The 130,485-nt window shown below is 42.2% G+C and overlaps 2 protein-coding genes across 2 annotated transcripts; one reads left to right on the top strand and one right to left on the bottom strand.

The window, feature by feature from the left end:
- Nucleotides 1–3,587: 3,587 nt before the first annotated feature.
- On the top strand, nucleotides 3,588–5,413 carry mchr1b (melanin-concentrating hormone receptor 1b; the record flags this gene model as incomplete). The annotated part of the gene is made up of 2 exons (XM_084070636.1): nucleotides 3,588–3,627; nucleotides 4,413–5,413. The coding sequence occupies 2 exons, from the start codon at nucleotides 3,588–3,590 to the stop codon at nucleotides 5,411–5,413; spliced, it is 1,041 nt and encodes a 346-aa protein (XP_083926762.1).
- Nucleotides 5,414–15,769: 10,356 nt separating this feature from the next.
- Nucleotides 15,770–120,968, bottom strand: usp43b (ubiquitin specific peptidase 43b). The gene is made up of 15 exons (XM_084072707.1): nucleotides 119,936–120,968; nucleotides 112,724–112,873; nucleotides 84,625–84,734; nucleotides 70,403–70,495; nucleotides 64,249–64,384; nucleotides 63,869–64,013; nucleotides 46,035–46,197; nucleotides 40,876–40,987; nucleotides 31,304–31,407; nucleotides 29,271–29,348; nucleotides 27,814–27,943; nucleotides 23,043–23,385; nucleotides 22,665–22,823; nucleotides 21,298–21,471; nucleotides 15,770–18,235 (listed from the first exon to the last, which is right to left on the bottom strand). The coding sequence occupies exons 1-15, from the start codon at nucleotides 120,596–120,598 to the stop codon at nucleotides 17,055–17,057; spliced, it is 3,741 nt and encodes a 1,246-aa protein (XP_083928833.1). The 5' UTR covers nucleotides 120,599–120,968; the 3' UTR covers nucleotides 15,770–17,054.
- Between the last annotated feature and the right edge of the window lie 9,517 nt (nucleotides 120,969–130,485).

Here is a 130,485-nt window from a genome sequence, read left to right on the forward strand (position 1 = left end):
GACAACAAATTAAGAGAAGGTCGATAATATAAATGTTGTCTAGGCTTATACTATAATCTTTGTAAAGTCATCACTATTTTTAAGTTGTTATGTCCATGTTATAAAGGTAGAGTAATATTAAACATTTTTTTATTTCCTGTTGTCTTATAAAATTATGTATGTAAAATAAATAAATAAATAGTACAGTACTGAAGTAATGTCTACTTAGTCCACCACTAGAAGTGCAAACTCAGAGTGGGCAGAAGTATTGATTCAAAACATGCAGGGTCAAAAGTAGCTGTGTGTATTTGATCAAATGTCACACTCATGTAGCCTATTTAAATGTGAACAAAAAACATCTGACCCAAAATATATATATTTTTTGCAGTTAGACTGTGTAATAATGTGCATCTTTTATTTTTTGCAAAAAAGAAATCACAGTTATAAAACAATTTTGCCAATATTTTTGTAGAATCCCACTAACTGCTTAATTATTCGATCTTCTATTCGATTACAGGTTTTCAAGAGACAACTTCAAATTTAAACCTAAACACATCTGTTGATCTTGTGTAACTATGTCAGTTGCCTAGCCATGCATTGCTCTCAATTAATGCATCATAATATTTCAAGTAAACAGGCCTATATAAATCAGCCAATAAACAAATATATGAATTGGCCACCACTTTATGAAAACATGTTTTCTTTTGTTTACAAAATATTCCAAATACATACTTTCTCATTATAATATGTTAGTAATAACATAATAAAAAAAGGCTTGTATTAGCCTATTTATGCCATTAAATTCTCATGCTCATAGTCAATAGCTACAGTATAGGCCTATGTGTCATTTAATTGTAAGTCCATTAACAGGAAGTCCTGAAGGTACTGAAGAAAAAAAAACATATTTTCTCTATGACTTATGGCACGTCTAGAGCAGTGGTGCCCAGATAACAAAAAAGTGACATTGTAAGGACTTTTAAAGACCTTTCTAATACCTAAAAGAAAAAAGGAGGAAAAAAAGAAAGAAAGGAAAAAAATCCATTCCTGCATCAAAAGTAATCAACAAACTATAAAAACTGGTCAAACATTGGCCAAATTGTCAAATAATAAAAGACAGAGGCAAACATTTAAAAAATAGCAGATCTACAAGCACACAACGCCTTGCGTTGCGAGGCGTTGTGAGCTTGTAGATCTGCTATTTATAATTTTCACGATATTTATCTGTGGAACCGAGTCAAACTTAATGTAATACCTTAACTCAAATATGATTATTTTGGGGGGTCATCAGTTCAAATATGATTATTTTAGGGGGTCGCGGCCTGAAAAGGTTCAGAACCACTGGTCTAGAGTACCAACTACACTAGGGTAGCCTGTACACCCCCCCCCCTTTTCTTAAATCAATGGGGGGCAGAATAGCCAACCTGTATTCCTGACCAAAGTGGCAGTGCAGTGGCATCATTCAATTACTTGCATCCTCAACTATAACCAAGGTGAAAAGTACGACACCTAGTGGAAAACAAAATACCGTGTAAACTGCAAACATAGTGGTCCTGATGAAGGACATTTTAGCCAAGGATGGAGATCCAGTGGTGTAAAGTAACTACAGTAAGTACATTTACTCAAGTACTGTACTAAGTACAGTTTTTAGGTATTTTTTACTGTACTGGAGTATTTCTAGTTTTCAGCACTTTTACTCCACTACGTCTCAGAGGCAAATATTGTACTTTTACTACAATGATTTGAAAACTTTAGTTACTAGTTACTTCGTAGATTTTGATTATTATTGAAAAACATACATTAACCACTTCAGCCCTTATACTTTGGGCTGTTTGAAAATAGCCGATCTACAAGCTCACAACGCATCGCATCGCGTTGTGAGCTTATAGATCTGCTATTTTCAAAAGATTTAAATACATTTGAAAACTTGTGAAATGGGACATTCAGCATAATGACTACTTTCTACTTTTGGTACTTCAAGCACATTTTGATGCCAATACTTTTGCACCTTTACTCAAGTAAATTTTGAATTCCGGACTTTTACAACTAACAGCTCGCAGTATTTCTACATTGCAGCATTGATACCTTTACTTAAGTAAAACATGTGAATACTTTTTCCACCACTGAAAACGTGTCTGACTCTGTGGACCAAACATAGGTGACAGGACACAACATTTGACAAGCAAGACAATTTACAATTTAGGCATTTTCAGATTTAAACATCACCTTTAGGCTAGTAGGGGATATGATATTGCCTAGGTTCAAATCCCGGGCGTTACACACCACATGTTGGTCGTCTGTGCTGGGCTGGAAAAAAGTAGGCTAGCCTACTTATAAGCCAACCTTGCAAAAAAGTTGGCCTTGGGTACCCATGCGTTTTTAGTTGTTTTGTAAAAAGAAAAGTAGGCAAAAAAAGTAGGGTATGTAAAAAGTCTTGAAATAGGCCTAGGCCTATCTGCAACTGTAGGCCTATACTTTATTACATAATTACGTAATCTTGTTATCCTATAATGCAAAATGAAAAAAATATATCTATATTTTTTTATAAAATGAAATCTCATATCATCATGGGATGATTATAGCAACTCATGTTGAAATGCATTTCGACATGTTGCCTTTGTGAAATGCTGTTTATTTTTTCTCTTCTCTTTTACATGATGATGTCGCTGCTATCGCCTGGCGATATTATATATATGTATTTATATATATATATATATATATATATATATATATATATATATATATATATATATATATATATATATATATATATAAAAGCACGTGTGCTGAGCCAGCCTGTGTGTGTGCATGTCTTTAAGTGGTGCATGTGTTGCACTGTCGCCTGTTTGTGTTTATTAGTGTAACTGGTTACATCTTTGTGTTGCAATCAGCTGCAGCTGTTGATGGCTTGATGAGTGCTAATACAGACATATGGACAAACACACTTGTTCACATGGTCACTTGTTGGAGCAGCTGGCACAGCTAAAAAAAACGAATTGTAGCCTATAACATAGCCTACTTATTTGATGGATAAATATTTTCTCTATGACTTATGGCGTCTAGAGTAGGCTACCAACTTAACTAGGGTAGCCTATTCTATATGAATACATTTTTCTTCTTTTTCCCCCTTTTCTTAAATCAATGGGGGGCAGAGTAGCCAACCTGTATTCCTGACCAAAATCAGTGGCAGTGGCATCGTTCAATTATGATCAGCTATTAACTTCCATCCTCAAATAGAACCACGGTGAAAACATTGAAAAGTACGACACCTAGTGGAAAACAAAATACTGTGCAAACTGCAAACATAGCGGTCCTGATGAAGAACATTTTAGCCAAGGATGGAGAAATAAAACGAGTCTAAATAACGAGTACAGGAAACAACATTTGACAATCAATACATTTTCAATTTAGGCATTTTCAGATTTAAACCCCTTTTGGCTAGTAATGGATAAGATATTGGCTTTCCACGCGGGAGACCAGGGTTCGACTCCCGGGCGTTACACACATGCTCCTGTGTCCACATGTTGCATGGTGAATTACAGTAGGCTACTTGAGTAAATGTACTTAGTTACTTTCCACCACTGCTCCTTTATATGTGCTCCAATGCGGGCATGCCTTGGTTAGTGTGTTCCTACCGGCGGCAGCACATCAGTGAGTGAATGGATAATAGGCTTTTGCAGAACATAGGGAGTATATTACTTGGTATTAATTAAATAATTTATACCTAACCTGGCTGTAAATCCTTGCTCGGTGTAGCTGACTTTAACGAGCGATCACATTTTGGATAGCGTGTAGTTACCAATCAGCCTATTGACGATTTCAGAGCCATTTGAGATGGACTTTGGATATATTATGAATTCCTCTTTCTCCCCCAATTCATCTGAGATTCTTGTGAACGGTGAGTTAACTGCTTTATCTCGTTCTCGATATACTATATAGGCTATTAGGTTACTTTGATTTGGTTGGTAAAAGTGTCTAGCCTAGTTAAGAAATGAGCAAAAACAAGAAAAGTATGACCTGTCACTACGAGGAATCATCATAGGCTGTGCTACTTTAAAAATGAGCAATTTGTAAAATAAAATAACTTGGTGGTAGCTCTTTAAGCTGATAAGACAAGATAAGATGGTCCTTTATGGGCCAATCGATTGTATCGATGCAGCTTTATATAACTGGTGATGAATATTAGTAGCAGTAACCTTAGAAAAAGCAGACAAGACAGTCATCTCAATTCTCAAAATATATATTTACATCAAAAGATCATGGCTCATACACTGTAGGAAGAAAGCCAAACTTGTAGGGTAATTATAAAGGTGTGTTACAGTACTGGAAATAACCACTTGAAAGTCATTTCAAAGTGACACCTAACATTCTGTCTGTCTGTCTGTCTGTCTGTCTGTCTGTCTCAATTCTTTCCCCCTTTAATTCTATTCCGCCAGAAGATGTCCACCAGTCCTATGAGAACGTGCTCATACCGAGCATCTTTGGTGTTATCTGCGTCTTTGGGATAATTGGAAACTGCATCGTCATCTACACCATCGTCAAGAAGACCAAGTTCTGGGCACAGCAAACTGTGGCAGATATCTTCATCTTCAGTTTATCCATTGTGGACCTCCTCTTCCTCCTCGGCATGCCCTTCCTCATTCACCAGCTCATGGGCAACGGCTCCTGGTGCTTCGGTGGTACAATGTGCACCGTCATCACCGCACTCGATTCCAACAGTCAGATCGTCAGCACGTACATTCTCACCATGATGACGCTTGACCGCTACCTGGCAACAGTCCACCCCATACGGTTCAACCATGTCCGAACCCCCTTCATGGCCGAGATAGTGGTGGCACTGGTGTGGCTGTTTTCTCTGGTGTCCATCACCCCAGTATGGATGTACGCTGGCCTCATGCCCCTCAGGGACGGCTCTGTCGGCTGCGCCCTGCTGCTGCCCAATCCCACCACAGACGCATACTGGTTCACCCTCTACCAGTTCTTCTTGGCCTTTGCTCTGCCTCTGGTGGTCATCTGCGTGGTCTTCTTCAAAATCCTACAGAACATGTCAGCCACGGTGGCTCCCCTGCCTCAGCGCAGTCTGAGGACACGTACACGCAAGGTGACCCGCATGGCAGTGGCTATATGCCTGGCATTTTTCATCTGCTGGGCTCCTTATTACATCCTGCAGCTGGCACACCTAGGTATCCAGCGGCCATCTTTTGCTTTCCTGTACGCCTACAACATTGCCATTAGCATGGGATACGCCAACAGCTGCATTAACCCATTCCTCTACATCGTGTTGAGTCAGACCTTTAAGAGACAGTTCATCGTAGCGATTCGGCAAACACCCAGGGTGTTCCGGGTGGATCCCGAGGTCATGGCTGATGGCAGTATGACTCTGAGGATGGCAGCAGATATGTCTCATCAATCCCCGTCATCCAGGGAACTACTCTGAAACGGGCTGCCTCCGGCTGTGCTCTAAAAAGTGGACTCACTGGGGCGTCTGCTGGCCTAGCGGTCCAGGCGCATACCACATATGCTGGTAATCCAGCTTGACAGCGTGTCGCGGGTTCGACTCCCGTTTCTGACGACCTTTGCTGTATGTCTCCCCCCCATCTCTCTCCCCATTTCCTGTAAGCCTACTGTCCTGTCCAAATAAAGGCAAAAAAGCCCCAAAAGATATCTTTAAAAAAAAAAGTGGACTCACTGACTGGAGAGCAGCCATCAGCAACAGTATGGTCCCTGAGCACCAGAGCAATCTAACAGCCCACCACCACGTGAGGATTTTCTCAGCTATCACCTGACGACACTGTACTGTATGACTGTTTTTTAAATCTGATGCAGGCTAATGAAAATCCGGATAAGTGTAGGTATAGTATTGTATAGTATTGTCACAACATTCATTCATATCAGGCGGTAGGCCTATTATTTGGCAAATTGGCATGAACTGTTTGTCTTCTTTTGTTTGTTTGTACAGTATGTACAAACAAACAAATTTGCTATTTTCAAATTTCAACTAACTTCAAATAGTCCTTCACACTATACTTATTAACCCAAGAGTGCTGACTAGTTCACAAGAGAGCATTGTGAACCCAATGTACCTTTTTACATACCGGTAACCTAAGAGTAAAATAAGTGAATTCATTCCTAGGCTATTTGACTTTCCCATCAGCCCTTGCCCGCCATTCATAACTATTTATCATCTTTTCATAATTCCAGGTGCATACCAGTTAATAATAGCAATTTCCTTTCCAATTGAAAAATTAGTACCTTGCAAAGTGCAAATTCACTGAGGGACATTTCCATGTGATAATGATACACCAGACAGATGTATTCACAAAATTCACATTTCTGATGTCCTTTAATGTCTCTATGTTCTTGAGTGTGAATCTTGCTCAATACAATTAAAGATTATAGCACTTTTGTTACATGTGTTGTATCTTACGTTGTACATAAAAAAATGGTTACATAAAGTGTACATCACTATTGTAGTGGCCACTGCATGTAATTTGTTCTCACACGTTTTAACCACTTAAGCCCCACTGTATATATACTTCAATGTATGAAGAATTGTGAAAATAGATGTTGTACAAGCTCACATGTATAGCATCAGAATGCACGGTGAGCTTGGACAGATATATCTGATACTTTCGCTGTTTTTGTACATTTTTTGAAAGATGACATACCCAAAAATATGGATGCCAGGTTGAAAGTGTCCAGAACAGAACTTAAAAAGGGGCAAATGTACATAAGACAGAATCCTTTACATTTAATCAAGCATTTTCAATCTAGCACATGATCACTTACAGCTGTTTTCCATGGCTGCCAGGATCACCCTGTGCCAGACAGTGAAAACCACCATTTATTTTACATCTTATGATAGGCTGATAATTGGTTTAATACAAGCATAAAATAAGTCAATAATTTATCAATAATACTCAATTGATCACCTCAATAGCCCAGTCTAATCGCCTGGTAGATCAAAGAAGTGGTTGCCCAATGCCCACCCCTGTCCTAGATAATTCAACACACTTTCATTGTCAGATGAAAAAGCTGGCTACAGTACATCTTATTTTATATTGGTGGTGTTCAATTGGCATTACAGATGTAGTGTAGCTGCAGGAAATAATGGCTTTCTCAGCATGCAGTCATGCTGCATACATTACTGAACCATCTTCAGACTGCCAGATACAGTTTAATGTCATCATCTGTCATGGTCGCTGTAGCTGTGAACATTCCGCTTGTGATGCTTTGATGAATGGTTTTTGCTTGTTATCTTAAAGGAATGTTGAATTCATCAGCTTTATACAATTGTTGTCACTGTTGAACATTTTTCTTCAGCATTTAACTGTATGGTTTCTATTGTGTGTGTCATGTGTAAAATGCTTCATAGAAAAACACAATGGAGCCATCTGCACAGTAACTTCCACAGTGTTCATTTAACTCTAAGATTGTAAAGATGGACCATGTCTATTTGGGTAAATGATTACACTCAGTGAAATGAACACAGTGGTTTGGTTTCTACTTTGTGGCTTCATTGGACATCAAAAACTAAAACAAATGGATGTTTGGTTTGCTCTCAAACTGATGGTGACCTGTCACAGTTCTATTGACGCTTAACCTATTAAGACTGGGAACGCATCTGTGTCATTTTAAGATTTCTTTGGCTATTAAAAAATAGCAGATCCACAAGCTCAGTGCTGCTATGAGCTTGTAGATCTGCTATTTTTTGAAAATGTGTGCAAATCTTTCAATATATGCATATGTTTTAAAGCAAACATTTTTAACTCCGATCTGTGCTTCTGGAGAGGGTCCCTGGAACAACATATTTTGTGATGGGGGTCCGTGGCCAAAAACATATCATTTTAGATATGTATTTTGCCGCGGACTCCAATCTCTCAAACATTTGAACCCCTGGTGGGCCCCGAACCAGACATTGAGAAACAGTGTAATAGATTATGTCAATAAACTGTTGAAATACATGATATGTTGTGTTAACTTGTAAACAAGGCACTAGTGAACAAATATAAGTGCATTTCAAGCAGTCCCATGGTTGTCTGTGGAGCCTTTTCTTAACATAAAGAATCATTATTCAACAATATTACAGAGGACAATGGCAGAAAAGATACGCTTTCTAATCACAAAGGAGTGGAGTCGAATGAATGAATTCACGTGGGGATATTTCCTTGATCCCCTGACACTGCATGCATAACTGCCCACCCACCCATAGCCGTGGGTGGGTGGTGGGTCTTTTGATATCAACTCCACTATTCTGTCATGCCTACATTATGTAGAGTCCCCCGTATACATGGCACCCATTGAAGATGTGGGACATGGTTTCAGCTATCTGTTCATGGCCGTGATGAATACAGTGAGGAGTATCTGGAAACCAGATGGAGAGATTGAGTTTAGATGGTAAAACGTGCAACCTCGCCTTCAGAGTAAAGACAACAATGCACTCATCTATGGCAACATTTTTTAACACAGAGTGAGAGACAGGATGGTCCACAGCAGGGAGACATGCAGTTTTCCCTTGCAGTCTCAGCTCAGTCCAATGTTGCCGCTGCCTTTGTTGTTGTGCGACCTCTGGCATTAGTCAGTGGAAGTTGGTGTTCAAGTCCACACACAGTCATAGTTGCTCTGACATAGATAGCATAGCAATAGCGGTTTCCCCCCATTCCACCTTTCATAGAGTATCGCACATTTGGATTCTTTCACCTCTAATCCTGACCACTCCAAAAAAGGAGTCGGTTTTGGAGAGCATGCTCTTTATTACAGCCCCATGATGAGAGGCAACCTGCACGTCATCTGCATACCCCTGCACGGGGTTAAGGGGAATGGCATGGGGGGCCACTTTAACCACTGATTTAGTGCTAACACAAAATTAATAGCACTCCATGGGCAGCCAGTCTTAACACCTACTTGGAAAGGGATGTGGTATGTGTGCTGTTTACCACAGATAACCTGTATGAATGAATCAGAATACACATCTTTAACAATGTCAACATAAACCTGGGGTAAATGGATTTCCCCAAGAGCTGTTATCATGACATTATGTGCTGAAGTGCCAAATGCATCACAGAAGTCCATAAAAACTGCAAAGAATTGACTAGACCTATGCTTAAAATTAGGGATGTCCGATTTTATCGGCCTCCCGATATTATCGGCCGATATTAGCATAAAAATTGATATCGGGAAAATATCGGTATCGGTTTTTGAAAAAAAATAAAAATTTTTTTTTTTTTTTTTTTTTTTTTTGCTTTATAAATAAGTTACAGGAGTTTTTACTGTATATGGTGTGTGTGATATGAAATTTGAGCTTACCCTAATCACAATAATCCCCGCATATATCGGTATCGGTTGATATCGGTATCGGTAATTAAGAGTTGGACAATATCGGTATATCGGTTATCGGTAAAAAAGCCAATATCGGACAACCCTACTTAAAATCATCAACTCACTCAAAGTCAACACACACACACGCACACGCACACACACACACACACACACACACACACACACACACACACACACACACACACACACACACACCTCTTATTGCCTATTACATGGCTCAAACAAGCGTACACTATGTCCATGTATCTTAAATGTATAAAACAAACACAGATGTGTCAACACAATTAGAGTAGAAAGCAACAAATGAATGTCCAAGCGACAATAAACATTGAAAGGCAGAGGATGGGGGTTCATTTAACAGTCACGTTTCAGATCTAATCAACGTCTTTCATAATTTCTGTAAAAATGTGGGGAACTGTTTATTTTCACGGCGAGAGATTATACTGTAGTTGATAAAAGATGTGTGCTCTAATTACAAAATCTACAAGGCAATGTTGATACTCCATACCAAATGAAGCTGTGCAATCTAATATACCGTTATGCGATATAATATTATTTCTCTTTCTTACATCACTTTTTCATTACATTGAGAGCTCAGGTTTTTATTTAAGGATTCATGCTCTTCGACAGTTTCATGAGCAGATGTACACCACTGGGTACCAGCCTGACATGCATCTGGATATTATGGATCAATGTTCTCCGTATGGTTTACATCCCACAGTAAATGGACCCAACACGCACGCACGCACGTACGCACGCACGCACGCACGCACGCACGCACGCACGCACACACACACACACACACACACACACACACAGACAAGCATGCAGTTTAACACAGCTTTCCAACAAAGCATTTATGGCTGAAGAAGTAGTTCTTGAGGTGACGCTTGGTCAGTGCGTTAACAGCTCTTGCCGTGGACTCAGATTTATGCTTGGATAGATTCAATCTATGGTACAGATAATTATTTTCACAATAAACTGTTAAAAACACAAGCCTCGCATTAAGCGGCATTTACCGGATGCTCAGTTAATGAAAGGCTTGACACGGAGTGTAATCTTTCTCGTGCTACTGTAAATCATTACACAGTACGTGGATATCAATGACAAAGAAAACACAAGGAAACATGAAACATGAGGATTAGTTTCTTCATGGGAAAATCTAGTGAGAAGGATTTAGACTACAGCAGTTTGTGAATTAGTTTTGACAGAAGCTGTAGAGATGCCCCACAAGGCAGTATATGGATATAATGAGCAGTTGTAGCACTACTGTATGTAATTCCAATAAATCAGCCAGCCAGCAGACCTACAGTAAGCAGAGGGGTGTGAGTCACACTGTAAGCTTTAACACCTTGAGACACGTTGAAATCACAGGTACACAGGTTAATGGGGGAATGTTTAAATAATCCAACCAAACAAAGAAGACACCAATCTTCAACCCTTGTGGTGGTAAAGCCAACAACGTGCCATAACAATATACATAATGTACAAACATTATATTGTTATGGCACGGAGAGCCATAAGATATATTCTCCAGACACATCTTAATGGCTCTCTTGACATAAACAATCTACTATGTAATTCAACGTTTACTCTCACACAGTGTTAATGTGATGTTTTGCAGGGTCCCTTATACTGTATACCAGGGGTTCCCAAAGTTTTCAGATGGAGACCCAAAACAGAAATTTGGTGTCTCCCCGGGACCCAAACGTACAAAAATACATATTGAATGAACCACTTAAGACCTATTTAATACTGAAAATAGCCAATCTATTTTAGAAAAATAAAGATTCTGAAATGATTTTGCAAAATCGGTTTCCCACTGTTTGGGAAGCACTGCTGTATACTGCAGGTTTGAAAATGATCCTGTTTGCCTTGGACAGTGTGACAGTCAATACCTTGTGTGATGTTTCTTAGGGACATTTAATTAGGTCTAGTAATTGTTTGTTTAGAAGTTCCTCATTCACTTAATTCACAGATAACCACTGTGAGCACCAACATGCATGTTAAAAAGGGTATTGAAACATCAGTTGCCCCCCCCCCCCCCACACACACACACACACGCACATCTTAATGGCTCTCTTGACATAAACAATCTACTATGTAATTCAACGTTTACTCTCACACAGTGTTAATGTGATGTTTTGCAGGGTCCCTTATACTGTATACCAGGGGTTCCCAAAGTTTTCAGATGGAGACCCAAAACAGAAATTTGGTGTCTCCCTGGGACCCAAACGTACAAAAATACATAATGAATGAACCACTTAAGACCTATTTGATACTGAAAATAGCCAATCTATTTTAGAAAAATAAAGATTCTGAAATTATTTTACAAAATCGTTTTCCCACTGTTTGGGAAGCACTGCTGTATACTGCAGGTTTGAAAAGGATCCTGTTTGCCTTGGACAGTGTGACAGTCAATACCTTGTGTTATGTTTCTTAGGGACATTTAATTAGGTCTAGTAATTGTTTGTTTAGAAGTTCCTCATTCACTTAATTCACAGATAACCACTGTGAGCACCAACATGCATTCCCCCCCCCACACACACACACGTCGGAGTAGAAAAATGTATACCTGGTAATGGCGTGCGTACGCACCTGCTTGTGAGCACATGAGTTCTTGAGCACAATTTGTCCACAGCCTTCAGCATGGATAAAGGAGTAGGCTACAGATGCCTGTACAGTATGTAGGAAACGGGGGTGTGATGAGAACAAGATGATATGTTTAATTAACATGATATGATGTATGTGTGCACCAGAGTTGAAGGGCAACAAGAATATAGAATAATGAACATTTGTTCCATATGGCACGTTGCTACTTTTGTTTTAATCCACCAACATTTGCTTTGTGAATAATGTAGGACATCACACTGGGAATTGTGTAATCACTTCTTGTTCTTTGCATGGAATACCTTTTTTAATATGTGCTGTGAGTTGCCTGTTTATTTTAAAACAATTAGTTTCTATCAAGCAAGCATTCAAATAACATACTTACTGCTCCATTACATTTGGATAAACAGTTCACATGATCTTGACTGTATATAGATAAACACAGATGAATGTCAAGAGAGCAATTACGGGGTATCAGTGCATACTGTGTTTAAAGCTGCCTGGGGCTTGTCTTCACATCAAAGCAGAACCAACTCAGCAGTTGATTTTTTCCAAAATTGTGTGTGTGTGGGTATGTGTGTATGTGTGTGTGTGCGTGTGTGTGTGTGTGTGTGTGCATGCGTGCGTGCATGTGTGTGGTTCTTTCAGAATGTCTTGACAGGGTACACAATTACATTCTGTACAAATTGCTAATTGGCACCAATGGTAATTAGGGGTGCAAGGGGTTGATCAAACGAATCGATTTAATCCCTATTTTGGGCATGTCAATCTAGACGCACATTTTCCCCAAAATAAAAAAAGTGAGTTTATACTGTAGATCGGATATTGTCACTATTTTTGCACAACACCGCTGTACGACAAAGTATAAAATACAGCTTAAGTGGTCAATCGATTCATATTTTCCATATATACATAATTAATCGCAAAGGCAAATAATCTATAAACTATAAATAATCAATAGTTGCCCTTGATCTTATCCAGAATTACAAAGGAGATCAGAGTAAATGGCATGCAGTGGTTCCCAAACTGGGGGTCTGGACCCCCAGGAGTCCCCAAAAAATTAAAGTGGTTAAAATGATTGTGATGCTATATTAACACATTTCACTGGGGACCCCCTGGAACCCCCCCAAGGACCCCTGGGGGTCCCCAGACATCACTTTGAAAACCAATGCACCATGGTACACACATACCTGCAAATCTATGAAAAAAGAAATATATCAGAACAAGTTGATTGCGCTTTCTAGAATGTAGTCAAAGAGCATCTAAATCGATTAGAACAAGCGTTCACATTCCTGAGAGAAGTTTTAACCTTAACATCTTTAGTTTAACCAAGGCCGCTATACTGTATATGTCAGACTTAAAATAGCAATATTCTACATACTGGTATCCTAGTTGCTGTTTTCTGTGTTCACTATATGTTTACAACAGTGTACTTGTACTTATTTAACCTTTTGTGGGTATAGAAGGAGGGTTGCTCAGATTTCCAGCCACAAGTAGGTCTACACTTCTCTAACCTTTGCACCACTAATGCCCTAATGTTGTCTAGAAAGGTTGTGACAGATGGGTATGGGTCAGAACTATTTAAAATGCCCACAGCCAGTGCTTACTGTAGCTCATATTCTAATACCTATAGTGTGTGTGACCACAGAAACAAGTGTTTAACTACAACCTTAAAATCACTGTAGAATAGGCAATCAGAATAGGCGATCAAGTTCTTTTTCATCTTTCACTGTTGTATTTTTCACAACAAATACAGGCTTAAGATGTGCACACAATATTCTCTGTGAACTGTATTTTTCACAATAACCATTCCACATAATTATGTGTTTTTTGACAACTTCTCCAATCACCATTAAACATTCCAAAATAATGTAGGCACAACATTTCTGACGATATATCCTCAGATCCTGCGGCATTCCTTTTTCAGCATTCCCTCCTCCTAAACGCTGTAATGACAACGGAGCTACAAGGGATGTCACTAAAACAGACTACTAAAATTTATGTTACACAATATGTCTTTAAATCAAATTAAAGTACCCTTCTCTAACCTTTACACCAACACTGCCATGAGGTTGTCTAAAACTAGGCAACTTTTAACTTTGTTCAGTGATTATCTGAAGTTTGTTTTCCTCTTGTTCAAATATGGAATTCTAGCTCAGTTTCTCTTGTAAGCTCACTGCCATTTGTAAGGATTGCTGTAACGCTTTGCATGATGTATAAGGAACTGCTCAGTCTCTGATCACCATATAATTAGAGGCAGATGACCATGAGGCAGATCTTTTATGCATCCATTATTACTTAAAGCCAATCTCATGCTGTGAAATATGGCTGCAGTAGCCATCTTTCACAGCATGAGGAAGGCTAATTAGTGAGCTCAGCTTGCTTAATCAAAGCAAACCTTTTTCTCAGATATGGTATTCCTGTAATCGAACATGCAGATACAGTAGGTAAAAGTTTGAAATATGAAAACTGACACATGCAGGGAAGAGAGGGTCATATGGAAAAGTACATCACAGTACATCACACTGAAATTAGTTGTGAGGAAAAAAGTGTTTAATTTGCAATTCAATTAACTTCCAGTATATTAGGCAGACATTACAGGCAGTCAGATACAGGGCCGACTACTGTATGTTAATTCATGTCCACTTGTGCTTCTTAGAGACCTCATCCAGTGACCTCAAATCTGACAACTTAAATTACATACCATGTAATCTTTGTGATTACTTTTCTTTTCTATTCTTTTATGTTGCATATAAAATATAGTCAACCACACATTGTCCCATTAACTTCTTATCAAACATTACACTTCACTTAAGGTAATTTCCACAACACACAAGTGCTCATTTTGGTGCTGTAGAAACTATGCTCGCTGAGTGTTAAAGTATAATAATAACAACACAACGTAATAATTGTCTTTTCTAATCTTCAATTTCTTTCAACTCAACAATTACTTTTGATCGTTGGATTGAAAGCAACTGAAAATAAGAGAAGAGTGTGTGCAACCCTCTTTTGAATTAATTGATGCAAGTTTTTAAGGATAATGCACTGGACAGTCAAGTGCAGTGGCACTTTTGAAAATACAATATAATAATTGACCACAACTGCAGTGTAAGCAGCCCTCTTGTATTCTCTACTCACTGAGAGCAATGGGTTTACAAAGATCTATGATGACTGCTGTGCTCTCCCTAAGCATTTATTATAGAAGATGGTGTATTACGTATAAATATACAATTATTGAAACAAATTAATGAAGTTTAAGTAAAGTGAAGCTTATCTTTGCACCCCATACAGGAATATTTAAAATCTCAACATGTTAGGATCATTTTATAATTTCAACACATATTTCTGTTGAAAATATATCTTTTTTATTGTACAACATGGTCGTGCGATGAAGTATAAATTATTAGTTGTCTGATGTGGTGTGTGCTTCACTGTACTGTGGAACAATGACTGTGTGACTGTAAAGACTTATTGGTCCTGTTACTTTTGGTGGCTCCATTTTACTTAGGATGTTTGCAGTGAATAGAAGCCTTACTTTCCCTTATGCATGCATATGTACCTACAATACAGCACGCACGCACACACACGTGCACACACACGTGCAAACACGCAAACACACACACGCGCACGCGCACACTCACTCTCTCTCTCTCTCTCTCTCTCTCTCTCTCTCTCTCTCTCTCTCTCTCTCTCTCTCTCTCTCTCTCTCTCTCTCTCTCTCTCTCTCTCTCTCTCTCTCTCTCTCTCTCTCTCTCTCTCTCTCTCTCTCTCTCTCTCTCTCTCTCTCTCTCTCTCTCTCTCTCTCTCTCTCTCTCTCTCTCTCTCTCTCTCTCTCTTTTGGAGCTAAACAGAAGGGAAATTATAAAGTATGTGTGATAGAGAAAACTTCTCAAGATGTCCACTTTACACATCACTATCAATAACTAATCACTCCAACTCCACCCAAAACCACAAACAAACAAAAAGTGGCTTTTGCACCCTCACCCTTTTTTGTGATTTCACCAATTGCCATCATGCAAATTAAAAGTAACTCCAGCAATTTGCCCATTTAGTTATTAATATAAATGTTGGCGGCTTTAAATTAGCAAAGCATAATAATGGACATGCTCTACCAGTTTCTCTCATGACCAATCACAATGTGTATTTTGACATTTAAGGAAATCTACAGATTAACTTCATGAACAACGTGAACAATGTCTGAAAATGGTAGAGCCACTCCCATATGCGTGGCACTGAGAAAAGATTACTAATTATTTTTTAAAGTGCATTGAGGAAATTATATGTATTATAAATGACCAAACACATAACTGTATGGGTTTATAGCAGCCACTTTACAGTGCAGGTGGGTGTTGGCACACGCACACGCACGCACACGCACACACACACACACACACACACACACACACACACACACACACACACACACACACACACACACACACACACACACGCACACAGCAATCATTAAATTCTCCTCTTTGCATGTATCCGCTGGTAACCCAAGCATAAAACAGAAAAAGGACATTACAGCAGTATCTCTCCTCAGTAACTCTGCATAGTTATCATTTTTTAAACACACATAGGTCTACTGGAATGTTCTTTTAAAAGCAGTTCCGTCTCAGGCCTGTACTGTAACTGTGAGGTGGCATTCTGGGTTTAACCCTAAGGAAATCAATACAGTGGTCCTAGTGTTGAACAATCATTTCAGATCGTTAGAGGCACTTACAATGAAACAAATATAACCACATGAGCAGTCACTAAGGTAACCAGTCACTGATTCAAATCATTATGATTACTGGGTAGAAAAATAATATTATCATAATAATAACAAAAACAAAACAAAAACAAAAATCAGGCTGGGGTAAATTCTGAGTAATTCCCCCAATTCTTGTGTTAGAAGCCTTACTGTTATACTGTAAGGTTTCAAGGCAGGTCTGACCCTCCTCACTGTTTACTGACCACAACTGTGTTCAGTTGACGGGTCTTCTAATCCGCCAATATAATGTCTATGAATGTGCTCTAACTTGTACGTGCATGTGCTTGCTCATTGCAACTCCATACACCGAACAACCTAGGTAAATCATTTAACAAATGGTTGTGCCACTGGATTACAGTAGTTGAACCCAGTTTCAGAAACAAGACTCTGGGACGGGTCTCTGTCTGCCCAGGGAGGTGGTGCTGTATCGCGTCCGCTGCAGAGTGGCATAACTGGGTTTCTCTGACAACAGACTGCGATGGGCTGGAGGGGCTGCTACGTCCCCATTCTTCTGCAGGGAGGCACACCTGCGCAGTGTCAGGTCCAGCTTTGTGTGTACGTTGCTGGAGCTGTGTGCACGCTTGATGTCGGCAGAGCTGTGACTCGTAACCTTTCCGTTGACCAGCAGTGCTTTGCCGTTATGGATGTCACTCCTCTGGAAACCATTGGCTTTCTTGTCGTCCGTCGACACGATCGCAGTCAGGGTTCCATTGGAGAGAGACAGCCTCGCCAAATGACCGTTTACCATCTTTCCCGGCTGTCCATGGCCATTCATGCGTCTATCATGTCCCTTGCCGGGTGTCCTTTGGATATCTTTTCTCATGAAGCCAGGTTTCAGAAAGGACAAGAGGCTGTCCTGGCTCCTTCCCTCTCCCCCCCTCAGCCCTTTCCTCTCCTCAGGGTTCATGATCATTTGTAATAAGTCTCTCTGACCCCTTGGTGTCAGCCCTGACTGGACCTTAGCTCTCTTCAGTGTGGAGTCCCTGCTCGGGGGGGCACTGTGGCTGATGTGCCCCCCCAACATAGCCCCTCTCTGGGAGTGTAGGTCCAGGGTCCTGCCCTGGTCCTGCCTAACCCTCTTGGAGGTCCTCTGTACCAGTGAGCCATCATCCTTGATTTTAACATGGCTGCTATTAGTTATGTTTCTCTCCCCAGCCGGCCTGATCTGTCCCTCTGGCATTTTGGGGGAGTCACATGTGTCTGAACTGGGTCTGTCCAAGCAGCTAAGACTGCTGGCACTGGGGGAGCTTCCCAGGTCCCTCTCCCAAGCTTCAGAGGCCCTTGCCGGGGCTTTCGCCTGTGGCGGAGTGGCCACCAAAGTAATGATGGGGTCTTTGGTGCAGCGTGGCCGACGTCCTGACTCCAGATACTCCACCAGTTCTCCAGGTTGGGTCGGCGCAGGATGCTTGGAGCGATCCTTGGAGCGATCCTTGGAGCCGAATGACCAGCGCAGAGGCAGGACCTTACTCAGCGTGTCCTTGGCCTTGGTGGGTGACCTCATGCTTACGCTCCTGCCCTGGGTTCCCCGGACAAACGGCTCGGCTATAAACCCATCTAGAGCAAGACAAAGTGACTGTGAATAAGTAAAAGTTAATTCATAAAACCTTGTTAGAGGAGAGGTCTCAAAGTGCTTCACAGGATCATAATAATAATATGACAGTTTAAATAAAATAGAGATAATATAAGGTGATGCAAGAAAGTACCAGCTAAGATGTACTTCAATAGAGATTAAAAGACCATGAGCACAACAATACAAAGGTAAAACAAGATTAAGTGCCCTATTTTGGGGCAGGTGGATTGGTGTGAGGTGTGCCGCAAATGGGTGAATTGACAATTTCCAGAGTCAAGTGGTGTTTTTATGCATGTGTTTGTTATTTTGGGGCCTAACCAGCCGGTGTGGAAGGAGAGGTGCAGTAGATGGTGTGATGTTTGCAAATCGCACGGCAATTCTGGGGTCAATGAGGACCAGGATTTGCTGCATCTTCCGCCCGTCTGCTTGGACCATGTTTACCAAAGTATAATGAGGTGCACGCTTGTTCAATGCTATTTTCTGCCCAATTTAGTGGGTTAGTTGGTGGAGGCAAAACCCAGACAGACATCTCCAAAATCTCACAGACCCGCTTTGTAATCTATACAAAAAGTGTGTTTCACTTTGGTATGAATCCCCCAAGCTGGAAAACTTATTTTAGGGTGTTTTCTATACATTGTAACCCACATGTGACAGTGGTTAAATGCTTGTATGTGAGTCACAAAGCATAGAGAATATTGAAGGCATAATATCCATATTGGTTTCTCCTGAATAAAATGTTTACTGAATGGTCAATGTAATGTAATAATGTAATAATCCAAAGATTGATTATTACATTTCTTCAGGTGCTAGTGAAACACAGTCATCATCAAGCAGTACCAGAACAGAACCAGCTGCAATCGATTCAGCTGATGCTGAATCGATTTTTCCACACTGTGATTTAAAACTCTTGCTGAATCTCATTACTATTCTGCATTCAGGAACAGAAAGTCATTATTTGTAATTAAGCAAGCATTGGTAATCAAATTCCCTCTGTGTGTGTGTGTGTGTGTGTGTGTGTGTGTGTGTGTGTGTGTGTGTGTGTGTGTGTGTGTGTGTGTGTGTGTGTGTGTGTGTGTGTGTGTGTGTGTGTGTGTGTGTGTGTGTGAACACACAGAGGTGAAGCACCGGTGACACGCTAATGTTGTTTTTATAACAACTTAAACACACCCGTCGTAACTACCGTCGTTAATGTAGTGATGTTCAAGATGATTTTATGGTTTCCAGGCAACCATGCTCCTCACTGTATACATCATGGTCATGAACAAATAGCTGAAACCATGTCCCACATCTTAAATGGGTGCCATGTATACAGGGGACTCTACGTAAGTAGGCATGACAGAATAGTGAATTTGATATCTAAAGATATCACTTCTATTTTCAGGTCCTCCATCATGCTGTATAAGCATTCTACTGTGACGCCGAGCATGTTTAACCTGTGTAACGATGATTCTGTGTTCTCTAACATTTCAGCTAACACCCCTGATGTCATTGTTGTTAATGAAAACCATAGGGAGGTGCTCGAGGTCGGCTGTACTTTTCACTACAGCTTAGAGGAAGCCTTCCTAACCAAAGTGCTAAAATATCATCAGCTAGAGCAGACCATCTCTCAGCTAGGCTACAGATGTAAACACTTTTTTTTAATCTTTGGTAGTCTAGGACACGTGCACAAGTTGGTTGTGAGGGGCCTGCAAATGGCCGGCCTCTCCAAAAGGAGGGCTAAACAATTAGCAAGGTACTGCTCAATATCAGCTATTATAGGAAGCCGCTCAATTTGGAGGAGGCATTGCTTCCTTTACCCATGATTGTTGTCCGCTGTGTTTGACAAGTATGCCATCTTTTGTTTTGTATGTAACATTGCTCTGCTTTACATGCGCTTTGTAACTAACTGTTTTCCCTTCATCTGAATGCACTGGCAGTGTTTATGTCCTTTGTACATCCTGTACTTCTTATTATGTGGACATAAATAAATATTTCAAATGTGTGTGTGTGTGTGTGTGTGTGTGTGTGTGTGTGTGTGTGTGTGTGTGTGTGTGTGTGTGTGTGTGTGTGTGTGTGTGTGTGTGTGTGTGTGCACACGTACAGTATGCGGTTGACCTTTAGGGCCGCTTAGACGGATAAGTGTGAGGCAGGCAGCGGATGGGCAAATTGGCTATTTCCGGAGGTGAAGTGGCATGTTTGTTTATTTTGAGTACAGTGAGGTAGTTCCTGTTTGCCATCAAGTGGCATCATGTGTGTCAAGTGGGGCGCAATGATAGCTGAGGGAATAGTGTGTTAATCACATAACTGCAATGTCCCTGTTGCAACATATTCTCATATCCAGGTCATACTAAGGCAGTGGTTCTAAAAAAAAATCATGTCAAGGACTCCCAAATTAATATGTACCGGTATTTGGCCACAACGTGGACCCCTATCGGAAAATATTTTGTGCCATAGACCCCCATACAAAATTTGTGTTGTTAAAATGTTCAAGATGTTTTGAAAATAGCAGATGTACTGTATATACAGTACTGCAGTGATTAAACTTTTGCTGGGGACCCCTGGAACCCCCTCAAGGACCTACTTTGAGAACAACTGTACTGAGGCGACGAGTTGGGCAACATCTGAACAAGTGTCAGATGTTTGACACGATAGGCTTTCCTGTTGCGTCACATGTTGATGAGGAAGACATGATTTATGAAATTGGTATGCTGAGTCGGCAGAAGTAGACTTCACACCGCTCGGCATGGGCGCGTGCTCAGCTAGGGCCTCAGTCTGGGCTCAAGTCTGCTTATGATGGTGCGCCTACCTTGTTTTACGTCAACCTATTATGAGTTTGGAGTGAAACTGCACTCCCTCGTGTCATAGTACATTTCGGCCAACTTACTACCATATTACAACCTGGGAGCGAGAACTTGTAGCCCGCTTTGATTGCAGCTTGAGACCTTGTGGCAGTTTCCTGTCTCTCTACTATCCTATCTAAATAAAGAAAAAACAGAACTCACCTGATGTACGATCTATGTGTATGATTTATGAATGATAGAACAGGCTGTGTCAGTGTTTTGCTCACTTGTCTCTAGTGCTTTAGGTGCTTCATCCCGGAACACAGGCAGCTCGGGGGAATGTGGTGCCGTCGTGGGCCCGCCAGGGCACACTGTGGATCCTGCAGAACCCAGGCTGCCCCTCTTACTGCCCCCTCTCAGTCGGACCAGCCAGTGGTCAGAGGTGGATGAGCTAGTGGAGCCTGAAGAGCAAGAAAAACAAGGACAAAGATTTAATCAGTGGCCTCGTTCCAATAATTACCTGGAATATAGACCAAAGACAAAGTAATTTACAATTGTTAAAAAGAATAGATTTGATTCCTAATGTTGGCCTGGATGTTCCTTTATAATGGTTTTATACCATGTCCCATTCAGGTTAAAGGGTCCTTAGAGTTCATAGTTTAATTCTGACCTGGTCTTGTAGCTCCAAGAGTGAAATGTTGCTTGGTCTAAGAGGCTAGGAGAACTGACAATGATACAAAAGAATGTCTAACAGAATGCACTATAAGGAAGCACAAAACTGATTATTATTTTAATTTTACACAAATCTCTGATATTCTCTCTGATCATTTTGTAAGACTATAACATCTCCATCTACCCCAAGGGACACAAATGTCCCAATGCATGATAAAACACTTTTTTATTACAGATAAAGCTGAGACTGTTTTATTTTATTGACTCTACCAAACCTTCTTCGAATTGTAGCAATGCGTTTCTTGACAGTCTCTACGTACTGCTGACAAGTTTAGCTTCATTCCTTTGACTATTGCTAATGTAAACCCTAAAACATCTTAATCACAACAAATGTGCTGGTGATTTAGAGCCATACTTGTCATACTTTAACTTGTCAGTGATCAGTGAATTTCAATACGATTTACGAGATACAAGATTTTTGTATTCAGACACCACTACATGTGGTAACGTCATAGGCGTAAGTAATGCTTAACTTATACTCTGTCACACAAGGTTGCTTGCCCCAAAATACTACATCTCACAAAGCATTGCATCGCTACTATAGTACGACTTGAGAGTGAGAAAATGTTGTCCACTCTGGTTAGGTCAAAAATCTGATTTGAGCTTGCAGTCTGAATATAGCCTTTATACCCTGCAGGTAGAATTTATGCACTCCCATGTCCATCCTAGTACCAAATACAGAACGGTACACAGACAGAGATACATTTTATACTTTTTTTTTCTTCCCAGTTAGCATTATAGCATTTCTTCCATCTGTCAGAAAGGAAGAAGGAACATAAAGATGCTTCTTGTTCCAGGAAATAGAGAACAGGTTAGAATCTGATGTATGGCCTGCAATCACACTTCAGACACCTTGATACCGCCATATTTCGTACAGATTCTTCATAATTGTTTCCTCAACACAGGTCCCTATGCTGCTAACCTGTGACTGAGGAGCTGGCAGACCATGGGGGGATGGTGTTTCGTCTCTGGTAGAACAGGATGTAGGCTCCTCGCGTGCACACCTCCGCCTCGGGAACCGGCTCTGCGCTGCTGTCGTCATAGTTGTACCACTGGCCATCTACCGAGTTCCTACAGAAGGCTGTGATAACAAAATGGAAAAGAAACCAGCTAAAACATGCATATGGATGAAACTCACAGAGAAAATGTGTCAATATATGTCCCGTGGAGCTTATGCAAAAACAGAGACGGTACAAAAACAGTTCTTCCCATTGTGACCGAGTTGAATACTGTATTTGATTCACACGTTCACCCTTCATGGGTTGTATGTGAATACATGATTACGTGGCATCATTCACACCTGTGTAGTGTCCCCCGTGCATCCCTCCGTGATGGTTACACACTGCATACAGATCATACAGGAAGTCCGGGGAGGTCGAGTCGGACGCCCCCGGCCGCTTCCATGAGCCTGGCTGGGGAGGGGGCCGGGTGCCATGGCTGCGTTTCACCACATGAGGCGCCATATCCAGACCGGCCAGGGGGAAGCGCACCAGTGTCGTCAGCTTGTTCCGGCGCTCACCCACTTGGCGGAAACGCTTCAAGTGAAGGATGAGTATGTCAGGCAGAGTCCACAGGCTCATCTTCACCATGCCCTGTTGCAGCTGCATGCAGTGTGGACACTTCCATGCATCATCTGGTGCTAACTGACATAGAGAGAGGAAAGAGAGAGAGACGGTGAGAAAGAGAAAGGGTCAAAATAATATACAGTATACAGTATAATCTTAAATTGTCAGGGGCCTCAAGTATATCAAACATATGGTTTTCATGTACAAATTGTGTGCTAACTGACTAACATTGGAGTGCCTTGTGTTGGTCAGCGGCCATCCTGGAACAAAAGGCCTTGTCCTTCTTATTACCGTCATGATGATCAGAGGAAGGATGCTGAGATACATATTTGGGAAAAATCAGCCTGCGGGTTGAGCCGAGCCATTGGCGGCCTCCTGCCGAGAGCTTTGACTATCTCGCCTTCAAAGGCCTCGTTGTGGAAACACAAATGGACTGTGACTTGCATTTGTGTCCAAGGTGAGTGCATGGGTGTAAAAGAGTGTGAGAAGAATATGTGTGTGATAGAACCGCAAAATGTGTGTGATTGTGTGCAGCATAGCAGTGGGTCTTCAGAGAGGAAGAAAAAAGAAAGACTAAGAATAATGAGGCTCCACAGGGGATCTGTCTGCATTTGGTCAACACTGCTTGGTGGACAAAATAGCAAACATGGCAGAAGTCTCACAGCTCACATTTCGATAAGCAAACCAACAATTCAGCTAAGAAGATTGTGTCCGTTTTCTCAGCTCCTCAGAGCATGGCACCGAATGTCCGTTGCTGGTGTGAGTTCAGTGTAAGCCCTATATACTTTGTTGTACACACAATGGCAAGAATAGCCGATCTACGAGCTCACAACGTGTCGCATCACGATGTGTTGTGAGCTGGGACTTTATTCGGCAATGCAGATTTGCCTGCCAGGAAATGTCCACCTCCCTTTTCTCAGACCAGGTGAGTGGTACATTCATGAAAATGGCTATGCCAACTCCAAACAGCCCCAAAGACACAATGCCAGCACTATTTGCCCCCACTGATTCTGAAAACAGAAGTTAAAGGAGGGGGAGGAAATGCCCCCCCCCCTTCTCAGTCCAGGAGAGATTATGAACATGGCTATGGCAACCCCCAAACAGCCCCTAGGACACGTGCCATCGCTATTGTACCACTCACCAGGACTGAGAAGAGGGGGGGGGCATTTCCTGGCATTCTGTATTTCAGAATAAAGTCGCCCTCCTTTACTTCTGTTTTCAGAATCAGTGGGAGCAAATAGTGCTGGTGGAGTGATTTAGACCCAAACTGGGATTGAACCCCAGTCTCACTCGGCAAGTGGGAAATTGGCTATGAATTGGTTGATCAAGACACCTCTTACCTGCCTCATCTTTACATTTCCACAAGGTGGCGGCAAAACATCACAACAGCAGTGTTATTTAGTAATAAAGCCTGATCAAGACGCCTGTATGATTCCTGCCTCATCCTTCATTTCCACAAAGTGGAAGCAAAACAGCAGTAGGAATACTCCCAGAGTCATTTAATGAGGACATGGAGTTAAAGGACAACATTTCAACCCATGGGGTGCCCGCTGGCGTAGCAGTCCAGGCGCATACCACATATGCTGGTAATCCAGCTTGACAGCGTGTCGCGGGTTCGACTCTTGATCCCAACGACCTTTGCTGTGGGTCTCCCCATTTCTTGTCAGCCTACTTTCCTATCAATAAAGGCAGAAAAAGCCCCCAAAGATTAAGTTGTTCAGGCAAATTTGAAGAGAGACTGTCACACACACCACACAGCTGTGTCCAATGACTAATTGACATCACCAGCTGGATTGGAAGTGACTGTTCAGTAGTGTTGTTGCTGACTTTTATGACATTTTTAAGTAACATCACAGAAGGACTGAAAGGGTTTTAAACATGTTTATTTATTGACACTGTGTGAGGAAGTTTATTTGGTGGTCACCCGTCTCCTCTGCAGTGCTGGCAATCTTGCAAGCACTGTAGAGGAGGAGGGGTGTTTGTTCAGGTTTGTATTATGTTTTGTCTTATTTAATAGTCTCAACAGTTGAATTTGTTTGTAAGTTCCTTTATGATTAATAGTAATTGTGTAAGATAACTCATGGGCCTTAGTTAGCCATGTTTGAGTTATGGTATGGTTTTCCTCACCTGTTTAAAAGGCATGCTTGTAATAGGTGAAGGGAGTTCAGTTTGGCTTGAGGCTAGCCGTGACAACATCCAGGGGAGAGCTTCCAGGGCCTTTGTGGAAGTTTTTTTTATCATGTTCCAGTTTCTTAAGTTCCTGGTTTGTTGTTTTCTTTAGCTGTCAATTGTTTTTGGCCAGTCTTTATTATTACATTATTATTTTGCCTGGGTTTGCACTTTGAATAATCTTGCACAGATCTTTTTTGTTATTTGTAATAAAATACAAATAACTATTTATGGACCTGTCGACTTTTTGGAGCCTTGACCATCCGGCTAACCTTCACAGAGACAATGCAACAAAGCACTTTGGTATAGTTCTATCCATCTATGAAAGTTATTTCATAGTGCAGTTTGTAATGTACTTGTGATGTGTCTGAGAAGAGGTTACACTAAAGGAGTAACACTAAATTGCTGTCAACCTTTCTAATTTGTGGTAATTTTGCATTATGGATATTATGGGCATATGCACCTTTTTTAATTCTAAACATATTATTAACAGCTGTTATTTTCTCATATTTCAAGGGTGATAATGTTCACATCCCTGAACAACTATCTAGATAGCTTCAAGGGCAAACATCTTTTTTACACACATTAACCACATTATCGTCTCTGTTAACCACTCTGTAATGCCTAATTCATGCTTTGTCGTACGACTGTGTCCCATGCCGAAAATAGCTGCTCTACAAGATCATAACACGTCAACATTAATGGGAGATGAACAATATTACTAAACCTTGCCACAGTGAACCAACAGGATGCATTATTAAAGCTGCAATCCAGGATTTCTGCACATTTATCTCCCTCTCCGGCAATGAGTTCAAATGATGATGTATAATTAAAAAGCTTGACTGCGATGCTTCCCTTGTTGGTATGGTATCCAGCTAACCAGTGTGAGTGTGAACAGCATTGGTGGAATATATTATTTACTGGAGTTAAGAAAGTTTAAATATCATTATGTGATATGATTGTATAGAATCACAGGAACTGCTGTGTACGCTGTAATGTTTAATTTGTCATTTTTTCTCCCAATTCAATCGTTATGCCAATTCCGAATCTCCCCACACTTATGTGTGTCACTGTTATACCCTACAGTTTGGTCATGTGGGAGGGTGTAGACGAGCATGTGTCTCCTAGGCTCCGATACATAAGTCGCCAACCACTTCTTTCACCTGACAATGAGGAGTTTCACCCAGTTCCTCGCCCTGCTGAACAGGAGCCATGACCTACATGTAGGAGTCACCAGTGCAGCGATAGACATTTCCCTCCCGGCCCGGCTTCCCTCCCAACTAACACAGCCAATTGTGTAAGTATGGACACCCGACCAAACCAGAGGCACCACAGAGGATTCAAGGCCCTAATGTCCGTGGTGTGGGGTAGGAACTGTACTAGAACTGTAATACAAAACTGTGCACTTTTGTCAGTGTGGCAGACTGCCACACTGCCAAAAGTGCACATTTTATCTACTGCCCCTGCAGTAGATGACCGGATAGTGCATAATCGTAACAACCATGACATGTCCATCTATGTTACATGTCCCCTCTCTCTGTCTTAACTTCCTGTCTCTCTAAAATCCTATCTAAATAAAACAAGATGGGTGGCCAGTCTGTGACGTCAGTCATCTGATTTGTTTGCATGTACAAACAATATACTGTGTGAACTCAGTTCATATATTTTCTTATGAGCATGATTACTGCTTTGCCTAATAAACAGAAGGCCTCATACTGAGCATTCATGGCCGTAAACTGACCTTGCACTTTTGTATAAACGTTCTTGATAAGGCCGACTGTAATTGTTGTAAATGGACGGCACAGAGTGAAAGACATTCATGACTCATCACCTCTCAGCTCATCAGTATGTATTTAGCAGTCAGTCTTGCTGCCAATCAGGCTGCAGTATAGGGGAGTGTGGGTGGATGATTAGTACACTGTCAGAGTCCATTAACTGAATGACTTGGTTCTAGTTATGTAAGCCTCTGTCACTGTGAAAAGTAACAGAGTTGAACTAGAAAGGGGCGCTCCATCCGTCAGGCCGCGTGGGCTACCCAGGGCTGTGTCAGTCATGGAGTGCAGCCGTCAGTACCCAGGTAAATGTGGGGATAAATAGCGTTTCTACGACGGTTCGACTTTTCACATTTGTGACTACAACTATGGGCGGAACTGAAAGCACTTTTGGAAGCAACTCCAATTTGGGGGTAAATGTGATTGGCTGTTTTCGCTATGAATGAAGGTGTGCCTTGAGATTTTGACTTGCCCAAAAGTCAAAGTGTGTGCGTAAGTGCGTGTGTCTAGGAGGGAATACAGGCAAAAAGTCTAATATCAATGAGCATGTGTTAGTTGACAGTACCTGTTCCTCTTTGGTGTAGAGCTGGAAGCACTCGTCCAGGGTACAGCTGTACTGCTGAACATGATGCTGCTGCTGGTTCCTCACACTCTCTGCATCCTTCACCACCTCCTCCTGGATGTTGCCGAACAGGCTGTGGTCCACAACACAACAGTTCAAAATGTGAAATTGATGTACATGCGTATTCCTTCTGCCTTCTTGCACATTCCCCATTGCTGCTCAGAAACAACAACAATGAGCCATCAGATGCTATTTTTAGCCGCATGCGCTAGCGCGGCTCTATAAACAGCACTAGTCTTAGTCCGACACCCGAGTGACATTTTGTGACACCTAAGTGTCTTAGTCCGACACCCGAGTGACATTTTGTGACACCTAAGTGTCATTGGCTGTCCTGGCTGTCCATCACACTTCCCCCCTTTTAAGCCCCCCTTTTAAGCCAATGGAGAGACGAAAATGTAATGGACACGTTAGTCAACGAATTAGACGAGACGAAAATGTTAGGGCGGGACGAATGGAGAAGAGATCCAATCAGAATTACTCTTTTTGAGGGACTAGTTGGGAAGGGAACCAATCAGAACGATCCTCATTGTTAGTTAGGTTGATCCACCCGGAAGCAGACCATATTAGGGGCCAGCAGTTACACCATACAGGCGGAGGGTTAGCCTAAATGCTAGCGTGCTTCATTACACCTAGTTTGTTCACACTGACTTCAATCTTAGCTATTGTTGGGAAGACCTGTGTGGTGTCACAAAATGTTGCCACCACTTATATAACAAACATTAGAGCGTTAATCTGCAACGCTAAATGTTGGCAGGTTTGGCGAGAGAAACAAGCAATCCAAAAAACAAGTAATCAGGTCTATGAAAAGATTGGGGCCAAAAAAGCCTGCCGCATGCGGCTTTATTATGACTTTGGTCATTCTTGTTATCATGTGTTTGACATGGCATGGGTCAAATATCATGTGAGAGAACTGCTTTCTTATTGGTCAATCAGTTTTTAAGGCATCCGAAAAAACGCAGGAATCAAACTGGGTTCGATAAAAAATATATAATGCTCCATCGCACTTGTCGGATTCTGGAGCAGGTGTGCAAGAGGTCACACAAAAGTGTGTGTTCATTAAAAAAAAAAAAAAATTACGAAAAATCGGACTCTGTCTGTAAAGGCCATTAGTGTTTGTAACATAATAGAGACTTAGAAGTGTGCTGTGTGTGATATTGTCGCTGTCAGGCGGAAACCTTACTTGCTTACTTTTCAGGAATTGTCAAAAATCTTCAATGATTTTCCAATTTTGAAAATAGGAGATATCGCATCACATGTGTTGTGAGCGTGTAGATCAGCTATTTTCACTACTTTTACATCATACGACCAAGTATAAAATAGGGCATTCGTTTATGGGGAAGACTAAATATGGACATATACGTTTTCTGTTCGACAGCGATGCTTTATGTGGTTGGACTGACCAGTCTTTAATCCGGTGCTCCCATTCGATGATCAGCTTCAAGTGAGGCGGTCCTCCGGAACTACACAGCTTCAGAGCTCTGCAGGACATTGGGGTCAAATCAGGGTGGTTAGGGGTCAAATCAACAGCACAGTATTGAAATGTTGCTAAATATGCAAAATGTGTCCCAAAATGAGTAGATTTAAAAATGCCCGAATGGGTTTGCTTACTTCCTGATTTTGTTTAGTACATATTCATTCGATAAACACTATCACTGGCATTTAAAATACTTTACAGTAGGCATGCAATAGTGTACTCGACAGAATACAAACGCAGTACAAAGCAGTAGAATAATAGATGATTACCACATGAAAGGTAATGGTATTGTGGGTTTGTGACCACTAGGTGGCAGCATATCACCAATCAAACAATGGCAACGGTCCATCTTTTGTTGAGCAAGAGGATAAGAGATAGAAAGAGAAAGAAATCTCAAAAAGTGGTGTCTTGTAGTAAACTTGTGTATGATCACCATGATCTCCATAGGCCTGCTCACAGATTTTCATGAGTGAGTATTTGGCTCTGTGATGCCAAAGAGGAAGAAACCCTGCCGATTTCAGATCTCGTCAGAGAGAGAGGGAGAAAATCTCCGCCGAGGATTTATACCACAATAGCTACTAGTAGAACTGAGCCAAGATGTTCCTAACACCGCTTACATACCTGCTATACAAGTATATAAGCAAAGTAAGAAAAGACCAAACTGGCAGTGGCTATTAATCAATCAATCAATACAGATTGGAAAAGCTATGACATTTTTAAATATCGTTGCTGTCCAGTGGATCCAATGTAGTTATTGTTTCCAGAGCATAAGCTTGTGTTAATAGCCTACTTTTCATTGGTTAAATATTTATAAAACTCAGAGACAGACCACTTGCAAAAATAGTAGACCCAAAAGAGCTCATAGATCAGCTATTGTCGCTACTTTTGCATGATGCTGTTGTGCAATGAAGTAGGGCATTAGGTTTCTGCCTGACAGCAACTTTATGTACTATTGCTTGTTGGGTGAATCTTCTCTTTCATTGGAAACACAATATTCTGCATTAACATTTCTAGTGTAGATAACCCCCTTCTAGTTTACAGGGGTACACAGAAAGTGCACTAGCGTCTTGGAACCCCATGTCTGCATAACTCATAAATGTTCGACAAGCTTAATATTTTATTATTTGTGATGCTATCTATATACAGTATTATGCAATTAATATTGCAGGATCAAATGTATTTCAAACAAAGTTGGTCAAGGATGTCTGGATTTGGTACAGTTACAGAATAAGGCACAAGGAGCTGTTTTGCAGACTGACCTAGAGGGAAGATTGTGCATTTCGTCACACGTCATACTTGTATTGCTTTTCACAACATCAAGCTGTTCTGACCTGCTCTCACAAATTGGTAAATATTTTGCTGCCCAGACGGCCTGCTCCAAACCACTGGAAAAACACTGCTTGTATGATCAAATTAGAAGTTCAGAATTTTATATTATAGAAAACAAGTCTGGCAACATATTTTCCCCCATAATCTCATTTATTTTTTCCATACTTATCCAGACCTGGAAATGACTCAAATCTAATGCCATACGTTTCCATACTTGTGTAGGAAGAACCATGGAAATATGCACACTACATGACCTTTTTTACAGATACAAAATGAGTGCTCCCCCCATCCCTGACGTCTGGTCAGTGGGGAAGTTACTAGCTTGTCATGGTAAATTTATGTTTCTGTTCAGGTGTTCTTTGTGGATAGTCCTGAATTCTGGAGGATCAAACTTATACATGTACCTTTATTGAGCAGAGAAGGATTTTAAACACACCAGGGGACATGGAAAGGGACTTTAACCTGTGACTGGTATTTTCAGCTAATTGTGCTTTAGATATAGTTTTTTGTTTGTTTTCTTTTCTTCTGTTGCTTATATCCCTTGTAGGGAAAATGATTGCAAGCTACAAACAGTATCTGATAACTGTGTATTAAGTTACATTTGTGAGTGCCTATCTAAGCTAAACTCACCTGTCCACGGCAGGGTGGTAGAGTGGCCGTCCGTCTTGAGGTGACAGGTAACTGTAGGATGCTGAGCCTCCCACCACGCGGATGTTAAACAGCACTCTGGCATTCTAGAAAGACACCATGACAAGACACCGTGAACACAAGTGGGCTATTGGGGAACAATAAGACAGGGTATAATAACTCAAGTAGATCTCGCACTTCATGTGTGAGCTATTGGGCGTCGTCCTAAGGCCGAACTACATTCCACAAGAGTTCTCGTACGTTGCCCTGGTGACGGTGTACTGCCCGAGCGGTAATGCAACGTCTCTGTGCGTCTGTGTGTCAATCAATCAATCTATCTATCTATTTAACATTTTTGCAAGGGACCCTCATTCATTTCCATTATAACATTTGAAAAAAAAGTTCAAAACATAATTATGTGAAAACTAATGTGTGGAGGTATTTCCTTGGCCTGCTGGCACAAACCTGACTGACACACACACACACACACACACACACACACACACACACACACACACACACACACACACACACACACACACACACACACACACACACACACACACACACACACACACACACACACACACACACACACACACACACACACACATCACAACATCAAACACGTTTCTCAAAAATGTTTTCATGGAATTAATATTCTGATGACGGAGCACCACAGAGTTGGACTTAAGCTCAATTATGACTCTGCACAACACAGCCTGTTTTGGACCTCGGAACAGTCTGTTACTGAGTGAGAAATTATAAGAAAACAAAAACACAAATAAATAAATAATAACTTTCCAGCTGGGCACAGTTTTGCTCTGGGACCAACATTGTGATTTTAATTGCCTCGAGGTGAGGACCGATGAGAGATAGAGAGATCGAGGCAGAGAGAGAGAGAGAGAGAGAGAGAGAGAGAGAGAGAGAGAGAGAGAGAGAGAGAGAGAGAGAGAGAGAGAGACACACAGAGAGACAGAGAGAGAGAGAGAGAGAGAGATGAATAAAAACGTTTTGTAGTACCATACAGAGAAATTAGACAAAAGGAGGAATTCCTGAGGGCTACATTTGAAATAGGGCCACAAGACGATCTGCAGCCAAGCATTAAAAGAAATAAATTAGAGATTTAATAGCTCCCGACAACATTCTCACAGCCAAACCTCCTAAATCTCTCCAGCAGGCCTGAGCCCCTGCATCAGATTTAGAGCACGCAGCAAGCAGAGGGTGGGTCTGCTGAATTGAATCATCATTAAGACATCATTGTTGTCAGTTTACAGTTAGAGACAGTTAGAGATGGCCTTTAGGGCATTTCTGGCTTATTGGAAAGCACAGGAGAAAGCAAATGAAAGACTAGAGCTAGGACAGAGCATGGGAGGTCAATATAGGCCTAAATTCACACACACAATACTCTCAGCATGGGGCCCCTTGCCATGAGGCCCTTTCTACATGAACAGTTCCACTAGATTTCGAAGATTCATTTTGTTGACTGAAACATAATAAAGCTGGAGATAACCACGCTACTTGTTCATATTGTTCTTGATTGAATTTGAAAGCCTGAAATGAGGAGAAGAACCGAAAAGCCTAATACCTTATGCCCTGCCCTGAAACATGCCTATATTGCTCTGAGAACTGTTTATTTCAGTCAGGCTTTAGGAAAGACGGAGTGCTTTGCGCAAATGAAATTGATTTCCTCTCCTTCAAATGAAATCTAGAGTGTAGCTGCTGGCTGAACTCCAGCACAAACAACAAGCTTGACTCCTATGAAGAAAGGGAAAACAGGGAACAGGGAAAACATCTGGTAAAAAGGAACACACCATAGACTTTTAGACATGCTGCTCACCTGAATGCATAAACTAGAGCACGTATCTTCAGCAATTCTTTTGTGTATTAACCCATTCAAATTTTTGCGTTGGCTATTCAAAAATAGCAGATCTACAAGCTCACAGCGCGTCACTGCGTGCCGCGCAGCGAGCTTGTACATCTGCTATTTTTGAACATTTTCTAAATATCTTGTTAGAAAATGTTAGAACAAGTATTAATGGGTTAAGTTCTTAAGCGTACAGTTTTTGAACGAAGCCTCACAATTCCTATGTCCTAGTGTGGTGATGGTACGCCTCACTTGGCCACATGGAAATAGCGATCTTAATAAATACTTCACCAATAACAACAATAGAGCAATGTTGGTGTAAGAGACCCAACTTATACATGCAATAGGCTACTCTTCATGAGTTTCGATTTCACTTTACCATGCATTTCAGTAATGGTCAAGAGCATTAGTCTGCCATGCTTAGGTTCTCGACCAGTGGTAGGCCCGTGGGCCACAACTGGCCAACCAGCGATAATACCGTCAAAATTATTTAGTCAATAATTTACAATATCTGACTGACAGTCACACATAGGTAGGATATGTACAGCAATGGCTGTGCACTGATGAAACCGGGTAGGATGAACGCATAGTTCTATTTGCATTCTTTGAATGTTATGTTTTCACTGTGTTTTCAACTAGCTGCTTTAGATTAATGGATGAAAAGCTTCTCTAATAGTTAAAAAATAAACCAAAACTGTGTTTCACATGCCTTAAAAAATACATTGTTTCTCTCTGTTCTAAGAAGAGACCTTGAAACATGAAAGAGCTCTTGTTCAAAAAGGAGTATAACTGTCCAGATAATTATTATTTTATTAGTTTTTGTTCAGTTTTTGAAGAACTAAATATCCCCTAATTGCCACAAGGATGGGGCCTGCACAAAAAAAACTATCAAGTAGTTATATCACACACATCTTTAATTATTAACTTTAGTAGAAACATAGTTATTATTTTATATAAGGTGGTTTGTTTCATGTTCCAGGTCCTAAATTAGCCATTGATTGTGTTCTGGCCAATCATCATGGCTAAGAAAAAGCATTGGCTCAAGGCCAAACTTACTTGCCGATTGCTTTTCTAGGCCAAAGGCACTAAGAATCATCAGAAAATACGTGATTGCAATAATCAAGTACTATAAAGGAATCTGTGTTGCCTACAGGGTGATTCAAATTCCCTAGATGCCATTGGGCATGGCTCTCTTTCTATATTTGTATTAAACTTTGATGAGGATTATAATACTATTTTAATCATCTTCCAAACGGCCACTAGGGGGTTGAAAAGGATGTTGAAGGTGAGAAATGTCCCATTTCAAACACTATAGCACTTATAGCTTCGTTCTATAAGTCCACCACCCAGCCATGTATCCAGCCATGTATCTTCAGTCTTACATGACTGTTTGTTCTTTCAGCACACATGAAGAGTAACATAGCCCTATTTATCTTCTCAGACTTTTCAGGAACTTCAACACTGTTTATGGACACCGCAGGCAGCTAACCGTTGCATGCTGTCCGTCGAGAACGCGGCCTCATGGAACCCATCAACCTTTCTGCACACGCTCACTGTCAATTCACTGTCAAAGGACTGAAATGCAAGGCAAAGAGTAAAGAGCTGAAATTAGTTTTCTGTTCATTTAAGAGAGTCGGTTTAAGCCCCTCTTTGAACTCAACACGCTAAACTTGCGGGAATGCGGGTGCATGCAAAGACCACCCAAAGACATTTGCAAAGGAACCACAACCTTGCTATTCAACCTGCCTGTGGAAGATAGGTTGATGGAAACTGTGACATACATACCAGAAAGAAATACCAGAAGATCAAAATGTCTAACGCAAGAATGTGCACTAATCCCAAAGAGTGCTGTTTGCACTCGAGAAGGTTTTACTGCATGCTTCAAGATGATTCAAAATTAAAGCAACTGTACATTATTAATTTAGTACATTTTACAACTGCTATACACATTTCCATTCACCAGGGACATTCGGTTACTGTATATATTAAGCCCATATACTTTAGTTTGGATGTCTGAAGTTCAGGCAAAATTATATTTGACTCAAATGCAATATTCACTCCCTTTCTCTCTCTGTCTGTGTTTGTATTTGTGTGTGTGTGTGTGTGTGTGTGTGTGTGTGTGTGTGTGTGTGTGTGTGTGTGTGTGTGTGTGTGTGTGTGTGTGTGTGTGTGTGTGTGTGTGTGTGTGTGTGTGTGTGTGTGTGTGTGTGTGTGTGTGCGCGCGCGCGGGTGTGTGTGTGTGTGTGTGTGCGCGCGCGCGTGCGCGTGCGTGTGTACTGTACATACTGTAGGTGTGCGTGTTTACTGTACATAGGTGTGTGTTTGCTTCCTCCCAGTAGGCACAGATGATAAAGAATGTGTGAGAAAAAACACCATAAACACAGGAGTATACACTGTATATATATTGAGGATTTTGCAGTGTACACAAATGTGTGTGCGTGTGTGTGTAAGAAGAGCGAGAGGAGGGAATGAACAGATGAGCATCCTGGATGTGATGTGTCTCTGAGTCATGTCACCCCTACCAGGAGGACTGCTGGTGAAAGACTTCTAACGACCAGCGCCCGACCCATGACAGACTTATGTGTCCGATGGCGATCTCGAGTTTGGAGACTCCTAGACCACTGATTACTGAGGTTTTGAAAAACCTATATTTGATTCAAGTTTCTATTTGAGAACATTTAACTTACAAGAGAAGATTAATTTATTTCAATATATTAAAAAAATCTATTTAACATACATTTTACAATGAACAACAAGTAAATATAAGATACTCATCGACTGAATATTTTGTTTAACCGCTCAAGCCCCATAATTATTTCCACCAATCGCCTATCAGGCCAAGGTTGACTACTGTTTGTATGCAAGCTGATGAATGTAAGTTGTCAAAAAGATCAAAAGATCTCCAATCACAGTCCATGCTATCTGGGAGCACTATATACTGTATGTATATATTTTTTCTTTATTGTGATTGTGTGTATGAGCTGTATATTATATGTATCGTTTACTGAGTAATGTGCTTTTGATTGTGTCAAATGTCATACTCAATTCACCATCTCGCATTATATATGTGTGTGTGTTTGTGTGTGTGATAAGTCCTGCCCCATGCAGGATCTAACCATTTCCACAGACAACCATAGACTTTGGGTGCAACGACCAAGAGCCTTGGTGTATTGTCCTGGACAATCAGCTCTCATTCAAGGCACACATTGCAGAGGTCACTCGATCCTGTAGGTTTACACTCAATAACATTCGAAGGATCAGAACCTTCCTCACCCGGGAGTCACCCAAAACTTGACTACTGTAAATCCCTCTGTACTGGTCTACCGACAAGTCTTCCCTGAAACACTCTGGACAACACTTCACACGTCCCAGACTCTTCTCCCTGCTGGCTCCCAAACTGTAGAACAAACTCCCCATTGCAGTTAGAACTGCAGATTCACTCCTACTTTTTCGCCGGAACCAAGAGGACTTGGTTCCGGCGAAGACAGATGCTAGGTTAATTGTTTACCTGATTGAATACTTTATTAAGAAGTTTGCAGAAAAAAAGCACATGAAAGTACAATTTAAATACAAGGTCAGCTAAATAGGATTGAAAAGCCCATGAAAGCCTAATGACTTGTTTCAAATGGGGTCCCTGTGTACTCAATTCATAGTGATATTAAATGACAGACAGAACCTGGCATCCTGCAGTATAGTTTCTATAGTTTCAATGTAAAGCATGAATTATTTCTTTTATATTATATTGTTGAGACTTATATGCTAGGTTCTTGGTTTACCTATATGTGCATATCACATTGTCTACTTTGGTGAGCAGCAGGCGAACTACCTTGCCATTCCAGTACTTTTAGTAGCAGAATGACTGCCTGGCTGCCACTCTGCCTTCTAGTTTTCTTTTTCATTTGCAGGGGGGGTGCATTATTTGCCATGGCTAAAATTAGATGAGAGAGAAGAACAGCCAATTGTTAACGTTGTGCGTCAGTGCTAGAAATGACACATTATTTACTTGGACGAAAGATAGAGGGAGGAAAAAAAAGCGCACCCATTGGAACATTGCTCCAATCTTGGCAGAGGTGTATAACTGATTATACTGTACTGGACTGTACACGTTAGCTTTTAATTAAATAGCCGGCTGAGTCTGGCATGAAGGAGACGAGAGAAATCATATTTACGGATCACACGACTATGTGGGCCCTGGACAGTAAAATCCCCAGTGTTCATTTGGGTTATTTACACTCTCAGAATTACATTAACACTGGGGTTTTACTGTAAAATTGGACAGGTCCATTTAGGCACATTTTTATACTTGAGTTAAATTAACACTGAGGATTTTACTGTATAAATGGACCAGTAGGCGTACATTTAGGTCCATTGTTACACTTGAGTTAAATTAATACTGGGGATTTTACCAAATGGACTGGGAAGCATGCATTTAGGCCCACTGTTACACTCAGAGTTAAATTACCAGTGGGGAGTTTACTGTAAACATGGATAAGGGTACATTTATACTCAGAGGTAATTAACATCGGTAATTTTACTGTGTGTTTGTTGTAAAAACATTGACTAACCCAGCAGGTCATCAGTTAATTTTCTCACAGCACGCTGTATGGCTTCACACTGTTGGAGCTAGCCAGTCCGCCCAATGCATGGGGAGACACTAATTGGAAATCTGTTTGGCTACATGATTAACAGCACGTTACTACAGTACTGCTGTGCCACTGAACCTAACTACAATCACAGTGTGAGCAAACAGGCAAACAAACACACACACACACACACACACACACACACACACACACACACACACACACACACACACACACACACACACACACACACACACACACACACACACACACACACACACACACACACACACACACACACACACACACACACACACAGCAAGCAACAAGCGCGAAAATTGAGCCTTTGGCTTCAGCAAGGTAAATAATTGATTTGACTTGACAGCAACACACCACTGTGGTACGTCTAAACAGGCTGTGTTGTTCACATTTGTATCATTACATCTCACGTTCCACTGCAGTCACAACAACGCCGACCGCAGAGAGACAAACAAGCCAAAGTGGGTTCCTCATTAGCCACTGGAGCATAGAGGAGAGACTGGCTAACCTTCTGACCCAATCATTGACTACAACTCACAGCACACTAGACATTACTGCTGACCATTTTCCAAAGCATACCGTGGATTGTTTGGTCTCCGAGGAAGTCAATGTTTTCCATTCATTTCAGTAAGAAAATCTACTTCCAGGGACCTGAATCTTGCTTGAGATTTGCAATCCAACATACAAAATCCACAAGCAGGCAAAGATTAAGGAATAGAAAATATAACATAACCTCAAAGCGACAACAACTATGGATGTGCAAAGAAAAGGAGATGTATGGGTTCATTGGACAGCTGTGTTTGTAATTATTCGTCATATGCAAACAGGGGCCATCTGGGAGATATGCAAGGCCCTGTACAAAGTCGGCAGTGTGTATCATGAGGTACTGCATGTCGTTCACTGATGTTGCAATACACTATGCTGCACTGCTGATAAATAATGAACTATAATATTTACTGGTATACTTACTAGTATTTACAACCATGTTTATTTGGATTTAGTACTCATAAAGCAGGCATACCACATTAAATAAGCACATGCTATAACTGACATGAAGACATAACAGTTTGCAAATTATAGCAGACATAGTAGGCCTTGTTGAGAATACCCTGCTGTCCCAGTTGGTCTGCATTCCCATGCAGGGGAAGCCACCAGCAGTGCCATCCTCAATTCATGTTATTTTGAACATTATTCAGCATCCACGACACAGTCTTTTTATATTGTAAATGCAATTGGAGAGAGTGAAATGCATTTGTACAGAGAGAACATCTCTTTCTGTTATAATTTGGTTGTGCACTCACCCTTTGTTCCATTTGGCATGCTATCATTGCACATCAAACGCAGTGTGCTGTATCATTTAGGTAATCTATCAGAGCACATTATTAATAGGCCAATTAATACAATTTATGTTTATTCCCAGATTAGAGTCAGATTAAAAATGTAGCTAAAGAATTATTTTCAGGACAATTATTCAACAAATACTAGCAGCAGAATTAGGTCAGCATGATCCTACGTGGCCCTCACATCTCCGATCTGACCGATATGCCATATGGGTATATCAGGGGCCCCAGGGGCCACATGCGCAAATCTGCATTGTTAAGCAACGGTTGGTTCTGTTGTGTCTGACATTGGTGCATGTTACGTTTGTGACGTCCACCGTCCACTGACCCACAAGGGAATTTAAATATACTAGAGGTTTAGGCCACAAAGTGGCCTCACATCTAGAGATCAGGCCGGCCGCCGTGCGGCCCTCACCACCCTATGTCGCATTGCCGATCCGACCGATAGGTGTCTCAGCAGCCCAACTTGAATCGTCACTGGACTGAACTTGGAATAGGTTCTAGGCGTATCAGGGCCCCCTTTCGGTGACCCCAAGGGCCATGGCGCGGCCCACCGACTGTCCCACCCACCCATTAGACAATTTTAATATAGGATAGGATAGGATTGAATTCAAAACGGCGCTACACCCTGTGCACCATTCAAGCCTCCTTCATGGCTGGCCTGCATGCCAACCACCAGTAGCAACATTGCAGGCAGTGAAATGCTTGTCCTCTGAATTTCCCTCAACAGTATGAGGGGCACAGCTAGAAGTTCCTGGGTTCCACGCTCTGGGCGTGTTCTCTCCTCTATGTCATCAGTGCCCATACCCTAGGTGGGGTTGCCGAAAGGGCCTTTCTGTGTGGAGTTTGCATGTTCTCCCCGTGTCTCCTAAGGTACAGTGTAGGTACCCTCACAAAAACATGCAGTAATCCTGGTCTCTATACTGCCTCCCCCTGGTCAGCCGGGGCGCCTGATGGAGGGGAAAGGAACTGGTTGGAATAACGTGTTCCTTCCACTCGCTACGTCCAACCGGGGAAAGTCCCCCCTGTCAGGTGATAAGAAACGGCCTGATCACTCCTCATGCATTGTTCGGGGCTCGGGGCTCTCCCCAGGATGGCAAAGGGAGAGTAGCGCCCAGGATTACAGTTTAGGCAATTGGCACTGGGTGAAAAAATGGGTTACAAAAATCGTGGGATAAAATGTATTTAGAAACGGTATGAAAATAAACCAGACAAAACAAGTAAAGACATGCACGGACTGCCTTCATAATGTGTCTTCCAAGACATAATGATAACCGTATGGATGTTTATTTACATCTGTCTCCCCATGATCAAGGCATGTAGCTCTGACAAGATAATGGTAACAATATCGTGTAGTTTGTGATGCACTGTTATTTTCTCAGCTTTCAGTGTATTTGCGATTAGAGAAAAGAAAATCAGTTTAATGTCTTTTTCAATAGTCTTAATCTAGCCTTAGTCTTGCAAGCCAGACTTGATTATTGGCATTAGGACTGGGGCCCAGTGGGCCAGAATGATTCTCAATGATTTCAAGGGCCGTCTACTATGGGTGTCTCTTGACTGACATGTAAAAGAAAACAACCACAGATCGCTGCTTTTGTGTGGTATTTAGATTCTGCTCGATTCTGAAAAGGTATTAACGTTCGGAAGTGCATACACCTTCCTGTTATTGACTGCGGACAGCTGATGGGGATAGAGACTTTCGAGGCAACAACATCAGACTACCAGCGAGGCTGAGACTACAGTTACCTGTGCCTGTGCTCCATTGATCATCAGGTAGTAAAGCTTGCTGAGGATGCTCTGTTGCAGCTGGTCCCAGGAAATGGACCGATCCTCTCTCATTAGGAATGGAGGGCCAAACCTGGCACAGAAAGAGATAAGAAGATGACGAAGAATAATATTAAGAAGAAGGAGAAGAAAAGATGAATAAAGCAAATATATCACACTCATTACTGTACCTCTGAATAGAGAGAGTACCAGCCCCTGCCTTGCTGGCTGTCACATGGTTCACAGCTAATCTACACTTGGCATACTATTATAATATGAAATGACTATTGCTGGACCCATTATCAGCAATACAGTGAATTTCTCATTACAGCCTATCTATAGAAGGGGGCTGGCTGGTTAATGTGACATCATTATAGCCAAGGAGATGGAAGACCCTCCATTTCTAATGAAGAATCACACGATGCATTTATTAAAGTACACCTCTGATTAAAGGCAAGCTTCAGCTAGATGCTTCTTAATATCAATATCAGCGCGCACGCACACGCACACGCGCACACACACACACACACACACACACACACACACACACACACACACACACACACACACACACACACACACACACACACACATACACACACACTTAATATAAGTCCCATGCTTCTGTAGGGTTACAATTCTATTATAAAAAAACGTATATTCATTTTTATCCCACGATTTTGTAACCCTTTTTTCACCCGGTGCCAATTCTATTTTAATCATGAGCCACATGTATTTATCAGCAGTGCTATTTACACAAACTGTCTCACTAATTAAAGTTTTCTGCTTTTATGTTATTTTGCCTTGGACTCTTAACAGAGATGGGATTACTATGGCCTTGGACCAACCAAATAATCATTGCTAATGACAGGGCTTGTTCACGGGTAAAATTTCCAATTAAGTCACAGGAAACTGTCTGGGCTCCTCGAGGTACATTGAGACAGATTATAAAAAACACTGTTCGTCATTCTAACCATTAATGTCACCGGTCTCCATTTGACATAAATTCCATGCCGTGGATTTTAATTTCCAAACAACATTCCGCCGGTCACTAGGAGCAGTCAGGCCATATGACAGTCGACACAAACTACTGGTGTGTGTGTGTGTGTGTGTGTGTGCGGGTTGAATGGCGAGGAGAAAAGGGACTGCTAAGGGGTTTAAACAATTAATTACATTGGGAACTGCTAAGTAGCAAGAGCCAGAATAATCCTATTTTATTTTGTAGTTGTAGTAAACTGGGCTGCTATTGCACCTGTACGTCAGGTCATTAAAAAACAAGAAAACGATGGGACATAATTTAGTTGGACATAACAGCTCTTAACCCTGCTGTATTAAGGGCTCCAAGTTCACTACAGACTTCTGTCCCTCTTTGGTAAGAAGAGGTAAGTATGGTGCGAGATGGAAAAAGTGTTCGGTTAGCACGAGGCCCCGTCTCCGTTTTGTTTACAATCACAGTCGAGTCCACGCGCCTCCAAACCGCCACATCCATGCAGCCATTTTCTGCCCCAGAAGCATCATTACAACCACCATGGACAATCATATTTTGGCCTCAGGTTGTCCGAGTCCGTTTCCTTGCCATGACTACTCCTGATTTATACTTCGTGTATGGTGGTGGTGTCCCACACTGAAAACAGGCAAACTACAAGCTCACGTGTCGCATGTGTGAGCTCGCAGATCTGCTATTTTCGAGAGACTGTCCTGGGGCTGCGGGCGGGGCGGCAGCTAGATGGGATTAGAGATTGGAGATCCTGGGGAGTTTGTGATGATTGGTGCTGCAGCTCGTGGCATCGGACATCATCTGTCTAAACCACGGCGAGATGAGTAGCCTGTCAACGCATCAGGAAAGGGTGGGAAGTGTGTCCGTGCTGCAACTGATGCGATAAGCCACACGTACCACGGCGCAGCCTGCATGTGGCGTCCCTAATCAGCAGCATCTATTTCGAGTCGACGAGCTCAGTTCACCTTCATTTAGTGGCGATGACAAACACCTCCTCTGTTACAGCTCACACTGTGAATAAATACCTTAAAGCGAATGCGGAGCAGAGTACAAATGTTCACGCTAACAGTGATAACGGTTAATGGTAAAAAAATTGTTCATGAGTGATACTTGTCTGATGATGAATTAGCGATGCTGGATAGATGGCATATTCTCTCTACCACAAAAGGGAAAACAAATGGCACAATAATAATGCGATGCGGCCCTACACACTGTATTATCCATCTGAGAGAGATAGCATCGTACAGTGACAGTCCATTAAGTTCCAAACAGCCAGTTCTGTGCCACTAATACTACAGCAGATGGAGTTTATCGTCGCTGTCGGGCAGAAACCTTGTATTTCCATATTTCATCTCTTTATGTTTTTTTCATATTCCCTATTTTGTGTCCCGTCGTATGACAAAAGCAAATTTTTAAACAGTTCTGAAAATTTGGGAAACATAATGACATGCACAAAATAGGGATGCCAGGTCTCTCTGTGGGTTTTATAAATATTTAACGAATGAAAAGTATTAACAAGAGCTTGTGACTAAATAATAACTACATTGGATTCATTGGAACAGAGGTTCTTTTTTCCATTTCCTGAAAAGGTTTAGGACATACGTACACAACAAGATTTCTGACCAACAACTCTATAATATAGACTCACTATACAGTACAGTAGTGGGGTCTGTTGGTTGGGGTCTGACACCAAACACACATCTGGTGTCAGACTCCAACCAACAGGTCCCTGGCACCAACCTCCTAAGGAGACAGTGGTCGACACTCAATCGATTCAGGACTGGACATGGCCCCTGCTTTGCCAGCCTTCACAAATGGGGCAGTAGCCCAAGCCCACTGTGTACTTGTGGAGAGGAGTAAACTATGGAGCACATCATAGAAGTTTGTCCTCTCCAAAGACTGAAAGGAGGATTAGTCACCCTCCATACAGCAGACCAGGAGACAACTGCTTGGCTAAAGGACTTTGCATTCGCTAAATACTATACAGTATATATCCCTATATGTATACGTATACATGTATACATACACATTAGTGAGCCACTTAACACATTGTAAATCAGTGTGAATGAAGAGAGAACAGAAAATGAAATGAAAACAACTAAATCATCATAAGCTCTCAGCACAGATGGTTGTGATTTAAAACAAGACAAGATAGTTAAGCAGAACTGGGATGCAAGCATGACGGAGATCAGATGTCGTGGGGTTGACAGTGAAGGTAAGATTAACCGTATTTTCTTATGACACACATGAGATGACTCCCGAACACCTTGTGGAATCACCGGTAAAACAAAAGAATGAACCTGAAATAAAACAAATGTCAGTTATGTCACACTCTGCTGCACCTTCGCTCCGCTGGCGAGGAATCTACCAGCAAACCTGTTCTTCGGAGAATCAGGGGGAATCAGAAAGAGAGAACGTACAGTATATGATTCCAGTATCATATCATACTCCTGGCTTTGATGTGATGAGACGAATGCGAGGGGGCGGTGAGGCATTTGAAGGAGAGACAGAGACAACTGGCCTGGTGAATGGGATTGGACTCGGAGTATCGATCCTCCCGGACTGTGTGTCCGTGTGGTGGCTGGCTGATGGATCGTTCCATCATGCCACATGTCAAACTCCTCCAGCTCTGGAGTTTGAAACTCGCCTCTTGGTGAGATTGAGCGCAAGCATCTCTTGGACAGGGGAGCTAACGTGATTTTCTCAACCATCCAATTAGCTACATATGTGTGCATATGTGAGTATGTGCATATGTGAGTGCGTGCGTGCGTGCGTGCGTGCGTGCGTGCGTGCGTGGGTGTGGGTGATGGGGGGTGCTAAGCACAGACTGAGGAGCAGAGGAGAATCAGATGTCTGTCAAAGTGTTATGCCATTTCTAACAAGAATTATTGCGTTGCAATAGGGGTGGCCGTAGCTGCTGTAGCTGAATGGTGATTTGAAGGTCACCGGGATGGCCTACCGATCGGCCCAGGATACGTGTCGAAATGAGCAAGACAAGACACTTAACCCCTTACAGCCAGTTGAAACTGAAGTTCCCTGACGGGACATCACTTTTATGTGCAGTTTAATCTCCGTTGTACGATGGTGTCTGGTGCCAAAAATAGCAGGTCCACAGCTCACAACACTTCACAATGTGATGGGTTATGAGCTTGTGGTTCTGCTATTTTGAGATACAGACAAAATATAAAGTAAGATATAAATGAACACTCTGGATTTTGTTCTGAAAAGTATTCATACTGACATACAGATGAATTCCTTTGCGTTCCTAGACTGGGATCAACTCCTATTTTTTCCTGATCCGGCGGTCTAGAGTAGATAGAACCCACCAAGTAGGGTTGCCAACATCCAGAACTGGGGAAACGGGACACATGCGCGCGCGCAGCGCGCGTGCATGGGTCCCTCGTGCGCCGCGCGATTTTTTCCGTTTTTTGTTACTTTATTTCGGTTTTAGGGTTAGGGTTAGGGTTGGGTTAGGGTTATGTGATTTAATTATTTTGGGGGAGCCGCGCCCACGGGAGAAAATCTCACACACACACACACACGCACGTGTGCGAGCACTGTGCCTGCCCTGTCAACTGAGCGGTCCTAGCGCCCTTCGTATACAGCACACAAACACGCAGCCAGACACACTGCATTGTGCGCAAACAGAAATATATTTTTTATTTTTCCCTTTACACCGGAGTCCGGGACAAACAAAGTCCCGTACGGGACACGCCCCTTTTGGCTCAAATACGGGGCGTCCCGGCTAATACGGGACGGTTGTCAAACCAACCAACAAGCCAAGAGCACCGGTGATTCCCCTCAGCCATAATTTGTTTACTTTGGTATAATCGTTTAGTTTCGTGTGGTATAATAATCATATGGAATATCCATCTTTTATTCGAACTCTAAGCGAGACTAAACTAATTAATTGGCATTATGGGGGGAACAAAAACAATGCGGCGCCAACCGGAACCCACCACCAGAAACCAATTTTTCCCCCCATTTTTTCTAGACTGGATCACATGGGTCAGTTTGGAATGACCCGTGTAGAGTAGTGACGTAAGGTTCCTGCTTTCCAGGCCTGTGAAACAGGACGGTAAAACACTAGCTGAGCATGCAGTCGGGTGTACCCCGGCGCAACGGGACGGTTTCGCACCATTACCTGACAGCCTGTTGTCCCGCCCCCGCAGCATTGCACACCAGCAGCAGGATCTTCAGGGGGACCCCCTGGTTGAGGAACTCTGACGACAAGGCCCCCGATGCCAGTAACCTCTGACCCTCTGGACCAGAGGAGTAGGGAGAAGAGGGCAGGCTGTGGTGGTAACCTGGCAGGGAGAGAGAGAGAGAAGGGCGGATCAGAGGGAGAGAGAGCAGATGGTGAAAGTGAGGGATGAGATAAGGGATGGATGGAGAGAGAGTGAGAAAAGAAGGGAATGAGGAGAAGATGAAAGGACTTTGAAGGACAAAGGAAATGAGCTATCAAACAGGAAATCAGGAGCAGGAATGTTCTAATTGGGACTTTTCTTTATTCTTTTTCAAACAATGCAATCTTCACTTTCTTATTAGGAAATGTATATCAATCACATATAAGGTGGTATGGCTAACGGATTGGTTGATGCTGAATTATTCTCCTTCCCAAAATTAGGTGGACAATCTTTCGCACACTAATAGGGAGGTTTAACCACTTAAGCCCAATTTCATACGTATAAAATGGTATCGTACGATGGTGTCACGCTGCGGAAATAACCGATCTACAAGCTCACACCGTGCCACGATGCGACGCTTTGTGATCATGTAGATCTGCTATTTTTGATGCCATTTTGCGAGGGGTTAACATCAGGATGGCTTTCTATTTGGTGTGAGGGTGGGGGTGGGCGGTGAGATAAAGGCACTGGCTGCCTGCACGCTCAGTAGGAGGTCTTACGTGATGCTGTTTCTTCTCCACATCGCCTCCTGGTGGGATGCCAAGCACCACTTCCCACTCAATTCCCGCCAAACTCTCTCTCTCTCTCTCTCTCTCTCAATGTGTAACAGCTTGTCCAGATTTCGGTACCCACTGTGAATGAAATAGTCTCTGTCTGTCTGTCTGTCTGCCTGTCCCTCTCTCTCTCTGTCTGTCTCTCTCGTCTCTTTCTGTCTCTCCCTCTCTGTCTGGTTGCATGGGTAAAATAGTCTCAACGGCCATGCCTTACCCAAATCAGAGCGTTTCATTAAATTGCCGTTGTTCACGCCTGATGTGCAATTCATCACTGCCGACGGCGAATGCCATGCTGATGCATCCCGTGGTCAAATATCAGCCCATCTGCAAACTTTTCTTTTGCACTCCACATGGTGTTTTGGAAAGAGTACAGTATATGGAAGGCGAGACCTATTCCAAGCCAATCACAGTCACCGCTGACACCTCCCACAGCCTCAACATGATGACCTCTGTGATTGTGGCTGATGGACCCTCAGCAGCCAAAGTAGCGGCAAGAATTCTTAGGGCTTTCAACGCAGTGGTTCTCAAAGTATAGGGCCAGGGGACCACCAGGGGTCCTTAAGGGGTTCCATGGGCTCCCCTGCAAAACGAGGAACAGTTTAAGAATTTAAGAAAAAGCCGATCTATACGCTCACAGCGCGCCAATGTGACGCATCATGAGCTTGTAGATCAGCTATTTTTTAACATTTACAAAACATTTAACCATTTAGCCATTTAGCCTATGGCCTAAAGAGGGCCGGCAGATTACAAGTGGTCAATTTCACTCTTATGTTACCGGCTACAAGTTAGATGATCATTCAGATCATAGGTTTCAATCTGTCCACCTTCCTACACAGTTGCAGAATTCTGTACTAAATCTAATCTAACAACAAACACCTCCTCTCATGGGGGTCACTGGTACAAAATATTTTCAAATGGGGGTACGCATGCTAATACATATATATCGATTTGAGGGTCCTTCATAAGAAAATGTTTGAGAACCACTGTTTTAATGTAGCCTATTCATGTCAGCCTAATCAATCTGGTGATAAAACTTGTGTGCTGCAATTTACATGAGCATTGACCTCTGTCAGCGAATGGAAATGATTTACGGGGAAAGGGGGGGGTCTCTTGTTAAATTACCTGCAAAACACATTGATGAAACTGGTAAAAAAATGCAGAGGTCACCACTACTGACCTGTACCATTGTGATTTACACAGCAGACCCAGCCACCTCATCGCCTCATTAAATCAAAGTTTTTTTTTATGACCTGCTGTCACAAATCTACTGTTTCTAGACGTTGTGCCACCAAGGTTTCTTTCTATGCTGGCTGAATTACAGCCTGCTTCCTAACAGAAAATGAGGGATGGTATGGTATGCTGTGTGTGTTTATATGTTGACGTGTTTAAACATCCTGGTATAGATTCCAGAAGGTCTGAATGTAACATAAACCCACAGACATTTATTTTCTAAAGCTGTCTTTACACTGCGGATTAAAACGCTGTAGCAGACCAAGGGAAGAATTTGATATGATAATATGATGATCAAATTCCACAGTTTTTCTCCACCTTTTACTGGGTGTGAACATCTTTACACTGCAGAGACAAATCTGCAGGAATTACTGTAGGCTATGTGATCTATCTTGTACGACAATACAATAATAAACACCTTCTTTGTGTAGGATTGTGTGATTTTTATTAACAGACGTCAAGTTAAGTTCAATTTGCGTTTCGTCATTAGCTGATTTTTATTCATGTGAATACAACCAGATCAGCTGCTATACTGTAAATGTAAGACTCCCTTCAACAACCAGGGTTTGATTCTGCTTGCCTTTCTAGCATATGGGTGCACACTACTAAGAGCATATATGCTACATGATAAAGTCTTTGAAAAAGGTGTTGATACAGCATTAGCCAAATCTGCCATATACTGTCTGTACAGTAGCAACAAAAGCAAGTAAGCCACGTCTAATGATTTAGACCACATTTTTATACACATCCATAGTACTGCAGTAAGCCAATAAAATCATTGTATTTATGTTCATTTCATCTTTGCTAATTAATCAGTAACTTCATTCTAGATCAATAGTTTTGGTTCTCTCTAAAGAGGAGAGAGAGAGACGCTCATCTGCTGTAACGGCGGCGGGAGTATGACCTCTGAGCCTGAGAACATTTTCCAGAGAACTAGCGATGGAAAATGGTTTGTAACTGTTCAGAATATATGTATTCAACATATCAGTATACTGTATGTTAACTATATAATATTCCACGGGATTGTCTAGATTTCTCTAGCTCTACTTCACACACAACCAACTCCAGGTCGGCTTTATTTTATCCAGAACCAACTCCAGGCCAGCTTTACTTTATACAGAACCAACACCAGGCCAGCTTTACTTTATACAGAACCAACACCAGGCCAGCTTTACTTTATACAGAACCAACACCAGGCCAGCTTTCCTACTGTATATACCGAACCAACACAGGGTCAGATTTATTTTACACAGAACCAACACAGGGTCAGCTCTACTTAACACAGAACCAACACTGGGTCAGCTCTACTTAACACAGAATAATCACTGGGTCAGCCCTACTTTACACAGAACCATCACTGGGTCAGCTCTACTTAACACAGAACCATCACTGGGTCAGCTCTACTTAACACAGAATAATCACTGGGTCAGCCCTACTTTACACAGAACCATCACTGGGTCAGCTCTACTTAACACAGAACAATCACTGGGTCAGCCCTACTTTACACAGAACCAACACTGGGTCAGGTCTACTTAACACAGAATAATCACTGGGTCAGCTCTACTTTACACAGAACAATCACTGGGTCAGCTCTACTTTACACAGAACCAACACTGGGCCAGGTCTACTTAACCGAGCCAGCTCTAATTTACACAGAACCAACATCAGGTCAACTCCAGCTGTTCTTCTAGGTATTGAGCTGGGCCATATCCATCTAATTTTAACCCACCATTTTTCCAACTCGACATCTTTACACAGACATCAGACCTGGTTCTGCTGCGCCAGGAAGCTGGGTCTGTGTATAAACGTCTTATGTGTAAGCAAGAGGCTGCGGAGGCTGTCACTCCCCTAGACTCCAGGGGCTTTCAGCCTCCTTTCATTTTCAATTCTCCAACCGCCACAGAGAAGTGGATGAACCAGACTAAACACAGCCAGACTACGTGGAAGCCCATAATTAAACACCTCTAACCTCTGGAGAGATATACTCTACAGACAACCACACCATGCATCCAAACCACCACTGCAGAGCTCGGCTAAATCCCTCTACTGGAATCACATTCATGCGCTTTGCATACACACACAAAGAGGCTTATTTACAGTACTAGGGGTTTGATGACTACTTATTCTTACTAGTTTACTAATCTTTAACAATAGTTGTCTTTCACCGATTATGTAGTAAAGTAATGAAAATTGTATTTTGTAAAACAGGAAGTTCAAGCATTCTCACACAACTGTATGTAAGACCACAGTTTATAAAAAGAAAATTGTAACCCTGGTTGCCACAAAATAAATAGTAATTAGTGTTATTCTAAACACAAGATGAACAAAATAAGCAGTTGTCATCAAGAGAGATGTGTGCGCACGCACGCACGCACGCACGCACGCACGCACGCACGCACGCACACACACACACACACACACACACACACACACACACACACACACACACACACACACACACACACACACACACACACACACACACACACACACACACACACACACACACACACACACACACACACACACACACACACAATAGTGGTTATGGTCAATAAACATTAAGTCAACTACTGGTACACAACTTAAGGGTCCAGGGACAAATAGAACCAAATGTACCCCTAAGGGTGCTTCTAATTGTTTGGATGGGTTAATGCATTGCAGAGGACAAATTGCAAATGTACTGTGACAAATAAAGGAGAGTCCATAATTTTGTTTGCATTTGTCCACTCTCCGAGAAGACATCAAATGGGGGTCTACGATCTAATGCATATCAAATTGGGGGTCCTTGAATTTAAAAAGGTAGGGAATCACTGGTCTAAATATACAACTCACTATACGACCACAAAGAAAGATCTCTCCCTCTGAGCAACGGCCCTACAGTGTCTGTATTAGAAGCTCCATATTTGAAGCTTCAACCCACCACACACAACTGTGTACTGACCTTATCAGGTCATGTGGTGGAGAGAAAGAGAGACTGCAACTATCGATTACTTATGCGATTAATCAATGAACGAGGAGTGCGTTTGTAAAATGTATTTAAAAAATATATTCTAATAGATTTTTTTCATCGACTAAATCGATTATTCTGATTAACCACCGTAAGCCCTGTTTTATACCTTGTCGTACAATGGTGTCACGCAAAAATACCAAAAATGCTTTGAAGTTTATATATGTTGGAGAGAGAGAATGAAGCCCGATTTACACCTTGTCGTACGACGGCATCACACGCAGAAAATAGCCCACAATGCGCTGTGTCACAAGAGAATTCTCCACACAGAGCACCCTGCCAAACAGCGACTGCTGACCTAGATAGTGACCGATTTGCGTGTGAGCCCACTCTCATTATTGGGGTTTCATCAAACAAGTGTTCCACATCGGTGACGGTTACACCTAAAGCCTGCTGTCCCCGTTTTGCCGGCCGCTAGACTGAAGCAGATGCGTAAAATCCTTGCCGATGGCTCCACAAGTGGAAACTCAGTGGGATGAGACAAAAGCATATTACTGTCATGGCAATGGATGAAGAAATTGTCCTTTAGCCACATGACTTCTGGTGGCACTCTTTTGGTAGATGCATGACATTATAGGTGCAAAAGAATGAGCTTGAGGCTCTGGGCTTGGTCGCCTATAAAGTGTGTTTGAAAATAAACAGTTGATCAACTGCTGCCAGATCCCAGACCGTGAGATCTCTCAAGGGATGAGCTCATTTTTGGGGAAACACCTGCAATGGAGCCTGTTCTCTGTTTGTGGTGTTAATGCAAGGAATGTGAGAATGGAGACTTCAAACAAAGCAGCTCAGTTATCTGTTCCTCAGCCTTTGCTGGCAAACGACATGATACTGTCATAAGTCAGAAGATTCCTTTAAAGCCACCGCTTGAAAACAAAGGGAATAATTGCGCAATTGTGACATCATGCTGAGTTCATTACAGATGTTTTATTACTTGGAGACAGAAGAATCATGTTGCCCTTGTGAGCATGTCTACAGTGTTTGCAGTGGTGGAAAGTAACTAAGTACATTTACTTAAGTACTGTACTTACTTAAGTACTGCACAGCGACGCGTCGTGAGCTAGATCTGCTATACGCGTAGAGCTAGATCTGCTATTTTCAAACATTCGAATACTTTTACTTTTGGTACTTTAAGTATAATTTGATGCCAATAATTTCGTACTTTTACTCAAGTAACATTTTGAATTCCGGACTTTTACTTGTAACAAAGTACTTCTACATTGCAGTATTGATACTTTTACTTAAGTAAAACATTTGAGTACTTTTTCCACCACTGGCTGTTTATGACCCAGCTAGACTGTGAGACGTTCACAGTGGCCTCGTCACACTTGAAAAGCACTTTTTTCAGGGCTGCAAACTGCACATCGGGATGCTTTGTACTGTACTATCTGGCGATGAACTGTTTTATTATTCTTTCATATCTTACATGACCATCAAATGCCACCCAGGAAAAACAAACTTTCACTCTAGCCCCTTTTACAAAGCCTGTCCAAGGCAGGATTGTTGCGTCATCATCATTCTGCCTTGTTGTTCAGATGGTAAATGGAAAATGGTGCATTTTTGTAGCGCTTTTATCCAAAGCGCTTTACATAGATTGTGCATTACATTCACCCATTCACACACACATTCATACACCGATGGCAGAGGAAACCATGCAAGGCACCAACCTGCTCATCGGGAGCAATTAGGGGTTCAGTGTCTTGCTCAAGGACACTTCGACACTAACTCTGGAGGAGCCCGGGATCGAACTGGGAACATCGCGGTTCCCATCCATCCGCCCGGCCACTCTAGATGGAATAGGAGGGTAGCCTTTGAGCCGGAAGCGGAGATAGAAACAATGTCTGTGTATAAGGAACATCCGGCATGGCATGACAGGGTTGTGGAGTCTAAAGGCTCTTGCACACAGAGTGAACACATGATGAACACATAGTGAACACATGATTCTCTATGCAAACCTATACGAAATTACCATCTGACAAGAGGCATTTTTAGATTCCTGTGTTTCTTGGATGAAAAACACAAAATTGAGTGTGCAAAGGGTTTAAGGTCTGCTCTCCTTTCTGAACCACTCCCCATGCTTCTCTTCAATGTATCCTTCAATTTATGTATTTCTGATTGCACAAATGCATTGGTCACACACACACACACACACACACACACACACACACACACACACACACACACACACACACACACACACACACACACACACACACACACACACACACACACACACACACACACACACACACACACACACACACACACACACTACTACTTTTACATTTTTACTAGTGCAGTACCCGTTGTCAGTACAGGCCCATCACTCGTGTGCCCATCAATTGTGTCATTTCACGTCTATTTTATAGATTTTTAGTTGTATTTAGTTTCAAACTGCACTCCCTTGGTGCGCCAACAATACACACGCCAAATGTGAAGGCAATTGGTTTGATGGTTCCCAAAATATACAATGAACAGTGTAGATGGAGCTGAGGGTCAGGGCTCCAAGTCTACCCGGTCAAACAGAGTCTACTTGGTCACACATACACACTCACACACTGTACACACATAGAGATTTGTGGAATTCATAGCTAGATTTTGTGACAGTCAGTCCTGACCTTATAAGTTGCAACAGATTTAAACCAATTACCCTAGGTTAACAGACCTATATTCTAATTAACAAAACTTCAAGTCTGTGTTTTGTGAAATAAATGCGTAGGCAATGTATAAAGTCTACTGAAAGCTGTCATCTATTTTGGGTGCATGTGTTTGTGTAAAAGAGAGAGAGAGAGAGAGAGAGAGAGAGAGAGAGAGAGAGAGAGAGAGAGAGAGAGAGAGAGAGAGAGAGAGAGAGAGAGAGAGAGAGAGAGAGCGAGAGCGTGAGAGTCAGAGCAAGAGCAAGAGAGAGAGAGAAAGGAAGAGAGAGGAAGAGAGAGAGGAAGAGAGAAAGGGATAGGGGTGAAATTATATTATGATGGGTTTTGGAACTTTGAAATACTTGGAACTTTTTAACAACAACAACTCTGTTATATATGAGTGGGTTACACTTGACCATGCTCCACTTATTTGGAAAAGCAGTCTTTATGTTGCGCTCAGTGATGGAAAATGCTTCTGTGACTGTGGTCTACTCTGTCAGTCTGTTGTGTCTGTATTTTGTTAAATAAATGCGTCGGCTAATAGTTGTACATGTATAAAATCTCAAGCCAACAGAGAAACATACGCTGATGATGCGTGTCACACTTCTGATTCAGCAATGCTGGCATGCTATGTGCTGTAAAATCCCATGGAGGCGGCTTTGTTTGGTTCGGTGTGAAAAAGAAAGGCCGGTATTAATGGCGGCTCTTCTTCACGCCATTAAAAGAAATGCACACACACGCACACACACACACACACACACACACACACACACACACACACACACACACACACACACACACACACACACACACACACACACACACACACACACACACACTTCATCTCCAATAAAATGTTTGACCAGCACCATGAGATTAACATTGTGGTGAGTTCATGTAAACCTCCATGGGCAGGGGCTCAATTAGTCTCCTTTCTGACAGGAGGCGAATGGAAATAGGGCAAGCAAGCCTGAGACAAACACTCTGAGCCCCCCCCCCCCTCCTCCCCCCACACACACACACACACACACACACACACACACACACACACACACACACACACACACACACACACACACACACACACACACACACACACACACACACACACACACACACACAATAGTGGTTATGGTCAATAAACATTAAGTCAACTACTGGTACACAACTTAAGGGTCCAGGGACAAATAGAACCAAATGTACCCCTAAGGGTGCTTCTAATTGTTTGGATGGGTTAATGCATTGCAGAGGACAAATTGCAAATGTACTGTGACAAATAAAGGAGAGTCCATAATTTTGTTTGCATTTGTCCACTCTCCGAGAAGACATCAAATGGGGGTCTACGATCTAATGCATATCAAATTGGGGGTCCTTGAATTTAAAAAGGTAGGGAATCACTGGTCTAAATATACAACTCACTATACGACCACAAAGAAAGATCTCTCCCTCTGAGCAACGGCCCTACAGTGTCTGTATTAGAAGCTCCATATTTGAAGCTTCAACCCACCACACACAACTGTGTACTGACCTTATCAGGTCATGTGGTGGAGAGAAAGAGAGACTGCAACTATCGATTACTTATGCGATTAATCAATGAACGAGGAGTGCGTTTGTAAAATGTATTTAAAAAATATATTCTAATAGATTTTTTTCATCGACTAAATCGATTATTCTGATTAACCACCGTAAGCCCTGTTTTATACCTTGTCGTACAATGGTGTCACGCAAAAATACCAAAAATGCTTTGAAGTTTATATATGTTGGAGAGAGAGAATGAAGCCCGATTTACACCTTGTCGTACGACGGCATCACACGCAGAAAATAGCCCACAATGCGCTGTGTCACAAGAGAATTCTCCACACAGAGCACCCTGCCAAACAGCGACTGCTGACCTAGATAGTGACCGATTTGCGTGTGAGCCCACTCTCATTATTGGGGTTTCATCAAACAAGTGTTCCACATCGGTGACGGTTACACCTAAAGCCTGCTGTCCCCGTTTTGCCGGCCGCTAGACTGAAGCAGATGCGTAAAATCCTTGCCGATGGCTCCACAAGTGGAAACTCAGTGGGATGAGACAAAAGCATATTACTGTCATGGCAATGGATGAAGAAATTGTCCTTTAGCCACATGACTTCTGGTGGCACTCTTTTGGTAGATGCATGACATTATAGGTGCAAAAGAATGAGCTTGAGGCTCTGGGCTTGGTCGCCTATAAAGTGTGTTTGAAAATAAACAGTTGATCAACTGCTGCCAGATCCCAGACCGTGAGATCTCTCAAGGGATGAGCTCATTTTTGGGGAAACACCTGCAATGGAGCCTGTTCTCTGTTTGTGGTGTTAATGCAAGGAATGTGAGAATGGAGACTTCAAACAAAGCAGCTCAGTTATCTGTTCCTCAGCCTTTGCTGGCAAACGACATGATACTGTCATAAGTCAGAAGATTCCTTTAAAGCCACCGCTTGAAAACAAAGGGAATAATTGCGCAATTGTGACATCATGCTGAGTTCATTACAGATGTTTTATTACTTGGAGACAGAAGAATCATGTTGCCCTTGTGAGCATGTCTACAGTGTTTGCAGTGGTGGAAAGTAACTAAGTACATTTACTTAAGTACTGTACTTACTTAAGTACTGCACAGCGACGCGTCGTGAGCTAGATCTGCTATACGCGTAGAGCTAGATCTGCTATTTTCAAACATTCGAATACTTTTACTTTTGGTACTTTAAGTATAATTTGATGCCAATAATTTCGTACTTTTACTCAAGTAACATTTTGAATTCCGGACTTTTACTTGTAACAAAGTACTTCTACATTGCAGTATTGATACTTTTACTTAAGTAAAACATTTGAGTACTTTTTCCACCACTGGCTGTTTATGACCCAGCTAGACTGTGAGACGTTCACAGTGGCCTCGTCACACTTGAAAAGCACTTTTTTCAGGGCTGCAAACTGCACATCGGGATGCTTTGTACTGTACTATCTGGCGATGAACTGTTTTATTATTCTTTCATATCTTACATGACCATCAAATGCCACCCAGGAAAAACAAACTTTCACTCTAGCCCCTTTTACAAAGCCTGTCCAAGGCAGGATTGTTGCGTCATCATCATTCTGCCTTGTTGTTCAGATGGTAAATGGAAAATGGTGCATTTTTGTAGCGCTTTTATCCAAAGCGCTTTACATAGATTGTGCATTACATTCACCCATTCACACACACATTCATACACCGATGGCAGAGGAAACCATGCAAGGCACCAACCTGCTCATCGGGAGCAATTAGGGGTTCAGTGTCTTGCTCAAGGACACTTCGACACTAACTCTGGAGGAGCCCGGGATCGAACTGGGAACATCGCGGTTCCCATCCATCCGCCCGGCCACTCTAGATGGAATAGGAGGGTAGCCTTTGAGCCGGAAGCGGAGATAGAAACAATGTCTGTGTATAAGGAACATCCGGCATGGCATGACAGGGTTGTGGAGTCTAAAGGCTCTTGCACACAGAGTGAACACATGATGAACACATAGTGAACACATGATTCTCTATGCAAACCTATACGAAATTACCATCTGACAAGAGGCATTTTTAGATTCCTGTGTTTCTTGGATGAAAAACACAAAATTGAGTGTGCAAAGGGTTTAAGGTCTGCTCTCCTTTCTGAACCACTCCCCATGCTTCTCTTCAATGTATCCTTCAATTTATGTATTTCTGATTGCACAAATGCATTGGTCACACACACACACACACACACACACACACACACACACACACACACACACACACACACACACACACACACACACACACACACACACACACACACACACACACACACACACACACACACACACACACACACACACACACACACACACTACTACTTTTACATTTTTACTAGTGCAGTACCCGTTGTCAGTACAGGCCCATCACTCGTGTGCCCATCAATTGTGTCATTTCACGTCTATTTTATAGATTTTTAGTTGTATTTAGTTTCAAACTGCACTCCCTTGGTGCGCCAACAATACACACGCCAAATGTGAAGGCAATTGGTTTGATGGTTCCCAAAATATACAATGAACAGTGTAGATGGAGCTGAGGGTCAGGGCTCCAAGTCTACCCGGTCAAACAGAGTCTACTTGGTCACACATACACACTCACACACTGTACACACATAGAGATTTGTGGAATTCATAGCTAGATTTTGTGACAGTCAGTCCTGACCTTATAAGTTGCAACAGATTTAAACCAATTACCCTAGGTTAACAGACCTATATTCTAATTAACAAAACTTCAAGTCTGTGTTTTGTGAAATAAATGCGTAGGCAATGTATAAAGTCTACTGAAAGCTGTCATCTATTTTGGGTGCATGTGTTTGTGTAAAGAGAGAGAGAGAGAGAGAGAGAGAGAGAGAGAGAGAGAGAGAGAGAGAGAGAGAGAGAGAGAGAGAGAGAGAGAGAGAGAGAGAGAGAGCGAGAGCGTGAGAGTCAGAGCAAGAGCAAGAGAGAGAGAGAAAGGAAGAGAGAGGAAGAGAGAGAGGAAGAGAGAAAGGGATAGGGGTGAAATTATATTATGATGGGTTTTGGAACTTTGAAATACTTGGAACTTTTTAACAACAACAACTCTGTTATATATGAGTGGGTTACACTTGACCATGCTCCACTTATTTGGAAAAGCAGTCTTTATGTTGCGCTCAGTGATGGAAAATGCTTCTGTGACTGTGGTCTACTCTGTCAGTCTGTTGTGTCTGTATTTTGTTAAATAAATGCGTCGGCTAATAGTTGTACATGTATAAAATCTCAAGCCAACAGAGAAACATACGCTGATGATGCGTGTCACACTTCTGATTCAGCAATGCTGGCATGCTATGTGCTGTAAAATCCCATGGAGGCGGCTTTGTTTGGTTCGGTGTGAAAAAGAAAGGCCGGTATTAATGGCGGCTCTTCTTCACGCCATTAAAAGAAATGCACACACACGCACACACACACACACACACACACACACACACACACACACACACACACACACACACACACACACACACACACACACACACACACACACACACACTTCATCTCCAATAAAATGTTTGACCAGCACCATGAGATTAACATTGTGGTGAGTTCATGTAAACCTCCATGGGCAGGGGCTCAATTAGTCTCCTTTCTGACAGGAGGCGAATGGAAATAGGGCAAGCAAGCCTGAGACAAACACTCTGAGCCCCCCCCCCCCCTCCTCCCCCCACACACACACACACACACACACACACACACACACACACACACACACACACACACGCGCACACAGGCGTACACACACACGCATACACAATTGACAATTTAATCATTTAGCAGACGCTCTTATACAGAGTGACTTACAAAGTGCAAGATTTGCAAGAGTAAGTGCAAGTCTAAGTGGCGTGAACCCTAGTCGACAAGCGACAGGGCAAATGGTCAAGTAAACAATTTAGTGCTCCAAGGTACTGTAACTAGGATAAACAGCTACAAGGTACTGTAACTAGGATAAACACACACACACACACACACACACACACACACACACACACACACACACACACACACACACACACACACACACACACACACACACACACACACACACACACAGATGATATACAGATGACCATTTCCCAACTTGCCATCCAAGTCACAAGTTGCTGTTGGTGTCAAACCGAGGTGAAGACTGCATTAACAAAAACCCTGAGGTGGTTGAAATTAAGCAATTCATCCTAATTTTGATAAGCATGCTGTCTTTTTTTCAGTCTTTTATTCATTTTTTTGTTATTTTCTGTGCACCGTGAGATTAAAGTAATTTCCATATCCGCTGCCTGCAAGCTTTTGGCCTGTGCCACTTTCTTTAATAACGCTACTTAAACAGAACCCTATTATTATGTTCATATTGCATCGTCTGTTTCTGCAGAAAGCACCTCTGCTGATTGAGATGGAGTGACTCATTATGTACTTGAGTTAGCACATCCACTCTCACACACAATCATCAGCATCTGTATGTCAGTGCTACAAGACCTACTCAGTACAGATTGAGAAGGTCAAAGGTTAGCAGATGCCTTAAAGACGAGCTGAAATTGAGTTTCGAGAGTATGTCATTTCCATATGGTGATGTATTTCCTAGTGAAAAAGCAGCTGGGCACATCTCAGCCAATCAGAGTGATGGGTAGCGTCCGAGTACCATGACCCGCCTAGAAGGCTCAAACGTTTTCAGAAACATATTTGTACTGTTGAGCTTTAACGTCACTGTCTAACGTTCATTTCAGTCATCTTTTTTGGCAAGACCTATGGTAACTCTGTGTCATCACAGCAATTATTACCACAATGACATAATAATGAATATCCGGAAGGAGGAGTGCTGGGTGAGCAGCTTCGTTGAAATGAAAGGCCAGGGATTTCCCGACCGTACTATATAGATAATATATCACTCTATGGACTCTTTTGATATAAAAAATATGTTGCATTTGACATACAAATATGTCACATCATGACGTGCTTGTAGATCTGTTCTTTTTAGAAAGTGACACCATTGTACTACGAAATATAAATTAAACTTTAATGGATTCACAATTTCCGGTGTGCTTTACTTTACCTTAATTAACCACAAAGGAAAGCCTCTGTGTCTGCCAGGCAATCAGGAGGCTGCTCTTAAAATGCCTTTCACTAAACAGAGGCACATTTAACATGCAGTCTAATTACATGCCAGGCCTACGAATATGGACATTATCCATGGTGATAACCTTTTCCTTAATGTTACCGTTACAAATGAAAGGGCTAATGAGAGAACCAGCTGCTCTAATGAGACCCTGGTGAGAGCTCGGTAATCTGTGCTTTTATCTCATGTGCAGGCTGTTAGATTCAGCATTTACTTACTATTACCATTTTGTGGATAACTGATTAGAAGCCTTGTGCAGTTCAACAAAAACAAACAACATTTTTTTAAATAACACCAAAGATTTAAAATAGTGACATTCCTGAGGCACCATACCTTCTGGTGCATCACAGATTAATTCTGGGGGCAGAAGGAAAAATTATAATAAAGGGCCAATTATTGTATCACTACAACAGTTTAGTGGGACACCTTTATTCATCTGAGAGTTTGATTTATAGTGCATTGATTTGCTCCAAGCACCAAGATAGCATGGGAGTTCTGTGTCTCTGTACAATGGAATAAAGTGTGTAGAAAAACAACAAGCTAATCTTATCTTTATTTAGGTATTTGCACTGGGCTGCTTATTATAACCCATTCTCATCATATTTTGATATTTGACTGCACCATGTTGATGTTGATGAATGCGAACCATAGTATTGAGGTTAAGGTTAGGGTAAGTGTTTGGGTTAGGGTTCGGGTTAGGATAAGGGTTTGGTGTAGGCTTAACTTTGCCATGGCCTGCGTTACTGTAAGTTGACATGATGTGCATTCCATCAGCGTCAACATGACATCCAAAGTTACCTGACAAAGCTTCAAGATATGATAATACACACATAATAGTACATACAGTAATAGGGAATGAGAATTGGCTGGTAAGAGAACAGACTTCGGACAGGATTTCACGGTTCAAGTGTATCACCAAGCGTGTATTGATTTCTAATACACGGTATGTTCCATTAGCAGACGCAGTTAAAGTTTATGAGCAGTGACATTCTGTTGTGATTTAAAGACTCATCATCCTGGTTTCATCCCGGATGAAACCAGGTTCCTCTATGTTGACAGGGAATTTCAGTGATTCTCACAGATCTGTGTGCTGAGGTGAAAACGAGGAAGACATTCCGTCTGGCAGGGAGGAGTGGTGACTTGCGATGTGGAGTCTCACTATCAGACTTAGCAGGCAGAGCAGGCATGATAAGAGTCCTGGGTGGACTCTCTCATCTGTACTTAGGCCAGACAGACAGGCATGAGGCTTATGTTAGGGCACCAAGCCATGTCTCTGTGTCTCAACACAGAGAGAGAGAGAGAGAGAGAGAGAGAGAGAGAGAGAGAGAGAGAGAGAGAGAGATAGAGAGAGAGAGAGAGAGAGAGACAGACAGACAGACAGACAGACAGACAGACACGCAGGTAGATGGACAGACAGACAGACAGACACGCAGGTAGATGGACAGAGAAAGAGAGCAAGAGAGAGAGACGCACGCACGCACACACACACACACACACACACACACACACACACACACACACACACACACACACACACACACACACACACACACACACACACACACACACACACACACACACACACACACACACACACACACACACACACACACACACACACACACACACACTCAGGCTCACAGGGATAGAGAGAGAGAGAGAGACAGACAGACAGAGAGAGGGAGAGCGATAGAAAGAGAGAGAGTTGAAGGTCTGAAGAACACAGAGAAAGAAGGTCCAGAGCAACAATGTTGCCATGGTGCTGAGAACCCTTACAGCCCAGATCAGGGAGGCCAGCAATGCAACGGAAAGAGGGGGCAAGGCGATCACATCCAAAACACCGGTGCCAGTTACAAGTTTTCACACTGGTTGCAAAGAAATAACTTCAAATGTAGTAAATCACTGAAAACATACAGCCGGCTGCTTGAGTCTGACTACAAAGCAGGAAAGTAATTTGCAGATGTCTCTGTGAATTTACATGCCTCGATACGGTTCCCATGGGCTGCTGACATTCTACATTTCCGGAAGAGTGCATCTATCTACAGCAAATAAGGGCAATTTTGTTGGTTTTTGTGTTGTGTATACTAGAAGCAAGCTCATTACCGTGTTCAGAACTTACTGCTTACGGTAATGGTACAGCTGTTTACTCTGATGAGTGCTTTTATCATCGGTACAAAATAAGGCAGGGGAAACGCGTCATTAACGTTATTGAAGCAATGAACTCCCATTCATCTTTTACTGTAGAAAACAAGTGAAAATTGTTAGGGTTTTTTTTTTGTGGGGGGGGGGGGGGGGGTGCAGTTATTGCTTTATTTAGAGAGTGGTAGAGACGCAGGAAACTGACGGCAGAAAGGGAGAAGGACATGCAAAGATCTCCAGCCAGAATCAAATTGAGTTATTTACCAGTGCGACCCAAAACTGCTCTAGAATTTTAAACCCGGCATCACTATTATCAGTCATTATAGACATATTTTCACACACTTTCAAACAATATTTTTTTGGGGGAAATTAGCAGATCTACAAGCTCACAACACATTGCAGTAAACGTGGCGTATTGTGGCACGGCCCGTGCCACAATACGATCTTGTAGATCATCTACTTCTGCATGACACATACAACAAAGTATAAAATAGGGCTGACATTCTGGCATCCTTGTGCAGAGCAATTAACAAGGAGAGAGCAGGTCAGGGTTCAGTGCTTTTTTCATGGACACTTCAGTAGGTAAATAAACAGGCATTGAACCTTACTGTAATTATAAATAATAAACTTGATCTGTAGCAAAGAATAAAGGCCTTTTAAAATGTAGAATTCTGGAGACCTTGGAATGTTTTTGTGGTTTGAAAACTACTCTCTTTCTTACATGGACATAGTCTGGGAGGCATTGCCTCGGAGTTTGGACGGCGGGGGCGCGGCCACTGCGTTGTGATTCAAATCAACAGCCAATGAAGAAAAGGGGGCGGGATCCACATGCAGTGGTGTTGGTGTCTAAATAGGATCGACGGGAAGCAATTTCCCCTTGAGAAATTTCGGCCGCCATTGTTGTGTACTGCTGTTTGCCTCTCGTCGGACTTTTTAGACGAGTTGCACAGCTCTCAGACCGGTAAGAGGCGTGTCCGCTCAGATTCAGAGCGTAAATAACATCCTGCCCACAAATCCCAGGGCTCTGGCCCAGAAGTTCCTCGCCGAGCCGGCGAAAACTTCTGGGAACTCAGATTAACATGGACACAACCCCCACCTCGCAATGAGCAACTCTCCTTTCCTAAGTATTTTTAAGCCAAGGCAGTGTTTTTTTCCTCCATACAATTTCAAGGTTTCAATGTAATTTACAGGATCAAATTAAACAACAGACACAGCAGTGATGGTGCTGTCCATCCAGCCAGTGTCTGCTGCCACATTACAATGAACAGACAGTGTGTGGTCCACAGTAGCTGTGCCACAGCTGGTCATGCTTTGAAGTGGTTGCTAGGGGTTACCTGAGATTCGTGTTGAGCCTCCCCTGATGTAGAGGGGTGGGGCCTGGAAGGCGTAGACGTTGTCGTTCTCAGCTATGCTGTTCAGATCCTCCTCATCAAAGAAAGAACGCTGGAACCCCGTGGAATAGATCTCAGTCAGGATGACCTAGACACGGACGAGCACGCACGCACGCACACAAGAGAGAGAGAGATAAAAGGGAGGTTTCGCCTTTTGGAGTGGCATTCTAAATCTCAGAACTATAAACCTGAACTCCTGAACTCTACTGATGTTACAACAACCTTCGCGCTATTATCGTTGCTAAACTCCTGCACTCCAGATGTGTTGAGTGCAGGACAACGTATGAAGATCGTTGAGAGGTCATACGACCGGCGTGCAGTACCTGCTCGGGAGAAATCTTTCCCTCGTCGGCCAACATCCTCCTCAGGCAGGACAGCGGGCCAAACAGAGGCACAGCCAGGCCGATACGCAGGTACCGCTGTCCCTTGGTGCTGAACACCAGAGTCACACACAGGGGCCTATCACAGAGGACACACACACAGTCAAGGACAGTGTCGGGGAATGGCTTTGAGCTCCCAACACCCTCCTGCCATTTTCATCAAAGCCCCCGTCCCCCCACACACCCTGTCCCCCCAATGACATGGGAGGGACAGAAGAAGAACACGTTCCATGAATAAATCAATACATTTTAACATTAATAATAGATCATTAGGACCTGGTTTTTATGTGTGAGAAATAATGGCATCTCTACTGCATTTTTAAAGGCGGGGGAACACTAGTGCCGTGACCTCTTCGGGGGCCGTGCTGCTGCCACAGGCAGGATGGTGGGGGGACTTAATGGCTTCTCTGAAATAACAGCAGACGGAGGACAGACCCTGTGGGAGTGTATGACCAGGGGGCAGGAGGTGAACATGGCTCAGAGAGGAGCCAGTTCAGATCTTTACTGTCCCACATGGGGAAATTGTGCACACAAACAACACAGTAGACAGGATGAAAACAATCAACAACATGACAGATGATCAGCAACTAACAATTGATAAAAAAAAAGAAGCGATGTGAAGAGGATATTGAGCTTTTCAAGAGGCAATCAGCTGGCGTAGGGAGATATCACACTTATGAGCTTTAGGTAGGGCTACCTGTCAATCAGGAGGTGTCCTACCCCACACCTCCAACCACTTTAGACGTGTTAGTTATATTGTATTAACTCTGCCATACAGATTGGTTAAAATAACTAGCTTTAAAGGTGATATGGAAGGCTGCTGGTAACTGCAGAGGAAAAAGCTCATTGTCAGATAAAAAAAAACTGCCCTTGAGATGTCATCAGAGCATATTTAATCGTTGTAGAGTTAAACACACAGCATATTGAACATAATGAACTTGAAAAACTAGCATGGCCTGCAGCCTCCAAGAATGCAGCAGGGAAAATGCAGGTTAATGATTTAGTTATACTTTAGTGCAGTTAATGGACCTCTGTAAGGAATTCAAATAATAGCAAAGGATTACAACCGAATATTGAAGGAGGACTGCAGTGAATTTGACTGAGGGCTCGGGGTCATAGAACAAATCCATTTGTGTGCTGAATTCCATTTTAAATCTATGGCAGGGACACACAGCGTTTATCATCTTAAGAATATGGGCTGTCAGGGCGCAGGGGTAAAGTACCTGCCCCCCACCACGGAGTCTAGGAGTTTAAATCAACCGTGGTGCATCCCGGCTTGCCGGGCTGGGGGGGGGCATCTGTCAGCAGGGAATGTTGAGCAGGAGGAGCAGGACGAAGGCGCTACGTCCTCCCAGTGGAGGCTCCTCACTGACAGGTGAGCCAGTACTAGCCAATAACAGCAGTGGCATGCGAATTGGGAGAAAAAGTGGTGGAAAATAATTGGCTAGTCTAAATTAAAAAAATATAAGAATATGAGCTGTCAAATTTACAAAAGTGATTTGCCCGGCACACGTGATCTCTTAATAGAAACGTGACGTTACACATTTACTGAAAGTGTTACACGTCTGACAGAAAGTTAGAAAAAAAGAAAGAGAAAGTGGATCAAATCCGGTCCTGAAAGCGCAGCAGTGTCATCCCACATTAAAGCTGTGAGAGGTGAAGATGCCAGGTGATGCAGGCAGATGGCAGCCAACTTGTTTTTTTATCACAGGAGGGTACAGAGGACAGACAGCGGGTTATAGATGCTGCTGTAAAGTCTCAGTCTGCCACATGAACCCTCCCCCTTCACCCCACCCCTCTGTGAACTCAGAGTGAACTGTTTGCCGGTAACCAATGTTTCTGCGTACTGTGCATCCACATCTGTGTACAGTATACACACACAAGTCTGTATACTTGTGACTCCGCGTCTGTGTACTGTACACGCAAGACTGTGTGTGTACTGAGAGAGAAAGAGAGAGTGAGTGAGTGAGTGAGTGAGTGAGTGAGCTGTTGTACTGTTTTATTGGATCTTGTTTAGTCGATACACTTTTTGTATTAGCTTGTGCTCATTTGATTTAGCTATTTTGTCTCATCTGTTTAAGAAAGTAGGTAGCTGATATATAGCACTTTTACCTTAGCGCTAGGTATACTCTTGGTTGCTTGTTTTTGCAGGAAATGCACTTAAGACTTCTGGTGATTAGTAGTTTCGTTCCCTACCTATGTTGAATGCACTTATTGTAAGTCGCTTTGGATAAAAGCGTCTGCTAAATGACTGTAATGTAATGTAATGTAATGTGAGCGAGCGAGCATGCATGCGTGCGTGCGTGTGTGCGCAATAATTGACATACAGTAGGCCTACTCTGCAATTGTTTTGCGTGTAGTAATCTCTTAAGAACAGATTCTGCTCTGCGTTTGAATCTTTCGGGGCGGTTCGTCATATCGCGTACGCACTGGCCTACAAGTGGGTGTGACTTCACATCAGGAAGCAGGCCGCGCTTTACCCAATCAAATGTAGTGGGCGGGATTTACGTGTCTGCCGATCCTTCCCCACTAGAAACAAACCGAAACTCATTTAACAATAGCGTCCTCGGAGCAGACAACCCTGGGGCACCACACTGTGTTAATCAAGGCCTAGTAACAAGGGTCTCCATATCTCCCCAATCCCCATCTATTTAGTCAATAAAAAATACATCTCCAATCAGGAGAGAGAACTCCACAAGATAATTTATCAGCTTCTCGTGTTCTGGTTCCAATTTTGTCTGCAAATTTTTGGATTTGTTTCATCAATTCCAATTGTATTTGTTTATCCTGTGTTTCTCTCTCCTGAATTTATAAAATTGGTATCCCAACCTTCATTTAAAACAGTAATTTGATACTATGATTGCCACCAGCACAACTTAATAACACCCTTCCAGGGTTTTTTACCTTTTCCCATCTCACGGTACGGTGTCGGGTCAATCATAATAAATGGGTATGTTGAATGTTATAAAACTCTCCGATTGAAATTCCTGAAACAGTCATTGCATGCTTATCAATTACATACAGTTTTATTAATTAGATTGATGACACCGGCTACTGTGATAAAATATTAATATAATCAGATCAGATGTTGCAGCAACTCTGCAATGTTGAAAAACACATTTGAAAACAGACTTTTTCTACATACGAGGCATACATTCACAGTAAAACATTGTTTAGTTTAGTTTACATATTTTATTATTTATTTTTATTTTTTGTATTGTATCTTCTTTTGTCGTCATTCAATTGTGAATGTCCAAGTGTTTAGTTTTTTGTGTGTATGTTTCACACAGTGTGAAAGCCAGTTGCTCCCAGACACATGTTTATCCAAGAAGATACAGTAAATGTAGTTTTTGTAGTAACTGCATGTGTGTATGAAGGCTTTCTAGCTGCAGATGAGTTAATCTTTTCACACAGAGGAAGATGAATGGAGGTCTTAAAAAGGCAATCCATCAGTTTTCCTCCTTTATGTACACCTTCAAAAGTACATTATCTCACTCCCATCAGCCTCTCAACAAACAGCAATGATGGGGTGACTACAGTAAGAACTCCATGTTTGGCAAGCCGTTTGTCATAACACGCCCCTTATAAACAATTTTCCGAATTAGCCGGCTGGGCTGGCTGAACTTGTATGGACTCTTTCAAAGATCTATCTGTCTGGAAGGATGAAAACGGCTTGCAGGGGCCATTTAATAGGGACTACTGCTGACAGAGTGTTAAAGATTTAACCATCACAAAGAGGCCAAGCGACTTGGCTCTGAGACGCATGTCATCAAAGAGAGAAATGTCACACAGGCGACCATGCTATATTCTCGCGCTAAACCTTTGAGGGCTACGAATCATCGAACAGTATAGATGTCTACAAAGTTGGTGCTGCTGACACATGAACAACGTTGACTTCTAAATGTGCCTGTGGCGGCCCAGGATGTGTTGGATTTTAAGGGTGATTTATACTTAGTTGGGTGTCAGTGACAAGCACCGAAAATAGAATATCTGCTTGTAGATATTCTTGTAGATCTGCCATTTCCGGTGTGCAACACCATGCACAACCAAGTATATCAAGCCCAATGTCAGACCAAGGGTGCAGCTTGAGAGGTGTGCATTGAGTCTAATAAGGAAGTGAGTTCAAGTGACAGTTCATATGAATGGCCTGTAGTTTCGCTTTTTTACCCCTGCTTGTGTCAGAAAGATGTTTTTTTTCAATGCAAGCGGATGGGTTTTTGACGAAGTTTAGACTTGATTTTCTTACCTTAATAAACATTGTCATAAATACTATATGCTTCCAGTCGCTAGTTTAAAGTCTTCCTTCAATCATCATGATATGCGTTTTGGTAAATTATGGTCCCATTTATTTCAAAATTGACGATAAAGTAGCTTATGCTCTAGGAGGGACGGAATGACTTGATTGACAAGCTACACAACCAATAGCATTCATTCCCCGCTCCCGCTCTTGATTGACAAACTACCCAACCAATAGCATTAGGGATTGATTTCCGGTTCCTATTGCCGGTTGTTTTTTGTATATATCAAAGATGGATTTCAAAAATTGGCTTCATTCGTCTGTAGAAACCAGGGGTGTGGCTTTGTCCATCTCTTTTATACAGTCTATGTGTCAGACACATTCACACACTTGCAAACTTTTGACATGTGTGTGTGTGTGTGTGTGTGTGTGTGTGTGTGTGTGTGTGTGTGTGTGTGTGTGTGTGTGTGGGGGGGGGGGGGGGGGCACACAGCTGCTCCTCTACCCGTACATCTGGGGCGAGGTGCTAGCAGCTCTACAACAGCTCTGTCATTAGCACCACGTCTTGTCTGTGCCATCCTCATCGGACCATGACTGGGGAATTAAGCAGGTGGTGGAAGACGGAATGTTCAAATCAGATTCTTTTTTTATTAGCTTTTTCTAAAATGATGGCATAGAATCAGCAGAATAGGCAAGACATTTTTCTTCTGTAACCTGTCTGTAAAGATTTGTCTTCGAAAGTGTAAAGTTTAGAACTGCTGAGCAGTAGGCCTAGAGGGAAATGGTGGTTAAGTGTGTGCATTTCAGATAAAACTAGAAAAGTGTGTTCCTTGGATTCCCGCTAGGGCCCCCAGAATTTGGAAGGCAGTTATAGCCAATTGGAATGGAATTTGCTACATCTGACTGATACATCTTGATGACATTTTATGACTCCGGAGATAAAATGTACCGATTTGTGTGAGTTGGACAAAAACAGTAGGAGTAGTAGCAAAAACAGTGTTTGGAAGAAAGCGTGAAATGAAAATCCTGTATGACCTACGTTTAAAGAGTTATAGGCCAAAACGTGATGCAGGCTGTTATAGCGCCACCATGAGGTCAATTTGAAAGATTTGGGGTGGAGGTTCTTTTTTAGCCTATTGGCAGTGTGTGTGGAAAGTTTCACATCGATCGGTCCAACAGTGCCTGAAATTAGCTGTTCACAAACGGACGGACGAACAGACATAAACATAATCCCTCGCATTCGGCCTTACCGGCCTCTTGGCGGGGATAAAAAACAACAACATACAAATATATCATGTAGAAAAAATTAAACAAGTCATTCTCACAGTTTAAGCCATAATATAAAAAATGTACTGTAGTACTGTATGTTGGATTATCGATCTCAAGCAAGTCTCTGCAAGTTGATTTTGAAATGAACTGTATCTAATGGCGTTCTTAATTAAACAAACCACAGCATGCTTTGGAAAATGGTAGCCTTAGTTACTACGATAAACATGCCAGACCACCTGTAAGGTCTGAAAAACTGTGGGAAAAGAGGGACACATAGAAATGGGAACATGAAGAAAGATTAGAAATGAGGGGGAGTGGATGAAAAGGAAAGAATGGGGGCCTCCTTTGTTGTAAATGCCAGGATTTCCTGAACAGGCTAGCTCCAGCTGACCTGTGAGGAAGGCGGAGGGGTTATTGTGACCTGAGGGTGAATGTGACATTGTTCCTCTTTACTCAGAGGCTGATCTTGTCCTCTGGGACGATTCCCTCCCCGGCTCCAGACGGACTATTGTCACTGTGTAGTACTGGACAAAAACGTGTCCCACAATTTCCAAAACAGTAGCAAGGCCTGACCCTGGACCAGGTGCTCACCTGGTCTGCCGTAGAGGGATGGGGAGGGAGATGCAGCTGAAAGGATCGAAGGTGTTGCTCTGCTTCAGACAGTGGGGGCAGGTGAGTGAAGACCTACGGGGGAGAACAACAACAGCATCACATTAGCCACCACTGAAGACCTCTCTCTGCAAACCGGACAGGCACCTCTATCCACACTTAACCACGTCCCCATTTCGGGTATGTCATCATAGGCAAAAATTTAAATAAATCAATTCCAGAAAATAAAGAAAACTTAAAGAATCCTCAAAACGAGCATAAATAGCAGACCTACAATCTCGCAACAGGTTGTGAGCTTGTAGATCAGCTATATTCGCTATTACGACAGAGTACGCACGTATAGGGCTTAAGTGGTTAAATGTCTCATGCGCCTTGCTTTGAGCGCGCCTGCGGCCAGGAAAGAGGCACGTCCTCAATTTTAATAAGATGGGAGAACAATGGAGTCAGAATGAACACACAGCTCCACACCGAACGCCTTGATCCAAACGACAGGAAGGGATGGGGGATGAGTGATGTAAGTGGTGAGAATGAGAGAGAGAGCGCGAGGTGGGTGGGGGCGGAGACGCGGAGTGAAGGAGAAGCCCCCCTGGGGTGACGGATCCTATAAATGGGAACCTGCGGAAGCCATTTCCAGCTTGTTGCATCATTCTCTCACCAGTGCCACTAATGATCCCTGTAATGCGGTGACGCAGTGCCGAGCCGAGAGAAAACGGGAGCTCCGCCGGGAGCTGCCCGCCCCTACCCCTGTTCAGTGGTTCAAAGTAACTAAGTACATTTACTGAAGTACTGTATTTAAGTACAATGTTGAGGTATTTGTACTTTACTTCCAATTTCCAATACTTTTACTCCACTGTAATTATTTGAAAACTTTAGTTAATAGTTACCTGTCAGATATAAATTATTACATTATGAAATATACATTAACCACTTTAGCCCTATTTTATACCTAGGCTATTTGAAAATAGCCGATCTACAAGCTCACAACGAGCTTGTAGATCTGCTATTTTCAAATATTTTAGTACTTTTGGTACTTTAAGTACAAAGGTACTACTGTACACTACAGCAGCAATCTTCCATTCTTCCTGTTTTTTCCATTAACCTCTTTTTTTTTTGCCACAATTACACTTTGCTCCAACAAATCCCCCCTTCAAGTTTACGGGAGGAAGTTGCTTATTCCTGTTAGGTAATTGAAGAATGAGTCAGATAATGGCATTTCCATGCAACTGATGTAGACCTGATTACTGGAAGTTATTTTCTTTGCACTGGACAAGTCAGGCCTCCATAGGATTTTCAAAACGTAGGATTTAATATCAGTGAAATGACTGTCATTAACCACTTATACAGTATACACTTTGCCGTACGACAAATACTGAACATAACAAGTAAATCTGCTTTCACATTATTTTGAACTTTTTGAAATTTCACTTAGCCTATAATGACAATTGACATTCCCAAAATAGGGATGCCAGGTTGAAAGTGGTTAATCCCTCTGTAGTGATGAATTGACTATACTGTAACAGTCAGTTGTAACCGGTGTAAACGACCCTCATTTCAGCATCATATAGGCCTATTCAGAGTCATATCATATCCTGTACACCTTTACCTCAACAGCAATGACTGCTCTGTAAAGCATAAACAGCATGAATCCATCTATCTCATCAGCAAAACTTGTTTTTGTCAAAGAAGGATTTGATTAATCGAGGCAACTGCAGCTGTATAGAATGCATCGTACTGCTGGAGAGATGTTGTGATGCGCATAAAGCCTTTGTACACTGCCGAGAAGAATATCCCAGCAGCAATATCAACAAAGAATGACAGCAGATTATCACTGTGATACAACATCTGGATAAGGCTTTGGAAAAAGTACAGGCCTGCACACAGGAGAAACACCTATCTTGTCTACATTATAGCAAAAAACACAAAGCCAAAAATCTTTGAACCGCTCATCAAAAGGTGAACAAAACAATCCTTAATCAGTCAATTTATGTTATACGGTAATTATTGTACTTTTCTTAATCAGCAAAAAAAATTGATTTAAAAAAAATCTTTCTCTTGTAACCTTTAGTCTTTTTAACTGAATCCACAAGCCTTGCTTGCGTGCAGCGAACTCTGACAACCTTTACTGCGTCTCCCTACCATGGGAAATTAAGCCAAAAATTGTGTCCCCCTTATCGGAAGGCACCTGACAGACACTGTGTGTGTGCGTGTATGTGTGTGTGTGTGTGTGTGTGTGTGTGTGTGTGTGTGTGTGTGTGTGTGTGTGTGTGTGTGTGTGTGCGGTGCATAAAGCCCTATTCAAGCAAACCCAGCTGACCCTGGCTCTTAGCGGTGCTCTCTCTCTTGGCAGAGTAGAATGGCTTCCCTACGGATGTCTTATTCTCAACAGGAAACAGCAAAGCTTGCCGTGCTCTCTGCATACAAATAACACCCGGGCACCACTAAAACATAGATGTGCTGCTAGATCTGCTGCTACGAAATGCCGAAAAAAGGTGCAGGGAAAGAAAAAGAGGTGATATTCTGGTGATGGCCTAATGGAAGAAGCGTGCAGGGCATGAGAGAGATCCCCTGTCTGAGATGCAGCCATGCTGAAGTCACTCTCAACATAGCTCTTTTCTCTGACAGGAACCGACAGTGGTTTGGAGCACTACTCTAAACAGTTTTTCTTTCGGCGGGGCATCAACAAGGGACTTTTAGTGTTGATAAATTAGAATGAACTAACCTGGAATTCATCCCAAAGACAAGTTATTATAAGAAAAGCTCTCAAAGACTTGGGAGTTTGGGTGCCTTAAAGGAGTAGTTCACCCAAAAAAGGTCTTACCTTCTATCAATTACACACCCCATGAAGCATTGAATGCATGGAGAATTTAGTTTTTATCGCATTCTTAAGCTAATAATTTGATGACTGGCAGAAATATGCTAATGTCTCCGGTAGGAGACTCAAATTACCTACATTTGAGTCTCCGCTCATCAAATTATTGGCTTAGGAATGCGATAAAAACAAAAAAGTTTTCATAAATTCAGTGCTTCATGGGATGTGTCATTGAAAGAAAATAAGTCATTTTTGGGGTGAATTACTCCTTTAATGCTCCCCAGTACGCATGACAATATGGAGTTGGCAGCTTTATTTATTATTTTTATTATCTTTATTCAAAAGACTAAAGCTCTGAAATGGAAAAGGCCATTAACCTTAATACAAGACTCATAATTCACCATTCACACACACACACACACACACACACACACACACACACACACACACACACACACACACACACACACACACACACACACACACACACACACACACACACACACACACACACAAAAGAGGGGATTCAGCTTACTTTATGAGCTGAAAGAATACCCGACTACCACTTATCTAACGCTTTCCCTCGAATATAAATAAATCAGGACAGAAGACAAAACAAAGGTCAGCCAGGGAGTCAAACTGATTCAGGCAGGGGCTCTCAGAGAGCGATAGAGAGAGAGAGATAGAGAAAGGTGACTTGTCGTGCCGTGGAGAGACGAGCAGGGCTTCCAGTGACGCTGCTCCTAGGGCCATAGTCTGACATGCTTAACCCATTCAATCCGGGAACACGTCTGTGTCATTTTAGATTTCATTGGCTATTCAAAAATAGCAGATATACAAGCTCATAGTGCGGCACCGAGTGCCGCGCTATGAGCTCGTAGATAGTTATGAGCTCGTAGATTTGGCCGCGGACCCCCATCTCAAAATATGTTGTTTCAGGGACCCCCAGAAGCACAGATCAGAGTTAAAAATGTTCGCTTTAAAACAAGATTTGCACAAATATTTCAAGATTTTTCATTTTTTTCGCATGAGCTTGTAGATTTGCTATTTTTTAATAGCCAAAGTATAAAATAATGGTTAAAGTGGTTACACAGATGTGTTCCCGGTTCTAATGGGTTAAGTGCTCGCCACTTGGTTTTCCTTTAATGAGCAACGATTGGCGGAAAGCACAGAGGCACTATCCACCGACGTCGACCAGCGAGTCACCGATGTTGGCACCGATGTTGGCACCGATGTTGGCACCGATGAGACGTCTTAGGCTTATTTACGAATTCCCTGTGGGAAAAGTCTTGAGCGCTGTGTGAAATGGACAGAATGGCTAATGAATAATAGATTCATAAATGAACACTGCCTGAAGCGGCTCTGTCACTCTAACATCCCTTTAAATGAAGCTGAATGAAATGCACCTTGAGAGAACTTTTTCCCAAAGCTCACGCTACAAATCTCGATTTCATTGATTCCAGTATGAATAATGCCAAAGAATTAATGGCCTCCTTGCCACTTAAACAAATAGGCCTAAGTCAGCCAACCATGTATGCTATGTGACAATGTGTAAGGGACCATGATGACTGCATAGGGACCAACCAGGCTATTAGAGGGATAATTCTCTGGCCTGTCAACTTCTGCATGTTATATTACACATTGGGCACTGCTTTGGAAAGAAAAGATCAAAACAAAAAATTCAGTTGAGTTCCTTGCAAGTTCAATTGCAATGGTTTCGAGATAGACAACACTGTCTCTCTTTAGCATTGCATACACCGGCTACAGCAGTCGTTTAGTTTTGCAGTGCAGAAGAACTACAGTAGCTTCACGCTGTACATTTATATGGTAAAGTTTGCTATTTGCCTCGCCTTGTGTAGCGATTCTGTTCCGTCTCCAGCACGCTGCTTGGCTGGCATAGCACACTGTTTGAGTGGGAGAGAAGAACAGATTCTGCCTGCCAGGCTGCTAGGACTGCTGCTTCCTGTCTAGACACACCCAGGGTGTCAGAGCTGAAACATTTGTCAGTGGGGGTAGCAATTAAGAGATGCGCTCTGACAGATGTATAGCCACCATTAGCATCAAGCTGCCAATTTTCCAAGGAGTCAGCAGATGGAGGAAAATTCAATAAACAAAGGGAATATTAGCAGGTGGATGAAGACATCAACAGACTCTGGGATGTCTTCAAATTCCTTTATGATGGACTGGAGAAAAAACAACACAATTGCTATGACCAGTTTAATTGATCATTGCCTTAATATATTGTATACATAATATATAGAGCAGCAGTGACTCAGGGGTAGAGTGGCCAGTAGAGTGGCCGGATGTTCGATCCCGGGCTCCCCCAGAGTTAGTGTCGGAGTGTCCTTGAGCAAGATGATGAACCCCTAATTGCTCCCGATTAGCAGGTTGGTGCCTTGCATGGTTTCCTCCACCACCGGTGTATGAGTGTGTGTGTGAATGGGTGAACGTAATGCACAATCTATGTAAAGCGTGCTATATAAATGCACCATTTACCATTTATTATAAGTTTACAGCTCTCTCATTATGTCTCTGACCTGGCACACAGTGTCCTTTTGAGGACTGGTTGAACCTGTGCACCCATCTGTTGGCAAGAATCTTGTTCGCTGGTTGTCTGAGTGATGCAGCAGCGGCACTACCAGGAGAGCACAGCTGTCAGATGCTTCTATTATGTGAAGACTGAACTGTCCCCTTTATCTCCAGGAGGAAAAAGAGGGACTCTGGCTTCAGTTAACTGCAGAGTCCAAGCCCAATGAAATAATACGACAACAAGGGGATGCAATGACTTCCAACCGCATGATAAATACTTGATAATAAAGTGTGGTGACCCAGGGGTTTGTCACATTTCACTGTCCAATGAGAGGTAAACCAATAATAGCACCAGAGAACAAAACACACATCACTCCATGAACTGAAATACGGTAATCCACAGCTTTAGGGATTTTTGGTGACTAACTGTGTTATGACAGCGCAGTTAAAACACTTTGACCTTTGACATGAAGCCAACAACCCCAATTATTTCACAGAGGACAGTAAGTAAGCGCTATGATGACTAAGTACTTGTGCCAGCAGTGTTTTCTACCTACTTAAGAGCTACAGAGGTTAGGTCACAGGGTGGTTGGTTGTCGGGTCATTGAATAGTTCTTGCCTGCCTGGTAATTACTGAAAGGGCTGTGTGGATGTAATGAGTTTTCTGTTCTCTAAAGACAGGCATCTGTGTCCCTGAGGATAGAGGTCCTTCTGTAAAATAAATAATGACATGTCCATTACGTACTGTATGTGCTGTATCTAGCAATTACATGCTAATACAATCAATGAGGTCCAAACATAGTGTCAGAGTATGTAATGAGGACCAGCCCCTGTATAGAACTCCAGCCAACTGTGAGGCACATACAGTATAAGACTGTGTTGTACAGACTCACTAGAGGTTTAACTCTGATCGAAGTTTAATTTAGCTCTGTTATTACATGTCAGTGTCTTCTGGACAGATAGGCAAAATGATGGCTTCGGCACAGATTGCTTGCAAAATCGACTGCAGTCACTAGATTGTAATGGAATCCAACACAAACATGCTGCTGAAGCCTGATTTATGCTTCGGTGACAACGTGCCATGTGACAAACATAACATTATACTTTGCCGCATTCTGAGAAAGCAGCGAGGTTCAATGCATTGTCTATGGTGAGGAGCGACCACCACTTTCCCCACTTCGGCAGAAGGTCAAGCCAGCAAAAAGCGGAGCGGCAAAGTTGAGAAAAGTTCAACTTTGCCGCTGTCACTGTGAGGTGAAACAGAGCGTCAGGCAACCAGAAGAGTGCTGTGCTCTGAAGTAGATGTGGATTAGGACGGCGCACACACTCAATACCACTTGAGACAGTCAGAAATGGACTACTGCAAGGAAGTGCCAGTGGCTGCCAGCGCCAGTGGCTCAGGGGTAGAGTGGCCGGGTAGAGTGAACTGGAAACCGCAAGGTTCCCAGTTCGATGCCGGGCTGGGGCGCTCCCCCTTGAGCAAGACGCTGAACCCCTAATTGCTCCCGATGAGCAGGTTGGTGCCTTGCATGGTTTCCTCCGCCATCGGTGTATGAATGTGTGTGTGAATGGGTGAATGGCACAATCAATGTAAAGCGCTTTGGACAAAAGCGCTATAAATGCACCATTTACCATTTACCAAGTAGTGAAAGTTTTAAACTAGCAGTTGTAGATGTGAAATTAATGAAGATTGAGTACCTACATACTGTAGCATATTTCTTACCTGAAATGTATAAACAACCTCCAATTATATAGCATAGCGTCCCAAGACTTTTTTCTAGTCTAGTGGACCATACCGGTCATAGTGGAAGGGGTTTTACTGACTGACTTATTGAATATCTATTGATGAAATGCATGTTTCCAAAGAAGGGGGTATGGCATGCAGTCATAATCTTGAGTTTGTTTACTGCTGGAGCACCTGTAGACTCAGAGAGACAAAGATTGACCCTTTGTGCGTCCTTGCTTGAAGTTAATAATATTAATAAACCAGTGACGGTTGGGCACAGGCCTACTCGGGAACGACGGCCATTGGGAACACATGCCCCTCCGGTCATTCCCATTGTACTCGTTGTACCCGTTGTCAGAGTACCCGTTGTACCTGTCTGCCTGTGTCCCTCTTATGCCCATTTACTTCACTTCCTTGGGTCCATGCCGAGTTTGAACTCAATCGGTCAGGTTGTTCTCGAGATATGTGAATAAAACATTAAGGTTCATAACTCATACACTGTTAACAACAGTTCCATTTGTTCCATGTGTACACACTCTGAGATAACTCCAAGTGGGGATCCTTGAAATTAAAAAGGTTGAGAGTCACGGGTCTACAGCAGGGTGTTTTGTTAATAAAGTAACAGAGAATACCAGCACTCACGGACCTGTCCTTAAGGTACTTTTATTGATACGTTGTCTTGGTAAACAACGTACACGTTTCTGCAAGGCTTGACACTGCAACGTGTGTAAATGGATTCTCTGTTATAGTGGAGCGGCTAAATGCTTTTTATTGGCAGAATCTTTCAGTTGATGATAAAAGCGTGAAAATTGGCATGAGCAGTCTCCATGGGTCACTTGACAAGAAAATTGTCCGAGGCAGTTGTAATTTCAAGATGGCGGCCATTTTTCAAGATGGCCGATACCTTAGTGAGCAGTTAAGTGATATGATGGTTTATTTGGTGATACAAGCATGAAAATTGGCATGAATAGTCTCTGTGGGTCACTTGACAATAGGCCACCCACAGCTACTTAACATTTCAACATGGCGGCCATTTTTCAAGATGGCCAACACTTTAGTGGAGCATTTAAGTTATATAATGGTTCATTTGGTGATACAAGCATGAACATTGGCATGAGCAGTCTCTGTGGGTCACTTGACAATAAGCCACCCACAGCTACTTGAAATTTCAATATGGCGGCCATTTTTCAAGATGGCCACCACCTTAGTGGAGCAGTTAAGCTTAAGATACAAGCATGAAAATTGCCATGAGGCGTCTCAAAAGGTCATTTGACAAGAAACCCCACAACCAACGCTTGAAATTTCAAGATGACTGCCGCCCGCCATGTGGATCTTTAAATGATACCTTTTCTCATAGAAATGTATTGGGTTCCTCAAAAAGCTCTGTCAAGAGAGGTTGTTTGACTGTGTTTTGTCTGACTACTCGCCCACGACCAGTCCAGTTTGGTAAAACCTGTCAGCAGTTGCCTCCCACCGGCATAGCTCTCAGGGTTCACTGAGGTACACAAGCTCCCTTACCACGACAAGGTAACAGTCACAAGGCCGGATTTATTTTTTATTTTTTAACAGCCATTACATGTGTCAAATAAATACTAAGAAATGGGGAAACAAAAAATATGACTAATAAATGAGCACAGTTGTGGTGCTGATTAGCACAGTTGTGGTGCTGAACGGACAGTGCTCCAAAATTATAATTGAGCAATGGCTAATACTGAATGGCAGTAGCCACGGAACCATGACAAACTATACTAAGGAACTAAACTGAAAATATGCTTCACCGTTACGTATGGCAGTGGAAGGCAGTGGAAGCAATGTTACAAAGTAACAACTGAAAATTACACACTAATAGACTGGTGACAAAGTAAAACATGATGCACTGATGTGGCGAGGGGAAGCCGAGCCATAGGCTTACACTTGAAAACACAGAGGACAACGGGGAATAACTCTGGCAAAATAAACATGCAAATAGGTTCTAGCAGGGGCAACTATATAGGCATGTGCAACTGAGTCCATATCTGAAGCACTTACTGTACACCTTCCAGTACATGCCTTGGTGCACCCACATTTGGTCAACTCCCAACAACTCTCCGCAATAGGTGGAAGTGGAGTCCAGAAGACTTTCCACTTCTCGTCCTGTTCCACCCATCCCCAGTCAGATGGCTCGGCATTTGTGGATGTCGCTTCAATGCCTGTCCCCACACGTATCCAGCCTCATAAGAAGCACGTTTGGCATGCTCTTTGAGTGCTGCTTGAGTTGGTGGGATCAAGTCATAATGTCTTTGCTTTCTGGCAAAGAGATCAAGATGTAGATGCTCTCTTTTGGGCCCTTTCCAGCTCTGTGATGTTGAACCTAAGTTTACAGCTTAAATTATATTTTGCTCTGTTTCTTGTCAATGTGCTTTCTATGCCATCACCTTCATCTAGTCGGGTTAGACTAAGTAAGATAGGTAGAGCATTGATCTTATGAAATAATGGAACATTTCTTGCAATGGTATCATAACCAGTACGATCGTGCTCTCTGTTGAATAAACTCGGCTGAATGAGTTTTTCCTTGGTGACCTGCTGACAAATGAAACATCTGTCCCAGTTAGTTTTCTCAACTGTTATGATGGCTTCTGCCATGTCTGCAGCATAGGCAGAGGCCGAGGGTTTATCCTTTTACCACCTTTTACCAAGCACTTTGATGTATGGGATACAACTAAGTTCGTGCCTTAACCCTACACCTAGTCCGATCGTTCATCCAATGCCATTTAAATCCTGTGCGATCTGTACACCATCCGGTTAACTAAAACCCCATTAACCTTGGCTCGGCTCTCCCGCGCTGGCACAACCTGTCAATTCAGGTGCGGCTATCTAATTGTTTTGGGGTAAATTAGACAGCATTTGGGGTACTAACTTTCAATTAGCTGACATTGAACCCCACTCTGAGTTTAACAGCAGTGATATATCACCAGTGTGCCCTGGTAGTGCGGATATTCACTCTTATCTAATCTATCTATGATCAACAAATCAACACAACTGTATTGTGATGTGTTAAAAGTTGTTCTTTAGCATAATAACAATAATCGTATAATTGTCCTTAATGAAAAAAAACATACATTTCTATGAGAAAATGTATCTTTTGAGGATCCAGGGGGCGGCCATCTTGAAAATAGAAATTTCAAGTGGATGTGAGTGTTTTCTTGTCAAGCAACCCTTAGAAACTGCTCATGCCAATTGTAATGCCTGTATCAACAAATAAACCATTATATAACTTAATTGCTCCACTAAAGTGTTGGCCATCTTGACAAATGGCCGCCATCTTGAAATTTCAAGTAGCTGTGGGTGGCCTATTGTCAAGTGACCCACAGAGACTACTCATGCCAATTTTCATGCTTGTATCACCAAATAAACCATTATATAACTTAATTGCTCCACTAAAGTGTTGGCCATCTTGAAAAATGGCCGCCATCTTGGAAATTCAAGTAGCTGTGGGTGGTCTATTGTCAAGTGACCCACAGAGACTGCTCATGCCAATTTTCATGCTTGTATCACCAAATAAACCATCATATCACTTAACTGCCCACTAAGGTGTCGGCCATCTTGAAAAATGGCCGCCATCTTGAAATTACAACTGCCTCGGACAATTTTCTTGTCAAGTGACCCGTGGAGACTGCTCATGCCAATTTTCACGCTTTTATCATAAATTGAAAGATCGTAGCACTTAGCTGCTCCGCTATTATTAAAGCAACTCTTCTAGACTGTGCACTCGGTAAGAAACCTCAGTATCTTGAAACGAGTTGGAGTCGTGCTCGCATACTTTGTGTACACATGTATAAAATAAAATTTCGATTTATGTTCATGTAAAGTAATGCTAAAATAAAGCTATAGGGAGAGGCAGGCAGCAATCGCACAGATGAAGCTGCTTCAGAAATGCCTTGGGGCAGACCGCCCAGGCCGAAACATCACTGAGCACTTGGGGAGCAGGGTTGCACAACCGGGCGATCATATGTTATAACCCTCATGGAATCAAGCAGATGTCTGCTTTTGGAAGAGGAGGTAATGATTCCTACCAAAAAGCAGTGGTCTGGGGTTCATTAAGTTACAAGCTTAATTGTGGCTGCAGAGAGGAATGCTGCTGGCAAAAAAACATGTTTGAAATGAAAACTAAATTCATGTTATATGTTTTAAAAGATGAGAACATTATTAAATGCCTGCAAGGGTATAAACTTTGTGACAGTGATATATTTATAGCTAATATCCGAAATACTAGACCGGAGCCTTTTGGGCCTGTTGGGCACAGGCCTACTCGGGAAAGATGCCTGTTGAGAACGCATACCCCCCCGGCTAGGCAATACCTGCAATATATTAACTTTCCGACCGTCAGTACTATGTATGATGTCATATTGATGACATCATGGTACTCCATTATGAGGATTTCCGGATTTATCAATATTTGATCCAACCGACAAGTCGGCATATCACTCCCTCAGTTCCTCGGTGAGACGCACACTGTGTTTGAAGTTGATCAGTCCTCGAGAAACGTGGACACACACACACGCACAGAGATTTCATTTATAGAACTTAACCCATTAAGACCTGAGGCCGATTCTACGAATGTCTTCTAAATCCCAACAGTATTCTGAAAAAAAAAAAGTTTCTATATCAGTGGTGCTCAAACTTGTCAATGACCCCCAAAATTATATTTATTTGGCCGCCGACCCCCTTCTCAAAATATTTTGTTCCAGGGACCCCCAGAAACTATCCTAAAGATTTTAGTTAAAAATGTTCCTTGACCTTTGACCACCTAATCAGTTCATCCTTGAGTTCCAAGTGGACGTTTGTACCAAATATCATGAAATTCCCTCAAGACATTGTTTAGGTATTTAGGATACAGGGACCTTGATCTATGACCACCTTCTTCTCAGTTCATTGAGGCCAAGTGGAGATTTGAAGGTGTTCCTGGGATGTCATGTTCACACGGTTGGGATGTCTATGTGGATGGACGGATGGACAGACGGTCTGACAGTTGGTCGGACTGACAACCAGAAAACATAATGCCTCTGGGCAAAGCTGTCCGCTGGTGGAGGCTTAAAAAGGGTCCAGCACTATTTATGGTCAGAAAGGACACAACATGGTTCACAGGTTTCCATTTATGACAGTCCCTGTTCCCCACAGCCTGTATCTGTGGTCAGGATGAACTAGGCCTGCCTAGTCTTGTTAAAATATGCCACCTATTACTGTGGACAACAGATTAACTCATTAAATCACAGTGGGACATTTTTAATTGATTTTCCTATTGCTTTGCCTTGACCTGGGTAAGGGATCGAGGGATGAAAAATGTATTGAACAATGGGCCAAGGAAACCTACAGTATGTATTTAACTCCATTACTCTATACTATTGTCACTGGAAAACTAGGTGACACACAAATGTGTCATTGCATTTCATCAAGAGGCCAAAAACTTGAATGTTTTAACATAGCATTTGGAGGAGAGGTGGAAGACAACATTTTCAGGCATATGATAGCATATAGCATAATATCAAATTATGCAAATAAAATGAATATCTGCCCTGTCTGTCAAATTACAGATCCAGATACTGCATAAATCCACCCAGCCTTACTGGTAACCATGAACAACGTGAACAACCAGCCAGGCCCGACAACGCTTATGGAGAGAGAAATGCTGGAGAACGGAGGACGCAGACGCAGTATCATGCTGTCATACTCCATTAGCACACATTCTGGGCCCTATTTGGGGATTGGCGAGAGGTGTGCAGCCAACGGGTAAATTGACAATTTCTAGAGGCAAAGTGGCGTGTTTTCCTCCGCCTGCGCGTATTTGGTATTTTGAGGACTCACCGTGTGCCCGGTGTGGAAGGAGAGGTGCAATAGAGTAGACGGTGTGTCATTTGCAAATCAGCAGCACAATGCAGCTTTGGGTTCAAGAGGACCACAATTTTGACGCCCGCCTGCTTGGACCAGGTCCACCGGCATACAGTATAGCGAGGCGCAAACTTGTCCATAGCTGTTTTTGGCACAGGATAGTTGGCAGAGGCAAAACCCTTATCGTCTCCAGAATCAAACAGACTAGCTTTATATGTGATGCTTGTCTGTTTCACTTTAAAAGTGTATGATTCCCTCAAGAAGCAACATAATTTATCATGCATTTTTCTAACCCACACGTGACAATGGTTAAATGCTTGTAACGAACAAAACTGTTGTGCATCACACAGAATATAATGAAGGCATAATATACGCAACAAGTGTCTCCTTCATAAAAATGTATGAACAAAACAGATTATTGAATATACTGCCTGGTTCTGTTTGGCAGACCGCCGGACATCGTTGAATCGTTTCAGGTTTTATGTAGTATTTAAAACAGGGAGCAGACACGTATACGGATAGAGAATCCAGTGGACTTTCAGTAGACTTTTGCCTTTCATAGTCCAGTGTACATACTCAGAGTGACATTGCTCATGGACAGGTATGCACAAAAATGTCTGCTGCATGCTCAGAGTCCGCTATAAAACTTTGCATCTCATGTGGATGGAAATGTTCATATATACTGTACCCAAAGTGGACCGTGAGCAGACGTTCGCCTAGGCCGACATTTTGTGGATATCCATCTGCCTGGTTTATATGGCAAATATAAATTGGGCTTATTTGGGTTTAACCCATTAAGACCTGGAACGCATCATGTGTCACTTTTTGACTTTTTGAAAAAAGCATTTTACACTTTGGCTATTCAAAAATAGCAGATTTAAAAGCTTGTAGCTTGTAGATCTGCTATTTATGAAACGCGTGAACATGTGTGCACATCTTTGAATATTATATTCTTTTAAAGCGAACATCTTAACTCAAATCTTTGCTTCCGGGGGTCCCTGGAACAACATATTTTGAGATGGGGGTCCGCGGCCAAATACATATCATTTTGGGGGTCCTTGACATGAAAAAGTTTGAGCACCACTGATATAGAAACATTCGTTTTTCAGAATATTGTTGGGATTTAGAAGACATTTGTAGAATCGGCTTCAGGTCTTATTGGTTAAATGAAAAACATAACTTATAGGCCTCCGCCATACTGTGCTTCACGCCTGTTCGCTTTCCCAAAAAGTAGCACCCTCAATTTCTGGGTGGAAGAGAGACAGAACAACTCACTTGTACTGTGCCTGGAAGTGCTCCTGGACAAAGCTATGGCGCACACCGGCCTGCTGGGACCGTGGCAGCGACGGGTCAGCGGACAGTGTCTCCTCAACTCCACCAGGACCCTGCAACAGAGGATAGAACATCCAGAAATACAAAAAATACAAGCGAATCTGCTTCAAACGGTTGCTCTGGAGGAGTTCCCTACCAAACCTTTTATTTGAGGATAATAGCATAACGATTCCAAACTGCTGAGCTCATCGTCGTCATTAGCACGAGCGGAAATGGATACAATGACAACATGGCTATAACGTAGAGAAGTTTAGTGAAGGTATAGGTGGAAAATTGCTCTGCACATTTTTGCTTGATCTAAGCAAAACAAAAAAAGATATTAAAACGCTACAGGAAATATTGACCTAAACATAAACCCCTGGGATGTTTTTCTCTATAATCTTCTATCTGCTCACCTAAGAGACTGAAGCCGGCCTTGGACAAAGATAAGAGGAGAAAAGAAAAAGCTGACAAACTAACTGGGACCGATCAGTGAGATACTTACAAAGTAAATAAATAAATAAAACATTACGTGGGACTGCACATTGGGTCTGTCAGATGCTGTTAGGTAATGAACAAAGAAACAACAAACAAACTGAACAGTCTTCCTTCCTCAGCACTAAATTGAGGCAAATAAGATGCATTAATTTCACATTCAGGGCATTGATTTCCCCTCAGGGTGTGGGCCTACGACAGTCTGTAAAGATGTTTAGCAAGGTCTGACAAGTTATTGCACCTGAGTTGGTGTAAAGGCAGCAACGGACACAGTACGACCTCATCAGCCCAAGTCTAACCTCAGCCCCTCTCTCGTTGTTCTATCAGGGTCATAGACATTTCATGGAAGCGTCTTAACCCTTGACATGAGCATAATACGGGTCATGTGCATGGGATGGATTGACAGTATAGGCCGTGACATGTACATGACTGCATGCATTAAATCAGTGTTTCTCAAGTGGTACAGAGGCACTAGAGGGTAAGTAATTAGCCTTGGGAACCAACGGGTGCCCCACAGGTCAGGAGCCTATCTCCTATTTCCTTAGCGCGAAGCAGCATGATGTACAAGTACACCCTCGGGACATGATGGTAGTACTGTATGTAGCAGCGACTTACGCCTAATCCAACCCTTGATGCTGAGTGCCAAGCAGGGAGGTATTGGCATTTTCTTTTAATAGTTTTTGGTATGACATTGTTGCTGCTATTTTTACTGCCTCATCCCACTGCTATTTTTACCTCACACCTTATGCATCATGCACCTTGTATGTGTATATATACAGTATATGTACTGTATACTGTATGCCTTATGTATTTCACACTGCCATGCTGATATCTGATCTTCTCTTCTTCTGTATCATCATCAAATGTCCAGATTAGTGTCATGCAGCTTCTTTTTTTTTAAGTTTTCTCTTTCTCATTTAACCTTTCTTGAAACTGCAATGATGGTGCCTGTATGACAAATAATTTCACCCAATTGTTTGCAAGAGGAAAAATGTGATGTGACAATAAAGTTGAGATGAGTTGAATTGAATGAAGACCTAACAACCTCCAAAAACGCATCTCCTCATAGTATTATAGACTAGAGCATTAAAAATTAAGCATTTCCCATTAGCTGTTGCTGTGTTACTATAACTGTAAGTCTGTTACCACTGGGAGAATTAAAAATGTCATCCTCAGCAGCCATAAATTCCACTCCACATCGGCTAAAAGCATATGGATATCGATACAATTGCATGGCTTGAAAGGGTGAGTGACATTTTGGAGCCTGCCCTAAAAAACACACATTTTCAAACCTGTAAGAATTTGTTTAGAAAGAAGTAGATAGAATTAAGGTGTGTGACTGCCATCATACCCCTCCCCTTACTTTCATTTGTCAGAGTTGGCAACCGTAGCTGTTAAAACAAACCCCAGGAACACTCTTGAGAACGATAATGAGCAATCACATAGCGATTGGATATGTTTTCACATCATTGACACTGCAGTGTTGATAAATGCCCTTTTCATTGACTGAGTGGTTCTTAAAAGGCCATTTTGGTAAACAAGGTCTTTGTTAACAGTCCTCCGTTTGCATGTTATCAACATCGCAAGAGCACCTTGCAAAAGTCAGCCACTTGCAAATGCATTAAGCCATCTTAGAGTTTCAGCCCTGCTTTAGCAACCGCTTGATGGAGTCAGATGGAAGTGTGCTCTCCAAGCCTCGTCTATTTACCTTGTCTCTCTCTCCATTCCCATCTCTCTCTCACACACACACACACACACACACACACACACACACACACACACACACACACACACACACACACACACACACACACACACACACACACACACACACACACACACACACACACACACACACACACACACACACTATGTTTACTATAGTTCTAATCTCTAACAGTGCTCCTTGTCCCATACTGGCTACTGCTGTTCCCAGGCCAGCAGCTCGACCATGACCGCTCACAATTGAAGCTTAAAAGAGGTTTAGAATTTCTAGGGGCCAGAGGAAAGTGTGCATGTGCGTGTGTTTGAGAATTTAAGGGAGAAAGAGAGAGAGAGAGAGAGAGAGAGAGAGAGAGAGAGAGAGAGAGAGAGAGAGAGAGAGAGAACAAGAGGGAGCGAGAGAAAGAAGGAGAGAGAAAACTACAGGTTGTTTCTCTGCAGCCCAATGCCACCTCCAGCCCTCGGTGGGGGTTTATTCTTACAAATGCATTTTAGCTCTGTAAGGGTATGACCGAAACCTGACCACCCCCCGTGCACTGTGCTCCATCGAGCACACAAAGACAAACACGCCCTCCTCTCTCACTCTTTTCTGTTTGCACATCAGCCATTCCCTTATGTGTTCCAGTTTCAGGAAACATCCGCCAGTTCTGTTACATAGCGGGGGATTCAACTCTTGCACTTGGCTAAGGTCAAATGAAGAAGGTGAAGGCATTGATAGTTGAAAGTTCAGCAGTGCACTCCCTCACAGTAGTTGCATAAAGCTCACCAGGTTCTTACTCATGCATTTCACTCCCTCTTTCTCCGAGCTAACACATTCCAGGGCTATCTATCTCTGTGGTAAAAGATAACATGCTATAACAACATTCAGGCCAATGAGTCCAGAGACAGAGTTGGTCTTATCGACTCTAAGAACTCCCTGGCCAGCTCTGGCTCTGTCCATAGACTGCCAGGCATCAGCACTGCAAGTGTGCAAAGTGCTTGGAGACATGGACATTAAATGCGGTGAAACACCGGGCCAGGTTACACGGCCGTCTGACATGCGGCCCCGATAAGGCCTCAGTCATCTAAATGATCGTCGTCACTTAGATAGCTACTCCCACGCAATGAGCTGTGACATGGCGATCACTCAGAGGAAAATCATTTTACAGGTTGTTCTCTCAGCAACGCACTGTTAAAAGGGATCCGTCTCCAGAGAGGTCCCACACGGCACACGCCGGTCTGAAATTGAGATGCTATCTTTGAAATTGGTGGTCAGGAAAATATGCAGACTTCAAAACCGATACAACGGTAAAAGTAAACAGGCAGGCAGCAGGAGGTTGGGGGGCGTGGGGTATACGGGCGGGGCGGGGGTGTAGCGTTGAAACACTATTTTTAGAGTCAGCCTGCCAGACTAGTCTATTGCTGCTACAGGGGGAAGAAAATGGAAGAAAGTACTGCATTAGGCGATAAATGTCGTGTCCTTCCAGTGTGTATGTAAACTTAAAACCTTTGGGAACGAAGGTTCTCTGTGAGGTATGCAGTATGTACAAAATGCAAACCCACTGACACACCGTATCCTTAACCATCATCATCATCATCAGTCAAAAATAATGAACGCTGACACTACTACTAGATAAATTGATCTTCCTTAAGTGCAGTACCATATGTCAATGATAAACAGATTATCCTACCTCCTTGAAATGCAAATGTGAATCTACACCAAAAGTACTGTAGGCCTATATCACAGAGTACAACGTCAATCAGTTGGCAGTGTTTCATGCATCACGGTTTGGTTTTGAGCACAGCATGAGATGTGTTAGAATCAGTACTACCACAGTACGGGGCATTTAGAGCCTGACAGTGCTGTCTCCATCAAATTAATCTACAGGGTGGTCCCTGGAACTGTCAGTTGGAGCAAACATCTTTTAAGCCGCGGGTAACGATGTCAAGGGTGAACTTATCCCTGGCTGCGTGGTGGAGATAAGATAAACTTGATCGATCAGCAGGATTTTGTTCTCAACCACAATTGGAGCCATTCAAGTCTGAAACACTGAGGAACATAAGGCAGCCACTGCCAAATATAGAACTCATCAAGTAGACGGAGACGCGCAACGGCTAATATCCAAGATATGGTAAGCCACAAAATTGTCTACCTCTGCTTAAACCGTAAGCCACAATGCCTTTGGAGGAGAGGAGTCTGCAGTGGTCCCCAGGCAGGAGGAGAAAATTAAAACTGAAATCCCTCACCCTGGCACCTAGAGCGCTGTAATTGATTTACAGGATTTAGATAAATGACAAAGATACAGTGGTGTGCCACTGAGTGGAGGGCTGGACTCCTGGCCACCGCCTCAGCACTGTCAGCAGGAGGCCAGAGTTCATTTATTGTGATTTCTGAGGTAACTGAGGGAAGGGGAGAACAAAAGAGAGAGAGAGAGAGAGAGAGCGAGCGACAGAGAGAGAGAGAGAAATAATGGCACATCTTTGTTGGGCAAAATATTGAGCAGTCGCCCAAAAAGAGTCATCATTCTCCCTGACCAGTGGAGCATTGAAGACAGTTATGAGGGCAATTAAAGCAGAACAACACAGAGTTTTAGGCATTGAAATATTTCCTTCGTACGCCCAGCTCCCTAATCTGGGATGTCAAACCGGTTCTTTAGAGAAGGTTGGAACAGATTTGGGAGGATTTTCTTTTGTTGGTTGATTTCTTTTGGTTTTGATCTTTGGAATATAAAGATCCCTTGATGCCACAATCCAGACAAAAGCTGCCCATGTCTCCCCTTCACTTTCATAAGAGCAATTCCAGATTGTGCACCAGCATGACATAATGCATGGATTTCCTACTGTCTTATTGGTTCTCTGGCGTCTAGCTTTTGGTTAGAAAAGCTGCTCCCCTAAAAGATTCACGTCCAGCCATTATTAGTAAGCTGCATAAGTGTAGAAAATCTAGATAAGTAAAGTGTGATGAAACAAGATGCTGCTATACATCAAGAGCTCAACGCTGGAGGCTCTGCTTTAAGGACTTTCCCACGCCGAGATCGATGTTAGCTTGCCAAGGAAACAGTGTTGCTAGTAGCACATATGCTGCTCACTGACACCCCTCACTAACATTTACCCGTAACTCCAGGAGATGCAGAGACTGATGAACACATTTGTGACGAGTCTCTGTAGGTGACCGCTGATTCCGGGGTCATCCGTCTTTCAACACGTCGAGAGCCTGAAATCACACAGATTTAACCGTGCGGGCCGCCGTCTTCAATAATTCACCGAGACATCACTGGGAGTGATTCATCTCTAGTACAGAAACTTGAGCACTTTCACTCCATTGTGGTGAAATTCCAGCAAGATGTCCACACCCCCCCACCCTCCAATCCTCACGGACCACCTGTCTCATCCTGATGGGTTTTCGGGGACGGGGTGCAGGGTGCGGGGTGAGGGGGGGGTGGTCGTAAAGGGGGACGAGTTTTCCCAGTAATGGCCCTGATGTGAATAATTTAACAGAGCCGTGGAAACACAGCGATGGACGTGTGCCGGCTGAGAAAGAGCACTATAGAGGAGTGATTGAGAACAAGGGAATACAGTGTGTGAGGAGAGAGGGAGAGAGAGAGAAGAGAGAAGAGAGAGTTTGAGAGATAGATAGAGAGATGACAGAAAGAGGAAAGTAGAGAGAGATAAATAGGCCAGATACAGATGTAAAAAATACTATTTGTATATGTGTGAGTGAAGAAGTGTGACATACAGTAGATAGATAGATGGACAGTGTGTGTGTGTGTGTGTGTGTGTGTGTGTGCGCGCGTGCGTGCGTGCGTGCGTGCGTGTGTGTAGGGTGGGGGTTGTTGAGTAAGTGAATGAGTGAAGTGTAGTACACATGGCTGACATGTGGAGTTGTGATGAATAATGGACCGTCACTCTGTGTGTGTGTGTGTGTGTGTGTGTGTGTGTGTGTGTGTGTGTGTGTGTGTGTGTGTGTGTGTGTGTGTGTGTGTGTGTGTGTGTGTGTGTGTGTGTGTGTGTGTGTGTGTGTGTGTGTGTGTGCGTGCGTGTGCACGCGCGTGTGTGTGTGTGTGTGTGCTGCCACGTGTACACCTCTCTATAAATAGTCCCAATAATGCCGAAGGTGGATTTGTGGAGGCCGCTTTTTGCCCAATCCTTCACTCCATCACCTCACTCTGGGTGGGGGAGTTCACATGTGGGGGCCAAGCTCTAGTGTCTCGTTGACCATTTCAGCCGACCCACCTCAGTGGTGCACCAGCCATGTGACTGCCATGTTTGAGGCATGGTAATTTAACCCAGGGGCGCCAGAGATTTGGGAGGGGGGAGTATCTCAACATGTGATATCAGTCCAACTAGTCATACAGTATCTGTAATCCAGTAAATTTTACATAGCTAACTCCCACATATAACATCATTGTGAAGTACAGTAAAAACACTGTTACATTATGTCTGAGAAACAGATGTATGAGCGGCCCTAGCTCCAATGATAAAATGTACTGTAGCTAGTGCAGGTAGTACAGGAAGCACTGCTCTCTCACACACTAGTTATGGGGTTTGATTAGACTCGAACCCACACCACCAGGGGGACTCGAACCCCACAAAGCTATTTTATACAACAAAAGGGACTCTAATCCACATAGTTATGGGACTTGAACCCACAACACTAGTTTAATTCTAACAACAACAAAAAACTAGGATTACAGTACTCAAACCCAAACACCAGGCTGAAGTGAAACCCACAAAACGATATGTTTACAGCTACAGTAGTAATGTGACTCACACACATATTGAGAACAATCAATGAGACTTTTACAACATGAACCACATAGCAGCGCCTGATTCTGGGCATGTTGTGAATATTTTTGAATTTGACGTACATCAAAGAGCTACTAGCTCCACTGAACTCTGCAATCTAAAAGGTTATAGGTCAGAATTCCAAATCAGTCAATGCTGACAGGATTATGACTAACAAGGTTGGGATATGATATTTCTGGCTAAAGAAGATTTTCCAGATTACATCATGTTTGACTCTTATCTTACATAAAGCCCTAGCTGCTGTTCACCATTCCAGAGCCAGTAGTATGGTGTCATTACTCTCATTGACCACAATACAGTTCAAAACTCCATACGTATTAGGTAAATATATGTGCTATTTACAATATTTGCTTTTTTACTTCTAAGGTAAACATATTACCCACTTTAACTCTGGCATACCAATTTTGGGCATGTCAGTATAGGTGAAAAGAAAATTTGAATAATTTCAGATACTGTACTTTAAATAAAAAATGTGTGTGTGTTTGGTTGGGTGGTTAATCAATTTCAAGAAGTCTGTTTGAGTTCATATCAGATTGTTTACAATAATTTTTAAATCAACAGGTTAATCTAAATTAATGAAAATAACAGTTAGTAGCATACCCACTGTGGTGTATCGCCACACTAATTTGCCAGAATTAAAGTGAGTTATGCATTGTCACATGACATGTCACAGTAGCATTTAGATGCATTTTGCATAGAAGCAAATTGGCTACATACACTCGTTGCTGTCCGGCAGGAACCAACTCAATTTTTACGCTTTTGCATTTTCTTTCCATAAATCAGTGCTACTGAACACCCTTTACGTCTGTGTGCTGGTAAAAAAAAATATTGAACCAATGAAAAGTATTAAAAAGTGCTTCTGACAAAAGCAGCTAACTCCATTGGATCCTCAAACTTTCTGCTAAACCAGCTAACTCCAGCAAAGGGGGGTGGAGTTAGCTGGTTTTGCTGACTCCAGGCTCCACCCCCTTTTGACCTCCAACCTCATTGTGAGCTTGGAGGTCCATTCAGCTGTTCTTATTAATGATAAACAAAACCTGCTCTTTTCAATTTTCGTTTTTTTTATTTTCGTTGTTGTTTTTTCATTTCCTGAAAAATGAACATTTTGGAGTTAGCTGGTTCCTGCCGGACAGCAGAGATATTCATAAATTGTGAAAATGTAGACTCTTCAAAAGGGATTGTTTGCTTTATTTTTTGGGTTCACAGGCAGTTATTGCATACAATAAGGCATCATCAATATGTTTATTCATATTTGAAGTGCATACACTTAAACACAGATGAATTAGAGCAGCAATTGAAGAGGAAAAAAAAAATCCAAAAGGTAAGCAGATATTTCTGTCATTATTAAAGTAAGGAGACCATTCAGATTGAGAATGAATCAGGGTTTCAAATGTTCAATGACCTTGTGAAATGCATAAAATTGGCTATAAAAGTTGCAACCAAAGTTTACTCAGGAGTTGGATAGACCTTGTCAGACAGTAAAACACTGATGACAGGGACCGGCACAACAATGCTTTAACCACATGAACGATGTCGGGCCTGTCGGCGAACGGGACGCATTGTGGAGGAGCTTGTAGATTGGTTATTTTCGGCAAAGAGATTTGGTGTAGTGGGAAAATAGGAGGGGACCAATTACAGACCCCTGGGGGACCCCGGTCAATGAAGTAAGTGATTAAGCACTTTCAAGCTGGCGTCCCTAATTTGGGCATGTCATTATAGTGGAAAATGTTTGAACATTCTCAAAAAGTGTACCAAACCCCCCCCCAGCAAATAACAGATTCAAAGCTCACAACAAGTCGAAGCGCTGTGAGCTTAAATGCTTAATAATTAAAGGAAAAACTACTTAAACTTGCATAGTCTTCAACTGTGCTGATGGTAAAGATATGACAACCTGTCCTGTAGATGTATCTACAGTACAACACATCATTCGCCCTCTGGCTCTAAGAGAAACCAAAGGGAATGGGCTCCACTCAGACACTGCTGCGCTTTGTGTCAGCTTCAATTGTTTATGTCGACTTCCCGCCCTTCAGTTCATCATAGCATGGCAGCAGACTCCATTCAACACTCAGGGACTTTATTTCATTTTGGACTGTGTTCTCTTTCAATTCTTTTTGAAAGGTCTAAATGTACGTCACAGTAAAAAACAACAACCTTCCAGAAAGCCTCATAATCTTGTCCTCTGAGAAAATGAAAATGAGGATATTAACATGACAATAGAAGGCTGTACAAAGTGAAAACAGCAATACGCTACATGGCTCCTTGTGGCATTATAACCGTTGATGGTTTCTCTGGCTGAGCATACTATTATAGTTCAGTGTTTTTTTCCCATAAATCAGTGCTATTGAACACCCTTTATCTGTGTGTTGATTAAAATATTGAACCACTGAAAAGTATTAAAAAGTGCTTCTGACAAAAGCAGGTAACTCCATTGGATCCTCAATCTTTCTGCTAAACCAGTTAAAGGGGAAATCCACCCATTTTCAATATTTAACTATGTCATTAATATAGCATAAAGGAGTTGTGTGGAAATAAGAAAAAAGTTCCCCCCTTTCTGTGTTGCCTTGAACTGGAGGATTGATTTTGGGTTTAACATTGCAAATTACAACATGATGAGTCATCATGTTGTAATTTGCAATGTTAAACCCACAATCAATCCTCCAGTTCAAGGCAACACAGAAAGGGGGGAACTTTTTTCTTATTTCCACACAACTCCTTTATGCTATATTAATGACATAGTTAAATATTGAAAATGGGTGGATTTCCCCTTTAACTCCACCAAAGGGGGGTGGAGTTAGCTGGTTTTGCTGACTCCAGGCTCCACCCCCTTTTGACCTCCAACCTCATTGTGAGCTTGGAGGTCCATTTAGCTGTTCTTATCAATGATGAACAAAGCCTCCTAATTCCACTTTTTGTTTTGTTTTTGTCATTTCCTGAAAAATGAACATTTTGGAGTTAGCTGGTTTCTGCAGGACAGCACAGATATGTGGTATGAATAGCAGAAAGTCTGATATCACTGCCACTAGAGCTAGAGGGCACTATCCCCCTGGGTCACAGACTAAACAAATCACCCGGCGATTTTACTCATATGGATATGAGGCATCAACTGGCGGTGAAAAAGTACTAATTTATCCAAAGGCAAAGTAAGACAAAATATATAATCTCCAAACACAGATGTTATCAAATGTACCGGTAACCCAATATCATAAACGACACAGAGTCACATACATGACAGAATCGCATGGCTGATTTGTTTACTTTTGGAACACAGTTCTTATATGACGTGATCTAAGATTTCTCTATGGGGAATTTCTATGGGGAAAAAAATCCATGACCCAGGGGGATAGTGCCCTCTAGTGTCATCAGTGACGTCAGGACTTCGGTACTCTATATATTTTATTAGGGTATATCAATTGCCTCTGTACAAAGTAGCGATATGGTAAATATAAATATGTTTTGTATAGTTGTACATATTGCATACATTATTGCATATTGCAATAATGTGTAGTTCACAAAATCCCAAGGCACAGATGGACTTGAATCTCAGAACACCAGCACATCATTTAGGAACCACTGCTGGAGTTTGTTTCTGCCAATGAAATTGGCCGTGGCAGGATTTCCATCATTATTAAACAAGACACAGTGGTGGGCCAGTAATGAAATCTAACTAGGCACAGAGGAAGCATTCATGGATTCATCATCAAGTCCAGATCTTGATGAAAGGGACTTCAACAAGAGAATGAAAAACGGAAGAATACAAAACAATGGATTAGAGCGACACCGAGGGACAGAGGGCGTGTGAAGAGTTTAGACCAAGATGAGAATCCATTATGGCCGGAGGGAGGTTCTATCCATGCACAGCTCAACACATTGTCTGACTCTAGATCAGAGAATGAATAAACCACATTAATCCTGGCTTCCCTATTTCGGGTATGTCATTATAAACAAAAAGTTAGAATCAAAAAATAATTAAATTAATTAATTTTAAATTAAATCCCCAAATAAATATCGAAATCTCAAATTGTCTAAAAATATAAAAAATAGCAATCTACAAGCTCAGAAACACGTTGCATAGCTATGCGTTATGAGTTTGTAGATTGGCTATTTTCGCTGTTCATCGTATAGCAAAGTATATAGGGCTTAAGTGGTAAAGTGTGACACCACTATGTAAGCCATCTGAGACCATACACAAGCAAGAAAGGTTACCATGGTGTTTTGTGTTGACTACCACCACAATGATTCATGTCTGCAAGGCAAAACTGAAGAAAACAGCAGAGGCTGTCAACCAAAGTGTTATGTGAATGATGTTGATGGTGGGAAAGTGTCAGACTGCAGTCACCTCAATCACAGTCTGGTTCTTCAACTCCCTGCAAATCCTCTGACTCGCATAAAAAGAAGGATTTGCAGACACCTGCTGCTGAGGCTGCATTGCTGAGTTCCCGTTCATTTCCATTTGGCCTTTGAATCCAGATAATGACACAGTGGTCACTTCAGAATGATGCCACAACGGGGATAGACCTTCATTGTGGGGGGGGGGGGGCAGTTAGGGGTTAAGTGTCTTGCTCAGGGACACTTCCACACATTGACTGGGCAAACCAGTGACCTTTCAATTCCCAGACGGCCTGTCTACCCACTCAACTACTGCTGCCTGACAACGTGACTGATGTACAGTACTCTAGGCCTGCTGGTTCTTCCAAACTTTTGGCTTTTTGGCTGTCTCAGTAAATCACTAGGTGGTTTTCACAGGCCCTGGTGAGTGGTGATGTCTTATAGACGGGTTTCCTGTTAGTAAACATGAGAGGATGCTGCGCGCGCAAGAGAGGGATTTGCATGCAATTTCTAAAGTGAGCCTATAGAGGGCGCCATTACCCGCAGCAGCTCTGGTCAAATGTCCATTCATAAAAAAATGGTCTTCACCGGGTTTAATGAAAGTAGATTAAATTATGCAGTTTGTAATATCTTGTTTACTCAATAAAAATGATTTGTCGGAAGTTGGATTTGTTTGTATATAATAGCAGCATTATGCCTATCTAAATCCCTAACACAACAACAGAGTGAAGGGCGCTTCCGGTTCGTTCTACCCGGGCATGTGCAGATTGCACATTCTACTCTGTGATGACGTCGCGCGGAAACCCGTCTATTAGACGTCTCATCTATCAACGGTTTCTTAGGACACAAAGGCTCAGTCTCATTAGCAAGGAAGCTACTTACTTAGATACAGTAGAATGTTTAGGAAAGGCTGCTTAGGACTGTCTCATTACAGTAACAACTATAAGAGTAGGATGCATTATGCATTAAATCCTTGATTTGTATTTGGAGGAAACATCAAGTTATTAGTTTGCGGTGTAGGATAAGGATATACCATGCAGTGAGGGCGGGCAATCCTTACATCATTTCTTATTTTTTTTATAAAATACAAAAACAACATACAAAGTCCAAAAACTCATCCACAGTTTGTTCATTGTATGTCTGTCAACTTTGTTCGTTGGAGTCAGTCAGTTCGTTTAATGTGAAAGGCTTGATTAGTGGGAATATTCAGCTGGTACTGTACATGTACGCTGATTTCCATGCAAACTAGAAGCACCATGTAGCGGTCACATGGCGCTACCATTTCAGGTTGTCTCAATTCATGTAACTTTTTGGATAAAAAGGTACAGTACCAAATGAAGCATGTTCCTAACTGAGCCACGGTAATACTGTAGGAAGCCGATGCTGATGAGAATAGCTCTCCCTCTTTCCATTGTGTCACAATAGTGTCCATTTACCACCACACTTAAAAATCCAGTGATTTTAGTATACATGTAGGCATTTGTAAGTACAGCGTAGTGTTATTTGTGTAAATTAAATCATTAATATAGTATGGAACTGGGACACAACACAAGAGTCCAATAGCCCTTGTACCCCTAAGCTGTGCTGCTCCTCACACCCAACTGAATCAAAGTGGTTGAACCGAGCGACTGAGCAACCAACTGACACACTGCCATCCTTAGAACCCTGTGCTCTCACAAGCAGGTCTAAGTGGGACTAATAAAACCTTATGTCCCCCAAACCTTACTCAACAACTGTCTGCAATGACTGATACTGTTTGCTAGCGATTTTCTCCAGTTTAACAGGCACAAATCACCTTTAGAACCATTTAAAGTTCTAGCTATGTAGGAGCAAATTATAACACCGATATTGCAATCCTTAGAGCCTCTCGCTAAAAAGTGTGTCCCTTTTTCAGCTGAATATAGTCATGATAGCAACAGAAACAGAATATAAAAGCACAAACACCAAAAGCCCAGTGGATACAATGTTCTTATATTGACACCATGTTTATCTACCCCTATTCAGTATGTCTTGTTTCTATGGAAATGCCAATGGCACAGGAAGAGAGATGTGGGTTGCTTTCTGTGTGTGTGTGTGTGTGTGTGTGTGTGTGTGTGTGTGTGTGTGTGTGTGTGTGTGTGTGTGGGGGGGGGGGGGGTTAAGCATCCCTCTTTGGACCGCCAAGTGTAGGCTTGGGAGCAATTTCTCTGGGTACTATTGTGGTTCTGACCCATTTTGTGGCTGAGTATGACTTTGTGAGATGAATCCTTAGTGTCTCCTGAGTGGATTTTTAGCCTGCCTTTAAGAGAGCAGCGGGAGACAGCGAGGGAGGAAAATTAATTCTAATGAAGGGAGGTCCGCCTCTCATGCTGATGAGCTTTATTACCGACCTGCTGCCTCTGCGGCTGATGATGATGATGATGATGATGATGACTCTGTGGTGGCAAGCAAGAGACTACACCCACACATGAGGATTAAATGACAACACACGCCAGGGAGACAAGCCACAATTTATGGTACCAACCAGTTAGGTAACAGGTTTATGGTAAGTTGTATAAAAAAGGCACTCATAAGCGGTGATAATCACATTAGGAGTTACAGTATATAGTAATACATAAATACTCTATCATATACGGTATATATTGTATAGTATAGTATGCCCTGATTGGGGCAAATGTTTCTATGCTATGCTGTTTCTTGGTATTTCATTCAGATTATTATTATTAAATTATTGCAGGATAACACATTCAACTTTGGTCTTACTTCGTTCTAAAATAATCCAACAGCTGTTTTTATCTTTTCAGTCAGCCTGGTTGGGAGCGTTTCATTTGGCACACTCTGAATCACTGCCAATCAGGGTGGATGGGGTGTGGGGGTACTTGCTTGTTTTGTTAAACCAGTCAGTCCTGTATTTTGAGCGTTTTGTAAGGATTTATTATTCTGATAATTTCACGAGATAAGCCATTACCCAACCCATATTTGATTGAATAACAAGCATGTTATTCTAATACTGAATTATTGTCCATGGGAACAAATTGAGGAAAAGTAAAAATAAATAAATAATAATAATGACAGTTTCACTGTGCTGCAAATGTGAACTCATCTAATTTTGAACGTGCTTTTTCAATACACTCTTTTCTCTTTCAATATGATTCAACCACAGCAAGGCACACAAAACACAAATAAATGAAATAACATTTACATTTCAAATTTCACTGTGTGAAAGAACTACTCTCATTGCTTTAGTACTACACAGCATAGTGACCTAGCTAGACCATGGCAAACGCAGTTTATAGAATGTCCTTTACCTAATCCTGTAAGCAGGGATGATACATTGCGGGTGTCTGGGGCATTCAGACAGAGAGAAGTTCATTGAGCCTGTGCCAGAGAGCAACCTCACTGACTACAAAAGAAAATGTTTTTTTAAGAACAGTGCTCCCGGCAAAGAGAGGACAACCTCAAATTACACATCTAAATCAAAAACTGACAACTGTAATAGTCCAATGATGCATCACTCTGTAAATGCACACAAGTGCATACATACACCTAAAGTAATGTACAGTAGATACACACAAATGTTGTACACAGTCTATCCATAGTCTGACGCACACACACGTAGCGGTGCAACAATTAATTGATTGATTTTTGAAAATAGCAAAAATAGATTTTTCCATGCATTTATTTCTTGATATTATTTATGATGAAAAAAAAGTTCTTTGATTCAATTAATCAAATGATAGAATAAACGCTAAGAAGATATTCAATAGTTGCAGCCCTATACACACACTCACACAACCACAAAAATACACTCCATACCACTCCTGTCTCTGACTCTGTGTAGGGTGGCTTGTGAGGGGGGGGGGGGGGGGGGTTTAGGGCTCTTAGCCAATCAATGTTAATTTGGATGGGAGGCGAGAGAGCCGGTCAGTCAAACACAGAGCGGTGAGATTAGACTCAAACCTATGAACTGCCTCTACAGCTGGGTGACTCTGAGCCACGGGAAGCCATTTCAGCTCGGCAGGGCAGACAGAATCAAAAGGTGGGGGAGAGAGGATAAGCACGTGTGTGCGTGCCCCACACACACACACACACACACACACACACACACACACGTTATCTGCGTTCAGCCCAGACCGACCACACATGAACCATTGTCTTGTTGTCAAGGGCTTGGCTGTGCGGTTGGAGATGCTGTTGTGATTATGTTACTGATGGAGAGACACACAGTTCTGAAGTCATTGATGCAACATCTCGGTGTCAGAGTGAGCCTTTGGTCCACTGCCCACGTAGTCCACGTAACAAGGAGAGAGAAAGAGTAGACAAGGACAACACAGAGGGTAAACCAGGATACTGCTGTTCTGAAACCACTGTGTAGTTGCTGACATTCTCTGGATGATTGAGAATAAATAGTGTAGCTAGGGGTCTGTTTCCAGGGCTCTCGAAACAGTGAATTCCAGTGTTGTCAGGCTTGACCAAGGTCCATGCAATTCTGTTGTATAAGAAATAGTTTAGGAAGAGTTCTGGGAGTAGTATTAACCGCTTATGCCCCATTTTATAGTTCAGCTATTTGAAAATAGCCAATCTGGAACCTTAAAACACATAGATCTGCTGTTTTTGAAATGTTTTGAAAGATTTGAAAAATAAAAATACAAATTGGCAATTAAAACATTTGACACGTTAGTGTTTACATTCAGCGGCGAAACAAAAAGGACTGAAAATACATTAAAAATGTAATTGTAAGATTGAGCTATTAGATAGGCAATATTCAATGAATCAAAAGATCAAACTTATTTTGTTATAACGTTTGTTACTCATTATGTGTATTACATGTTTTAACGGCTATCCGTAGCCGTAGTGTATTTTATACCTTGTACTGGACCTCTAGTGTATTGAGGTTTTATGCTATGAAAGCTGTACATTTTAATTACATTGTATATGTATAACTAGGGACTAGAGTTGAAAATGAAAAATAGTTGCAACATATGAGTGTCATGCTCTGTACTGGAATTCATTGTCCCTATCACATAACATTTGAATTAAATAGTAAAATAAAATAAAAACAATTTGGTAAATCACCAGCCATATTTACATTTAAAAAAAAATAGCAGACGTGTCAGGATAACACAATGTGAGCATGTAGATCTGCAATTTTTTGCTATTCGACGTACAACAATCTATATACAGTACTGTATGGCTTAAGTGTTAAAAGTCTCAATAATTAAATACTTTGTAGCTTGTTGGGTGACCAGGATCGACATACAATATGGAAGGTGGCGAACAAGTCCTTGTTTTTGTTGAGCATGCAACTAGGCCTGGCGGAGATCTGTGCTCCGAGGAGCACACTTTTTTTAGGCAGGCATGTTGTACAATACGAAAAAGTATTATAAACCTATATTGATCCCTGGAGGGGAATTCAGGTGTCACAGCAGCAACAGAAGTGAGAATAAAGATACTGAGCCCTAACCCTGGCCCTAGATATCTGCACTGGATCTCTGAATGAATGAGTGAGAGAATGAGTGAATGAACATAATTTTACTGTATGTACTGTGATTACCAGTCTATCAATAAAATATAAATATAATGTATATATGAATATATAAATCAATACAGATATTTTGCTATACATTTATCCTTAACAGGCATTTGTCAAAGTTCAGCAATGTACAACCTATTAACTAGTCCATGGGTTAGTCTCACTTGTCAAAGTTAGTACAGACAGTGCAGGTCTTAAAGTTCTTATATGGGGTAAAGCTTAGTTGTGGAGCCTGATGACTACTGACACAAAGGGCTGACCAAGGCGCTTTGTGGTGTGCCGAGGAGGGATGAGTCTGTGGCTGAATGTAATCATTCTTACCTGGCAGAGGAGACACATTGATCAACAAGGACGTTCACCCAAGGCAAGACGCAGCCACAGCACTCTGACCAAACTGACAGCTATTCACAGTGGTCAGCATGGCCGGAGTGCAATGGCCGCGCACCGCCCTGGGTGAACATCCTTGGAGACCGCGATCAACGTACGTAATCATAGAATTATTAACCTTAGAATGGAAAGCATGTGAAAGTATGCGATTCAACATTTGGGCATTTCAAACACATGCAAGTATTGTGTGAATGTTTGTTGGCCAACATGTTTAATGCTAACCCTGAAATGAGGTTACGAATATGGCTCGTTGAGCTCGGTTGCCACTTATTTCTCTTCCGAAATACTGCCTCTCTGCTTCAGCTGGGAACCTGTAAAAATAAATGCCTCTCTTCTGCCCTTGTCTATTTATACATCAAAATGCAGAACATGAAATTACCATTTTGAGACTTTTGCCTATATTGCTAGCCTGGAAACCAGATGAATCTGCCACAGCTAAAAAAGATTTGCAATATCTACGGAGTGATATTAGTCTGGCCATACCAGGCTAGCCTATTGCCAGTATGGCACCCAGTATTACAAGGGCAGGAATTTCAGGGGGGCGACGAAGGCCAAAAAGATTGCATGCCCTGAGGCCACAGTGCCCTTAATGCCACAGCTGACTGTACCACTTTCTCCTATGTCTCTTTCTTGACAATATGTACTGTAGACACCAGTGTCTCTTTCTTGTCATGTAGACACTAGTGTCTTTTGTTGAGATTCTGAATTCTTAACTTCACTGAGTCCTCATCTTTAAACCAATCCAGTAACTTTGATTGGTGCAGGGCTAAGCATGGATCAGATTGTAAATACCATAATGTATTTATTTCACTGCAGATAGTCTACATTAAAAATCCGTAACTCTTAAATTCAATTCATTCTTTCAATGGACTAAAATTTTGTTTTATTTGATGGCCTTCCTGCCCTAGCATTTGGCCTTTGTGCCCTAAAATGGACAACACCAAAGGCCAAGTGGCCTTGCCTCTAAAATTACCAAATTCCAGGCCTGATTACAAGGGAACATTTTGCCATTCAATACAAAAGTCACGTGGTCTGTAAATGTCATCTGCACATCCTATAGCACATCATACACAAAGGCAATTGAAAGTGCTTTACTTAAGGCATAAAAAATGCATTTAAAAGATATACAGAATAAAGGTCTGTCTTAGTGCAATTATAGATTTCATTTAATTAGAAAAAAGGCTCCTAAAAGTTGAGATACCCGACCCAAAGTATTTAATTTCATAAGTTTCATATATAGTTTTTTAAAGGGATGGATGTATACACATATTATACTTGGGTCAAAATAGTGACAATGTAGGCTTCTCTAAAAAGGACAGTGCCATGCCTACAGCATGGCCTTTGTACATTAGTGCAGAAGCTGAGCCATGCTGCAACTTGCATACTACAGTAAAGAGCAACACAAGGATGTCAGAGTCATCACACATGATGATGACTTGTGTGTGTCTTGGTGAGGTGAATGGCAACGTAGCAGTATCCTGGTGTCTGCCACTTCCTGATTACTCATCAAATCGCCTAGGCTCAATCGTTCACACATGCCCCCACTGCAATGGAGACTGTGGATCAATGATCTGCCTCTGTGCCTCTACAGCCACCTGAAGGAGGACAATCATACTTGTTTTGAGTGATTGCCGAGGATGATGGCATGTAGCACTATGCTGGTGTCTGCCACTTCCTGATTACTCTTTTGCCTAGGCTCTCTACGCTGTCGACCGTTTTGGTTTCTTCCGCATCTTCAAAAACCTCTGGACAAGACGATCATCTCCTCTTCAGTGAGTCTACAGTATGTAGACCTGAGCTGGTTATGTAACAGCAAAAAAAAAAGGCAGAAAGCGCAGCCATGTTGCCCTGCCTGTCAAGTAGGCCTACCTCCTGTAATGTGATAGTGTGTGTGCCCTGACATCACGTGTTGGATGATGGGAGTCAAAAACCATGGCAAAATAATTATAATTCTCTCCCAATAGCAGTGACAAGATTACTATAAGAATGCATTTCACAAGGTCATTGAACATTTGAAACCCTGATTCATTCACACTCTGAATGGTCTCCTTACTTTAAGAATGACAGAAATATATGCATCTACATTTGCATATACATTTTCACAATTTATGAATATGGGGGAGGATCCAAATATCAATCAAATAAACACATTTTTCAGTAAAATACTTTTTATAACCATCCATTAAAAACAGACATTAAAGTTCAGGTTGTGGTTTGTTCTACCTTGGAAAGGAGTATCTAAAAAACGAAAGCCTTTCATGGATATTTTTTCCAACACTATTCATGAAAGGGCAAGGTTGCAGGTCAAACCGGTAAAAGGTTTTTATATTAGCGTTGTGATGGCCCAGCTATTTTAATCCTCAACCTCCAATGACTCTAAAAAACATGATTTCTTTTCCAACTCAAACTGCCTCTTCATTTGGATGATTTAGATGCAGAGTCATTTTAGGCAGTAATTCTTCCAGTAATGTACTGCACAAAGTAGCTTTATTTCACATTCTGTGCGTCTATCACTCCAACCACTGCCACAGTGTTGCTCAGATCGTTGCCTCACCTTTTCAGATCTGTACGAGCAGTGCACAACAAGTGCTTCTTTCTTCATCTGACTTACAAAGAGCCACATTCATGGCAGACAGAGACAGAGAGAGAGACAGAGAGACAGAGAGAGAGAGAAAAAGAGCTTCACACTTGTCCTGTTGCCTAAGTGATAAATGATCAACAAACTAGAAGAGTATGCCAACCACGTGATGTGAAGCCATGGGGAATGTATGGTAAATGTTATAATGTGTGTGCGTCGGTAAATGTTATAATGTGTGTGCGTCTGTGTGTGTGTGTGTGTGTGTGTGTGTGTGTGTGTGTGTGTGTGTGTGTGTGTGTGTGTGTGTGTGTGTGTGTGTGTGTGTGTGTGTGTGTGTGTGTGTGTGTGTGTGTGCATGTGCAGCACATTTGTGTACATGCAGAATCGGGATTGTCACGCTCCGTTACAATCGGGGAGTCGAGTGAGGTAGTGTTAGTGCTGGAGGGGTGGAACTACAGTAGGAAGAGGGTGGGTGGGTTGGGTGGTGGTGGGAGGGATTCCCTCTTCCTCCTTCCCTCTGGGCTCTGGGTCCCCTGTGTTGAGTGACTCAACAAACGCGTGGTGAAAAACAATTAGCTTTGCCCCCACAGGGCCCTGTGTTTAGCTGCAAGAGAAGCAGTCAGACAGGGGGAAGTGGAGCTAGCTAGGACTACTGGGCTGCGAGTGCGAGCGTGCGTGGATTTGTAAACAGGCCTAGGCTACCGCCCCAACCCCATCTCTCTCTCTCTCACACACACACACACACACACACACACACACACACACACACACACACACACACACACACACACACACACACACACACACACACACACACACACACACACACACACACACACACACACACACACACACACACACACACACACACACACACACACCAGCTTTGGTAGTGACCCTGGATGACTCGGCTGGCTGCCCAGGGACGAAGGCAGTGTCGGAACAGGAGCTGAAGGGCCGTGGAGGATCAGTAAACAAAACAAATAAACAAGCTAAACACAACACGTTAAGATTAATCTCCAAACGACCTCAAAGCAGCAACACCAAGGGCGGCGGCAGCCAGCGTTTTGACACCGATACGGCTCCAATGACAAACACGTTTTGATATAATAGATGTGTACCCCCCAGCAACCCCCTCCTGTGGAAGGCCCTCTCTGCCCTTCACAGAGCTGCTTTGTGGGTGGTGGGCAGCACACAATTAGCTTTGTTATAGGCTGTATGTTTCTCAACAAATACTCTGTGAAGATAGGTATGCGGCCAAGAAAGAGGTAAAGAACATGACTCTTAATCATGGAGGAGGGGTAAGCATATTATTGGAACTATCTGCCCATGCTGTGGCCTATCGGCCTCACAACTCTAGCGTCTGCGAAGAGAACACACTGGCCAGTGGCAGACAGCCTGGACAAACATGAGAGACAACCGTCACAGGAGATTTTCTGCTCTGAGTCTGGATGGAGGCCACAGTGCAGTCCTGTGCTCTCTCTCTATCGCTCTCTCGCGTATTCCATTACAACACATTATTCTTCTGAAATTATCCCAAATTACACATTGAAGCCTGTTAGAGGGAGGTTTATGGTCCCATAAAACAGCACAATGAATAACAAGGGAATGGGGTTGGTAGTCATACAGAATGTATTGACACAACATATTACCTCGTAGCATAAAGATTTACAGAACACTCTCAGATATTTTAGTTTATCTTTGTTTCATCTTATTTTTTATTACATCCAGTATTATCATTACCTTGTAGATACAATGTAATTGTTGTTATCAGCACAGTCTGCGGAGCCTGCCACAGCATGCCGTGAGTTACATCTCACAAGTGCCTTTGAGTCCACCAAAGTCCAGCAAAGTATGCTACATCTATGGAAGAAGGGCGTTAAATTACTATCTATTCATTATTCTATGGTACATAAGTATTAAACCCAATAACACTTGTCTAAGGAGGCTACTTGCATAATAAACATACAGCATTGCACGCAAGACAATGTGAAACATGTTACAATGACTTCTATCACCAGCAGCTCTGCTTTTATATTTTTCTTTTTCCAAAAATGCCATCATATACCTATACAACCCGTTCTCACTCCCAACTCCCAAGGCCTCACATTTTGCCGCTCTGTCAGTAGCTGAAACGTCAAGTTTTGACGTGACGCCATGGCAACGTCGCATGTTGACAAAACTATCCCCTATGCACTAACGCTAACCGTAAAACTAACCCTAATCCTAACCTCACAAAACTATACCTAAACCTAACCCTAACCCTAAAGTCTGGAGAAAAAAAAAAAAAAGTAGTCGCGCCCACGGTGCGATACGATCACGGGAGGTTGCGGATACTAGCTAAGCTCTGCTACCAGGTTAGCCATCAAGGCAGCTGGCCAAATTGATTCAAGTAGTATTTGAAGCTCCAATACGTGCCTTGTAGTTTTTGTAGTCTAATAGTGACGCATAATGGAGTGAAAATTACAGAGCGGCAATAACTGGTGAAATGTCAGTAAGGTATGAAAGAATAGATACCGTCCAAGCCTAGGACACTCTGTAAAAGCGTACCCCCAATACACAAACAATAAAAACTATATTATTATATATAACATAATATTATGTTGTACTGTACTGTATGTCTGTGAGGAGGGGGCTCACCGATGGCAATGAATAATTATGAGAATAAAAGTCAGATAATTGTTAGAATAATTTAGGCTCACTTGTCATGTGCAACAGAAAAGCAGTCAGCCCTTCTCAACATTAAAATGATACACATTTATTATTCACAAAGGAAAGTAGAAATAAAACCCAGCTTGTTTACAGCATTTTATTACTCAAATGGGCCATTAATTATCCATGTCCTATTTGAGTTATTTTTACCTCCTCATTTCCAAGTCCCATTCCCTCCATCACATGTGTGTCTTATAAGATGGTCTGTCACAAGGGTCCTGGGGGTTCCCGACTGCATGTCATCTGACTCTGACTATTTGCCCACACACCCCAGGATGGCCCTGCTAATCACACCAGCAACATTTGATATTAATCAGTTTCTTAAGGCCAAAATTGGCTGCCGATTCACGCTAACAATATATTAAAGACGGGGTGCCGTGATTTTCAGTGATTTTTCCCCCCCTAAAACATAATCATCAGGTATTATGGTTATACTAGGAGGAAGATTTTTTTCAAAAAAGTGTACAGAAATTGTTAAAATTATGTTTTTATGTGGACACGCCTCCAGTTCATTAACTATGCCTGGTTCTCACCTTAGCACCTCCTCCACCACCTTAGCACCACCCACCTGTCCTTGTCCCTCCTCCTCCTCATGCCCACACCTGTTGTGTTATGATAATGAGGGGGAGGGTATATTTTTACTATGTCACTAAAGCGCTGTTTCTCTATTGGCACGTTTGACCCTCAAGGTTTCAGCCTCCAGGTAGAAACTCAAAATAGTCAGAGAAGACATAAAACACCATAAAAACACCACCAGGGGGCTTAATGAAGTTATATCAACCTCATACACACATGAAAAACAGAAAAAGTGCAAAACCATGGCACCACCTCTTTAAAGCCAAGTGTTTGACTTTTTGCCACCTGCAGGAATCTAGGCATGTCTCTGAAGCCCATTAAACTATTTTGCACTTTCAAAAGCTATGAGCTGTTTCTGATTCACACTTTGATTACGCACATGGATAAGTGCAATGGCACTATGGCAGGATTTAAAGGCGTGAGAGTATTGAACAAAGCCATTTGTCACAGTGGAATGTAGAGAGTGCATATGATTTACCCAGGCTAGGCAGTGGGAATTTGTGTTAGTAGTTCATAGGAAAAGGTCAGCCATTATTAATGCTTAAAGTAGACTAATGCATATAGGATGTAGCTATGATGGAAAAACAAAACCTGACACCACAGAGAGACAACATGAGACAACAAGACAAGAGGTTTCTGTTACTGCATTGCCTATTTCCCACCTACATTTTCAGAAACATATGAAAATTGACAAGCTCATGTCTAATTGCGTTCAGAAGCACGTGGGTCCTCCAGACTCATTTTCATTTGTAAATTGGTATGGCAATGTAATGAAATGGGTATTCTATATTTCTCACTAGAAGGTTAACACTTTCAGAGAGTAAACAAAAGCTCACACTGATGACCTCACACATGACATAAGTTTGTTTTGTACAGATTTTTGTCATAAAAAAAATCCAAAGTTGCTACACTCACTTCCTCAGACAGTTCAAGAGGTAGTTTTTATTACAATCCGATCCTCGATATGAATACCAATGGCAACATTTAAAGTTGATCGTATAACTGAATAAAGCATTCAAGTCAGAGGATATTTTGATTAATTCGGTTTGAATTCTTCAACACCTCAACACCTAGGTGTTAATAAGGTTGTTTCTAGAAGGCGTTACAGATGTGGCGTGACAGGGGCCTTATCACCAACCCTACAGCTCTGGTCTCCTGCAATGCCACTAACAGATCAACCCACGTCCCCTCACTGGCAGTGAGTCCACAACCTACCACCAACTGTTTAGCTCTGGGCCTGAACTAAAGGACAGCTCTTTCATAAGGAGATTGAAACGTTGTTCCTGTAATATCAGTCACTGCATTGTGCTTGAGTCCAGATAAGGTAATAGATCAATTGTACAGGGAGGACAATAGGAAGGAGAGTGTGAGAGTGAATGTGTTATGGTGTGCAGTGATCAACACACAACACAAAAAGCTAAAGAGCATGGTTGGTGGGCCCCCCAGCTGATAATGTAATTTTACATTACTACTGTATATGAAGATCACAATTAACCACTTTCTTTTCTCTCACACATTTTTTTTGCCAATCATTTTTTACCTCCTTTTTCCTACCCAATTTGCCTCGTTAAGCCAATTCATTCCCCCCCACACAGAGTTTTCATCAACGTAGTGCGAATGTGTGTGCAAAGTTTCACTGCAATCGGACGCTGCGTTCATGATTTGAAGCATTTTGTTCAAAACGGGCCATGCACTCCTGCAAACTTTAGGTGTCAATCTTAGCCAATCAGTATGGAATATGAAAAATCAAACAGCTACATCTTGTTCACATGACTATAGAGATCATGTGTAGCGATTTGCGTGAAATGTGATAATCCAAAAATGTGTTTTATAAATCGGCCTCCTGGTGGCGCTATAAAAGGCAGATGTGGAAAAAGCAGGGCACGGACGGACGGATGAACAGGGTGCAAAACATAGTCTAGGCCATGAGACAATGAGTTTTCGTGTTGCGCAACTCTCAAAGTTATTCTAAGTCACACCTTGACCTCGATCTTTGCCCTTTTTGACCCAAAATATAATTTATTCGGGGCTGTCTACTGATCATTCAAGTTTCAAATATTTTTTCAAGTTATCAAGCATCACACTCAGAAGAGTGCATATCTGCAAGATTAAGCCATTTCCACTTTAGATATGAGTGTGTAGTTTTCCCCTGCCCTCGAATGTGACGTTGACCATTAACCTTTTCAACCTACAGTTAATCATCTCTTTAACTGATCATTCCCATCAAGTTTTATGAAAACCCGCCTTTGAGCTATCTTGTTCACACACAAATTACAGAATTTGTTCGTAATGGCATCACAGATGGCACACTGTGAGATCTGTATAGACAACAGAGTATTACAGTACATCACTTGATCTAATTTTCCATTAAGAATCCAACACATTAAACGTCATCTTTTTGTCTTTGTTCCTAAAATGACCAATTATTTGGACCACCCCCTGGGTAGAACACCCCGGGTAGATGTTTTTTGGGAGCCTTTTGTACACTCACGTTCACATAGATGCCCATTGACCTGTACACACTTGCTCTTCCAGATCCACAAATTATGTTAATTTAAGTGTTAATGTAAGTCTGAAGTCTGAGTCTGAGTGTACAAATTGTCCATTCTGGGTCACACACTCATGCTAACATGCATGAACACACACATACTGTACTGGAAATACAGAGACCTTTCGTTTCAACTATCCAACCTTTCATTCATCTCAGTACTACCGATCGTGTATTTGATCAGAGTCCTCTTAACAGAAGGATACGGTGTCAACCTCAATAAATGAGGACAAGACCAAGCAATACTTTAGCCAGAAGAGAGGCAGACTGGCCCTTAAGCCTAATTATGGCCTTGTCTTTGTCATGTTACACTGCACAGACAGTCTAATAGTCCACACTGCACTGTTAACTCCTTCCAGAAAACATGCATCATACTCCTCTCCAATTTATGTGAGCAAACACAGCAAAACGTTACTACTCATGTTTTTCCGAGTCCGCCAATTTGATTACAAGACATGTTAAAGCACTGCGTCATGTACGGTCATGGTCATGGGACTGTGAGCGTTATCCTGCACCAGTGAAGATACAACAGAATGAATCATATTGAGAGCAACGCCTGAGGATATGCAGGATGCTGATGATGTGTACATTTATTTGTGGTGACTCACTCACCGACAGTGAAATGCAGCACATTTTGCCGTTGGTTATCACCCTGATGAGGCAGAAAGAAAGAGGGGTGTGTATATGTCATCAAAAGTACAAAGGTTTTTATTTTTAATAATACATGAAACTCCTGCACTAATGGCTCACAGCAGAGCAGATCAAAGTTCCATCCAGGGGGTATGGAGTTCTGCTGGGCCTTCAGGCCTGCCTCGGGGCAGACACACGCCCCATGGAGAATCACCATGCTTCTCAATTCTCTATGTCCCCAGGCGCTGTGTTACACATGGAGCAACGTCGCTAGCTACGTATCAGATAACAATGCTGATTTTAGTTAAACTATAAAACAAACCTTGCAGTGCTGAACAAATGGGAAACCTAGAGCTAACCCATGTTGGCTCTGTTCTTAGCATCAACTGTTATCGCTGGCTGTAATCTCTGCCTCAAACTAGACATCAGAGCGAACTAGAAAAAGTGCTCCTCGGAGCACAGGTCTCCGCCAGGTCAGGTAGGTTATTGTGGGCCAGCAATATTCAGAATTCGCCAATCAGGATAGTATATGAAAAATCGGACAGATTTGTCTTGATCGCATGACTATAGAGATAATGTGTATCGATTTGTGTGATATTTGGACAAAACCTGTAAGAGTAATATTTAAAAAAAGGGTTTTGCAAAAAGCGGCTTCCTGGTGGCGCTATAAAATGACAATATGAAAAGGGTGGCATTTCTTCCTCGGCCTAGTGGGAATGTGCATGCAAGTTTCACGGCAATCGAACACTGCGTTCATGATTTGACGCATTTTGTTCAAAACAAGAACTCGAGGCTAAATGACTTGCAGTGATCAATGAATATAATGCCTCTATGGAAGAAGCCTTCATTCAGAGTCATTTCTGTTCCTTTAGCATTCACATGACTGAGCTTTCTTGCCTACCTCCACTTACTGGCTGGGTTCAAATGAGTGTAGCAGAAGAATTAAAGCCCATAAACTCCATAATCTGGGCTCAAACTTAAACAAAATAGTTTAACTATGTATATAAAATGCCTTAACAAAAGAAATAATGTGTTTAGAGGCAGATTTGATTAAAATAAGTATATGATCTCAAGGCTAAATTCAGGTTCAGCAGAGGCTGTGAGAGGAACTTTTTACAACACCCTGGGAAGCCTTTATTTGTGATAAAACAGGTAAGACTAGCCAAGCACCAAAATAAAATAGATTAGGGGGAAACAAAAGATAGAATAAAATACAGAGTGGTGGCCCTAGAAGTGTGCACTGGATCTCTGAATGAGAGTCTGCCAATAAATATAAATGTGCAGTGAACTAAATGAATCTATCACTTTGCATATATCGCCAGTGAATGTTAGAATTAATATTTGTGCAGTCTATGTACAATGTATAATATGTACATTGTAGATGCACAAAAAAATAAAATCATAAATTGAATGAATACATGTACTGTATAGACAATAAATATAATAATGTATATATGTAGCTTTTATCAACAGTGAATGTGAGAATTCATATACGATATGTCAACAGACCTTCAACAATGAGTGAATATCTGAATGAATATACAATCTTTGCGAGGCCATTATTTCTGCTACTCTGCCACATCTGTTGACAGCAAAATTTTTATTTGTGTTGGTAGCCTACATAACTCTGTGCAGATACAAAAGTATTTGCCACTATCTGTAAGTTGTACTTACTTTGATGCCGCCAACAGACATACTGACTGGCCTTGCACGGGGGCAAGAAGAATGACCATGTAGTTAACCCCTTCCTACACAGGCTGAGCAGACTGACATGGACCTGGTGGAGCCTTACCTTCCCCGGGGCTTTGATCTTGTTGTTGTTGTTGCTGCAGGAAGACAGGTTGACGTCCTCATGGACACGGTCCAGTAGCCAGAGGAGAAACTCCAGTGCATCGTGTTGGGAGTTGCCACGGAACTGGGAACCATACTTGGACACTATAGTCTAGACAGGAAGAGAAAGTAAATGTAAAGAAAGCTTATGTAAAGTAATGTAGCTTGGCATCATATCATACACTGTATTTACTAGCTACTAGTGAGTGCATTTTAATGAGCAAGGAAAGAGGTTTAATCCAGTAACGTACTGTTGACAATGTTTGGGCTAGAATACAGTATGCTAATTTCAGTGGCAGAAGCACATAGCACAGGCAGAGACTTTAAAATGCATGAATAACTTAAGGCTAACGGTGACCAGATAATCCCACAAACATTTTTTTGCAACTTAAAAACAAAATGGTATTAATACACTTCTAAATCTGACAGCTAGTTATGCTGTAATGTACAGCAGCTGGGGTAGCTGAACAACATTGCTTTGCTATTAGCTACTGTTTGCACAATTCTCTTTCACATAGCCTTGAATCACAAGCAGTGCTGTATTTACCTATATTTACCAGATATTGACAACCAGGATGTGTTTTGTTGTTATAATTCAAACTACTGAATGGACCCCTATCAACAGAAACCTGAAGTGCATTTCCTCTATAAATGCAGAGAAAACAGTGGGCCTGCACACTTGTCAATCACTTATCAAGCCTATTCTCTCTCGCTCACCACAGAACGCTGATCAGAAGAATTCTAGAATTGCAAATTTGCACTTAATGCTCTTCGCGCCCCCCCTCGCTGGCCAGTCGGCCCACGCTGATGCTAAGTCATCTCAGCTAAAGGGAATAGATTTGTTTCAAACTGCAAACAACACGCCAAAAGTCTTATCCTACTTAAAAACAATCCATATCCCCTTCCTCTCAACGCACTCACATCTAGAGAGCTTTTCTTTTGACATCTAAGCTGTCAGTCCACTCAGAAAGTAGGCTGAGGAGGACTGCCTCAGCCCACACAAAACGTAATGTGCGGCGTTCAGTCTTGTGAATGGCACACGACTCAATTAGGCAGGAATTAACCGCGTGAACCACAGCTGGCAGCCTGGAAGAGCAGAGGCAGTAATGAGACATTATGAGAGAGCAAGAGGGGGAGGAGAGAGAGGGAGAGAGAGAGAACAGGGGGAGAGAGAGAGGGAAAGAGAGAGATAGAGAGAGAACATCAGACTGATCATTGGTTCAAAATGCACTAATATCACCCCCCTATACACACACTGTCATGTGTCGTCTGTCATAACGGCTAGGACATCATAACAAGATGGCTGTTAGGCATTATCTGAATGATAATATATTGGGTAGAGGAAGCACAAAGCAGTGGTTACAACATAGTTACAGAGAAGAACAAAGGGGAGGAGGGGGAGTAGAAAACTACTGAGAAGCTAACTCTGAGTGCATAAATGGAACCAAACGGACCCTAACAGGTCTGCTTGGTTCCATTTGTACAGTCTCGAGTTACTCTTGAGTTACAAATGGATAAATTGACTCTGAGGATTTTACTGTGTAGTACAGTTCTGGCAGGACAATAAGGGTTTTAAACTACTGATGATCTCTTCTGGTGTCTTTAAAGTCAAAGTAGCTACAACAAGGCTGAAAGGTTGCCTGCACCTCAAAGGCAAAAACTGTGCTGTCCATCAACGTTGGCTGCTTACTGAACATTCATTTTAAAGTCAAAATATGTAGAATACTGGTACTGTAATATCTGAACCTCCGTATGTCAGTGTTTGTTGTCACTAACTATATGATGGTCAGACAAGCATGTGACCCTGTGGTATGTACAACGCACTTCTCTGTGGAAATTTATTTTTGTAGGCAATTCTTCCCCTTTTCTCCCAATTTAGTCGTTATGCCAATTCCATGATTTTGCCCACACAGTTCAATCTTGTTACTGCTGACCCCTACTGGGAGTTTTTCTGACTGGTTGATCCTTTTGTAGGGCTGGTATTGAAACCACATGCCTCCTCTGATACACATGGAAGGGCCTACCGCTTCTTTCCACCTGCGAGTGAGGAGCTTCACCGGGTGGACGTAGTGCGTGTGGAGGAACGCCCATGTTCCTCATACTGTAGTTCAACACCCGTGCTGACAGGCGCCCTGACCAACCTGTAGGAATTCGCTAGTGCAGTCACAAAGAACGGCCTGCCCATCTGGCTTCCCTCCCACAAACACAGCAAATTGTGTTTGTTGGAATGCCCGACCAAGCCGGATGCACCATGAGGGATTCTAATCTGTCACCATTTTTTATCTCGGAGATCTATGGGACAACAGTAGCTAGTGAGTAGAGAGGCCGCCCGGTAATCAGAAGGTCAGCCAAGTATACATGTTGAAGTGTCCCTGAGCATGACACTTAACCCCTGACAGCTCACAGCTCACCCCGGAGCACTCATCATGTCAATTTGAGCAGCCATCAGCTGTGTGAAGCTGAAAGTGAACCCCCCCCCCCCCCCCCCACAGGATTAATTCAAAGTCTACTTTTATTCCTTGTAAGTTCTTAACCCTGCAAGGCCCAGATTCTTTTCAAGTTGTGATGATTCCTGGCTCTGTGGGGTGTATTTATATGCAAATATCCTGGCCAATGGCATTGTAAGACTAAACAATAGGACCCAATGAGGATTTAGAGGTGAAAAAAATCAAAAATAACAGAAAAGAAAAATGATTTAAACTCATTTCTTTATAAAACATACATGTGATCGTGCGATCACACTGGGCCTTGCAGGGTTAATAGCCTTGCATTTTGTGGTGGACAACTGGCAAAGCACTTTAATGCACAATATACTGTTGCAACAAAATGCCCTCTATACCTTCAAATTATGCAACATCATAAACTCTGTGTTAAATGTTCAATTTGAAACATTTGTGGTTCTTGATCAGAGCCAGTCAGATTAACCATGAGAACCATGGGCACACACCTGTACAGTGTCATAACCACATGTTGTGTAAATAGTTATTACAGCAAAGTAATAACAGTAATTACCCCTAGCCCCTCCAAGGTGGCATTTGTCTCAGTATTATAATTGAGGTTGTGAAAAAGGCTGCGCAGTTTCATAATTATTTTTGAATAGGATAATGGCTACCAGCCAAAGTGTATTCATCCCATTTAGCGACATTTGTCATGTGATTGATATTCTCGTCCACAAAAGAAAAATACAATGAAAAATGTATAGGATTGATGGTGATGCACAATCCTATAAAAGAAAAGCATACGGTACTTCATCTGTTGCAGTAGCATTAAAAAACAAAACACTCTAATGGCCAAAGACTGGCATTGGTTTGAGTGTAATGAGGCATGAATCAATGTTAGTATCAAGGTGAAGCACATAATTCCTTCAGAAAAATAAAATGACAAACAATGAACATTGTTTCCATCCGTCTGCATCATGACATCTTCTTGACATCTTGAACCACTTATGCCCTGATATACTTTGTCGTCAAACACAAAGTGAAAATACCACACAAAGCCACATGTTGTAAGCTCGTAGATCAGCTATTTTTGAAAATTCTGACATCTTTAATTTTGAACATTTCCGCCTATAATGACCTGCCCAAAATAGGGACGCCAGGTTGAAAGTTGTTAAATTCCTGAAACCAGCAACATGTATAATCATTAGCAATCAGCAAATATTGACACATACCTGAGCGATAGTGTCACTGTTACCAAAATGAGGTCCTGACTCCTGACCAAAACATGCCAATCATTAAAATGACTGCGTTTCCCAGATACTAGACCCATCAACATCAAGACATACAGAAGAGAGGACTTACATTCCTGTACAGTCCTGTGCAGGCCTCTACCCTTTCCCTGCCCTGGCCCACTCCTTTCTAAGGCCTCTCATGTTAAGGGAACCAATACATTGGCTGTTGAGTAACTCTTGGAGTTCAAGGCTGCGTCCCTGTATGGGCCCCCCTGTGCAAACACACCAGCCTGACAAGGGTGGGGGTTGGGTGGGTTCGGAAAATGCATCAGAACCAACTGTCCGGATCCAAAGCATGCATCTGCACTCATAATACCTTCAGCTGCAGTGTTGGTGACAGCCAATGTTAAGCCACAGTGAACAAGTAGAACATTGCAAAGTCACAGGGTGGCACTTAACCTTTTATATAAAATGTATGCAGCCAACCACCCCCCCATTTCCCTAAACTCCCCTTGTCCTGTGAGCCAGGTGCTACTGGAATGTGGCAGCGTGCCAGTCATCTTGCAGAAACGGCTTTGTTGTTTTTTCCCCCCAGCCTGGGACTCCGAAGCCGGGCTGACCTGTGTGGACAGAGAGCCTGCTGCTGATGCACGTACTTTGGGGGGAACTTTTTCTTTTGATCAACGGAGACAATATCCGCATTCTGCCTATACAGAGTGGCGTGTACTGTACTGTATAAACTGTAGTGCAGTGTAGTGTGTTCAAAGAGAGACCACTGCAGTCTATTTCCAGCTGAATGTCTGATTGTCAACAAAAGGATCCCTTTAATTCTGTAAACTTTTTATAAGAGCTCCTCCGTCCTCACATTCAGAGAGGGAATATGGGGTGAATATAGATAGGGAGGGAGTCCTGTTAGTGAATTCATGGCTTGCAGAGGAGAGCCCAGTGCTAATTGGTAATCAAGTTAAACAAACAAAAGAAACAACAATTTCTGGAGGGGAAAAAAAAGAATCTGTATTTTGAGATTATTGTTTGCAAATCGCTTGCGTTGACTTGCTGCTCCTGCAGCTGAGAGTTAATGTAAGTCTTTCAGACACAGTGCTGCAGTGCTATCTGATTATTATGTGTCCCTCCAGGCAGCTGTGGTATTACTTAACAGGCAATTTTAGAAGGCCGAGACACTGTGAACTCAGGACCTCCTATGGTCACTAAGAACCGCAGCCAAGTAGCCAAACCCCTTTCTATGCTCCAACACAGGATATGTCCCCATCACATGACAGCGGGAGGCTTCAGGCTTCTTTTAGCCTTATCTCAAAATCTTTACTAGATGGTTCTACGCTCTTCCCTCTGACTAGTGGTCGTCAAATCAGAGAGATCTATAGGGACCTGGTTGTACAGGCTGGGGAGCTGGTGCATTTTCCACAATGAACACAGGGTCAAAGAGCAAGGGAGGAAAAAGGAAAAGGAAGAAGGTTAAGAATAAGATTGATTTTCACCTGAGACAAGACCTGTTTAACAAGCGATGCAACAATGGCTGCCACTGCAACATAACTGTAACCCAATCTGCATACACAATCAACCGCACTTAGTTCACTCTGTGCAGCAAAAATTCCACCTTTTTACTTCCAGTAAATTACACGTGAGGATGAGGAGAGCCATCGTAGCGCCTTTTAATTCTTACTGCAGGGGGTCAGGGTATGCCTATAGCAAAACGCACACCCCCTCCTTTCAGCCTAATTAGCATTTCCAAGATTAAATCCATTGTGGATGTTTCTTTTTTTTCCTCTTGCTCTATATTATATTCATCTTGCCTTGCTCAGAGAAATCCGGAACAAAGTGCTGCAGGCAGATAAAGTGCGCTGTTTTTTTCCCTCTCTTTTCTTTTCTTCATTTTTCCTCTTTAGCAGAGTGGGAGAGCCTGAGGGTCTCCTGATAGGATGGTGTCACAGCCTCCTGATCCACGGAGAGGTCGGATTTGGAAGAGCGTTCCACTAAAACAAATCCATGTCCAAATCCCTGTATTCTATACAGAGGACCAATGCAATGTACAGTAGGCCTACAGCATGGCATTCACAGCGAGTCCATGTGCTTCTCACTAAAAAGTTGGCACTTTGAAATGAGAAGGCCTGATAAAGGGTCACACAGAAGGGCAATCGATGTATACAACTGTACACACAAGCTGGTTTAGTTAATAAGGTTGTCTGGCATTCTGTAAAAGCACAGTGGAGCCATTGTTTATTTCCAAGGATTGACAGTGCTTTAGAACAAAGAGCTTGCAGGGAAGAAAGTGCCCAAGCAGCACTTCAGCCAGACACCTGGTAACCCTATGCCCTCAGACTCGGTGACACTGTCTGCACCAGACAGCTACATCATTATAATCTGACAGACTCGGTGAAGTCTCAGGTCTTGAACTGTGCTTGTAATTACCAGTATGAAGGTTTTGGTTTGCTGGCAGTAATGGCAAATAATGCAAGACCTGTGACATCCTTTTCCAAACTGAATGCAGACTATATTCATTTGATTTGATGGTCATGTGCATAATGCAACCTGGATTCATTGACTAGATAGTAGGCGTTCTAAAACCCTATGGACATACGTTGTATTTGTTATTATGTCATTAAACATGTACAGTAAACATCATACATCATCTTTGAATGTGTACTGCAGGTTTTTAATCTCACTATTATTTGTGCAGTGGCTATCATCAAGAGAGCACCAGAGAGATAAATGCCAGGTGCGATCATGCGTTGATGCAATTATTGCATGCACCTGTTTCAGGTGGTAACGCAATCACTAATCTCCTCCTCCACCATCTCTTCTGCCAGTTTACAGGATCCGACTCATTTGTTTTCATACAACATGGGCTGTATTTTAAAATCTATCATCAACTTTGAACTTAATTATTTAATATTTATGCCGAGGTTAATGACACCCAGTCAGGAGAGTGTAGGATAAATGATCGAAAGTAACTAAGACATTTACTTAAGTACAATATTGAGGTATTTTTACTTTCTTCAGTATTCACAATTTTCAATACTTTAACTTCTACTCCACTACATCTCAGAGACAAATATTGTACTTTGTTACTCTAGGGTACTACAATTATATGAAAACTTGAGTTACTAGTTACTTTGTAGATTTTGATTATTATTACAAAACATACATTAGGCCTACCCACTTCAGCCCTTAATAAACTTTGGCTATTTGAAAATAGCCGATCTACAAGCTCACAACCTGTTGCCATTGTGAGCTTGTAGATCTGCCATTTTCAAAAGATTTGTATACATTGTATTCATTTGAAAACTTGTAAAATTGGACATTCTGCAAAATTAGTACTTTTACTTTTGATACTTTAAAGTACATTTTGATGGCAATACTTTTGCACTTTAACTCAAGTAAATTTTGAATTCCGGACTTTTACTTGTAACAGGAGTATTGATCTTTTCATTGAAACTTTTACACAAGTAAAAAGAAAAGTTGAGTACTTCCAGCACTGGCGGATACCTTGAACTCCACTGATAACTGCGGGGTGTACTCCAGTGTCCACAGCGCCCTGACCAGTGACGCCAGCTGCTCTGTCACCTCTCCCCTGGCAGCAGGCTGTGTCTGATCACTGTTCCTCCTCATCTGCCTCCAGTCCAGCCTGTACCGCTCCAGACCCAGATACTCCGCCAGCAGGTCGGTGTGGCTCAGGCACTGGACCACGGCGTTCATGAAACAGGTGTTCCCGTGGTTCTTCAGACCCAGCACGCCCGGGATCTTGTCCCCGTAGCACCACGACAACTTTTCCCTCACCGAGGAGGAGGTGGTGCGAGAAGACGACGAAGGCTTTTTATTGACCGCGTGATGGTTATGATGATGATGATGATGATCCCCCGGAACCAGTGCGTCGTCTTTGATGAGAATAATCCCTGAGTTGGCGCTGAGCGTGCAAGGCGCGCCGTCCCGAAAGCCCCCGTCGTCGTCCTCCGCGTCGCGCGCGTCCGCCGCGTCCCCGAAGTGGGCCAAAGTGCCCAAACTTTTAATGATCTTGTTCATAAAACTCCCGACGGACTTGAGCGACTTCTTCCGGAAAAGCTTCCCGGGTTTCTGTTTCTTTTCCTTGCGCGCCTTCACCTCCTTAGACGTCGTCGGCGTTTCATCTCTGAACCTGAGCTGCTTCTCCATGACTTAATGATATCCTCTCGAGAAATGTTTCTCTAATATGTCCGATGTTCCGAATCCCCGATCGATGCCCATGTGTGTCACATGTTCATCCCCATGCTGTCTGCTGCCCGGGCAGCAGGGAGAGAAGCGCACGGATCCGGTGCCACCATCCTCGAAGCCAATAAGGCACAACAACACGCTGTTCCATCCAGTGAGGCGGTAAAACGTTGCTCATACATTCCGACACTTGCTGAAGGCTTTCATTATCACCATCATCGCTCCCGGTCCACTGCCAATGTCACCAGCAGCAGCTACATCTCGTCATGATGCCACCCAGGATGATGATGATGATGATGACACGCAGCGCCTTCCACTTGCAGCGCGCTGCCCATCGTTTCTAAACTTGGCTCCTGGAACTGGCTTGCGATTGACTGACTGCCCCCTCCCATCCCTCCCACTCTCCAGCACATACACCCCTTCAGATAACACTGCTTCACTACGAATACCAAAGCTATTGGAGATTTGGATTACGGTCAGTGGTGGAAAAAGTACTACATTTTTCTTTAAGTATCAATACTACAATGGAGAAGTAGGCCTACTCTGTTAAAAGTTAAAGACTAAAAGTACAAAAGTATTGGCATCAAAATATACTTAAAGTAGGCCTAGGCTACCAAAAGTAAAAGTACTCATTATGCAGAATGTCCCGTTTCAAAGTTATCATTATGTCTAAAATGTATATTTTTTATGTGTTCTATATTCTACTATATAACAGGCTACTTTTGTTTCTTGAATGCATGGTGCAACTTTAGTTCGGCTATATTCACCAAAATCATCTTGTGTGCTATTCAACATGGCGTGACACAACACTATAGCATAATAACTTCCATTATAACTTCCAGGCTAAATAGCACAGCCTGCTACCTTAATGATACACTGGTTGGACTTGGAAATAACAATATAAGTTCTCTGTAATCAAATGTTTTAATGTTGAAGAGCCCCCTGCTGCTGCCTCTGATATTAGCTACCTACACGGAGCCTATTTTGAAGTACATGGGTAAATGTTGAAATAAAAAATAAATAGCCTAATACAAACTGACAGTGTTATCAGCTTCCCCAGCGTGGGTGAAATAGGCTCTCTCTCCCTCCTTCTCTCCCCCCCCCCACCCCTGGCCGGGTTATGGCATGGGTGAAAAATAGGCTCTCTCTCCCTCCTCCCTCTCTCCCCATCCCACTCCCCCCCTCTCCATGTTTTAATTAAAAAGTTTGAGAATCACTGTAGATTATTATAAGATAGCAGATCTATAGGCTATTTTCGATAGTAGTTGTCCGACAAAGTACATTAGGCTTTGCGGTTAATGTTCAGTATTCAGATTCGGTCATCGTAGTTAAAGTGGTCACAAATAGCCTAATACGTCTGTAGATTTGGACCAAATTCATATTCCACGTAAGATGGTTTTCCATTAAATTGCAATAAAGGTTAGTTGCCCTGTGCATGGTGCTGTGTTCCATCAACTCATAGTCTTTTGGGTAGGCTATCTGGCTATGAGTTGATGGAACACAGACTCTACCTATTATTGAAATAACAAAAGCAGCCCCCATGAAGAGTATGCATGAGTGTGGAAAACACATTTTGTAGCCCACATGGTCAAGATAAAATTCATTACTTAAACCCTGGAGGACATTTATCATGAGCTACAGTGACCTGGGTTATTACTATCATTCCTAGACCATGAAGTATTGGAGAGAGGCACAGCTTATCTTCTTTGCTCAAGACAAAAAAAAAGTGTTTAATCACACAGACCTCGCTCACTTTGGACGTGATTTATCGTGGTAGTGATTAAACACGCCTCCTCCTTACTGTGGCTGCCTTGAAAAGGAGTCTCAGCCAAGGATCTGCAGGCGGAAATGCTCTACCTTAAGTAGAGGGAGGCTGATCAGTGACTGAAACGTCCCTGGTTCGACCCCAGAACTGACAGTAGGGGGTATTCCAGCTGTACATCGACGTCAGTGTTTCTCAACCTGGGGTCCGGGCCCCACCAAAGATCACACAGGGGGCGCGAGGCCTTGTCTGTTTGGAGGTCATCCAAAACTTGATTTCATTCACTTTAAAACTGGCATCAGTCTTTTGGGCATGTGATTACAGCATTAAAAAAACAGTAGAAAGTCTTTTTTTAAATCGCCTATTTTCTCTATTTGTTGTGCGTGTGTGGAGGGTCTCAGCTTTTGTCAGATGTAAGAAGGGGGGCTCCAAGGATAAAAAGGTTCGGAACCGCTGCTCTACTCTGAAGTGCAGGGAGGCTGGCCAGTGACTCAAAAAGTCCCTGGTTCGACCCCAATACTGACAGTAGGGTCTATTCCAGCTGTAAACCGGTGACTGGAGAGTGGCTGGTACAACTATTGTACATAGTGCGCACCAACACTGCCAAATGGCGATGCTGCCGCTGTGCGCAATCCCAACGTGCCACATTGTCCTCATTGTACCCTGACACTTTCACCACACTGTCATCGCTGCCTATGAGGAGAGACAACGTCATTCATTGTGTGTGTATCTGCCATTGATATATTTTTGGCTGTTGTGACAACACATTCAGATCATTCCCACTCAAAAATGCCTTGGTGAGTGACATGAGAGATGATAGACTGAGGCCTATAGACTGTAAAAAAAAAAGATCTGAGATTTGTACACTCTCAGAGTTAAATTAACACTGAGAATTGTACAGAGAACAGTATAGAACTGGGTAAAGTGAAGGCACTATCACTTACAAATGGTCTCCTTTCTCTGCTATGAATGTGATGGCCTTGTCATCGACGGACACAGAGAGAAACTTGTAGTTCTAATGTAACAGTCATCATAGATTTACCAGTAAACAGCCTGTCTCAAACAAACACATACAGTAAGAGAGAACCATTACATGGCTTCATGTGCGATAAACATGTTTTACAACATTGTAAAATAACCATAGTTATAAAGAACACTCATTAAACTGCCGACAACAACAATGTGTAAAAATCCATCCAGCAGCACCCCAAACACAAAAGCTCATTATTTCCTACACCAGGATTATGCAGGCGGTTGCAGGCAATGGCCAATAGGCTTTCTTGTCAATGCAAATTCATTTTGAAAATTGTATATATATCGTTGCTGTCAGGCAGAAACCTTGCATCTCCATATTTAATATTTTTATGTTTTTTATTTGAAAAATGAATGCTATAGGTCATCCTTTAACCATTTAAGCCCTATCTTATGCTTCAGCGTATACGACAGTGTTGCGCAAAAGTAGCAAAAACTTTCAATTTGTCAAAGCTCACAACGTGTTGGATTACATTCTCTATTTTAGAGAGGAAAGTAGTAATAACAATACAGTAATATAAATTATTACTTTACAGCCCAACACTGCATTTAACCGATGAAAAGTATGAACTAAATCATATACCTATATTGGATTCAGGTTCTTTTTTCCATTTCCTGAAAAGGGACAGATTTGGACATACATGATAACATTTTCTGCAGATTTGCAACGAATTTTTAATGACTATGCAAACAACTATTTATTTATTATTTTACATTGGACTTCTGCTTTTCCCAACGAGTCCTATGCTAATCTGAGTTGCTGCTGTCAGCTTCCAGCTACTGTACTGTTGCAGTCGGTAGTGTAAATACATGTTTGAGAGAGTGTGAATAAGCAATAATCAACTCTGGGGTTGGTACTGTAGCTGTCTCCTTCTAGCTTTGGCCTCCATTGCAACTATTATTTGAAGTTATTTTTAGAGCAGCAATACCACACTTCCCTTCACAAATGCAGGTGCCTTTCTATTTTTCTCTCACAAGTTGCAAAGTCAATTACCAACACAGCACAGACAGAGAGGATGCATGTAGATTTCATATCCTGTGCAATTGAGCTCTCCAGTCTCCACTCAGCGTGAAAAAGGAAGCACATCGACAATGCATAGTAAAGACCCGGCATAAAGTCCCATTTCCTATGTGTATATTGCATCGTTTTTGATGCTAAGTACTTCATGACAGAATGAAGAGGAAGGTTGGTGCATTGTTTTGAGAGTGATACTGTTCAGAGAAGTATAGCATCATAGTAAATGGTAAAATGGTGCATTTATATAGCGCTTCTATGCGCTTTACATTGATTGTGCCATTAAGCCATTCACACACACATTCATACACCGATGGCGGAGGAAACCATGCAAGGCACCAACCTGCTCATCAGGAGCAATTAGGGGTTCAGCGTCTTGCTCAAGGACACTTCGACACTATCTCTAGGAGAGCGCCCCAGCCCGGGATCGAACTGGGAACCTTGCGGTTTTCCAGCTCACACTACCCGGCCACTCTACCCCTGAGCCACTGCTCATAGCTGCTGCCCCTGCACTGTGTGTGTTGCAGTGTTCACTGTGATGTAAGTAAAGTTATGTCTATAAATGGGACTGTAATTTGCCAGTGAGGCTCTTCTGTATGAAGGCATTGTCATCTTCCAAGATTTAGTGAGCAACAGAGACCATCTGGTCGCTGGAGTCATGACTGTGCTGTCTGCAGGTCCAGGAACAAATGCTTCCTCACATGAGACCACAATGCAATGTCATTGTCTTTACTGCCCCTGCTATTACATCTGGCTGTAAAATATGGTCAGAGGCATGGTGTACACACACACACACACACACACACACACACACACACACACACACACACACCTTGCTGTCAGAGATCATAATGTCCCTTCAAGGTGCAAAGCCGAGGGAATGTACACAGTATATCAATATTCATATGTATCTAACACACTGTGATAGAAGCATGCGATCATGTATGACCTTGAGCTTTTCATTTGTAACTAACATAGTGATGAGTGGTGAGGTTTAAATCTCTTTCTGTCCTACGGCGATCACAAAGTATATTTGTCAGGGTGGACAGCAGATAGTACTTCTACACAGTGTGTTGGACAGTACCAGCAGACTCCTTGCTAAATGCCTATACACGGACAGACATGGAGAAGGAATAAAATGCCTCGACAGGAAATCAATACAGCTTCATGTATACTTTACAGCCCAACTAAATACGATGCCAAGCACCAAGGATAAAAGTTGATTCAAAGTTTATACATTTTAATTGTTTTGTTTAGTCTTTTTCAAACCTTAAATTGATTTAGCCATTTCTGTGTGGCAGAGGCAGCTTGGGTGGAAAGGAAACAGAAGGGCTTGAGTGGGCGAGAGAATTCTGGCTTACAGCAGAGGTCCCTCGTCAGAGTTGGCGTTAACACAATCCTTGTCACTGCTCTTGATTGTAGTGCGTCTGACATTTTGTCAGGGTGCCTTATGCGCCCTTTGTGAATTCCAGGAACACTGTGAGCGCAGGATCTCCCAGACAGGCAACCTAGACAGAGAACAGACATGAGGAAACCGACACAGCACTCCACAACTCCCTCCAGAGACTGTGGAGTCCAGGCAACTGTTCTATTTCTGATAATGTCCTATTTTTTTTTTCTATCACAGCAACTAGATCAGTAGATTGTAATCAGCCTAGAGTATGGAGCTAAACATAGACACAGGTCAGGTAACGGGTAGAAACAAACTTTGTTTCCAAACACTCTAGCACTGATGTAGCTATCCGTACATAATTGTAAATGCATATGGTAAACCTGCATTGACGTGTCTAATAATGTTGTGTACATGACATATGTCATATTAGTCTGTCCAGGTGGGTTTACATTGCATTCACTGCCCCAATGTACTGTTCTCTCACAGTCTCTAGTGTGTCTGTAAACGTGGGTGTTGTGCGCACTCAGCATTAGCTGGCCCCATCTCAGGAGTGAACCCCTACTGTATTTCTTCCACCATTCCAGGCTGCAAACAAATGCAGCAATAATAAATACAGTGTGTGGCACAACATGCACAAAGAGGAAGTTGTAATTACTAGCGTATTAACTCCAAAGGGATGTAACACAGGGTTAGTAGTAGTAAATGAGCAGTGTAGTCAGCAAATTAAATGTTCTGAGAGCAGTGCAGGAAGGATTGTAGACAGAAGATACTATCTTTGCAATAGTGTGAGGTTGATGCCTTTATAAACAAGGAACACATAACAGATTCCAGTCTTCAGAAACAGCTTTGCACATTGTGTTATTGGATCAAAGTGATCCAAAACATTTCTCTGGAGCTTTCTCTGCATGCCACACTTGGATGTCATTACCATAGCATTTCGAAGGAAAACAAGAAAAGAAAAAAGGTAGCATTGTCCATGGCAACAACCAACACAAAACAGAAGAATACAGTATTTTTGTGCTTAATTGTTGCTTTTTGTGATGGATGAGAAACAGGCTGTTACAGTATGCTTCACATGTGGCAGTGGTATTTTGTTTATGGTTCTGTGTCTCCCCCTACTGGTGACTTACTTTCATTGCCATGACACCATCTAATTACAGTACATGGTAACGCAAAGGGTTTTTAACCACTTAAACCCCTGTAGTCTAGAGAACTGGACTTGAGTTACAACTGTAGTTTTTCCGTCTACACCAGATCTCTTCGCCAAAAATATCCGATGTACAAGCTCACCATGCGATCTGCTATATTTGGCTAATGTTACCACCAGAATATGGATGCTGGGTTGTAAGTGATCAAGTTAATGTAATAAAAGGACTTTTAAGAGGATCTTTGTTGATGATGATCTAACAAGACATCAAGGGCAGGATGGTATGATTGATGATACAATGATCATAATGTAAACTGTTAACAACATTACGGCTTGGTGAAGAAGAGGTCCTTTTTTAAGTCTGATGGTGAAACGGCAAGTCTGTTTCTACCTGTGAACCATCAACCGATGTAGGCTATCTTGACCTTCCAGTTGGGCCCTAAACCAGGGGTTCCCAAACCTTTCAGCTTGTGACCCAAACGTAAAAAAATACATTGTAATGCGTCATGAGCTTGTAGATCTACTATTTGCACTTAGTTTAAATATATTTAGATTTTGATTAATGGACTTTTTATTTTATTTACTGACATTATTTCGAAAAAGCCAGTACACACACACACACACACACACACACACACACACACACACACACACACACACACACACACAAGATTGGCTATAGATTGCCTATTGTGTGTGTTTTTTCAAGTTGAAATGGAGTATGTAAGTTAAAGCATGTTGAAGTAACATGAATGCAAAAGGTGAAACAAAGCTTGACAATGCCATAGACTTAAAGTTAAATATTTAAAAAACTACAAATTCTTTCTAAGTAAAAATCACATAAGCATGCGTGTCTACAGTAAGCTGACATTTTTAACATTTTGAATAAAGTTTCTATATAGGTGAAAGTATGAAGGAGTTGTGAGGCACCACGTTCTTCCATTGAAATGCATTCTAAACTTTAAAGTAAAATATTTAAAAGATTCATGAACAAGCAGAAGTGTCCACAGTAAGCTGAACATGTTAAAGTTTGAATGTTTTTTTTTTGTTAAAGTATGTATAGGAGTCTGACTAGTGGGGCGCCAAAGTTTTTGAGGAGATATAGTGAGGACATCATTGGTGTGCTTGCTGCTGACTGACTACGGTTATGTAAAAAAGATATATCCTGTAAAATGTCTTTAGCTAGAGTTCACTGCATGGCTAAATTATACCCCCGACACCAGTATGCCGACAAGAGCAGTTGGACCAGACCAGGAATGAAGGTTGAAAGTGGTTTTATTGCCAGTTGGTACAACACATGTGATGATGATGATGATATGGTGGTGATGATGATTTAACTAAATAGGAGTGAAAGACAGAAACAATCAGTAACTTAAACAAACAGAAAGCATAAACAGATCAGCATAAGTGTCTATCAAACAAATTAAACCAAGGAACATAAGTCTAATAACAGAAAACAAACGTACTTATAATGCATCGGAAGTGCTCACATAGTTGTGATTTCTTGCAGTGAATCTCCAGAGAGACAAAATGTTGTCTACTAGTTCAACCTGAGCTTATATAGGCCCACCCCAGCTGAACCAAACTAAACTCAGATTGGGCCCCGCCCACCACTAAGTGACATGATCAGTTTGTGAACTCCAATCCACCCACTCTCAACTTGAGAGGGGGTGGATTTTGTACAATATCCAATCACACAAAGATTTGGCGGCCCCCTTGGAGTAACTCTGAGGACCCCCAAGGGTTCCCGGACCCTCTGTTGAAGACCCATGTTAGACAATTCTACATTTTCTTATCCTTTGTAGCCTACATGGGAGAATTAGAAACCACACACACAGACACACTTTCACTGTTGTAACCTTCCTGCACTGGACTGGACATTCAAATATCCACGTTGTGATATTTATCAACGGTTGACACATGCATCGATTGGTCAGCAGTCAACACCACCCGAAGATGGACAGCGACAGGCCAGCACGGGTCACAGCGAAAATCTTGCCAAATACAAATTTGCCTTTGAACACTAAACATAAAAAGTTTAGTGTTCTGACGGCAAATCTTGCGAACGTCCAATGTTGACTGGTGCTAGATCCCATGAGAGTGTGTTGCTGGGATACAGAAATGTCGATAATAAAGTAGATTTTCTCCTGATTTGTCTCTCTGAAAAAAAGCCATTTTAGTTTCAAAATGTTCCGAATATTGTGACGATCTGGTCCAATATTTAGTTCAGTGACCATGGAGCTAAAGAATGGTTCATAAGCTTTGTTCACTTTCACTCTCCCATTGAAATGAATAGACTCCAACATGCTTCCTGTCTCCTAAAATGGCGTATCTGGTAAAGAATATTTTGATATTTGATTTTGTCCATATCGCCCAGCCCAAGCCTTATGTGCCCAGTAGTGATAACAATGGACAACACTTCTTATTAACGCTTTGGCCTTTGGGTGATTCATGGAACTGATTTCCAATCCTTACTCAACGCTGCTATTTAAACATTTTATTTGAGAGAGACCAAGCACATTTGTATTTGAAAATGGCAAAGACAATATATTTAAGTAGAATAAGAACACAGAGCTTCAATTCGCTGTAATGTGTTTTGCATAATGTGTAGTGACCCAATGGCCCTTGACACCTCAACAAAAGTAGGGTTCACGCACGAGCAGACGCTGTTCAGAACTGGGAGTACAGGGGTCTTTATTGAGGTCACATTCAGTCTGAAAGACCACCCAGTTGTGCGGACGGGGATACCCATTCATGACAGTGTGACCCAGAGCCTAAGGTTTGCCGTGATGACAAGTGAGAAAAAATAGTCATAATTCTGTCATCCACATATGTGACCTATGGCACCCTCGATGAAAGAGGGTTGTCACCAAAACGCTGCATTTGACCTTTAGACTGGCATAATCACAGGAGGAAATATGACGAGCATGAAAGACACAAAACTGTAATTCAAGTCGCTTCTACAGCCACCCATGTGCTTAAGATTAATCCCCTGTGTCTAAGAGGGGTGTCCACACATCCCTCTCTGTTTGAACTCCATCAGAAAGACCTTTTTGTGCAATTTTCAAGTCGACACCATTTCTGTCCTGCAGAGGGCAGTGCATTGATGGAAATCATCAGTGAGCATGAATCTGAGTGAAGAACTCTCCTCTTTTTTTGTTGGAAATGTTTTTCAAGTTGTGCGACCTCAGTGTAGTAGTCTAGTATGAAAGAAACCACAGAGATAACTTAGAGTGATTATGATTCCTCTTGTTATGAATGATGTCAGACAAATTGTAGTAGGCCTAATTGGTGTTGGTAGCGCATCAGGGTCTTTCACTCACAATAGTATCCCTATCTTGGGTCTGTTTCAATGAGCAATGAGTCACATCCTCCTACATTATGACGTTTGACTTGAGATATGACAGTCCAGTCCCTACACAAGGACTCTCTGAGCGCTCATTGTGTTTTTGATTAATGGTCTCTCTTTCATAAAAAAAAAAACTCTGAGGGCACTAATTCC

This window comes from Gymnoscopelus microlampas (assembly GCF_963454915.1).
Source record: "Gymnoscopelus microlampas genome assembly, chromosome: 11".
NCBI classification, from domain to species: Eukaryota; Metazoa; Chordata; class Actinopteri; order Myctophiformes; family Myctophidae; genus Gymnoscopelus; species Gymnoscopelus microlampas.

Coding starts and splice junctions, on each gene's coding strand:
- usp43b (XM_084072707.1), bottom strand. CDS start 120,598: ATGGAGAAGCAGCTCAGGTTCAGAGATGAAACGCCGACGACGTCTAAG. Junction 40,988..46,034: donor GCGGGACAACAGGCTGTCAG/GTAATGGTGCGA, acceptor TTTCTGTGCCAG/GTTTGGCCCTCCATTCCTAA. Junction 21,472..22,664: donor TGCCAGCTCCTCAGTCACAG/GTTAGCAGCATA, acceptor CTTGCTCTTCAG/GCTCCACTAGCTCATCCACC.